Source organism: Pseudophryne corroboree, chromosome 6, assembly GCF_028390025.1.
Source record: "Pseudophryne corroboree isolate aPseCor3 chromosome 6, aPseCor3.hap2, whole genome shotgun sequence".
Classification (NCBI taxonomy): Eukaryota; Metazoa; Chordata; class Amphibia; order Anura; family Myobatrachidae; genus Pseudophryne; species Pseudophryne corroboree.
Window position 1 is genome coordinate 51,711,310 of NC_086449.1, and position 131,193 is coordinate 51,842,502.

General features: G+C 46.0%; 2 protein-coding genes across 4 annotated transcripts in view; one reads left to right on the forward strand and one right to left on the reverse strand.

Moving 5' to 3' along the window:
* Positions 1-16,961: 16,961 nt before the first annotated feature.
* LOC134936085 (zinc finger protein 84-like) lies at positions 16,962-69,938 on the reverse strand. 2 transcript variants are annotated; one of them, XM_063930996.1, is made up of 2 exons: positions 69,770-69,938; positions 16,962-19,704 (listed from the first exon to the last, which is right to left on the reverse strand). In XM_063930996.1, exon 2 carries the CDS (start codon positions 19,572-19,574, stop codon positions 18,288-18,290), a length of 1,287 nt encoding a protein of 428 aa, XP_063787066.1. In that variant the 5' UTR covers positions 19,575-19,704; positions 69,770-69,938; the 3' UTR covers positions 16,962-18,287. The 2 variants fall into 2 exon arrangements, with proteins under 2 accessions (XP_063787066.1, XP_063787067.1); XM_063930997.1 differs by having other exon boundaries at positions 69,721-69,938.
* Positions 69,939-129,459: 59,521 nt separating this feature from the next.
* Positions 129,460-131,193, forward strand: part of LOC134936087 (zinc finger protein 84-like) — a 42,043-nt gene continuing 40,309 nt past the window's right edge. For both annotated transcript variants that reach the window (XM_063930998.1, XM_063930999.1), the window contains exon 1: positions 129,460-129,645. The gene's annotated coding sequence lies outside the window, so the exon portion shown is untranslated. The remainder of the gene's footprint in view (positions 129,646-131,193) is intronic.

Here is a 131,193-nt window from a genome sequence, read left to right on the forward strand (position 1 = left end):
GCGGCAACTATTTGATCGCAGAAACCGCTTTTTATCAGAAATTACAATCCTTACTGCATAAGGGGCCTAATTCAGACCTGACTGCAAAATCAAAATCTCTCTCTAATGGGCAAAATCATAGTGCACTGCAGGTGGGGCAGATGTAACATGTGCAGAGAGAGTTAGATTAAGGTGGGGTGTGTTCAAATTGAAATCTTAATTGCAGTGTAAAAATAAATCAGCCAGTATTTACCCTGCACAGAAACAGTATAACCCACCCAAATCTAACTCTCTCTGCACATGTTACATCTCCCCCACCTGCAGTGCACATGGTTTTGCCCATTAGAGATAGATTTTGCTTTTGGATCAGGTCTGAATAAGGCCTTAGATCCCCACGTGTCACACAGACCATATATGGTGCCAAAACCTCCCTGAAATTTTTTTGTCGGATTCGGGTGTGTTTTGAATTTGGGTGTTTTTTTAACAAAAAACCCTCAAAAACAGCTTAAATCATAGAGTTTGGGGGTCATTTTGATCCCATAGTATTTTCTCTGACGTCCTAGTGGATGCTGGGGACTCCGTAAGGACCATGGGGAATAGCGGCTCCGCAGGAGACTGGGCACAAAAGTAAAGCTTTAGGACTACCTGGTGTGCAATGGCTCCTCCCCCTATGACCCTCCTCCAAGCCTCAGTTAGATTTTTGTGCCCGAACGAGAAGGGTGCACACTAGGTGGCTCTCCTGAGCTGCTTAGTGAAAAGTTTAGTTTTAGGTTTTTTATTTTCAGTGAGACCTGCTGGCAACAGGCTCACTGCATCGAGGGACTAAGGGGAGAAGAAGCGAACTCACCTGCGTGCAGAGTGGATTGGGCTTCTTAGGCTACTGGACACCATTAGCTCCAGATGGAGTCCGGTCCCAGAGCCGCGCCGCCGGCCCCCTTACAGAGCCAGAAACAAGAAGAGGTCCGGAAAATCGGCGGCAGAAGACATCCGGTCTTCACCAAGGTAGCGCACAGCACTGCAGCTGTGCGCCATTGCTCCTCAGCACACTTCACACTTCGGTCACTGAGGGTGCAGGACGCTAGGGGGGGGCGCCCTGAGCAGCAATAAAAACACTTGGCTGGCGAAAATACATCACATATAGCCCCCAGGGCTATATGGATGAATTTTAACCCCTGCCAGAATCCATAAAAAAGCAGGAGAAAAGTCTGCGAAAAAGGGGCGGAGCCTATCTCCTCAGCACACTGGCGCCATTTTCCCTCACAGCTCCGTTGGAGGGAAGCTCCCTGGCTCTCCCCTGCAGTCACTACACTACAGAAAGGGTTAAAAAAGAGAGGGGGGCACTAATTAGGCGCAGTATTAACAATACAGCAGCTATAAGGGGAAAAACACTTATATAAGGTTATCCCTGTATATATATAGCGCTCTGGTGTGTGCTGGCATACTCTCCCTCTGTCTCCCAAAAGGGCTAGTGGTGTCCTGTCCTCTATCAGAGCATTCCCTGTGTGTGTGCTGTGTGTCGGTACGTTTGTGTCGACATGTATGAGGAGGAAAATGATGAGGAGGCGGAGCAAATTGCCTGTAATAGGGATGTCACCCCCTAGGGGGTCGACACCTGAGTGGGTGAACTGTTGGAAGGAATTAACAGTGTCAGCTCTTTACAAAAGATAGTGGTTGACATGAGACAGCCGGCTACTCAGCTTGTGCCTGTCCAGACGTCTCATAGGCCGTCAGGGGCTCTAAAGCGCCCGTTACCTCAGATGGCAAATACAGACGCCGACACGGATACTGACTCCAGTGTCGACGGTGAAGAGACAAATGTGACTTCCAGTAGGGCCACATGTTACATGATTGAGGCAATGAAAAATGTTTTACACATTTCTGATAATACGAGTACCACCAAAAGGGGTATTATGTTCGGTGAGGAAAAACTACCTGTAGTTTTCCTGAATCTGAGAAATTAAATGAGGTGTGTGATGAAGCGTGGGTTTCCCCCGATAAAAACTGATAATTTCTAAAAAGTTATTGGCATTATATCCTTTCCCGCCAGAGGTTAGGGTGCGTTGGGAAACACCCCCTAGGGTGGATAAAGCGCTCACACGCTTGTGAAAACAAGGGCTCTACCCTCTCCTGAGATGGCCGCCCTTAAGGATCCTGCTGATAGAAAGCAGGAGGGTATCCTAAAATGTATTTACACACATACTGGTGTTATACTGCGACCAGCAATCGCCTCAGCCTGGATGTGCAGTGCTGGGTTGGCGTGGTCGGATTCCCTGACTGAGAATATTGATACCCTAGATAGGGACAGTATATTATTGCCTATAGAGCATTTAAAAGATGCATTTCTATATATGCGTGATGCACAGCGGAATATTTGCCAACTGGCATCAAGAGTAAGTGCGTTGTCCATTTCTGCCAGAAGAGGGTTATGGACACAACAGTGGTCAGGTGATGCGGATTCCAAACGGCATATGGAAGTATTGCCTTATAAAGGGGAGGAGTTATTTGGGGTCGGTCTTTCAGACCTGGTGGCCACGGCAACAGCTGGGAAATCCACGTTTTTACCCCAGGTCGCCTCTCAACATAAGAAGACGCCGTATTATCAGGCGCAGTCCTTTTGTTCCCATAAGGGCAAGCGGGCAAAAGGTTCCTCATTTCTGCCCCGTGACAGAAGGAGAGGAAAAAGGCTGCAGAAATCAGCCAGTTCCCAGGAACAGAAGCCCTCTCCGGCCTCTGCCAAGCCCTCAGCATGAAGCTGGGGCTTTACAAGCGGACTCAGGCACGGGGGGGCCCGTCTCAAGAATTTCAGCGCGCAGTGGGCTCACTTGCAAGTAGACCCCTGGATCCTTCAGGTGGTATCTCAGGGGTACAAATTGGAATTCGAGACGTCTCCCCCTCGCCGTTTGCTAAAGTCGGCTTTACCGACATCTCCCTCCGACAGGGAGGCAGTTTTGGAAGCCATTCACAAGCTGTATTCCCAGCAGGTAATAATCAAGGTACCCCTCCTGCAACAGGGAAAGGGGTATTATTCCACACTGTTGTGGTACCGAAGCCGGACGGCTCGGTGAGACCGATTTTAAATCTAAAATCTTTGAACACTTACATACAGAAGTTCAAATTCAAGATGGAGTCACTCAGAGCAGTGATTGCGAACCTGGAAGAAGGGGACTACATGGTGTCTCTGGACATCAAGGATGCTTACCTTCATGTCCCAATTTACCCTTCTCACCAAGGGTACCTCAGGTTTGTGGTACAGAACTGTCACTATCAGTTTCAGACGCTGCCGTTTGGATGGTCCACGGCACCCCGGGTCTTTACCAAGGTAATGGCCGAAATGATGATACTCCTTCGAAGGAAGGGAGTTTTAGTTATCCCTTACTTGGACGATCTCCTGATAAGGGTAAGATCCAGAGAACAGTTGGAGGTCGGTGTAGCACTATCTCAGGTAGTGTTGCGGCAGCACGGTTGGATTCTCAATATTCCAAAATCGCAGCTGGTTCCGACGACTCGTCTTCTGTTCCTAGGGATGATCCTGGACACAGTCCAGAAAAAGGTGTTTCTCCCGGAGGAGAAAGCCAGGGAGTTATCCGAGCTAGTCAGGAACCTCCTAAAACCGAGCCAAGTCTCAGTGTATCAATGCACAAGGGTTCTGGGAAAAATGGTGGCTTCCTACGTAGCAATCCCATTCGGCAGATTCCACGCAAGAACTTTCCAGTGGGACCTGCTGGACAAATGGTCCGGGTCGCATCTTCAGATGCATCAGCGGATAATCCTGTCACCAAGGACAAGGGTGTCCCTCCTGTGGTGGTTGCAGATTGCTCATCTTCTAGGAGGGCCGCAGATTTGGCATTCAGGACTTGGTCCTGGTGACCACGGATGCCAGCCTGCGAGGCTGGGGAGCAGTCACACAGGGAAGGAATTTCCAGGGCTTATGGTCAAGCCTGGAGACATCACTTCACATAAATATCCTGAAGCTAAGGGCCATTTACAATGCTCTAAGCTTAGCAAGACCTCTGCTTCAAGGTCAGCCGGTGTTGATCCAGTCGGACAACATCACGGCAGTCACCCACGTAAACAGGGTGGCACAAGAAGGAGGGCAATGACAGAAGCTGCAAGGATTCTTCGCTGGGCGGAAAATCATGTGATAGCACTGTCAGCAGTATTCATTCCGGGAGTGGACAACTGGGAAGCAGACTTCCTCAGCAGACACGACCTCCACCCGGGAGAGTGGGGACTTCACCCAAAAGTCTTCCACATGATTATAAACCGTTGGGAAAAACTCTACAGGTATTGCGCCAGGTCAAGGGACCCTCAGGCAATAGCTGTAGACGCTCTGGTAACACCGTGGGTGTACCAGTCAGTGTATGTGTTCCCTTCTCTGCCTCTCATACCCAAGGTACTGAGAATTATAAGATGGAGAGGAGTAAGCACTATATTCGTGGCTCCGGATTGGCCAAGAAGGACTTGGTAACCGGAACTTCAAGAGATGCTCACGGAGGATCCGTGGCCTCTACCTCTAAGAAGGGACCTGCTCCAGCAAGGACCTTGTCTGTTCCAAGACTTACCGCGGCTGCGTTTGACGGCATGGCGGTTGAACGCCGGATCCTGAAGGAAAAAGGCATTCCGGATGAAGTCATCCCTATCCTGATCAAAGCCAGGAAGGATGTAACCGCAAAACATTATCACCGCATTTGGCGAAAATATGTTGCGTGGTGCGAGGCCAGTAAGGCCCGACGGAGGAATTTCAACTGGGTCGATTCCTACATTTCCTGCAAACAGGAGTGTCTATGGGCCTGAAATTGGGGTCCATTAAGGTTCAAATTTCGGCCCTGTCAATTTTCTTCCAAAAAGAACTAGCTTCAGTCCCTGAAGTTCAGACGTTTGTAAAAGGGGTACTGTATATACTAGAGATGAGCGCCGGAAATTTTTCGGGTTTTGGGTTCGGTTCCGCGGCCGTGTTTTGGGTTCGACCGCGTTTTGGCAAAACCTCACCGAATTTTTTTTGTCGGATTCGGGAGTGTTTTGGATTCGGGTGTTTTTTTCCAAAAAACCTAAAAAACAGCTTAAATCATAGAATTTGGGGGTCATTTTGATCCCAAAGTATTATTAACCTCAAAAACCATCATTTCCACTAATTTTCAGTCTATTCTGAATACCTCACACCTCACAATATTATTTTTAGTCCTAAAATTTGCACCGAGGTCGCTGGATGACTAAGCTAAGCGACCCTAGTGGCCGACACAAACACCTGGCCCATCTAGGAGTGGCACTGCAGTGTCACGCAGGATGGCCCTTCCAAAAAACACTCCCCAAACAGCACATGACGCAAAGAAAAAAAGAGGCGCAATGAGGTAGCTGTGTGAGTAAGATAAGCGACCCTAGTGGCCGACACAAACACCGGGCCCATCTAGGAGTGGCACTGCAGTGTCACACAGGATGTCCCTTCCAAAAAACCCTCCCCAAACAGCACATGACGCAAAGAAAAAAAGAGGCGCAATGAGGTAGCTGTGTGAGTAAGATAAGCGACCCTAGTGGCCGACACAAACACCGGGCCCATCTAGGAGTGGCACTGCAGTGTCACGCAGGATGTCCCTTCCAAAAAACCCTCCCCAAACAGCACATGACGCAAAGAAAAAAAGAGGCGCAATGAGGTAGCTGTGTGAGTAAGATAAGCGACCCTAGTGGCCGACACAAACACCAGGCCCATCTAGGAGTGGCACTGCAGTGTCACGCAGGATGGCCCTTCCAAAAAACACTCCCCAAACAGTATAATATAGACTGGTTGATAATGAGATGTAGTATGTATAAAGAAGAAAGAAAAAAAAAACCACGGGTAGGTGGTATACAATTATGGATGGACTGCCGAGTGCCGACACAGAGGTAGCTACAGCCGTGGACTACCGTACTGTGTCTGCTGCTAATATAGACTGGATGATAATGAGATGTAGTATGTATAAAGAAGAAAGAAAAAAAAAACCACGGGTAGGTGGTATACAATTATGGATGGACTGCCGAGTGCCGACACAGAGGTAGCTACAGCCGTGGACTACCGTACTGTACTGTGTCTGCTGCTAATATAGACTGGATGATAATGAGATGTAGTATGTATAAAGAAGAAAGAAAAAAAAAACCACGGGTAGGTGGTATACAATTATGGATGGACTGCCGAGTGCCGACACAGAGGTAGCTACAGCCGTGGACTAACGTACTGTGTCTGCTGCTAATATAGACTGGTTGATAATGAGATGTAGTATGTATAAAGAAGAAAGAAAAAAAAAACGGGTAGGTGGTATACAATTATGGATGGACTGCCGAGTGCCGACACAGAGGTAGCTACAGCCGTGGACTACCGTACTGTGTCTGCTGCTAATATAGACTGGATGATAATGAGATGTAGTATGTATAAAGAAGAAAGAAAAAAAAACCACGGGTAGGTGGTGGTATATAATTATGGATGGACTGCCGAGTGCCGACACAGAGGTAGCTACAGCCGTGGACTACCGTACTGTGTCTGCTGCTAATATAGACTGGTTGATAATGAGATGTAGTATGTATAAAGAAGAAAGAAAAAAAAAACCACGGGTAGGTGGTATACAATTATGGACGGACTGCCGAGTGCCGACACAGAGGTAGCTACAGCCGTGGACTACCGTACTGTGTCTGCTGCTAATATAGACTGGTTGATAATGAGATGTAGTATGTATAAAGAAGAAAGAAAAAAAAACCACGGGTAGGTGGTATACAATTATGGACGGACTGCCGAGTGCCGACACAGAGGTAGCTACAGCCGTGGACTACCGTACTGTGTCTGCTGCTAATATAGACTGGATGATAATGAGATGTAGTATGTATAAAGAAGAAAGAAAAAAAAAAACACGGGTAGGTGGTATACAATTATGGATGGACTGCCGAGTGCCGACACAGAGGTAGCTACAGCCGTGGACTAACGTACTGTGTCTGCTGCTAATATAGACTGGATGATAATGAGATGTAGTATGTATAAAGAAGAAAGAAAAAAAAACACGGGTAGGTGGTATACAATTATGGATGGACTGCCGAGTGCCGACACAGAGGTAGCTACAGCCGTGGACTAACGTACTGTGTCTGCTGCTAATATAGACTGGATGATAATGAGATGTAGTATGTATAAAGAAGAAAGAAAAAAAAAACCACGGGTAGGTGGTATACAATTATGGATGGACTGCCGAGTGCTGACACAGAGGTAGCTACAGCCGTGGACTACCGTACTGTACTGTGTCTGCTGCTAATATAGACTGGATGATAATGAGATGTAGTATGTATAAAGAAGAAAGAAAAAAAAACCACGGGTAGGTGGTATACAATTATGGATGGACTGCCGAGTGCCGACACAGAGGTAGCTACAGCCGTGGACTACCGTACTGTACTGTGTCTGCTGCTAATATAGACTGGATGATAATGAGATGTAGTATGTATAAAGAAGAAAGAAAAAAAAAACCACGGGTAGGTGGTATACAATTATGGATGGACTGCCGAGTGCCGACACAGAGGTAGCTACAGCCGTGAACTACCGTACTGTGTCTGCTGCGACTGGATGATAAATAATGATATAAAAAATATATATATATCACTACTGCAGCCGGACAGGTATATATTATATAATGACGGACCTGCTGGACACTGTCTGTCAGCAGAATGAGTTTTTTATAGAATAAAAAAACACCACACAAGTCACACGACGAGTGTTTAACTTTTTCAGGCAGACAATCACAATATAGTATACTATACTGGTGGTCAGTGTGGTCAGGTCACTGGTCAGTCACACTGGCAGTGGCACTCTGGCAGCAAAAGTGTGCACTGTTTAATTTTAATATGTACTCCTGGCTCCTGCTATAACCTATAACAAACAAACTGCTCCCCAGTCTCCCCCACAATTAAGCTGTGTGAGCACAGTCAGATATTATACATAGATGATGCAGCACACTGGGCTGAGCACAGATATAGTATGTGACTGAGTCACTGTGTATCGTTTTTTTCAGGCAGAGAACGGATTATATTAAATAATAATAATAAAACTGCACTGGTGGTCACTGGTCAGTCACTAGTATAACTAAACTAACTACTATCAGCAAAATTCTGCACTCTCTGAGTACTCCTCCTAAGCTCCAGTAAATGAAGTGTCTCACTCTCACTCTCCTATCTATTTCTAAACGGAGAGGACGCCAGCCACGTCCTCTCCCTATCAATCTCAATGCACGTGTGAAAATGGCGGCGACGCGCAGCTCCTTATATAGAATCCGAGTCTCGCGATAGAATCCGAGCCTCGCGAGAATCCGACAGCGTGATGATGACGTTCGGGCGCGCTCGGGTTAACCGAGCAAGACGGGAAGATCCGAGTCGCTCGGACCCGTGTAAAAAAACATGAAGTTCGGGCGGGTTCGGATTCAGAGGAACCGAACCCGCTCATCTCTAGTATATACAGCCTCCTTTTGTGCCTCCAGTGGCACCTTGGGATCTCAATGTAGTTTTTGGGTTCCAAAAGTCACATTGGTTTGAACCACTTAAATCTGTGGAGTTAAAATATCTCACATGGAAAGTGGTCATGCTGTTGGCCCTGGCCTGGGCCAGGCGCGTGTCAGAATTGGCGGCTTTATCCTGTAAAAGCCCTTATCTGATTTTCCATTCGGACAGGGCGGAATTGAGGACTCGTCCTCAGTTTCTCCCTAAGGTGGTTTCAGCGTTTCACCTGAACCAACCTATTGTGGTGCCTGCGGCTACTAGGGACTTGGAGGACTCCAAGTTGCTAGACGTTGTCAGGGCCCTGAAAATATATGTTTCCAGGTCGGCTGGAGTCAGAAAATCTGACTCGCTGTTTATCCTGTATGCACCCAACAAGCTGGGTGCTCCTGCTTCTAAGCAGACTATTGCTCGTTGGATTTGTAGTACAATTCAGCTTGCACATTCTGTGGCAGGCCTGCCACAGCCAAAAATCTGTAAATGCCCACTCCACAAGGAAGGTGGGCTCATCTTGGGCGGCTGCCCGAGGGGTCTCGGCTTTACAACTTTGCAGAGCAGCTCTGTATACGTTTGTAAAATTCTACAAATTTGATACCCTGGCTGAGGAGGACCTGGAGTTCTCTCATTCGGTGATGCAGAGTCATCCGCACTCTCCCGCCCGTTTGGGAGCTTTGGTATAATCCCCATGGTCCTTACGGAGTCCCCAGCATCCACTAGGACGTCAGAGAAAATAAGAATTTACTTACCGATAATTATATTTCTCGTAGTCCGTAGTGGATGCTGGGCGCCCATCCCAAGTGCGGATTGTCTGCAATACTGGTACATAGTTATTGTTACCAAAAATCGGGTTATTGCTGTAGTGAGCCATCTTTTCTAGAGGCTCCTCTGTTATCATGCTGTTAACTGGGTTTAGATCACAAGTTATACGGTGTGATTGGTGTGGCTGGTATGAGTCTTACCTGGGATTCAAAATCCTTCCTTATTGTGTACACTCGTCCGGGCACAATATCCTAACTGAGGCTTGGAGGAGGGTCATAGGGGGAGGAGCCAGTGCACACCAGGTAGTCCTAAAGCTTTACTTTTGTGCCCAGTCTCCTGCGGAGCCGCTATTCCCCATGGTCCTTACGGAGTCCCCAGCATCCACTACGGACTACGAGAAATAGAATTATCGGTAAGTAAATTCTTATTATTAACCTCAATAACCATAATTTCCACTAACCTCACACTTAACAATATTATTTTTAGTCCTAAAATTTGCACCAAGGTCGCTGGATGGCTAAGCTAAACGACCCAAGTGGCCGACACAAACACCTGGCGCATCTAGGAGTGGCACTGCAGTGTCAGGCAGGATGGCACTTCAAAAACATTGTCCCCAAACAGCACATGATGCAAAGAAAAAAAGAGGAGCAACAAAGGTCGCTGTGTGACTAAGCTAAGCGACACAAGTGGCCGACACAAACACCTGGCCCATCTAGGAGTGGCACTGCAGAGTCAGGCAGGATGGCACTTCAAAAACATTGTCCCCAAACAGCACATGATGCAAAGAAAAAAAGAGGCGCACCAAGGTCGCTGTGTGACTAAGCTAAGCGACACAAGTGGCCGACAAAAACACCTGGCCCATCTAGGAGCGGCACTGCAGTGTCAGGCAGGATGGCCCTTCAAAAAAATTGTCCCCAAACAGCACATGATGCAAAGAAAAATGAAAGAAAAAAGAGGTGCAAGATGGAATTGTCCTTGGGCCCTCCCACCCACCCTTATGTTGTATAAACAGGACATGCACACTTTAACGAACCTATCATTTCAGCGACAGGGTCTGCCACACGACTGTGACTGAAATGACTGGTTGGTTTGGGCCCCCACCAAAAAAGAAGCAATCAATCTCTCCTTGCACAAACTGGCTCTACAGAGGCAAGATGTCCACCTCATCATCATCCTCCGATTCCTCACCCCTTTCACTGTGTACATCCCCCTCCTCACAGATTATTAATTAGTTCCCAATGGAATCTACCATCTCAGGTCCCTGTGTACTTTCTAGAGGCAATTGCTGGTGAATGTCTCCACGGAGGAATTGATTATAATTCATTTTGATGAACATCATCTTCTCCACATTTTCTGGAAGTAACCTCGTACGCCGATTGCTGACAAGGTGAGCGGATGCACTAAACACTCTTTCGGAGTACACACTGGAGGGGGGGCAACTTAGGTAAAATAGAGCCAGTTTCTGCAAGGGCCTCCAAATTGCCTCTTTTTCCTGCCAGTATACGTACGGACTGTCTGACGTGCCTACTTGGATGCGGTCACTCATATAATCCTCCACCATTCTTTCAATGGTGAGAGAATCATATGCAGTGACAGTAGACGACATGTCAGTAATCGTTGGCAGGTCCTTCAGTCCGGACCAGATGTCAGCACTCGCTCCAGACTGCCCTGCATCACTGCCAGCGGGTGGGCTTGGAATTCTTAGCCTTTTCCTCGCACCCCCAGCTGAGGGAGAATGTGAAGGAGGAGCTGTTGAAGGGTCACGTTCGGCTTGACTTGACAATTTTCTCACCAGCAGGTCTTTGAACCTCTGCAGACTTGTGTCTGCCGGAAAGAGAGATACAACGTAGGTTTTAAATCTAGGATCGAGCACGGTGGCCAAAATGTAGTGCTCTGATTTTAACAGATTGACCACCCGTGAATCCTGGTTAAGCAAATTAAGGGCTCCATCCACAAGTCCCACATGCCTAGCAGAATCGCTCTGTTTTAGCTCCTCCTTCAATCTCTCCAGCTTCTTCTGCAAAAGCCTGATGAGGGTAATGACCTGACTCAGGCTGGCAGTGTCTGAACTGACTTCACGTGTGGCAAGTTCAAAGGGTTGCACAACGTTGAAATCATTCTCCACTGCGCTTGAGTCAGGTGCATTCCCCCTCCTTTGCCTATATCGTGGGCAGATGTATAGGCTTGAATGGCCTTTTGCTGCTCCTCCATCCTCTGAAGCATATAGAGGGTTGAATTCCACCTCGTTACCACCTCTTGCTTCAGATTATGGCAGGGCAGGTTCAGGAGTGTTTGCTGGTGCTCCAGTCTTCGGCACGCGGTGGCTGAATGCCGAAAGTGGCCCGCAATTCTTCGGGCCACCGACAGCATCTCTTGCACGCCCCTGTCGTTTTTAAATAATTCTGCACCACCAAATTCAATGTATGTGCAAAACATGGGACGTGCTGGAATTTGCCCAGATGTAATGAACGCACAATATTGGTGGCGTTGTCACAAATCCCCAGGAGAGTCCAATTGGGGTAAGCCATTCTGCGATGATCTTCCTCAGTTTCCGTAAGAGGTTGTCCGCTGTGTGCCTCTTATGGAAAGCGGTGATACAAAGCGTAGCCTGCCTAGGAACGAGTTGGCATTTGCGAGATGCTGCTACCGGTGCCGCCGCTGCTGTTCTTGTTGCGGGAGGCAATACATCTACCCAGTGGGCTGTCACAGTCATATAGTCCTGAGTCTGCCCTGCTCCACTTGTCCACATGTCCGTAGTTAAGTGGACATTGGGTACAACTGTATTTTTAGGACACTGGTGACTCTTTTTCTGACGTCTGTGTACATTTTCGGTATCGCCTGCCTAGAGAAATGGAACCAAGATGGTATTTGGTACCGGGAACACAGTACCTCAGTCAAGTCTCTAGTTGCCTCTGAATTAACGGTGGATACCGGAACCACGTTTCTCACCACCCAGGCTGCCAAGGCCTGAGTTATCCGCTTTGCAGCAGGATGACTGCTGTGATATTTCATCTTCCTCGCAAAGGACTGTTGGACAGTCAATTGCTTACTGGAAGTAGCACAAGTGGTCTTCCGACTTCCCTCTGGGATGACGATCGACTCCCAGCAGCAACAACAGCAGTGCCAGCAGCAGTAGGCGTTACACTCAAGGATGCATTGGAGGAATCCCAGGCAAGAGAGGACTCGTCAGACTTGCCAGTGACATGGCCTGCAGGACTATTGGCTTTCGTGTGTAAGGTGGAAATTGACACTGAGGGAGTTGGTGGTGTGGTTTGCAGGAGCTTGGTTACAAGAGGTAGGGATTTAGTGGTCAGTGGACTGCTTCCGCTATCATCCAAAGTTTTTTGTCACTGACTTATGATGAATGCGCTGCAGGTGACGTATAAGGGAGGATGTTCCGAGGTGGTTAACGTCCTTACCCCTACTTATTACACCTTGACAAAGGCAACACACGGCTTGACACCTGTTGTCCACATTTGTGTTGAAATAATTCCACACCGAAGAGGTGATTTTTTTTGTATTTTGACCAGGCATGTCAACGGCCATATTCGTCCCACAGACAACTGGTGTCTCCCCGGGTGCCTGACTTAAACAAACAACCTCACCATCAGAATCCTCCTTGTCAATTTCCTCCCCAGGGCCAGCAACACCCATATCCTCATCCTGGTGTACTTCAACAGTGACCTCTTCAATTTGACTATCAGGAACTGGACTGCGGGTGCTCCTTCCAGCACTTGCAGGGGGCGTGAAAATGGTGGAAGGCGCATGCTCTTCCCGTCCAGTGTTGGGAAGGTCAGGCATCGCATCCGACACAATTGGACTCTCCTTGGGATTTGTGATTTAGAAGAACGCACAGTTCTTTGCTGTGCTTTTGCCAGCTTAAGTCTTTTCATTTTTCTAGCGAGAGGATGAGTGCTTCCATCCTCATGTGAATCTGAACCACTAGCCATGAACATAGGCCAGGGCCTCAGCCGTTCCTTGCCACTCCGTGTCGTAAATGGCATATCGGCAAGTTTACGCTTCTCATCAGACGCTTTCAATTTTGATTTTTGGGTCAATTTACTGAACTTTTGTTTTTTGGATTTTACATGCTCTCTACTATGACATTGGGCATCGGCCTTGGCAGACGACGTTGATGGCATTTCATCGTCTTGGCCATGACTAGTGGCAGCAGCTTCAGCACGAGGTGGAAGTGGATCTTGATCTTTCCCTATTTTAACCTCCACATTTTGTTCTCCATTTTTTAATGTGTGGAATTATAGGCCAGTATCAATAGCAATGGCCTACTACTATATATACTGCGCACAACTGAAATGCACCACAGGTATGGATGGATAGTATACTTGACAAATGACGACACAGAGGTAGGTAGAGCAGTGGCCTACTGTACCGTAATGCTATATATTATATACTGGTGGTCAGCAAACTGTGCAAAACTTAAATGCACCACAGGTATGGATGGATAGTATACTTGATGTCACAGAGGTAGGTACAGCAGTGGCCTACTGTACCGTAATGCTATATATTATATACTGGTGGTCAGAAAACTGTGCAAAACTTAAATGCACCACAGGTATGGATGGATATTATATTTGACGACACAGAGGTAGGTACAGCAGTGGCCTACTGTATCGTAATGCTATATATTATATACTGGTGGTCAGCAAACTGTGCAAAACTTAAATGCACCACAGGTATGGATGGATAGTATACTTGACGACACAGAGGCAGGTACAGCAGTGGCCTTCTGTACCGTACTCCTATATATTATATACTAGTGGTCAGCAAAATTATGCACTGTACTCCTACTATATACTACAATGCAGCACAGATATGGAGTGTTTTTCAGGCAGACAACGTATACTGGTGGTCACTGGTCAACAAAACTCTGCACTGTACTCCTCCTATATAATATACTGGTGGTCCCCAGTCCCCACAATAAAGCAGTGTGAGCACAGATATATGCAGCATACTGAGCACAGATATGGAGTGTTTTTCAGGCAGACAACGTATACTGGTGGTCACTGTTGTATGCTATGCCACTGTTGCAGTGCAAACACACAATTGATTTGCAATTAAGCTCACAGTGAGTATTCAATCGCAAGTGAATGACAGGAAGTGGCCGTTTCGTGGGAGGTCATGAAGAGTGGTGGCAAAAAAAACCCATCTCCAGCGTGTCAGTGAGCCTGAATTAAAAGATCTACAGTAATTAAACTGACAGTCAATAGGATAAGGTCAAAAGGTTAAAGGTAGACAGTATAAGTAGAGAAAGACCACCTTTCTGTCAAACTGACAGTTGCTCCACCCCTTTCTCCAGTGGCACTCCCCCTTTAATATTAAATGAGTGTTTGATGTCGCTTTTATATAAAATGTAATATAACATTTATAGAGTTCGATATTAAACTGTATTAAAAGATAATGGCTTTGAAAAAGAGTGTCACGTAACACCAGTTGCAGAATACGCAATAAAGCTGTATCACAAACCAGCTTGTGATGAAAAAATTCACCATTTGAAACTTCATGCATGGCACATAGTGTGATTTTTAAATAGTACCATATGTCATACATGGTACAGGTTTAAAAAGCATAATGACTAATGACCATGTCCATTTTCTTAGATGCACGGAAGCATCACACATGGCACTGATTTAAAAAGCATATTGATTTTAATGACCATGCATGATTAATGATGACAGCACAATTTCAAAATCCTTAGATCTACGGACTACCCATGACCGCACAATTTCAAAATCCTTAGATCTACGAACTACCATGCTTGTAACAAAAACATCTGGTTATTAATGTACACAACGTGTTAATCTCTGCAAAAGAACATTAGAACCACCTACAGGTCATTGTATTGACTCAAAATGACATCTTAATTTTAAACTATCGTGCTTTTAAATAAAAAGATATATATATATTAAACAGTATTAAAAGATAATGGCTTTTAAAAGAGTGTCACGTAACACCAGTCGCAGAATGTCACGCAACGCAGCGCGTCAAATCAAGCGGATGAAAGATGCATATTACACAGTGTTAAAACCAGGTAGTTTTAGCAGCATTGATAAATATTAGGGGTCGGTTAAAAATAAATTTAAAAGATCCGACGTAAGAAAGTGGTTACAAGAACAAGACGCATACACGTTGCACAAACCGGCAAGAAAAAACTATAAAAGGAACATGATTTGTGTATCGGGTATAAACCAACAGTGGCAATGCGATTTGGTTTCGCTGATAGATCTGTCAAAATACAACGATGGTGTTAAATACATATGAACAGTCATCGATATATTCAGTAAGAGGGTGTGGGCTGAAAGTCTGACCGCTAAGAGCGCCGCAACACTCGCTAATGCTTTTGAAAAAATATACCAGCAGGGTGCTGTATCGATGAAGCTACAAACCGATAATGGTAAAGAGTTTCTAAACAGAAACCTAAAAAAGTTGTTAGAAAAATACGGTATAAAGCATTTCACGACCAATAACGATGTGAAAGCGTCTGTTATAGAGCGCTTCAATAGGACTTTAAAGACACGCATGTGGCTCCATTTCACGGCAAAGAATACCTACAGATATATAGACGTTTTACAAGACTTCATACACAGCTATAATAACACATACCATAGAACGATTAAGTGCGCTCCAAACGATGTGAATGACTCAGTAACGCATTGAGTGTCTTCACAATGACCTACGGTGATTACTTTAGAAGTATGAAAGCCCCCGTTTAGGAATCGGTGACCACGTCCGTATTTCTAAATATAAGGACATATTTCAGAAAGGTTACGAACAGAGTTTTTCTGAGGAGATATTTGTTGTACATAGTGTGAACACTAAAGGGCTTAAGCCGCTTTATAAGTTGGCAGATCTGTACGGTGAAGTTATAACAGGTAGTTTTACCCCGAAGAGCTTCAAAGCATACCAAAAAACTATAACAGGGTTTACAAAGTGGAAAAGATTTTTAAAAATAAGACGGTCAGAGGCCGAAAATACGCATTAGTCAAGTGGCGCGGGTACCCCGCAAAATTTAACAGTTGGGTCGCGGCATCATTGATAAAAGACATATAAAGCTCATCACTTTCTAAACAAGACGAGCGATGGATGACAAGTCGTTCTACATAACCTTACCCAGCCTCGGCGGTTACTTTCCCGCAAAATAATATTTCTAACTATACGACAAAGTTGGCTAAACCGATGGCGAATGGGAAGTAGCACTTACTGAGATACAATATCCGCACACGTGGAATACATTGGATTTACAAGATTGTAGACTGCAATTATCATGGGATAGAACGGCGGAGTTTGTGCATTAAACCGGGTTTTTATGAAACAATCAAAGCGTTACTGAACGTAATCAACGCTGAAATTGTACAACTGAAACTGGACGTTGGATTAAGACTAACGTACGATCCGTTTGCACGCGTTGTAACATGCGACAGTAAGCTGTTGTACCTGTAGCGGGTATACTGTAGTTACTACACAGTTTTTTTGAAAGCCACAGATTGTCACTCCATTTGTGTGCTGGATATAAAGGGCAATAGAAATACAAGCAAAACAAGCCTGAATTTACATGTATTATTACTGCCCTTTATCATCCAGCGATCATAGACAGTGAGAATCAGTGGCTTTGAAAAACTGATACTTAGTAAATATAACTGTTGTCTGTTGAAAATCTCAAGCGACCAGGTTCTGGAATACAATGTGTTAAATATGGAGACTCTCACAGGACATATTAAAAAGGATAATCATTTATCAAAGTTACAATAATGAAAACATGCAAGTAACAAGTTCTAGTCAGTTACAATAATAACAAGAACAAATTAGAACACTCAGCTCTTATCCCAGATGTTATAAGATCTGTCCCAGATGATGGTCATCGATTAACTAGTTTAAATAATGTAGTTCAGTCATTCTCCAGGGTCCCGCCTAATAACTTTGTCGCAAGTTACAAGCTGGAGGGGGTTTGTAGAAGTCTACGTCCGCTTCAGCCAGACCTAGCTTCCATCAGAACTACTTGCTATGTGTAAGTCTCTAGGCTTTATAACCCTGCAAGGATACGCTAACATTGTCTTACCAGATATTACATTCAGGGTCTGTGACGCTGGGTGCAGTAGTCATTCAGGATAACATAATATATGTTAATCTAGACAACTGTACCCTTTCCCCTACTTATGTACACAATACCCCAAACATCTTACTAGACAGTTTCCATCTGAGATACTGATAACAGGAACATATATTTATTATAATCAGCCATCCTAAAAGCTGTATACACTTCCCACTCACTATGTCTTTCACACTATGTCAAACGAGAAAGAAAACTTGTAACTTAACGTGACACTAAATTTCTAACTGGTGCCTATATGTCTGCAAAGCACTAATCCTAATAAAATGTATGTACAGTATATAAAGCAATGAGGTCATACATATACAAAATGGAGTTAAACATGGACAAAATGGCATCTAAAAAGTGGTTAAAAATAACACCCCATACAATAACCCATACGGTGAAACAGAACAGCATACATTGTTCCTGTAGAAATACCCAGCACTCATAGCCCTGCTGGTCAGAGAAGGAATCCCAGTACTGAGAGGAGCTGCTGGAACTCTCTACTAGTCCCAGCACCTGCATGAGCAGAACAGCTGTATATTACAGAGCTCAGTAATGGCAGTCCCACGGTCATTGGCTATTGTTATACTGCAGCTCTAGTTTCTAACACAGAGACCTTCCCAAGGGGAAAAGTACCTCCAGGTCCACTTGTCTGACCTCTCCTGTCTTTATCAAGAGTCATTTATATAAAACACTTGTCACATTCAGAAAATAAATATTGGCTCCATTGAATTCATACAGTTGTGATAAGTTACATTACTTATGATACACAAGCTGCATTCAGGCCCTCAGAGTGACTCCGCATGTGATTACTGAGTGTTTTCTTTCTAGTAAAACACTTCCTACATTCAGAACATATAAATTATTTCTCTCCTGAGTGACTCCTCTGATGTATAACAAGATATGACTTGTGGGAAAAACATTTGCTGCACTCATAAAATATAAATTATTTCTCTCCTGTGTGACTCCTCTGATGTCTAATAAGAAATGACTTATGGGAAAAACACTTGCTACATTCAGAACATTTACATGGTTTCTCTCCTGTGTGAATCATCTGATGTATAACAAGATATGACTTCCTGGTAAAACATTTGCTGCATTCAGAACATATAATTGGGTTTTCTCCTGTGTGACTCCTCTGATGTACAACAAGCTCTGACTTCTGGGAAAAACACTTGCTGCATTCAGAACATTTAAATTGTTTCTCTCCTGTGTGAATCATCTGATGTATAACAAGATATGACTTCCTGGTAAAACATTTGCTGCATTCAGAACATATAATTGGGTTTTCTCCTGTGTGACTCCTCTGATGTACAACAAGCTCTGACTTCCGGGAAAAACACTTGCTGCATTCAGAACATTTAAATGGTTTCTCTCCTGTGTGACTCCTCTGATGTATAACAAGATATGACTTCCTGGTAAAACATTTGCTGCATTCAGAACATATAATTGGGTTTTCTCCTGTGTGACTCCTCTGATGTACAACAAGCTCTGACTTCTGGGAAAAACACTTGCTGCATTCAGAACATTTAAATGGTTTCTCTCCTGTGTGACTCCTCTGATGTACATCAAGCTCTGACTTCCGGGGAAAACACTTGCTGCATTCAGAACATGTAAATGGTTTCTCTCCTGTGTGACTCCTCTGATGTACAACAAGCTCTGACTTCTGGGAAAAACACTTGCTGCATTCAGAACATTCAAATGGTTTCTCTCCTGTGTGAACTCTCTGATGTGTAACAAGCACTGACTTCTGGGAAAAACACTTGCTACATTCAGAACATGTAAATGGTTTCTCTCCTGTGTGACGCCTCTGATGTATAACAAGCTCTGACTTCTGGGAAAACCACTTGCTACATTCAGAACATTCAAATGGTCTCTCTCCTGTGTGACTCCTCTGATGTCTGATAAGATGTGATTTACGTGTGAAGCTTCTGTCACACTCAGAGCACAGATGTGGTCTCTCTCCTGTGTGACGCCTCTGATGTATAACAAGCTCTGACTTCTGGGAAAAACACTTGCTGCATTCAGAACATTCAAATGGTTTCTCTCCTGTGTGAACTCTCTGATGTATAACAAGCTGTGACTTCATGGAAAAACACTTGCTGCATTCAGAACATGTAAATGGTTTCTCTCCTGTGTGAATCCTCTGATGTATGAGAAGATGTGATTTACATGTAAAGCTTCTGTCACACTCAGAGCACAGATGTGGTCTCTCTCCTGTGAGACTCATCATGTAAATTCAGAAGCTTAAGAAGAAATTATATCTTTAGTTGGCTAGATCAGGGAACAAGGAGCCTTTCCACGTCGTCTCTTTCCACAGCCTTGTCTTCTATTCATAGTGGGACTCCAGCTCCTTAAGTTACCTGTAAAAACAAAACAAAAAAAAAACATTTTTTTATTTAATAGCCTGAAGATGACCATTGTAATCAGTTGTAGTGTTATATTGTATAAGGAACATGATGCATCTTTATGATGCTGGGCTCCCATTTCCAGTCAGATGTGCAGTACAGAGACCCCTTTCCTCCTGCCAAATGTGTGCAGGGAAGACCAGCTCGCTGCCTTGCTAAGCAGTCTGATCAATATAGATTGCTAAGGGGTGTATCACATGCAGGAGATGAAATGGGCTCGCAGAACTAGAAGAACTGGAATGCTGAGAAGCCAGCAGGATAAGTTCCTGATTTAAATGAAACATAGAAACTAAGGGGGGAATTCAAAGTTGAACGTAGATGTGCTAAATTTAGCACTTGTACGATCATTTACTCTGACATGCGGGTGGATGCCCAGCACAGGGCAAGTCTGCCGTGATGTCAGGGTCAACCCACCCCGCACAGGTATAAAAGCATGGCACAGCGGCGATGCTTATGTACCTGACAAGTAGCTCCCTGCCAGCATAGCTCCTGTGCAGCGGCAGGGAGCTACCCACCGCGCTTTGGGTCGTAGCAGCTGCGTGTGACATCACGCAGCCACCATGGCCCGCCCCCCCAAATGGTCCGGACACGCCTCTGTTGTCCAGACCACACCCCACCAACTCAAGGAAAATAAGTGGTTTACAGAGTGCGCAACAAGATCCAGAAGTCAGCCCAGCAAAGATATAAAGAAGTTTCACCTACTGCAAAACATTTTCACAGTTCTAGGATATAATATTCTCCACTAAGGCGCCTTCCAAATGTAACAAGTCATATTACTAATGCTTGTTCTCTTCAATCTTATACTTGTATTTCACAACCTATAGACTGTGTGTTTGTGTTCACCATCAGGTAAAAATGTCAAATACCACACATGTAAAGAGAGAAAAAATAAGATTTTAAACCTACCGGTAAATCTCTTTCTCCTAGTCTGTAGAGGATGCTGGGGACTCCGTAAGGACCATGGGGATAGACTGGCTCCGCAGGAGACATGGGCACTTTAAGAAAGCACTTTAGGTATGGGTGTGCACTGGCTCCTCCCTCTATGCCCCTCCTCCAGACCTCAGTTAAAGAAACTGTGCCCAGACTTAACGGACAGTACGAGGAAAGGATTTTTGTTAATCTAAGGGCAAGATTCATACCAGCCCACACCATCCACACCGTATAACATGGAATATACTAACCAGTTAACAGCATGAACAAAACAGCATCAGCCAAAGACTGATCTTAACTGTAACATAACCCTTATGTAAGCAATAACTATATACAAGTCTTGCAGAAATATGTCTGCACTGGGACGGGCGCCCAGCATCCTCTATGGACTAGGAGAAAAAGATTTACTGGTAGGTTTAAAATCTTATTTTCTCTTACGTCCTAGAGGATGCTGGGGACTCCGTAAGGACCATGGGGATTACACCAAAGCTCCCAAATGGGCGGGAGAGTGCAGATGACTCTGCAGCACCGATTGAGCAAACAGGAGGTTCTCATCAGCCAGGGTATCAAACTTATTGAATTTTGCAAAGGTGTTTGAACCCGACCAAGTAGCAGCTCAGCACAGCTGTAGTGCCGAGACCCCTCGGGCAGCCGCCAAATAAGGGCCCACCTTCCTAGTGGAATGGGCCTTGACCGGTCTTGGTAACGGCAATCCAGCCGTAGAATGAGCCTGCTGAATCGTGTTACAGATCCAGCGAGCAATAGTCTGCTTTGAAGCAGCGCCAACCTTGTTGGCTGCACACAGGACAAACAGTGCTTCTGTTTTTCTGACTCTAGCAGTTCTGGCCACGTATATTTTCAAAGCCCTGACCACATCAAGGGACTCGGAATCCTCCAAGTTTCGCGTAGCCACAGGCACCACAATAGGTTGGTTCATATGAAAAGATGACACCACCTTAGGCAAAAATTGAGGACGGGTCCGCAATTCCGCTCTATCCATATGGACAACCAGATAGGGGCTTTTATGAGACAAAGCCGCCAATTCCAACACTCGCCTAGCCGAAGCCAAGGCTAACAACATGACCACCTTCCAAGTGAGAGATTTTAACTCCACCATTTCAAGTGGTTCAAACCAGTGCGACTTAAGAAAACTCAACACCACATTAAGGTCCCAAGGCGCCACCGGAGGTACAAAAAGGAGGCTGAATATGCAGCACTCCCTTCACAAAAGTCTGTACTTCTGGGAGAGAAGCTAATTATTTCTGAAAGAAAATGGATAAGGCCGAAATCTGAACCTTAATGGAGCCCAATTTTAGGCCCAAATTCACTCCAGTTTGTAGGAAGTGAAGGAAACGGCCCAGATGGAATTCTTCCGTAGGAGCATTCCTGGCCTCACACCAAAAAACATACTTTCGCCATATACGGTGATAATGTTTAGCTGTTACGTCCTTCCTAGCCTTTATCAGAGTAGGAATGACCTAATCCGGAATGCCCTTTTAAATTTAAAATGGGTCTGACCGAACCGTCCGGTTTCAGGACTACAAACAGGGTTGAGTAATAACCCCTCCCCTGTTGAAGTAGGGGAACCTTGACCACCACCTGTTGAAGATACAATTTGTGAATTGAATTTAACACTAACTCCCTTTCTGGGGGAGAAACCGGCTGGGCCGATTTGAAAAACCGGCGAGGAGGCACCTCTTCGAATTCCAGCTTGTAACCCTGGGAAACAATTTCTATTGCCCAGGGGTCCACTCGTGAGTTAATCCAGATATGGCTGAAAAGTCGAAGACGTGCCCCCACTGGGGTGGACTCCCGTAGTGGAGCCCCAGCATCATGCGGTGGATTTTGCAGAGGCCGGGGAGGACTTCTGCTCCTGGGAACTAGCTGTGTTGTGCAGCTTTTTTCCTCTGCCCTTACCTCTGGCAAGAAAGGACGCACCTCGTACTTTCTTGCTTTTCTGTGATCGAAAGGACTGCATTTGATAATGTGGCGCTTTCTTATGCTGTGAGGGAATATAAGGCAAAAAATTGGATTTACCAGCCGTAGCTGTGGAGGCCAGGTCCGAGAGACCTTCTCCAAACAATTCCTCACCTTTGTAAGGTAAGACCTCCATATGCCTTTTTGAGTCGGCATCGCCTGTCCATTGCCAGGTCCATAGGACTCGTCTAGCAGAAATCGACATAGCGTTGACTCTAGAACCCAGTAAAGCAATGTCTCTTTGAGCATCTCTCATATATAAGACAGCATCTTTATATGTCCTAGGGTCAATAAGATGGTATCCTTATCCAGGGTCTCAATCTCCGCTGATAAGGTATCTGTCCACGCTGCTACCGCACTACAAACCCAAGCCGACGCAATAGCCGGTCTGAGTAAAGTACCAGAATGTGTGTAAATGGACTTCAAAATAACTTCCTGCTTGCGATCAGCAGGATCCCTTAGGGTAGCCGTATCTTGGGATGGCAGCGCTACCTTTTTGGATAAGCGTGTCAACGCTTTGTCCACCCTAGTGGAGGATTCCCACCATATCCTGTCTTTTGCCGGGAAAGGATACGCCATAAGAATCCTTTTGGGAAGCTGCAGTTTTTTGTCTGGAGATTTCCACGCTTCTTCATACAACTCGTTCAGCTCATGAGAAGGGGGAAATGTTACCTCAGGTTTCTTTCCCTTATACATGTGTACCCTCGTGTCGGGGACAGGGGGTTCCTCTGTGATATGCAAAACATCTTTTATTGCAATAATCATATATCGAATACATTTAGCCAATTTTGGCTGTAACTTTACATCATCGTAGTCGACACTGGAGTCAGAATCCGTGTCGGTATCAGTGTCTATTATTTGGGATAGTGGACGCTTTTGAGACCACGAAGGTCCCTGCGATATAGGAACAGACGTGGGTTGACTCCCTGGCTGTTCCCTAGTTTCAGCTTTGTCTAATCTTTTGTGCAATAAATTTACATCTGCACTTAAAACATTCCCCACATATCCATTCAGTCAGGTGTCGGCGTTGCCGACGGAGACATCACATTAATTTGCTTCACCTCCTCACTAGGAGAGCCTTCTACCTCAGACATGTCGACACATGTGTACCGACACACCACACACTTAGGGAATCCTCTTATCTGAAGACAGTTCCCCCTTAAGGCCCTTTGGAGAGACAGAGAGAAAGAGAGTATACCAGCACACACCCAGTGCTAATGACCCAGGAAAAAACACAATGTTTACCCAGATAACGCTGTAATCTGTATATTGCGCCAATTATGTGCCTCCCCCCCTTTTTTAAAAACCTCTTTCACTGTGGATAAGCAGGGGAGAGTCCGGGGAGATTCCTCTCAGCGCTGTGCTGTGGAAAAAATGGCGCCAGTGAGTGCTGAGGAAGAAGCTCCGCCCCCTCGGCGGCGAGCTTCTGTCCCGCTCAAATATACTAAAAACCTGGCAGGGGCTCTTTATATATACAGTGCCCAGCTGTATATATATATATATATATATATATATATATATATATATATATATATATATATTTGCCAGAAAAGAGGTTTTATTGCTGCCCAGGGCGCCCCCCCTGTGCCCTGCACCCTTACAGTGACTGCCATGTGTGAGGTGTATGGGAGCAATTGCGCACAGCTTTACTGCTATGCGTTACCTCAGTGAAGATTATGAAGTCTTCTGCCGCCTCTGAAGTCTTCTTTTCCTCTCATACTCACCCGGCTTCTATCTTCCGGCTCTGCAAGGAGGACGGCAGCGCGGCTCTGGGACGGACGGCGAGGGTGAGACCTGCATACCGATCCCTCTGGAGCTAATGGTGTCCAGTAGCCTAAGAAGCAGAGCATTGAAACTTACAGAAGTAAGTCTGCTTCTCTCCCCTCAGTCCCTCGATGCAGGGAGTCTGTTGCCAGCAGGCTCCCAGAAAATAAAAAACCTAACAAATATACTTTCTGACAGTAAACTCAGGAGAGCTCCCTGTAATGCACCCAGTCTCCTCTGGGCCCAGTAGTAAACTGAGGTCTGGAGGAGGGGCATAGAGGGAGGAGCCAGTGCACACCCATACCTAAAGTTCTTTCTTAAAGTGCCCAGGTCTCCTGCGTAGACCGTCTATCCCCATGGTCCTTACGGTGTCCCCAGCATCCTCTAGGACGTAAGAGAAAAACACAATAGTGTAGAAATCCTTTTTATAGAATACCCAATATATTTAACACATCTCACTCACAAAGTTCCCAGAAATTTCAGGCATATCAAGGTATCTTTATGTTCAAGATTTCCTCAAATAGACTCCACAAGAAATCCAAAATGGACCCAGCTTTCTTTGTGCTTTCAACCTGTAGGATATGCGTCAGAGTTGCCTCCAATACACACACAGCAGAAAGAGAGACCGATCGTGCAATATTCCCTTATACAAATAGGTTTTTTATTTTTACATAAATGCACTCACATGGTAAAGTAGAATAAAAAGCATATCATATGTCTTTATCCTGCAATTCCCAAGAGGACACCACACTGGATTGCTGGGATGGTAGTTTACAGCAAGGTAAGTACGAGTCCCAGTTACCCACAGCTCACCCTTCCAGGCAGTGTACAAACGGTGTGCAGGAATCCATCAGGATACAGAGGACATGATCCCGCTTAAAGCGTCTCGAATTTAACCTTTTTCAAAAGCAGATAGTGCCCATGTAGCAATAGACCTCCCTTATATACCCCCACAATTCGTAAAAAACAAAGTCAGCTGTGGAACAGTTCGTTAGAACATTCAAACGCCGCTCTTCCATTATCGTCACTTCCGGTCACGTGGTCTGCGTCTTCACAGGAACCCCCATCAAGCTCTCACACACTGACCTTCCCGCTTGCGGCTCAAATGCGCTCCATATAGATAATCGTAACTTCCGGTCATGTGGGTCGCTATATCAATGAATTTCCACCAAGTCGCTGTGTGTTGTAATACTAATTTGCGGGTCAAGTGCGCTCCATATGGTCAGTCTCCATGACTTATATACATTTATCGACATTATATACATTAATACATGAATCTATCTATATCTATATCTATATATGTGCATCAATTCTCTATATTACAGGTTGAGTATCCCATATCTAAATATTCCGAAATACGGATTATTCCGAATTACGGAATTTTTTTCGTGAGAGTGAGATAGTGAAACCTTTGTGTTCTGAAGGTCAATGTCCACAAACTTTGTTCAATACACAAAGTTATTAAAAATATTGGCTAAAATGACCTTTAGGCTGTGTGTATAAGGTGTATTTGAAACATAAATGCATTCTGTGCTTAGACTTAGGTCCCATCACCATGATATCTCATTATGGGATGCAATTATTCCAAAATACGGAAAAATCCCATATCCAATATTCTTCCGGTCCCAAGCGTTTTGGATCAGGGATACTCAACCTGTATTTAGTTTGCATTGAGTGCTAATATGTGGTGGTAGACACGCCTGATAGGTGGTGCTAAACACGTCTTTCTAATCATGCACCCCCTAATAAAATGTCCTGCGCACGCCTATGAGTGCCGTATTCATATCTGATGATATAATAGGAACGTTGTTAATAATACGATTTTACTTACCGGTAAATCTATTTCTCGTAGTCCGTAGAGGATGCTGGGGACTCCGTAAGGACCATGGGGAATAGACGGGCTCCGCAGGAGATAAGGCACTTTAAGAAAGACTTTGGATTCTGGGTGTGCACTGGCTCCTCCCTCTATGCCCCTCCTCCAGACCTCAGTTAGGGAAACTGTGCCCAGAGGAGACGGACAATACGAGGAAAGGATTTTAGTTAATCCAAGGGCAAGATTCATACCAGCCACACCAATCATACCGTATAACCTATGATAAACTACCCAGTTAACAGCATGAACAACAACATAGTCTTGGTTCAAACCGATGAAACTATAACATAACCCTTATGTAAGTAATAACTATATACAAGTCTTGCAGAAGAAGTCCGCACTTGGGACGGGCGCCCAGCATCCTCTACGGACTACGAGAAATAGATTTACCGGTAAGTAAAATTATATTTTCTCTAACGTCCTAGAGGATGCTGGGGACTCCGTAAGGACCATGGGGATTATACCAAAGATCCCAAACGGGCGGGAGAGTGCGGATGACTCTGCAGCACCGATTGAGCAAACAGGAGATCCTCCTCAGCCAGGGTATCAAACTTATAGAACTTTGCAAAGGTATTTGACCCCGACCAAGTAGCAGTTCGGCATAGTTGTAGTGCCGAGACCCCTCGGGCAGCCGCCCAAGAAGAGCCCTCCTTACTAGTGGAATGGGCCTTAACCGATTTTGGTAACGGCAATCCAGCCGTAGAATGAGCCTGCTGAATCGTGTTACAGATACAGCGAGCAATAGTTTGCTTTGAAGCAGAGGCGCCAACCTTGTTGGCTGCATATAGGACAAACAGTGCTTCTGTTTTTCTGATCCTAGCCGTTCTGGCCACGTAAATTTTCAAAGCCCTGACCACATCAAGGGACTCGGAATCCTCCAAGTCACGTGTTCATATGAAAGGATGAGACCCCCTTAGGCAGGAATTGAGGACGGGTCCGCAATTCCGCTCTATCCATATGGAAAACCAGATAGGGGCTTTTTTGTGATAAAGCCGCCAATTCCGAAACTCGCCTAGCCGAAGCCAAGGCTAACAACATGACCACCTTCCAGGTGAGATATTTCCACTCCACTGTCTTAAGTGGTTCAACTTCAGGTAATGAGGCCAATTCTTTTTGAAAGAAAATGGATAAGGCCGAAATCTGAACTTTTAATGGAGCCTAATTTTAGGCCCAAATTCACTCCAGTTTATAGGAAGTGAAGAAAACGGCCTAGGTGGAATTCTTCCATAGGAGCATTCCTGGACTCACACCAAGAAACATATTTTTTCCATATTCGGTGATAATGTTTAGATGTCACGTCCTTCCTAGCCTTTTTTAGCGTAGGAATGACCTCATCCGGAATACCTTTTTCCGCTAGGATCCGGCGTTCAACCGCCATGCCATCAAACACAGCCGCGGTAAGTCTTGGAACAGACCGGGACCTTGTTGTAACAAGTCCTGCCTTTGAGGAAGAGACCACGGATCTTCTGTGAGCATTTCTTGCAGATCCGGATACCAGGTCTTTTGTGGCCAATCTGGAACAATAAGAATTGTTCTCACTCCTCATTTTCTTATTATCCTCAACACCTTGGGTATGAGAGGAAGAGGAGGAGGAGGAAACACATATACCGACTGGAACACCCACGGTGTCACTAGGGCGTCCACAGCTACCGCCTGAGGGTCTCTTGACCTGGCGCAATATCTTTGTAGCTTTTGTTGAGACGGGATGCCATCATGTCTATTTGGGGTAGCCCCCACCGACATGCAATCTGCGCAAAGACTTCCTGACGAAGTCCCCACTCTCCTGGATGCAGATCGTGTCTGCTGAGGAAGTCTGCTTCCCAGTTGTCCACTCCCAGAATGAAAACTGCTGACAGATCGCTTACATGATTCTCCACCCAGCAAAGAACTCTGGTGGCTTCCGCCAGTGCCACTCTGCTCCTTGTGCCACCTTGGCGGTTTACATGAGCTACTGCGGTGATGTTGTCTGGCTGGATCAGAACTGGTCGATTGCGAAGTAATATCTCCGCTTGATGTAGGGCGTTGTATATGGCCCTTAGTTCCAGGATGTTGATGTGAAGACAAGTCTCTTGACTTGACCAAAGTCCTTTGAAATTTCTTCCCTGTGTGTCCGCTCCCCAACCTCGGAGGCTCGCGTCCGTGGTCACCAGGATCTAGTCCTGACTGCCGAACCTGCAGCCCTCTAGAAGGTGAGCACTATTTAGCCATCACAGGATATATACTCTGGCCCTGGGGGACAGGGTGATCCGCTGATGCAATTGCAGATACGACCCGGACCATTTGTCCAATAGGTCCCATTGGAAGGCCCTTGCATGGAATCTGCCGTATGGAATGGCTTCGTATGTTGCCACCATCTTTCCCAGAACTTAAGTGCAATGATGTACTGACACTTGTTTTGGTTTCAACAAGTTCATGACTAAAGTCATGAGTTCCTGCGCTTTTTCCTTTGGAAGAAAAACCCTTTTCTGGTCTGTGTCCAGAATCATGCCCAAGAAGGGCAGACGAGTTGTAGGATTCAGCTGAGACTATGGAATATCGAGAATCCAGCGTTGTCGCTGTAACACATTCAGTGAAAGTGATACGCTGCTCAGCAACTTCACCCGTGATCTCGCTTTTATGAGGAGATCGTCCAAGTACGGGATAATTGTGACACCCTGCTAGCGCAGGAGCACCATCATTTCCGCCATTACCGTGGTGAAAATTCTTGGGGCCGTGGAAAGCCCAAACGGCAACGTCTGACATTGGTAATGACCATCCTGTACCGCCAATCTCAGGTACGCCTGATGAGGAGGATATATGGGGACATGCAGGTATGCATCCTTTATGTCCACAGATACCAAAAAATCTCCCCATTCTAGGCTAGCGATGACCTCCCTGAGTGATTCCATCTTGAACCGTTTTATGTAAAGTTTCAGGGATTTTAAATTTAAAATGGGTCTGACCGAACCGTCCGGTTTCGGAACCACAAACAGAGTTGAGTAGTACCCCTGCCCTCTTTGAAGCAGGGGAACCTCTACCACCACTTGTTGCATACACAATTTGTGAATCGCATGTAACACTATTTCCCTTTCCAGGGGTTGTTTCGGTAGGGCCAATTTGAAAAACCGGCGAGGAGGCACTTCTTCGAATTCCAGCTTGTAACCCTGGGAAACAATTTCTATTGCCCATGGATCCACCTGTAAGTGGACCCAGACGTGGCTGAACAGTCGAAGACGTGCGCCCACAGGAGCTGACTCCCTCAGGGGAGCCCCAGCGTCATGCGGTGGATTTAGCAGAGGCCGGGGAGGACTTCTGTTCCTGGGAACTAGCTGTGTTGTGCAGATTTTCCCCTCTGCCCTTACCTCTGGCAAGAAAGGACGATCCACGTGCTCTCTTGCTTTTATTGGAACGAAAGGACTGCATTCGATAATGAGGCACTTTCTTAGATTGTGAGGGAATATATGGCAAAAAATTTGATTTACATGCCGTAGCCGTGGAGACGAGATCCAAGAGGTCCTCTCCAAACAATTCCTCACCCTTGTAAGGCAACAATTTAGTGCCCCCCCTCTCTTTTTTACGCTTCTGTAGTGCAGGACTGCAGGGGAGAGCCAGGGAGCGATCCTTCCAGTGGAGCTGTGAGGGAAAATGGCGCCAGTGTGCTGAGGGAGATGGCTCCGCCCCTTTTTTGGCGGCCTTTGTCCCGCATTTTCTGTAATTCTGGCAGGGGTTAATTTACACCTATATAGCCTCGGGGACTATATATGGTGTATTTTTTGCCAGCCAAGGTGTTAATATTGCTGCTCATGGCGCCCTCCCCCCCCAGCGCCCTGCACCCATCAGTGACCGGAGTGTGAGGTGTGCATGAGGAGCAATGGCGCACAGCTGCAGTGCTGTGCGCTACCTTGTTGAAGACCGAAGTCTTCTGCCGCCTATTTTCTGGACCACCTTCTTGCTTCTGGCTCTGTAAGGGGGACGGCGGCGCGGCTCCGGGAACGGACGACGAGGTCGGGTCCTGTGTTCGATCCCTCTGGAGCTAATGGTGTCCAGTAGCCTAAGAAGCCCAAGCTACCACCACTTAGGTAGGTTCGCTTCTTCTCCCCTTAGTCCCTCGTTGCAGTGAGCCTGTTGCCAGCAGGTCTCACTGTAAAATAAAAAACCTAAACTATTACTTTCTTCTAGGAGCTCAGGAGAGCCCCTAGTGTGCATCCAGCTCAGCCGGGCACAAAAATCTAACTGAGGTCTGGTGGAGGGTCATAGGGGGAGGAGCCAGTGCACACCAGATAGACCTAAAGCTTCCTTTAGTTGTGCCCAGTCTCCTGCGGAGCAGTCTATTCCCCATGGTCCTTACAGAGTCCCCAGCATCCACTAGGACGTCAGAGAAATTATCTATGTGTTCTGAAGTATATTGGCGTGCACTGTAAACCAAGCAGTATGGCAACAGTAACAGTTTCAACACTAAAACATAACTGGATGTGAAAACACAACTTATTCCCTAGAACAGAGGTTCCCACACTGTGTGCCGTGGCTCCCTGGGGTGCCTCGGGACACTTGCAGGGGTGCCCTGGGTTGGTGGTCCAGGACCAATTCAAATTATTCATGGTCAATATAATAGGCAAAACCAGTGCTGGTGGCTGCCAGTCATAAAATATGTGGCCAAACAGAAGCAAATCTTTTCCCTCGCCACACAACTGACCTTAAGGATGACATATAAACGCGATCTACTTCATGTAATATTTCTTTCTAAATTTCTCAATAAGAAATTTTTGGCCTAGGGGTGCCGTGTAAAAAAATTCTGATATTCTAGGGCGCCGTGATTAAAATAAGAATTTACTTACCGATAATTCTATTTCTCGTAGTCCGTAGTGGATGCTGGGAACTCCGTAAGGACCATGGGGAATAGCGGCTCCGCAGGAGACTGGGCACATCTAAAGAAAGCTTTAGGACTACCTGGTGTGCACTGGCTCCTCCCCCTATGACCCTCCTCCAAGCCTCAGTTAGGATACTGTGCCCGGACGAGCGTACACAATAAGGAAGGATTTTGAATCCCGGGTAAGACTCATACCAGCCACACCAATCACACTGTACAACTTGTGATCTGAACCCAGTTAACAGCATGATAACAGAGGAGCCTCTAGAAAAGATGGCTCACTACAGCAATAACCAGAATTTTTTGGTAACAATAACTATGTACCAGTATTGCAGACAATCCGCACTTGGGATGGGCGCCCAGCATCCACTACGGACTACGAGAAATAGAGAAAATAAGAATTTACTTACCGATAATTCTGACGTCCTAGTGGATGCTGGGAACTCCGTAAGGACCATGGGGATTATACCAAAGCTCCCAAACGGGCGGGAGAGTGCGGATGACTCTGCAGCACCGAATGAGAGAACTCCAGGTCCTCCTCAGCCAGGGTATCGAATTTGTAAAATTTAACAAACGTGTTTGCCCCTGACCAAGTAGCTGCTCGGCAAAGTTGTAAAGCCGAGACCCCTCGAGCAGCCGCCCAAGATGAGCCCACTTTCCTTGTGGAATGGGTTTTTACAGATTTTGGCTGTGGCAGGCCTGCCACAGAATGTGCAAGCTGAATTGTACTACAAATCCAACGAGCAATAGTCTGCTTAGAAGCAGGAGCACCCAGCTTGTTGGGTGCATACAGGATAAACAGCGAGTCAGATTTTCTGACTCCAGCCGTCCTGGAAACACATATTTTCAGGGCCCTGACAACGTCTAGCAACTTGGAGTCCTCCAAGTCCCTAGTAGCCGCAGGCACCACAATAGGTTGGTTCAGGTGAAACGCTGAAACCACCTTAGGGAGAAACTGAGGACGAGTCCTCAATTCCGCCCTGTCCGAATGGAAAATCAGATAAGGGCTTTTACAGGATAAAGCCGCCAATTCTGACACACGCCTGGCTGAAGCCAGGGCTAACAGCATTGTCACTTTCCATGTGAGATATTTTAAGTCCACAGTGGTGAGTGGTTCAAACCAATGCGACTTTAGGAACCTCAAAACAACATTGAGACCCCAAGGTGCCACTGGAGGCACAAAAGGAGGCTGTATATGCAGTACCCCTTTGACAAATGTCTGAACTTCAGGCACTGAAGCCAGTTCTTTCTGGAAGAAGATCGACAGGGCCGAAATTTGAACCTTAATGGACCCTAATTTTAGGCCCATAGACAGTCCTGTTTGCAGGAAATGTAGGAAACGACCCAGTTGAAATTCCTCTGTAGGGGCCTTCTTGGCCTCACACCACGCAACATATTTCCGCCAAATGCGGTGATAATGTTTTGCGGTTACATCCTTCCTGGCTTTGATCAGGATAGGGATGACTTCATCTGGAATGCCTTTTTCCTTCAGGATCCGGCGTTCAACCGCCATGCCGTCAAACGCAGCCGCGGTAAGTCTTGGAACAGACAAGGTCCCTGCTGGAGCAGGTCCTTTCTTAGAGGTAGAGGCCACGGGTCCTCCGTGAGCATCTCTTTGAAGTTCCGGGTACCAAGTTCTTCTTGGCCAATCCGGAGCCACGAGTATAGTTCTTACTCCTCTCCTTCTTATGATTCTCAGTACTTTGGGTATGAGAGGCAGAGGAGGGAACACATACACCGACTGGTACACCCACGGTGTTACCAGAGCGTCCACCGCTATTGCCTGAGGGTCCCTTGACCTGGCGCAATATCTGTCTAGTTTTTTGTTGAGACGGGACGCCATCATGTCCACAATTGGTTTTTCCCAACGGTTTACAATCAGGTGGAAGACTTCTGGGTGAAGTCCCCACTCCCCCGAGTGGAGGTCGTGTCTGCTGAGGAAGTCTGCTTCCCAGTTGTCCACTCCCGGAATGAACACTGCTGACAGTGCTATCACATGATTTTCCGCCAAGCGAAGAATCCTTGCAGCTTCTGCCATTGCCCTCCTGCTTCTTGTGCCGCCCTGTCTGTTTACGTGGGCGACTGCCGTGATGTTGTCCGATTGGATCAATACCGGCTGACCCTGAAGCAGAGGCCTTGCTTGACTTAGGGCATTGTAAATGGCCCTTAGCTCCAGGATATTTATGTGAAGAGACGTTTCCATGCTTGACCACAAGCCCTGGAAATTTCTTCCCTGTGTGACTGCTCCCCCGCCTCTCAGGCTGGCATCCGTGGTCACCAGCATCCAGTCCTGAATGCCGAATCTGCGGCCCTCTAGAAGATGAGCACTCTGCAACCACCACAGGAGAGACACCCTTGTCCCTGGAGATAGGGTTATCCGCTGATGCATCTGAAGATGCGATCCGGACCATTTGTCCAGCAGATCCCACTGAAAAGTTCATGCATGGAATCTTCCGAATGGAATCGCTTCGTAAGAAGCCACCATTTTTCCCAGGATTCTCGTGCATTGATGCACTGACACTTGGCCTGGTTTTAGGAGGTTCCTGACTAGCTCGGATAACTCCCTGGCCTTCTCCTCCGGGAGAAATACCTTTTTCTGGACTGTGTCCAGAATCATCCCTAGGAACAGTAGACGTGTTGTTGGAATCAGCTGCGATTTTGGAATATTTAGAATCCACCCGTGCTGACGTAGCACTACTTGAGATAGTGCAACTCCGACCTCTAACTGTTCCCTGGACCTTGCCCTTATCAGGAGATCGTCCAAGTAAGGGATAATTAAGACGCCTTTTCTTCGAAGAAGAATCAACATTTTGGCCATTACCTTGGTAAAGACCCGGGGTGCCGTGGACAATCCAAACGGCAGCGTCTGAAACTGATAATGACAGTTTTGTACCACAAACCTGAGGTACCCTTGGTGAGAAGGGTAGATTGGGACATGGAGATAAGCATCTTTGATGTCCAGAGACACCATATAGTCCCTTTCTTCCAGGTTTGCTATCACTGCTCTGAGTGACTCCATCTTGAATTTGAACCTTTGTATGTAAGTGTTCAATGATTTCAGATTTAAAATCGGTCTCACCGAGCCGTCCGGCTTCGGTACCACAAATAGCGTGGAATAATACCCCTTTCCCTGTTGTAGGAGGGGTACCTTGATTATCACCTGCTGGGCATACAGCTTGTGAATAGCTTCCAATACCGCCTCCCTGTCGGAGGGAGACGTTGGTAGAGCAGACTTCAGGAACCGGCGAGGGGGAGACGTCTCGAATTCCCATTTGTACCCCTGTGATACTACCTGCAGTATCCAGGGATCCACCTGCGAGTGAGCCCACTGCGCTTTGAAATTTTTGAGACGGGCCCCCACCGTGCCTGATTCTGCTTGTAAAGCCCCAGCGTCATACTGAGGGCTTGGCAGAGGCGGGAGAGGGTTTCTGTTCCTGGGAACTGGCTGATTTCTGCAGCCTTTTTCCTCTCCCTCTGTTACGGGGCAGAAAAGGAACCTTTTGCCCTTTGTCCACGAAAAGACTGCGCCTGATAATACGGCGTCTTCTCATGTTGAGAGGCGACCTGGGGTACAAACGTGGATTCCCAGCTGTTGCCGTGGCCACCAGGTCTGAAAGACCGACCCCAACTAACTCCTCCCCTTAATAAGGCAATACTTCCAAATGCCATTTGGAATACGCATCACCTGACCACGGACGTGTCCATAACCCTCTACTGGTAGAAATGGACAACGCACTTAGACTTGATGCCAGTCGGCAAATATTCCGCTGTGCATCACGCATATATAGAAAATGCATCTTTTAAATGCTCTATCAATATTTTCAGTCAGGGAATCCGACCACGCCCACCCAGCACTGCACATCCAGGCTGAGGCTATTGCTGGTCGCTGTATAACACCAGTATGTGTGTAAATACATTTTAGGATACCCTCCTGCTTTCTATCAGCAGGATCCTTAAGGGCGGCCATCTCAGGAGAGGATAGAGCCCTTACAAGCGTGTGAGCGCTTTAGCCCCCCTAGGGGGTGTTTCCCAACGCACCCTAACCTCTGGCGGGAAAGGATATAATGCCAATAACATTTTAGAAATTATCAGTTGTTATCGGGGGAAAACCACGCATTCACACACCTCATTTAATTTCTCAGATTCAGGAAAACTACAGGTAGTTTTTCCTCACCGAACATAATACCCCTTTTTGGTGGTACTCGTATTATCAGAAATGTGTAAAACATTTTTCATTGCCTCAATCATGTAACGTGTGGCCCTACTGGAAGTCACATCTGTCTCTTCACCGTCGACACTGGAGTCCGTATCCGTGTCGGCGTCTATATCTGCCATCTGAGGTAACGCTTTAGAGCCCCTGACGGCCTATGAGACGTCTGGACAGGCACAAACTGAGTAGCCGGCTGTCTCATGTCAACCACTGTCTTTTATACAGAGACACTGTCACGTATTCCTTCCAACAGTTCATCCACTCATGTGTCGACCCCCTACAGGCAATCTGCTCCGTCTCCACATCATTTTTCTCCTCATACATGTCGACACAAACGTACCGACACACAGCACACACACAGGGAATGCTCTGATAGAGGACAGGACCCCACTAGCCCTTTGGGGAGACAGAGGGAGAGTTTGCCAGCACACACCAGAGCGCTATATATATATATACAGGGATAACCTTATATAAGTGTTTTTCCCCTTATAGCTGCTGTATTGTTAATACTGCGCTTAATTAGTGCCCCCTCTCTTTTTTAACCCTTTCTGTAGTGTAGTGACTGCAGGGGAGAGCCAGGGAGCTTCCCTCCAACGGAGCTGTGAGGGAAAAATGCGCTTGTGTGCTGAGGAGATAGGCTCCGCCCCCTTCACGGCGGCCTTTTCTCCCGCTTTTTTCAGTAAACTGGCAGGGGTTAAATGCATCCATATAGCCCAGGAGCTATATGTGATGCATTTATTTAGCCATATAAGGTTTTTTCAGTGTTTTATTGCGTCTCAGGGCGCTCCCCCCCAAGCGCCCTGCACCCTCAGTGACCGGAGTGTGAAGTGTGCTGAGAGCAATGGCGCACAGCTGCAGTGCTGTGCGCTACCTTATTTGAAGACAGGCGTCTTCTGCCGCCGCTTTTTCCGGACCTCTTCGCTCTTCTGGCTCTGTAAGGGGGCCGGCGGCGTGGCTCCGGGACCCATCCAGGCTGTACCTGTGATCGTCCCTCTGGAGCTAATGTCCAGTAGCCAAGAAGCCCAATCCACTCTGCACGCAGGTGAGTTCGCTTCTTCTCCCCTTAGTCCCTCGATGCGGTGAGCCTGTTGCCAGCAGGTCTCACTGAAAATAACAAACCTAAACTAAAACTTTCACTAAGAAGCTCAGGAGAGCCCCTAGTGTGCACCCTTCTCGTTCGGGCACAGAGATCTAACTGAGGCTTGGAGGAGGGTCATAGGGGGAGGAGCCAGTGCACACCAGGTAGTCCTAAAGCTTTCTTTAGATGTGCCCAGTCTCCTGCGGAACCGCTATTCCCCATGGTCCTTACGGAGTTCCCAGCATCCACTAGGACGTCAGAGAAAAAAAGTTTGGAAACCACTGCCCTAGAAGATAAACACACACACACACACACCTATCTGACCAGTATATGTTTCTGGGAGTGATAATAAGATGAACAACACACCTAAACTGATATGTACTGGATAAGGTGAATATGTTCAACATAAAGTGATAATTGGTTACCCTGTCTTCAAACTATCTATTACTACAGATATTTGAAGTCCTGGGAAAGACAATAAAATTAATATGTCTGAGATCGTTAGGACTTTAAGGGGCTCTCTCAGCGGATAAAATTATATCAGTGTGATTCATGAGATATAGATAACGAGTGATCATATATGACCATATAGGAACATTAATATACTCACTACATATGAGCAAATAGGACACACTTTATTTACTTTGATCTCTAAGATATATTTATAAGAAGTTAATCCAGTAACATCCAATGCGCAGAACATTTACTTTTAATCACGATTTCTTTTTTATTTACACTTATTCTATCTTCCTTTTAATATTCGCTGGTTTTATTATATATTGTAATAAAAGTTATATTTTATCTTATATCCATAACTGTGCACCACCATAGGGCAATCTTTTTCTCCTTTTTCTACTGTATATTTACATTGCCTGTGGTAGCACCCCCCAAAAAAATATTTATTGCTGAACATGATTGTTATTAGATATTAAAAACGGGGGTCACCCATGTGATATAGACACACCTGTGCGGCCAGTTTCCATATAGCGAGAAAGAGTAAAGGTGGGTACACACTAATAGATATATCTGCAGATCAATTGATATGCAGATATATCTATGGACGGATCGAGCAGTGTGTTCAACATACTCACTGCCCGATCCGTCAGGGACTGACGTCATGAACTGGGCGGGCGTGTACACACGCCCACCCAGTTCAGCTGTCAATCACCGCTGTCCGCCGCAGCATGTGTGCGGGCGGTCGGCCGACCGCCCCGTTCACACACAGCGTTGCGCCAATATATCGATAGATATATTGCCCGTCGGCTGTGCTGCACGGCGGACGCGATACGTCTGTGAACAACGGACTTCACAGACGTATCGGCCGTACACACTGCCCGACAGTCCCGCGATATATCGGCCAGTGTGTACGGGCCTTTAGCCTAAGCAAACAAGCCTCTGACAGGGGACTAGCTTGTAATAGGGGCAGGTTCTCTCATGTCTACTCCAGTGTCGAACGCAGGATTTTTCTTGGGGTTTGGGGTTCCATGTGATTACATATATACAGTACATCATGCATACACACACCTATATAGCATACAGACATACACACCTCCCACTCACCAAGCAGCAGAAGGATCAGCTGCAGTCAGGACAAGGCCCCATTCTATTAGGCTCCGTCCCCAAAAATGCCTTGATTCGCGGGTCTTCCTTGAAGCGGATAATGGGACCGCTGTGGCTATGCTAGCAGCTCTGAGTAGATGCCGGGACCTGGAGGATCTCGCACAGACTCCTCCAAACTGCAGGCTTCTGATAGGTGTGACACGACAAGCTATTCTGTAAGCATGGTGAGTGACATGCTGCTGGGGGCAGGGGTGTATGCAGCTTTAGGTCCCACAGTCCAACTACCGGCTCCCCGTTCAGGACCCGCCCCCATTCATTCCGAGTTCGCTCATGCGCAGTCCGTTTTCTGAGGGGGAGGGAAGGTTGCAATGGGAATCCGGGAGCTGCCATTCAATATGCGGGGCAGCGGGGGACTCGAGCAAAATACGGGAGGGTAGGCAAGTCTACTGTATATGTATAATGTGCAGTGTTATTATACAGCAGGGACTCTGTCCTAGGTTATACACAGGATACACTAGGGACAATATACCAATAACATCTCTCTCTATATATACTGTATATGTATAATGTGCAGTGTTATTATACAGCAGGGACTCTGTCCTAGGTTATATACATGATACACTAGGGACTATATACCATTAACATCTATCTCTATATATTCTGTATATGTATAATGTGCAGTGTTATTATACAGCAGGGACGCTGTCCTAGGTTATACACATGATACGCTAGGGACTATATACCAATAACATTTATCTCTATATATACTGTATATGTATAATGTGCAGTGTTATTATACAGCAGGGACGCTGTCCAAGGTTATACACATGATACACTAGGGACTATATACCAATAACATCTATCTCTATATACTGTATATGTATAATATGCAGTGTTATTATACAGCAGGGACTCTGTCCTAGGTTATACACATGATACGCTAGGGACTATATACCAATAACATCTATCTCTATATATACTGTATATGTGTAATGTGCAGTGTTATTATACAGCAGGGACGCTGTCCTAGGTTATACACATGATACGCTAGGGACTATATACCAATAACATCTATCTCTATATATACTGTATATGTATAATGTGCAGTGTTATTATACAGCAGGGATACTCTCCTAGGTTATACACATGATACACTAGGGACTATATACCAATAACATCTATCTCTATATATACTGTATATGTATAATGTGCAGTGTTATTATACAGCAGGGACTCTGCCCTAGGTTATACACATGATACACTAGGGACTATATACCAATAACATCTATCTCTATATATACTGTATATGTATAATGTGCAGTGTTATTATACAGCAGGGACTCTGCCCTAGGTTATACACATGATACACTAGGGACTATATACCAATAACATCTATCTCTATATATTGTATATGTATAATGTGCAGTGTTATTATACAGCAGGGACGCTGTCCTAGGTTATACACATGATACGCTAGGGATTATATACCAATAACATCTCTCTCTATATATACTGTATATGTATAATGTGCAGTGTTATTATACAGCAGGGACTCTGTCCTAGGTTATACACGATACACTAGGGACTATATACCAATAACATCTCTCTCTATATATACTGTATATGTATAATGTGCAGTGTTATTATACAGCAGGGACGCTGTCCTAGGTTATATACATGATACACTAGGGACTATATACCAATAACATCTATTTATATACTGTATATGTATAATGTGCAGTGTTATTATACAGAAGGGACTCTGTCCTAGGTTATACACATGATACACTAGGGACTATATACCAATAACATCTATCTATTTATACACTGTATATGTATAATGTGCAGTGTTATTATACAGCAGGGACGCTGTACTAGGTGATATACATGATACGCTGGGGACTACATACGAATAATATCTCTCTCTATATATACTGTATATGTATAATGTGCAGTGTTATTATACAGCAGGGACGCTGTCCTAGGTTATATACATGATACGCTGGGGACTGTATACCAATAACATTTATCTCTATATATACTGTATATGTATAATGTACAGTGTTATTATACAGCAGGGACACTGTCCTAGGTTATACACATGATACACTAGGGACTACATACCAATAACATCTATCTCTATATATACTGTATATGTATAATGTGCAGTGTTATTATACAGCAGGGACGCTGTACTAGGTTATATACATGATACGCTGGGGACTATATACCATTAACATCTATCTCTATATATACTGTATATGTATAATGTGCAGTGTTATTATACAGCAGGGACTCTGTCCTAGGTTATACACATGATACGCTGGGGACTATATACGAATAATATCTCTCTATATATATATACTGTATATGTATAATGTGCAGTGTTATTATACAGCAGGGACGCTGTCCTACGTTATACACATGATACACTAGGGACTATATACCAATAACATCTATCTCTATATATACTGTATATGTATAATGTGCAGTGTTATTATACAGCAGGGACTCTGTCCTAGGTTATACACATGATACGCTGGGGACTATATACCAATAACATCTATCTCTATATATACTGTATATGTATAATGTGCGGTGTTATTATACAGCAGGGACGCTGTCCTAGGTTATACACATGATACACTAGGGACTATATACCAATAACATATATCTCTATATATACTGTATATATAATGTGCAGTGTTATTATACAGCAGGGACTCTGTCCTAGGTTATACACATGATACACTAGGGACTATATACCAATAACATCTATCTCTATATATACTGTATATGTATAATGTGCAGTGTTATTATACAGCAGGGACTCTGTCCTAGGTTATATACATGATACGCTGGGGACTATATACGAATAATATCTCTCTCTATATATACTGTGTATGTATAATGTGCAGTGTTATTATACAGCAGGGACGCTGTCCTAGGTTATATACATGATACGCTAGGGACTATATACCAATAACATTTATCTCTATATACTGTATATGTATAATGTGCAGTGTTATTATACAGCAGGGACTCTGTCCTAGGTTATATACATGATACGCTGGGGACTATATACGAATAATATCTCTCTCTATATATACTGTATATATATAATGTGCAGTGTTATTATACAGCAGGGACGCTGTCCTAGGTTATATACATGATACACTAGGGACTATATACCAATAACATCTATTTATATACTGTATATGTATAATGTGCAGTGTTATTATACAGCAGGGACTCTGTCCTAGGTTATACACATGATACACTAGGGACTATATACCAATAACATCTATCTCTATATATACTGTATATGTATAATGTGCAGTGTTATTATACAGCAGTAACTCTGCCCTAGGTTATACACATGATACGCTGGGGACTGTATACCAATAACATCTATCTCTATATATACTGTATAGGTATAATGTGCAGTGTTATTATACAGCAGGGACTCTGTCCTAGGTTATACACATGATACGCTGGGGACTGTATACCAATAACATCTATCTCTATATATACTGTATATGTAAAATGTGCAGTGTTATTATACAGCAGGGACGCTGTCCTAGGTTATATACATGATACACTAGGGACTATATACCAATAACATCTATCTATTTATACACTGTATATGTATAATGTGCAGTGTTATTATACAGCAGGGACGCTGTACTAGGTGATATACATGATACGCTGGGGACTATATACCATTAACATCTATCTCTATATATACTGTATATGTATAATGTGCAGTGTTATTATACAGCAGGGACTCTGTCCTAGGTTATACACATGATACGCTGGGGACTATATACGAATAATATCTCTCTACAGTGATCGCGCTGAGCCCCACAAAAAGTGGGTCCCAGGGACCCCTCACTTTTAAAAATTGGGGTCCAACCGGTCCTTTTCTGGGTCCCATTGGGTTAAAGGTTCTTATTGATCTTAATCTTATTTGGACACCACAAAATAGAGTTGCAAGGGGGAAGGGGGGGGGGGGTGACAATGCTGCTGGGTTGTGTAGCATGCAGGACACCCTGCACCAGAGCTGTAACTAGACATTTTGGTGTCCTTTGGCAGAAAGTGAAATGCTGCCCCACCTCCATGACTACAGGCAGTGCGCGCCGCAAAAATTTAGGGGCGTGGCTTCATGGGGAAGGGGCGCGGCCACACAATAGTGCCAATTCACATTACGCCACACAGTAGTGCCGCTTATACACACTGCGCCAGTTAGAGCACGTTATACACATTGCTCCAGATAGAACACATCATACACAATGCGACAGGTAGAGCACATTACACCAGATAGAGCACGTTATACACATTGCTCCAGATAGAACACATCATACACAATGCGACAGGTAGAGCACATTACACACAGTGCGCCAGATAGAACACATCATACACAATGCGACAGGTAGAGCACGTTACACACAATGCGCCAGATAGAGCACGTTATACAGATTGCACCAGATAGAGCACATTATACACAATGCGCCAGATAGAGCACATTACACCAGATAGAGCACATTATACACAATGCGCCAGATAGAGCACATTACACCAGATAGAGCACATTATACACAATGCGCCAGATAGAGCACATTACACCAGATAGAGCACATTATACACAATGCGCCAGATAGAGCACATTACACCAGATAGAGCACGTTACACACAGTGCGCCAGATAGAGCATGTTATACAGATTGCACCAGATAGAGCACATTACACACAGTGCGCCAGATAGAGCACGTTACACACAATGCGCCAGATAGAGCACGTTACACACAGTGCGCCAGATAGAGCACGTTACACACAGTGCGCCAGATAGAGCACGTTACACACAGTGCGCCAGATAGAGCACGTTACACACAGTGCGCCAGATAGAGCATGTTATACAGATTGCACCAGATAGAGCACATTACACACAGTGCGCCAGATAGAGCACGTTACACACAGTGCGCCAGATAGAGCACGTTACACACAGTGCGCCAGATAGAGCACGTTATACAGATTGCACCAGATAGAGCACATTACACACAGTGCGCCAGATAGAGCACGTTACACACAGTGCGCCAGATAGAGCACGTTACACACAGTGCGCCAGGTAGAGCACGTTACACACAGTGCGCCAGATAGAGCACGTTACACACAGTGCGCCAGATAGAGCACGTTACACACAGTGCGCCAGGTAGAGCACGTTACACACAATGCACCATGTAGAGCATCACTTACACATTGCAGACACCACCTCAGACCCCCACTACTTGATGTGCAGGCTAGAGATGGTGTAATATGGCTAGGGAGAGAGAGAGAGGGGACAGGATACAAGCTGCTGTTGCTACTGGCTACTATTACATGTCTCCCTGCAGCTCAGCCTCTTGGGCTCCATGAGCTGAATGTTCAGAGCAGCCTCACCCCTGGCTTGTGTCTAGCCCTGTCCTATGCTGGGAGCTGGCTGCACACAGTAATACCTGTATGGACACTGCAGCCCTCCCCCACCACCTCCGAGCTCCGTTCCCAGCACAGCCTAATAAATCAAGCAGAGGGCGGCTGCCGCTGATCTCCATAAATCACGGGTGGTGAGGGAGTGTGTACAGCGAGAGCTTTGTGATGTATTACATGGAGAGGATCAAGGACGGACTTTGCTAGGGGATGCGAACACTAGCAGTGACGTGCGGTAGTGCACTGTAGCCGCCCTTTCCCTCCTTCACTGCCTGATCCTCCTGTGCGGTGTGCTCCTGGACATACTCCCCAACCCCATCCCCGCTGCTGCTGCGCTTACTGAAGCATGCAGGACATCAGAGGTGCGTGGCCCCCCTCCCCCATGTGATTCATGGCACTAGCTGCTGGGTTACTTATGAATACACAGACGGTCACAGTCACTCACTGTCACGGCCAGCCAGAGCGCCCGGGAAGCAGGGAAGAGTCAAATACACTTTTTCTAAAGGGGTGTGTCCCTGCTGGGGACGCGCTCCACTCAGATTGGCTAGAGGTGTAATGATTGATGTCTCCCTTGACCAAGAGGCTCCTTCTCCACATATTTAGTTCTCTCTGCAGCCGGACAAGGTAGAAATCAATCATTACACCTCCAGCCAATCCCAGTGGAGCGCGTCCCCGGGGACCCGCCCATTTAGAAAAAGTGAGTCCCTGGACCTTAATATCGGGTAAAATACGCGCTATGCCGCGTTTTTGCGATCACTGTCTCTATATATATATATATATATATATACTGTATATGTATAATGTGCAGTGTTATTATACAGCAGGGACGCTGTCCTAGGTTATACACATGATACACTAGGGACTATATACCAATAACATCTATCTCTATATATACTGTATATGTATAATGTGCAGTGTTATTATACAGCAGGGACTCTGTCCTAGGTTATACACATGATACGCTGGGGACTGTATACCAATAACATTTATCTCTATATATACTGTATATGTATAATGTACAGTGTTATTATACAGCAGGGACGCTGTACTAGGTTATATACATGATACGCTGGGGACTATATACTATTAACATCTATCTCTATATATACTGTATATGTATAATGTGCAGTGTTATTATACAGCAGGGACGCTGTCCTAGGTTATATACATGATACACTAGGGACTATATACCAATAACATCTATTTACATACTGTATATGTATAATGTGCAGTGTTATTATACAGCAGGGACTCTGTCCTAGGTTATACACATGATACGCTGGGGACTATATACGAATAATATCTCTCTATATATATATATACTGTATATGTATAATGTGCAGTGTTATTATACAGCAGGGACACTGTCCTAGGTTATACACATGATACACTAGGGACTACATACCAATAACATCTATCTCTATATATACTGTATATGTATAATGTGCAGTGTTATTATACAGCAGGGACGCTGTACTAGGTTATATACATGATACGCTGGGGACTATATACTATTAACATCTATCTCTATATATACTGTATATGTATAATGTGCAGTGTTATTATTAGAGATGAGCGGGTTCGGTTTCTCTGAATCCGAACCCGCCAGAACTTCATGTTTTTTTTCACGGGTCCGAGCGACTCGGATCTTCCCGCCTTGCTCGGTTAACCCGAGCGCGCCCGAACGTCATCATGACGCTGTCGGATTCTCGCGAGGCTCGGATTCTATCGCGAGACTCGGATTCTATATAAGGAGCCGCGCGTCGCCGCCATTTTCACACGTGCATTGAGATTGATAGGGAGAGGACGTGGCTGGCGTCCTCTCCGTTTAGAATTAGAATAGATTAGAGAGACACTTGATTTACTAATTTTGGGGAGCATTAGGAGTACTCAGTAGTGTACAGTGCAGAGTTTTGCTGATAGTGACCAGTGACCACCACTTTTATTTATAATCCGTTCTCTGCCTGAAAAAAGCGATACACAGCACACAGTGACTCAGTCACATACCATATCTGTGTGCACTGCTCAGGCTCAGGCCAGTGTGCTGCATCATCTATTATCTATATATAATATTATATATATCTGTCTGACTGCTCAGCTCACACAGCTTATAATTGTGGGGGAGACTGGGGAGCACTACTGCAGTGCCAGTTATAGGTTATAGCAGGAGCCAGGAGTACATAATATATTATATAGTGAGTGACCACCAGACACACAGTGCAGTTTATTTAATATATCCGTTCTCTGCCTGAAAAAAGCGATACACACAGTGACTCAGTCAGTCACATACCATATCTGTGTGCACTGCTCAGGCTCAGGCCAGTGTGCTGCATCATCTATATATATTATATATCTGTCTGACTGCTCAGCTCACACAGCTTATAATTGTGGGGGAGACTGGGGAGCACTACTGCAGTGCCAGTTATAGGTTATAGCAGGAGCCAGGAGTACATAATATTATATTAAAATTAAACAGTGCACACTTTTGCTGCAGGAGTGCCACTGCCAGTGTGACTAGTGACCAGTGACCTGACCACCAGTATATAATATTAGTAGTATACTATCTCTTTATCAACCAGTCTATATTAGCAGCAGACACAGTACAGTGCGGTAGTTCACGGCTGTGGCTACCTCTGTGTCGGCACTCGGCAGCCCGTCCATAATTGTATATACCAGTGACCTAACCGTGGTTTTTTTTTCTTTCTTTATACATACATACTAGTTACGAGTATACTATCTCTTTATCAACCAGTCTATATATTAGCAGCAGACACAGTACAGTGCGGTAGTTCACGGCTGTGGCTACCTCTGTGTCGGCACTCGGCAGCCCGTCCATAATTGTATATACCACCTAACCGTGGTTTTTTTTTTTCTTTCTTTATACATACATACTAGTTACGAGTATACTATCTCTTTATCAACCAGTCTATATATTAGCAGCAGACACAGTACAGTGCGGTAGTTCACGGCTGTGGCTACCTCTGTGTCGGCACTCGGCAGCCCGTCCATAATTGTATATACCACCTAACCGTGGTTTTTTTTTTCTTTCTTTATACATACATACTAGTTACGAGTATACTATCTCTTTATCAACCAGTCTATATATTAGCAGCAGACACAGTACAGTGCGGTAGTTCACGGCTGTGGCTACCTCTGTGTCGGCACTCGGCAGCCCGTCCATAATTGTATATACCACCTAACCGTGTTTTTTTTTTCTTTCTTTATACATACATACTAGTTACGAGTATACTATCTCTTTATCAACCAGTCTATATATTAGCAGCAGACACAGTACAGTGCGGTAGTTCACGGCTGTGGCTACCTCTGTGTCGGCACTCGGCAGCCCGTCCATAATTGTATATACCACCTAACCGTGGTTTTTTTTTTCTTTCTTTATACATACATACTAGTTACGAGTATACTATCTCTTTATCAACCAGTCTATATATTAGCAGCAGACACAGTACAGTGCGGTAGTTCACGGCTGTGGCTACCTCTGTGTCGGCACTCGGCAGCCCGTCCATGATTGTATATACCACCTAACCGTGGTTTTTTTTTCTTTCTTTATACATACATACTAGTTATGAGTATACTATCTCTTTATCAACCAGTCTATATATTAGCAGCAGACACAGTACAGTGCGGTAGTTCACGGCTGTGGCTACCTCTGTGTCGGCACTCGGCAGCCCGTCCATAATTGTATATACCACCTAACCGTGGTTTTTTTTTCTTTCTTTATACATACATACTAGTTACGAGTATACTATCTCTTTATCAACCAGTCTATATATTAGCAGCAGACACAGTACAGTGCGGTAGTTCACGGCTGTGGCTACCTCTGTGTCGGCACTCGGCAGCCCGTCCATGATTGTATATACCACCTAACCGTGGTTTTTTTTTCTTTCTTTATACATACATACTAGTTACGAGTATACTATCTCTTTATCAACCAGTCTATATATTAGCAGCAGACACAGTACAGTGCGGTAGTTCACGGCTGTGGCTACCTCTGTGTCGGCACTCGGCAGCCCGTCCATAATTGTATATACCACCTAACCGTGGTTTTTTTTTCTTTCTTTATACATACATACTAGTTACGAGTATACTATCTCTTTATCAACCAGTCTATATATTAGCAGCAGACAGTACAGTGCGGTAGTTCACGGCTGTGGCTACCTCTGTGTCGGCACTCGGCAGCCCGTCCATAATTGTATATACCACCTAACCGTGGTTTTTTTTTTCTTTCTTTATACATACATACATACTAGTTACGAGTATACTATCTCTTTATCAACCAGTCTATATATTAGCAGCAGACACAGTACAGTGCGGTAGTTCACGGCTGTGGCTACCTCTGTGTCGGCACTCGGCAGCCCGTCCATAATTGTATATACCACCTAACCGTGGTTTTTTTTTCTTTCTTTATACATACATACTAGTTACGAGTATACTATCTCTTTATCAACCAGTCTATATATTAGCAGCAGACACAGTACAGTGCGGTAGTTCACGGCTGTGGCTACCTCTGTGTCGGCACTCGGCAGCCCGTCCATAATTGTATATACCACCTAACCGTGGTTTTTTTTTCTTTCTTTATACATACATACTAGTTACGAGTATACTATCTCTTTATCAACCAGTCTATATATTAGCAGCAGACACAGTACAGTGCGGTAGTTCACGGCTGTGGCTACCTCTGTGTCGGCACTCGGCAGCCCGTCCATAATTGTATATACCACCTAACCGTGGTTTTTTTTTCTTTCTTTATACATACATACTAGTTACGAGTATACTATCTCTTTATCAACCAGTCTATATTAGCAGCAGACACAGTACAGTGCGGTAGTTCACGGCTGTGGCTACCTCTGTGTCGGCACTCGGCAGCCCGTCCATAATTGTATACTAGTATCCAATCCATCCATCTCCATTGTTTACCTGAGGTGCCTTTTAGTTGTGCCTATTAAAATATGGAGAACAAAAATGTTGAGGTTCCAAAATTAGGGAAAGATCAAGATCCACTTCCACCTCGTGCTGAAGCTGCTGCCACTAGTCATGGCCGAGACGATGAAATGCCAGCAACGTCGTCTGCCAAGGCCGATGCCCAATGGCATAGTACAGAGCATGTCAAAACCAAAACACCAAATATCAGTAAAAAAAGGACTCCAAAACCTAAAATAAAATTGTCGGAGGAGAAGCGTAAACTTGCCAATATGCCATTTACCACACGGAGTGGCAAGGAACGGCTGAGGCCCTGGCCTATGTTCATGGCTAGTGGTTCAGCTTCACATGAGGATGGAAGCACTCAGCCTCTCGCTAGAAAACTGAAAAGACTCAAGCTGGCAAAAGGCAAAGCACCGCAAAGAACTGTGCTTTCTTTGAAATCCCAAATCCACAAGGAGAGTCCAATTGTGTCGGTTGCGATGCCTGACCTTCCCAACACTGGACGTGAAGAGCATGCGCCTTCCACCATTTGCACGCCCCCTGCAAGTGCTGGAAGGAGCACCCGCAGTCCAGTTCCTGATAGTCAGATTGAAGATGTCAGTGTTGAAGTACACCAGGATGAGGAGGATATGGGTGTTGCTGGCGCTGGGGAGGAAATTGACCAAGAGGATTCTGATGGTGAGGTGGTTTGTTTAAGTCAGGCACCCGGGGAGACACCTGTTGTCCGTGGGAGGAATATTCCCGTTGACATGCCAGGTGAAAATACCAAAAAAAATCAGCTCTTCGGTGTGGAGGTATTTCACCAGAAATGCGGACAACAGGTGTCAAGCCGTGTGTTCCCTTTGTCAAGCTGTAATAAGTAGGGGTAAGGACGTTAACCACCTCGGAACATCCTCCCTTATACGTCACCTGCAGCGCATTCATAATAAGTCAGTGACAAGTTCAAAAACTTTGGGTGACAGCGGAAGCAGTCCACTGACCAGTAAATCCCTTCCTCTTGTAACCAAGCTCACGCAAACCACCCCACCAACTCCCTCAGTGTCAATTTCCTCCTTCCCCAGGAATGCCAATAGTCCTGCAGGCCATGTCACTGGCAATTCTGACGAGTCCTCTCCTGCCTGGGATTCCTCCGATGCATCCTTGCGTGTAACGCCTACTGCTGCTGGCGCTGCTGTTGTTGCCGCTGGGAGTCGATGGTCATCCCAGAGGGGAAGTCGTAAGCCCACTTGTACTACTTCCAGTAAGCAATTGACTGTTCAACAGTCCTTTGCGAGGAAGATGAAATATCACAGCAGTCATCCTACTGCAAAGCGGATAACTGAGGCCTTGGCATCCTGGGTGGTGAGAAACGTGGTTCCGGTATCCATCATTACTGCAGAGCCAACTAGAGACTTGTTGGAGGTACTGTGTCCCCGGTACCAAATACCATCTAGGTTCCATTTCTCTAGGCAGGCGATACCGAAAATGTACACAGACCTCAGAAAAAGAGTCACCAGTGTCCTAAAAAATGCAGCTGTACCCAATGTCCACTTAACCACGGACATGTGGACAAGTGGAGCAGGGCAGGGTCAGGACTATATGACTGTGACAGCCCACTGGGTAGATGTATGGACTCCCGCCGCAAGAACAGCAGCGGCGGCACCAGTAGCAGCATCTCGCAAACGCCAACTCTTTCCTAGGCAGGCTACGCTTTGTATCACCGCTTTCCAGAATACGCACACAGCTGAAAACCTCTTACGGCAACTGAGGAAGATCATCGCGGAATGGCTTACCCCAATTGGACTCTCCTGTGGATTTGTGGCATCGGACAACGCCAGCAATATTGTGTGTGCATTAAATCTGGGCCAATTCCAGCACGTCCCATGTTTTGCACATACCTTGAATTTGGTGGTGCAGAATTTTTTTAAAAACGACAGGGGCGTGCAAGAGATGCTGTCGGTGGCCAGAAGAATTGCGGGACACTTTCGGCGTACAGGCACCACGTACAGAAAACTGGAGCACCACCAAAAACTACTGAACCTGCCCTGCCATCATCTGAAGCAAGAAGTGGTAACGAGGTGGAATTCAACCCTCTATATGCTTCAGAGGTTGGAGGAGCAGCAAAAGGCCATTCAAGCCTATACAATTGAGCACGATATAGTAGGTGGAATGCACCTGTCTAAAGTGCAGTGGAGAATGATTTCAACGTTGTGCAAGGTTCTGATGCCCTTTGAACTTGCCACACGTGAAGTCAGTTCAGACACTGCCAGCCTGAGTCAGGTCATTCCCCTCATCAGGCTTTTGCAGAAGAAGCTGGAGGCATTGAAGGAGGAGTTAACACGGAGCGATTCCGCTAGGCATGTGGGACTTGTGGATGCAGCCCTTAATTCGCTTAACAAGGATTCACGGGTGGTCAATCTGTTGAAATCAGAGCACTACATTTTGGCCACCGTGCTCGATCCTAGATTTAAAGCCTACCTTGGATCTCTCTTTCCGGCAGACACAGGTCTGCTGGGGTTGAAAGACCTGCTGGTGACAAAATTGTCAAGTCAAGCGGAACGCGACCTGTCAACATCTCCTCCTTCACATTCTCCCGCAACTGGGGGTGCGAGGAAAAGGCTCAGAATTCCGAGCCCACCCGCTGGCGGTGATGCAGGGCAGTCTGGAGCGACTGCTGATGCTGACATCTGGTCCGGACTGAAGGACCTGACAACGATTACGGACATGTCGTCTACTGTCACTGCATATGATTCTCTCAACATTGATAGAATGGTGGAGGATTATATGAGTGACCGCATCCAAGTAGGCACGTCACACAGTCCGTACTTATACTGGCAGGAAAAAGAGGCAATTTGGAGGCCCTTGCACAAACTGGCTTTATTCTACCTAAATTGCCCTCCCACAAGTGTGTACTCCGAAAGAGTGTTTAGTGCCGCCGCTCACCTTGTCAGCAATCGGCGTACGAGGTTACATCCAGAAAATGTGGAGAAGATGATGTTCATTAAAATGAATTATAATCAATTCCTCCGCGGAGACATTGACCAGCAGCAATTGCCTCCACAAAGTACACAGGGAGCTGAGATGGTGGATTCCAGTGGGGACGAATTGATAATCTGCGAGGAGGGGGATGTACACGGTGATATATCGGAGGGTGAAGATGAGGTGGACATCTTGCCTCTGTAGAGCCAGTTTGTGCAAGGAGAGATTAATTGCTTCTTTTTTGGGGGGGGTCCAAACCAACCTGTCATATCAGTCACAGTCGTGTGGCAGACCCTGTCACTGAAATGATGGGTTGGTTAAAGTGTGCATGTCCTGTTTTGTTTATACAACATAAGGGTGGGTGGGAGGGCCCAAGGACAATTCCATCTTGCACCTCTTTTTTCTTTTCTTTTTCTTTGCGTCATGTGCTGTTTGGGGAGGGTTTTTTGGAAGGGACGTCCTGCGTGACACTGCAGTGCCACTCCTAGATGGGCCCGGTGTTTGTGTCGGCCACTAGGGTCGCTAATCTTACTCACACAGTCAGCTACCTCATTGCGCCTCTTTTTTTCTTTGCGTCATGTGCTGTTTGGGGAGGGTTTTTTGGAAGGGACATCCTGCGTGACACTGCAGTGCCACTCCTAGATGGGCCCGGTGTTTGTGTCGGCCACTAGGGTCGCTAATCTTACTCACACAGTCAGCTACCTCATTGCGCCTCTTTTTTTCTTTGCGTCATGTGCTGTTTGGGGAGGGTTTTTTGGAAAGGACATCCTGCGTGACACTGCAGTGCCACTCCTAGATGTGCCCGGTGTTTGTGTCGGCCACTAGGGTCGCTAATCTTACTCACACAGCTACCTCATTGCGCCTCTTTTTTTCTTTGCGTCATGTGCTGTTTGGGGAGGGTTTTTTGGAAGGGCCATCCTGCGTGACACTGCAGTGCCACTCCTAGATGGGCCCGGTGTTTGTGTCGGCCACTAGGGTCGCTAATCTTACTCACACAGCTACCTCATTGCGCCTCTTTTTTTCTTTGCGTCATGTGCTGTTTGGGGAGGGTTTTTTGGAAGGGACATCCTGCGTGACACTGCAGTGCCACTCCTAGATGGGCCCGGTGTTTGTGTCGGCCACTAGGGTCGCTAATCTTACTCACACAGTCAGCTACCTCATTGCGCCTCTTTTTTTCTTTGCGTCATGTGCTGTTTGGGGAGGGTTTTTTGGAAAGGACATCCTGCGTGACACTGCAGTGCCACTCCTAGATGTGCCCGGTGTTTGTGTCGGCCACTAGGGTCGCTAATCTTACTCACACAGCTACCTCATTGCGCCTCTTTTTTTCTTTGCGTCATGTGCTGTTTGGGGAGGGTTTTTTGGAAGGGCCATCCTGCGTGACACTGCAGTGCCACTCCTAGATGGGCCCGGTGTTTGTGTCGGCCACTAGGGTCGCTAATCTTACTCACACAGCTACCTCATTGCGCCTCTTTTTTTCTTTGCGTCATGTGCTGTTTGGGGAGGGTTTTTTGGAAGGGACATCCTGCGTGACACTGCAGTGCCACTCCTAGATGGGCCCGGTGTTTGTGTCGGCCACTAGGGTCGCTAATCTTACTCACACAGTCAGCTACCTCATTGCGCCTCTTTTTTTCTTTGCGTCATGTGCTGTTTGGGGAGGGTTTTTTGGAAGGGCCATCCTGCGTGACAGTGCAGTGCCACTCCTAGATGGGCCCGGTGTTTGTGTCGGCCACTAGGGTCGCTAATCTTACTCACACAGCTACCTCATTGCGCCTCTTTTTTTCTTTGCGTCATGTGCTGTTTGGGGAGGGTTTTTTGGAAGGGCCATCCTGCGTGACACTGCAGTGCCACTCCTAGATGGGCCCGGTGTTTGTGTCGGCCACTAGGGTCGCTAATCTTACTCACACAGCTACCTCATTGCGCCTCTTTTTTTCTTTGCGTCATGTGCTGTTTGGGGAGGGTTTTTTGGAAGGGACATCCTGCGTGACACTGCAGTGCCACTCCTAGATGGGCCCGGTGTTTGTGTCGGCCACTAGGGTCGCTTATCTTACTCACACAGCGACCTCGGTGCAAATTTTAGGACTAAAAATAATATTGTGAGGTGTGAGGTATTCAGAATAGACTGAAAATGAGTGTAAATTATGGTTTTTGAGGTTAATAATACTTTGGGATCAAAATGACCCCCAAATTCTATGATTTAAGCTGTTTTTTAGTGTTTTTGGAAAAAAACACCCGAATCCAAAACACACCCGAATCCGACAAAAAAAATTCGGTGAGGTTTTGCCAAAACGCGTTCGAACCCAAAACACGGCCGCGGAACCGAACCCAAAACCAAAACACAAAACCCGAAAAATTTCAGGCGCTCATCTCTAGTTATTATACAGCAGGGACGCTGTCCTAGGTTATATACATGATACACTAGGGACTATATACCAATAACATCTATTTACATACTGTATATGTATAATGTGCAGTGTTATTATACAGCAGGGACTCTGTCCTAGGTTATACACATGATACGCTGGGGACTATATACGAATAATATCTCTCTATATATATACTGTATATGTATAATGTGCAGTGTTATTATACAGCAGGGACGCTGTCCTAGGTTATACACATGATACACTAGGGACTATATACCAATAACATCTATCTCTATATATACTGTATATGTATAATGTGCAGTGTTATTATACAGCAGGGACTCTGTCCTAGGTTATATACATGATACACTAGGGACTACATACCAATAACATCTATCTCTATATATACTGTATATGTATAATGTGCAGTGTTATTATACAGCAGGGACTCTGTCCTAGGTTATACACATGATACGCTGGGGACTATATACCAATAACATCTATCTCTATATATACTGTATATGTATAATGTGCGGTGTTATTATACAGCAGGGACGCTGTCCTAGGTTATACACATGATACGCTGGGGACTGTATACCAATAACATCTATCTCTATATATACTGTATAGGTATAATGTGCAGTGTTATTATACAGCAGGGACTCTGTCCTAGGTTATATACATGATACACTAGGGACTATATACCAATAACATCTATCTCTATATATACTGTATATGTATAATGTGCAGTGTTATTATACAGCAGGGACGCTGTCCTAGGTTATATACATGATACACTAGGGACTATATACCAATAACATCTATTTACATACTGTATATGTATAATGTGTAGTGTTATTATACACTGTCCTAGGTTATATACATGATACGCTGGGGACTATATACGAATAATATCTCTCTCTATATATACTGTATATGTATAATGTGCAGTGTTATTATACAGCAGGGACGCTGTCCTAGGTTATATACATGATACGCTAGGGACTATATACCAATAACATCTATCTCTATATATACTGTATATGTATAATGTGCAGTGTTATTATACAGCAGGGACTCTGTCCTAGGTTATATACACGATACGCTGGGGACTATATACGAATAATATCTCTCTCTATATATACTGTATATGTATAATGTGCAGTGTTATTATACAGCAGGAACTCTGCCCTAGGTTATACACATGATACACTAGGGACTATATACCAATAACCTCTATCTCTATATATACTGTATATGTATAATGTGCAGTGTTATTATACAGCAGGGATACTGTCCTAGGTTATACACATGATACGCTGGGGACTATATACCAATAACATCTATCTCTATATATACTGTATAGGTATAATGTGCAGTGTTATTATACAGCAGGGACTCTGTCCTAGGTTATACACATGATATGCTAGGGACTATATACCAATAACATCTATCTCTATATATACTGTATATGTATAATGTGCAGTGTTATTATACAGCAGGGACTCTGTCCTAGGTTATACACATGATACACTAGGGACTATATACCAATAACATCTCTCTCTATATATACTGTATATGTATAATGTGCAGTGTTATTAAAACAGGCCTGCTCTCACGGAAATGTGTAGCGCTGTGCTACCCGTGCACTGGGTTAGTAAGGGCGGCGGAAGTCATCTGGCGGCAGCGGCGGGTCTCTAGCGGCGCGGAGGGTCCCTGGTGGGTCGGGCGATGGCGGCACACCTGTTGAAATACACTGCACTAGGGACTATATTATTATTATCCTTTATTTATATGGCGCCACAAGGGTTCCGCAGCGCCCAATTACAGAGTACAAATGCACATTAAAAAAAAAAAAAACATAGGAAAACAGTGACTTACAGTTGAAGACAATATAGGACAAGTACAGGGCAACTAAGCATAACTACACCAGTAAACATAGAGATAAGTTCCAGGTGGCCAAAAAACTGTGGGATCTGGGCAGTTGAGGATTATTAAAGTAAGAAAAGGGTAAGCACGTGAGGGAAGAGGGCCCTGCTCGTGAGAGCTTACATTCTAAGGGGAGGGGTAGACAGACAGGGATGACACAGATGGGGTACATAGAGAGCGTGGAACAGAGGGTTAGGATGAGATTTGGCTGGGTTTGGTAAAGAAATGGGTCTTGAGAGCCCGTTTGAAGTTTTGTAGAGAGGTGGAGAGTCTGAGGGGGAGAGGTAAAGAATTCCAGAGAAAGGGAGCAGCAGGTGAAAAATCTTGGAGATAGGAGTGGGAGGAAGTAATCAGAAGACAGGAGAGTCAGCGTGCATTAGCAGAGTGAAGAGGACGGGTAGGAGAGTAAAGGGAGATAAGGTCAGAGATGTAGATGGGAGAGGAGTGGGTGAGAGCTTTGAAAGTGAGTGGGAGAAGTTTGAATTGGATTCTGAAAGGGAAGGGAAGCCAGTGGAGGGCCTGTAGGAGAGGGGAGGTAGACGTAGTGCGTTTGGTGAGGAAGATGAGCCGGGCAGCAGCATTGAGGATAGATTGGAGTGGAGAGAGGTAATTGTCAGGGAGGCCAGTTAAGAGGAGATTACAGTAGTCCAGTCTGGAAATAATCAGTGAGTGAATAATGATCTTAGTGGCATCCTGGGTGAGAAAAGGTCTGATTCTAGAAATGTTTTTGAGATGAAAATGACAGGTTTGTGAGAGGTGCTGAATGTGTGGTTTGAAGGAGAGGGAGGAGTCAAGGATTACGCCAAGACAGCGTACTTGGGGGCTAGGGGAGATAGTCGTGCCATCAATGGATAATGAGATTGTGGGAGGTGAGGCTGTGCGGGAGGGTGGGAAGATAATCAGTTCAGTCTTAGACATGTTGAGTTTAAGAAAGCGCATGGACATCCAGGAAGAGATAGCAGAAAGACAGTTGGAGATACAAGTGAAGAGAGCCGTGGAGAGATCAGGGGAGGAGAGGTAGATTTGAGTGTCATCAGCATAGAGGTGGTATTGGAAGTTAAAAGAACTAATGAGTTCACCTAAAGAGGACGTATAGAGAGAGAAAAGGAGAGGACCAAGAACAGAGCCTTGGGGGACACCAACAGTTAGTGGAAGTGGGGGGGAGGTAGCATCATGAGAGGAGACAGAGAAGGAACGATCAGAGAGGTAGGAGGACAGCCAGGAGAGGGCAGTATCACGCAGACCAAGAGAGTGAAGGATTTGCAGAAGGAGAGGGTGGTCCACAGTGTCAAAAGCAGCAGAGAGGTCAAGAAGAATAAGCAGAGAGTAGTGGCCCTTAGATTTAGCTGCATGGAGGTCATTGCAGACTTTCGTGAGGGCAGTTTCAGTGGAGTGGAGAGAACGGAAACCAGACTGGAATTGGTCAAGCAGTGAGTGAGAGGAAAGAAAGGCTGTGAGGCGATTATATACAATATGCTCAAGAAGTTTGGAGGCAAAGGGGAGGAGAGAGATAGGTCGATAGTTGGAGAGAGTGTTAGGATCAAGGGTAGGTTTTTTAAGAATAGGGGAGACAAGAGCATGCTTGAAGGCAGAGGGGACAGTGCCTGATGAAAGGGAGAGATTGAGAAGGTGGGCAAGATGGGAACAGGCAGAAGGGGAGAGGTAGCAAAGGAGGTGGGAGGGGATAGGGTCGAGCGGGGAGGTTGTGGGGGGGGGGGGGGGCGGATGAGGGCCATGACTTCCTCGCCAGACACATGGGAGAAAGATGTCAGAGTTGGTAAGAGGGAAGGGGAGGGGTGGCAAGGGATGGGTGGTGGCTGGTTGCTGGTCTGGTGGGAAGTGATATCCTGACATATGGAGTCAATCTTGGATGTGAAATAAGTGGCAAAGTCAAGAGCAGACAATGAGGAAGGGAGAGGAGGTGGTGGTGGGCAGAGGAGGGAGTTAACAGTGGTAAAGAGGCGCCGGGGGTTGGAAGACTATGTAGAAATGAGGATTTTGAAGTATGATTATTTAGCAAGGGAAAGGGCAGTACTGAAGGATGAGAGCATGAATTTGAAATGGAGGAAGTCTGCTTTAGAGTGTGATTTCCTCCACTGTCGCTCGGCAGTACGTGAGCATTTTTGTAGGTATCTGGTGCATTTGGTGTGCCAGGGTTGAGGAATTGATCTGCGAGGGTGAATAGTGGTTGGCGGAGCAACAGAGTCAAGGGCAGAAGTAAGAGATGCATTGTATATGGAAGTGGCTTGTGTTAGGGTCTCCTGCCCTGTGCTGCCACGTCGTCATGGCAACCGGGAGACAAGTGCTAGCGGAGTAACCTGAGCGCAGCTGATACTCCGGTTCGGGTCTTTTGCTGTGCAGTGGTTACAGGCTCTGTGCACGGCAGGGGATCCGGTGCTGGTTTTTGTGCTCACAGTCTGCGAGGTCTGAGTGGGGCGTGGACAGCACCTGCTATATAAGGCCTCTTCTCAGGTTAAGCAGATGCTGCTGAATCTTTGTTGGTTAGTCAGTTCCTGAAAGTTAGCCAGTACTGTGTAGCTTTGTATTTGTTGTTGCTTACTGCAAATAGGCCTGGGGATTTGGTACTACACTTTGCCAATCCAGACCTAGCAGTAAGACTGGAGTCAGTCGTTTAACTTGCTGGGGTTCTTTTGCTACTCTGTGAACTTAGCAAGTTTGTGGCTGTATTCTCAGACTTAACTGCATAAATCCTGTCTCACTGTGCAAGGTGTTCAGGTGTCAGTTTAGTGGCAGTAAGCTGAACCTGTGCACTGCAAGTGAGGATTAGGATTGTGGAGACTCTTCTTGTGTCTATCATTCCATCTCTGACCAAGGAGTTTACTGCCACACCCGTTGGTAACCCTTTAGGATTTTGCTGTTGCCCTTAGCAACAGCATTTTGGGTTCTCTACGTATTAAAACACAACATCTTGCTTTTTCCATCTGAGCATTACTAATACTAGGGAGACACCCAGTTTCTTAGCCTCTGGGCTTCTCTGTTCACTTTGTGTTTATTTTGTTACCCTATCACCTTCTGTGTACGTAATGTCATATTCCCTAGTCTGTCTGTGAGTTCATTTGTTTTGCATCCCTATCCGTTCAGACACCAGTACATTCCTGCAGGCACTGGTGTGCATAACAGTTCAAACACCAGTACATTCCTGCAGGCACTGGTGTGCATAACATATTCAGCAGCCTAATACTCCTGTTGAAATTTTACGATAATATGGAGCATACCCCTCAAAATACGTTGCAACAGGTGGTCGATCAGGTGCAGGTCCTGACTCGACAATTTAATGATTTGTCCATTAAAATGCACACCTCCCAGGCCGCTGGCGGAGCTCCCGCAGCAGCACCTTCAGGGGTTAAGGAGCCGAAAGTAAATCTCCCGGATCGTTTTTCTGGAGATCGCTCGCAGTTCTTTTGTTTCAAGGAGAGCTGCAAGCTATACTTCCGGCTTAGGCCTCAGTCTTCTGGGTCGGAGATTCAGCGGGTGGGCATAGTGATTTCCTTGCTACAAGGAGACCCACAGGTCTGGGCATATGGGTTGCAGCCTGACTGTCCGTCGCTTAAAAGTGTTGATGCTTTTTTTACGGCACTGGGCATGTTGTATGATGACCCTGACAAGACGGCCTCAGCCGAGGCTCAGATTTCGATCCTTAAGCAAGGGCGAAGGCCAGTTGAGGTTTACTGTACGGAGTTTCGGAGGTTGGCCCATGATACCCAGTGGAATGACCCAGCCCTGAGACACCAGTACCGAAGAGGTCTTTCTAACCAGATAAAAGACCAACTGGTACAATATCCCTTGCCTGATAGCTTGGATCAGCTCATGCAGTTATCCATCCGGGTGGATAGACGGCTGAGAGAGCGTAGGCTTGAAAGGGAGACCAAGGTTTCCTTCTTTCCCAAGGGAACCTCAGACTCTGAGGAATTTTCCGAGGAGCCTATGCAGATTGGGGCTACCCGCCTCTCCTCGCGTGAGAAGACGCGGAGGAGACAGCAGGGGTTGCGTTTGTACTGTGGGAATAAAGGTCATGTGGTAGTATCATGCCCAGAAAAGCCAGAAAACTTCAGGGCCTGAGGGTGATGGGAAATATCCTGTCAGGCCAGAAGTCAGAATTTCCCAAGAAGACTTTTATCATTCCGGTGACCTTGAAGATCCTCGGTCAAACTGTCAAGACTGAGGCCTTTGTGGACAGTGGGGCCGACGGGGTTTTTATGGACCGCCAATTCGCCCTGAAACACTCTGTTCCCTTAGTACCCTTGGCATCGGAAATTGAGATTTGTGGGTTAAACGGGGAACCATTATCCCAAGGTAAAATTACCTCTTGCACTAGCCAGATTTCTTTGTTTATTGGAGCCACACACTCTGAAAAATTGTCCTTTTATGTGACTGTCTGTACTTTTGCCCCATTGGTGTTGGGGTTACCCTGGTTAAGGGCCCACAATCCTCAATTTGACTGGGTCTCTGGGGAGATTCTTAGTTGGGGTACTGATTGTTTCAGGAGTTGCTTGAGCCTTCCAGTCAGGCTCTCGCAGCTAAGTTTGCCAGGATTGCCAGGGTGTTATGCAGATTTTGCATACGCGTTCTCCAAAAAAGTTGCAGAGGTACTACCTCCCCATCGCCCCTATGACTGTGCCATTGATTTGTTGCCAAATGCTAAGCTTCCCAAGAGCAGGTTGTACTCCCTGTCACGTCCTGAGACTCAGGCTATGGCAGAGTACATTCAGGAGAACTTGGCTAAGGGATTTATCAGACCTTCACAGTCTCCAGTTGGGTCGGGGTTCTTCTTCGTGGGTAAAAAGGACGGTTCGTTGCGACCCTGCATCGACTTCAGGGAATTGAACTGTATCACGATTAAAAACTCATACCCACTGCCTCTCATTTCGGTCTTGTTTGACCAGCTTCGTACTGCCACCATTTTTTCTAAGATTGACCTACGTGGTGCATACAATCTAATCCGAATAAGAGAGGGGGATGAATGGAAGACTGCCTTTAATACCCACTCAGGGCATTATGAATATTTGGTGATGCCTTTTGGGCTCTGTAATGCCCCGGCAGTCTTCCAGGATTTCATGAATTATGTAATCAGGGAATATTTGGATAGATTCTTAGTTGTATACTTAGATGACATCCTAATCTTCTCCCATTCCCTGGAGGAACATCGGAAGCATGTATGCTTAGTCCTCCAGAAACTCAGAGACCACCGGCTTGGGGCGAAGCTGGAGAAGTGCGAATTTGAAGTTCAGCAAATCGCATTTCTAGGATATATTATCTCCCCAGAAGGTTTCCAAATGGAGGGTTCCAAGGTACAGGCAGTCCTGGATTGGGTGCAGCCCACTAGTTTGAAGGCGCTTCAGCGTTTCCTGGGCTTTGCAAATTTTTATAGACGATTTATCGCTGGATTTTCGTCTATAGTGGCGCCCTTGGTGGCACTCACTAAGAAAGGGGCGGATGTTGCTCACTGGTCTTGTGAGGCTAAAGCGGCTTTTGCCCGTCTCAAAAGGGCATTTGTATCGGCCAAGGTGCTGCGACACCCAGATCCAGAGCGTCCTTTTGTGGTGGAGGTGGATGCCTCTGAGATGGGTATTGGGGCAGTGCTCTCTCAGATGGGAGTGTCTGATAATCGCCTTCATCCCTGTGCTTACTTTTCCCGTAAATTTTCGCCTGCCGAGATGAATTATGACGTGGGTAACCGGGAATTGTTGGCTATTAAGGATGCACTCGAGGAGTGGAGACACTGGCTTGAGGGGGCTAAGTTTGTGGTCTCAATTCTCACCGACCATAAGAATCTGGCATATTTAGAGTCAGCGAAGCGTCTCAATGCCAGGCAGGCACGATGGGCTTTGTTTTTTGCTCGCTTTAATTTTTTGATAACATATCGCCCTGGGTCAAAAAACATCAAGGCTGATGCGCTCTCGCTGAGTTTTGCTCCAATCCAGGAGACCACCGAGGAGCCGTTGCCCATTGTGTCCCCATCATGTATTAAAGTGGGCATTACCCAGGACCTCTTATCATTGGTCCTTAGAGCACAGGAATAGGCTCCTCCAGACCTTCCGGTAGGTCTTTTGTTTGTGCCTCCTAGGTGTTCCTGGAGTGTTCCAGCGAGTGTTCCTGGAATTCCATGGCAAGAAGTCGGCAGGTCACCCGGGTATTGCCAGAACTCGGGAGTTGCTATCTAGGGCGTTGTGGTGGCCCTCGGTGGCTAAGGATGTGGATCAGTGGGTTCGGGCATGTGACATCTGTGCCCAAAATAAGACTCCTAGAGGGGTTCCTGTTGGCCCATTACATCCACTCTCTATCCCATCTAAGCCATGGACCCACATTTCAATGGATTTTGTGGTGGACTTACCCAAATCCTCGGGGATGACAGCCATCTGGGTTGTCGTTGACAGGTTTTCAAAGATGGCGCACTTCGTTCCACTGGTTGGGCTGCCACTTGATGTGGTCTCTGACCGCGGATCCCAGTTTGTGGCCAAATTCTGGAGGGCATTTTGTTCCGATCTCCAGATTTCTGTCAGCTTGTCGTCAGGCTACCATCCGCAGTCTAATGGGCAGACTGAAAGGGTGAACCAGTCCTTGGAGCAGTTCCTCAGGTGTTATGTCTCCAAGTGTCAGACTGACTGGGTTGCTCATCTGTCCATGGCGGAGTTTGCCTATAACAACGCGGCTCACTCTGCTACAGGGATCTCTCCCTTCCTTTGTGTGTATGGGCATCATCCTAAGGCCAATTCTTTTGACCCCCTGGACTCCACGCCTGGTGGTTCCTCTGTGGTTTCGGTCCTTAGAGGTATTTGGAGGAAAGTGAAGAAAGCCCTTGTGTCTGTGTCATTAGTGACCAAAAGGGTTTTTGATAAGCGGAAAAGACCCTGCAGCTTCAAATTAGGAGACTTCGTCTGGTTGTCTACCAAGAATTTGAAGTTGAGACAGCCATCTCATAAGTTAGGCCCCCGGTTCATCGGCCCTTATAAGATCACCAGGGTTATCAATCCGGTGGCATTTCAGTTAGATCTGCCCCGTTCTTTGGGTATCAATAAAACATTTCATTGTTCCCTTTTAAAACGGGCGATTAGTAATCCTTCTTCCAGTGGAAGACCTTCCCCTCTTCTGATACGTGGCCAGAGGGAGTTTGTTGTTGAAAGGATTCTTGACTCCAAGATGGTTCGGGGTCAGCTGTCATTTTTGGTGCACTGGAAGGGGTATGGCCCGGAGGAGCGGTCGTGGGTGCGCAGTTGTGATCTTCATGCCCCCAGACTGATACGCTCTTTCTTCTCGCAGTTCCCCGATAAACCCGGTGGTAGGGGTTCTTTGACCCCTCGTCAGAGGGGGGGTACTGTTAGGGTCTCCTGCCCTGTGCTGCCACGTCGTCATGGCAACCGGGAGACAAGTGCTAGCGGAGTAACCTGAGCGCAGCTGATACTCCGGTTCGGGTCTTTTGCTGTGCAGTGGTTACAGGCTCTGTGCACGGCAGGGGATCCGGTGCTGGTTTTTGTGCTCACAGTCTGTGAGGTCTGAGTGGGGCGTGGACAGCACCTGCTATATAAGGCCTCTTCTCAGGTTAAGCAGATGCTGCTGAATCTTTGTTGGTTAGTCAGTTCCTGAAAGTTAGCCAGTACTGTGTAGCTTTGTATTTGTTGTTGCTTACTGCAAATAGGCCTGGGGATTTGGTACTACACTCTGCCATTCCAGACCTAGCAGTAAGACTGGAGTCAGTCGTTTAACTTGCTGGGGTTCTTTTGCTACTCTGTGAACTTAGCAAGTTTGCGGCTGTATTCTCAGACTTAACTGCATAAATCCTGTCTCACTGTGCAAGGTGTTCAGGTGTCAGTTTAGTGGCAGTAAACTGAACCTGTGCACTGCAAGTGAGGATTAGGATTGTGGAGACTCTCCTTGTGTTTATCATTCCATCTCTGACCAAGGAGTTTACTGCCACACCCGTTGGTAACCCTTTAGGATTTTGCTGTTGCCCTTAGCAACAGCATTTTGGGTTCTCTACGTATTAAAACACAACATCTTGCTTTTTCCATCTGAGCATTACTAATACTGGGGAGACACCCAGTTTCTTAGCCTCTGGGCTTCTCTGTTCACTTTGTGTTTATTTTGTTACCCTATCACCTTCTGTGTACGTAATGTCATATTCCCTAGTCTGTCTGTGAGTTCATTTGTTTTGCATCCCTATCCGTTCAGACACCAGTACATTCCTGCAGGCACTGGTGTGCATAACAGTTCAAGCACAAGTACATTCCTGCAGGCACTGGTGTGCATAACAGCTTGTTCAGGGCATGTGAGAGAGAGAAGAGAGTCAAACAGGGAGGATAGGAATGAGGTGTCAATAGCCTCAATGTTACGCTTCGTGATGGTAGCCTTAGGAGGGAGAGATGGAGAAGCAGAGATAGATAAGTTGAAAGAGAGCAAGTGGTGGTCAGAGAGGGGAAAAGGGGAATAGGAGAATTCAGAAATATCACAGCGGTGAGTGAAAACCAGATCCAGTGAGCTCCCGTTCACATGGGAGGGTGAGGTGGTCCACTGGGAGAGACCAAGTGAAGAGGAGAGGTTAAGGAGTTTAGAGGCAGGTGATTTTGTGGGGTTATCGATAGGGATGTTGAAATCACCTAGAATAATGGAGGGAATGTCAGAAGAGAGGAAGTGAGGTAGCCAGGAAGCAAAGTTGTCGAGGAATTTGGAGGAAATGCCAGGTGGACGGTAAATTACAGCAACTCGAAGATTAGTAGGTTGGTAGAGGCGTATTGCATGGACCTCAAATGTAGAGAATGTAAGAGAAGGTTCTGGAGGTATAAGTTGGTATGTGTAGCTTGAGGGTAAAAGGATCCCAACACCACCCCCATGGCGACCCCCGGGTCGGGGTGTGTGTGAGAATGTGAGGCCCCCAGCAGAGAGAGCAGCAAGAGAAGTGGTATCATGAGGAGTAATCCAGGTTTCTGTAATGGCCAGGAGGTGCAGGGAGTTGGAAATGAAAAGGTCACGAGTGGGGGTCGTTTGTTGCAAATAGATCTGGCATTCCAGAGTGCACAAGATAGGGGGTATGAGTTTGTGGGAGAGATGTGAATGAGATTATCAGGATTGCTGTAGCGTTGAGGTAGGAGTAATTTGGAAGGAGAGGATAAAGAGGGTGTGATGATGGTGCTGGGGCCTTGGCTAGGAAGGGAGACTCCCTGCGTGAGACAGGGAGGGAGTGCAGTTTGATACTGGTGGAGGAGAGGTGAGGAGACAGGCAGAGGAGGGAGAGAGCAGGGTTGAGTGGTGGGGTATAATGGTGTGAAGGGGCAGAAGTGAATTGCAATAGGGAAACAGAAGAGGGGTAGGGAGGAAGACAGAGGAGAGGAGAGAGGATGAGATGTAGGAGACTGGGAGAGAGGGATAGAGGTGGTAACAGGGACAGAATAAAGGATTAGAAGGACAATGAGTAATGGGGGTGGCTGTATGAGAGAGCAGTGAGGTTTGCAGAATGAAATATGATTTGCAAGTATTTAAAATGATGTTAATATCTACAGATTACCAGTAAATCAAATATTTGTTGATGTTAGTTGGAAAATTACACAGTGTTGGCAAACCACAAGTCAGTGTTACTTCATCAAATATGCTTCTCAATAAAACATTTGTTTTCCAGGTATTTGCAGGGTCAGAGTAAAAGTTGTATTGCAGTTTTTTTTGCAGAAAGTGAATGTATAGTTTCCGGGTAAGTGAGGTTTGGAGAATAATAGGTGTGTACATACATTTGTAGCTGCAGTCCAAGTTTTGGTGGATTGTGATGATGTATTTGATTTTGTTTGGAGTTTCCATGCAGTTTCCGTCCAGTTAAAGTCCAGTATAAGTCCCAGACGAATCCCTTAGAAATTTTCTCCCTTGGATATATCTTTCACCACACAATGATTCAGCTACGCTAATTCAGTTAAACTACACACTAATATAAAGCCCAAACATGTGTATGTAAGCACATTGATTGATTGGACCCTCCCCTACCCCATCACCCATTTGGAGCAATAAATCTTAAACAAATAAATGATGTGTAGGGATGAAACCATTACACATTCCCCAAATAACTACAAATAAAACTTGAATAAATCTGCTAATATTTAATACACTAGACATACCTATGGCTAGGCATTCATGATATTCCTATATGATAATTAGCAGACTCAGTACAGCTTGCTGGACTATATACCAATAACATCTCTCTCTATATATACTGTATATGTATAATGTGCAGTGTTATTATACAGCAGGGACTCTGTCCTAGGTTATATACATGATACGCTAGGGACTATATACCAATAACATCTATCTCTATATACAGTATACTGTATATGTATAATGTGCAGTGTTATTATACAGCAGGGACTCTGTCCTAGGTTATATACATGATACACTGGGGACTATATACCAATAACATCTATCTCTATATATACTGTATATGTATAATGTGCAGTGTTATTATACAGCAGGGACTCTGTCCTAGGTTATACACATGATACACTAGGGACTATATACCAATAACATCTATCTCTATATACAGTATACTGTATATGTATAATGTGCAGTGTTATTATACAGCAGGGACTCTGTCCTAGGTTATATACATGATACACTAGGGACTATATACCAATAACATCTATCTCTATATATACTGTATATGTATAATGTGCAGTGTTATTATACAGCAGGGACACTACCCTAGGTTATACACATGGGGGTAATTCCAGGATGATCACACGAGGAAATTTTTTAGCAGTTGTGCAAAACCATGTGCACTGCAGGGGGGGCAGATATAACATTTGCAGAGAGAGTTAGATTTGGGTGGGTTATTTTGTTTATGTGCAGGGTAAATACTGGCTGCTTTATTTTTACACTGCAATTTAGATTTCAGTTTGAATACACCGCACCCAAATCTAACTCTCTCTGCACATGTTATATCTGCCTCCCCTGCAGTGCACATGGTTTTGCCCAACTGCTAACAAATTTGTTGCTACAATCATCTCAGAATTAGGCCCTATATACCGATAACATCTATCTCTATATATACTGTATATGTATAATGTGCAGTCTTATTATACAGCAGAGACTCTGTCCTATATTATACACATGATGCACTAGGGACTATATACCAATAACATCTATCTCTATATATACTGTATATGTATAATGTGCAGTGTTATTGTACAGCAGGGATACTGCCCTAGGTTATACACATGATGCACATGGGACTATATACCAATAACATCTATCTCTATATATACACTGTATATGTATAATGTGCAGTGTTATTATACAGCAGGGACTCTGTCCTAGGTTATACACATGATACGCTAGGGTCTATATACCAATAACATCTATCTCTATATATACTGTATATGTATAATGTGCCGTGTTATTATACAGCAGGGACTCTGCCCTAGGTTATACACATGATACACTAGGGACTATATAACAATAACATCTATCTATTTATATACTGTATATGTATAATGTGCAGTGTTATTATACAGCAGGGACGCTGTCCTAGGTTATACACATGATACACTAGGGACTATACCAATAACATCTATCTCTATATATTCTGTATATGTATAATGTGCAGTGTTATTATACAGCAGGGTTACTGTCCTAGGTTATACACATGATCTACTAGGGACTATATACCAATAACACCTATCGCTATATATACTGTATATGTATAATGTGCAGTGTTATTAATACAGCAGGGACTCTGCCCTAGGTTATACACATGATACACTAGGGACTATATACCAATAACATCTATCTCTATATATACTGTGTATATATATATATATATATATATATATATATATAATGTGCAGTGTTATTATACAGCAGGGTTACTGTCCTAGGTTATATACATGATACACTAGGGACTATATACCAATAACATCTCTCTCTATATATACTGTATATGTATAATGTGCAGTGTTATTATACAGCAGGGACTCTGTCCTAGGTTATACACATGATACACTAGGGACTATATACCAATAACATCTAACTATATATATACTGTATATGTATAATGTGCAGTGTTATTATACAGCAGGGACACTGTCCTAGGTTATACACATGATACACTAGGGACTATATACCAATAACATCTATCTCTATATATACTGTATATGTATAATGTGCAGTGTTATTATACAGCAGGGACGCTGTCCTAGGTTATACACATGATACACTAGGGAATATATACCAATAACATCTCTCTCTATATATACTCTATATGTATAATGTGCAGTGTTATTATACAGCAGGGACTCTGTCCTAGGTTATACACATGATACACTAGGGAATATATACCAATAACATCTATCTCTATATATACTGTATATGTATAATGTGCAGTATTATACAGAAGGGACTCTGTCCTAGGTTATACACATGATACACTAGGGACTATATACCAATAACATCTATCTCTATATATACTCTATATGTATAATGTGCAGTGTTATTATACAGCAGGGACACTGTCCTAGGTTATACACGATACACTGGGGGCTATATACCAATAACATCTATCTCTATATATACTGTATATGTATAATGTGCAGTGTTATTATACAGCAGGGATACTGTCCTAGGTTATACACATGATAGGATACAGATATAGCTTTCTCTCCCTATATACACCTATACTACAGATGTAGCCACGCTCATCTATACCGTGATGCATTCACACATGAGCACGCATTGCTGCATAGTGTGACCGCGTCGCTGTGATACTGATTGCAGCGGGTGTTAGCTCCATAGGGTAACATGGCGTGTGCATGCGTACGCAGTGGGCACACTTGTCACCACATCGCTGCCGCGATACACAACGATGATCATGGCTACATCTGTATATATAATATACACAATATATATGCCAGTATATGATGCTACCTATATAAATATAATGAGCGCTGTGTATTACACCGCAGGGTCATCCCCATCCCCCATCCGCCGCTCGCCCACCTTCCATCCAAGGACCTTATTCAATAAGGATTGCAAAATTATCAAATCACAATTCGGCTTATTATGGATCGGCTGCGCATGAGCAGTGTTTGCATTGTGCACGTGCGAGTAATGGGATGCGGTCAAGATGCCGCCGGTCGGAATCCCGGCGGTCGAAATACCGACGCCGCAATCCCGACCGCCGCAATCCCGACATATTCTCCCTCCGTGGGAGTCCACGACACCCACAGAGGGAGAATATAATAGTGTGCCGAGCGTAGCGAGGCACCGTGCCCGCAGCGTGGCGAGCACGGGATTGTGTGGTCAGGATTCCGGCGTCGGTATTTCGACCGACGGGATACCGACCGGCGGGATTTAGTACTGATCCCCGAGTAATAATAGCGACAGAAAATGCGTACACATCGTGATCACATGCAGACGCTGTTTGACTGACAGGAGCCGGCGTTTCTGGGTGGAAACCTGCCATTTTCTGTGTGTGTGTGAGAAAACGCAGGCATGCCCAGGCGTTTTTAAGGAGGGCCTCTGACATCAGCGATGACCACTTCCAGCCTCTTGTGTCACAAAAATTGTAGCCGACCTTACCTGGCGCAGATAGGAAAAATCTTCCATGTTCCGGTAATTGCGCATGGTTCTGCGATCAGCTGCATATTGCGATGCATTCACAGTTTCTGCAATGGGCGTTATTTCTGAATTTCTGGGCGGCAACTATTTGATCGCAGAAACTGCTTTATATCAGAAATAGAAATCCTTACTGCATAAGGGGCTTAATTCAGACCTGATTGCAACAGCAAAATATTTCTGTAATGGGCAAAATCATCTGCAGTGCAGGTGGGGCAGATGAAACATGTGCAGAGAGAGTTAGATTTGGGTGGGGTGTGTTCAAACTGAAATCTAAATTCCAGTGTAAAAATAAAGCAGCCAGTATTTACCCTGCACAGAAACAGTATAACCCATCCAAATCTAACTCTCTCTGCACATGTTACATCTGCCCCACCTGCAGTGCACATGGTTTTGCCCATTAGAGAGAGATTTTGCTTTTGCGATCAGGTCTGAATTAGGGCCTAGGTCCCAAGTGTGGGGAGCTGGTCACACATACCATATATGGTGCCCGCAGACGTCTCTCATACACCAGGAACATCGCTCACCTCACTGCCGGTCACCGTCACCTCCTCTCCCGCCTCCTACACTGAAATGTGTTGTGTCCAATGTTGCCAACTCTAAAATAAAAAACAAGCAGCTGATGAGTGAAAAACAAGCCCAGCACCAGAGTCCTCACTCCTGCTCCTCTCTCCACACACACAGGAAGCTTCTCCTCCCCCCTCCTTCCCCTAATCCATGTCCTCCACTCTGAGCTCACACAGAGCCTCTCTCTCACTTCCTGATTGCATTAACTCCTTCAGCTCCTGAAGTGGTGACAGCCCCATAGTAAAGCAGGATAATGCAAGGGTGTGGATCATAGGATCCACAGTGTCTAGGTCGACAATGTTTGGGTCAACCACTATAGGTCGATAGTCACTGGTCGACAGTGTAACCCTCCCTTATAAGGTTACTAATTCTAATAATGTGCCTCCACCCAAGCTATTGCTCTAACAGGCTGCCTGACTTCTACCTGTACTTTGTATGTGGGTTTTGTTATATATACATATATGTACATATAAATATATATATAAATATATATATATATATATATATATATATATATATATATAAATCATATATTACCCATATACCCGTTCTTCTTTCCAGCTCTTCTAATTAACCTCCAGCAACAACAGTTGGTATTATATTTGTAATATTATTTGACACACCTTATTCATATACTAATACACAATACACAATACAAAATTTGGTGATAACCGCGCTGAATAAGTGACCCGGGTACTCTGAAAAAACCTGAGTTGCGCAAGTTGTGGCCCATAAAGATGATAAACAACAATGTTCTGTTATATTCCAAATATATGAGAGTGTGAAAGTTCCTTTACTGAGTCTGAGGCCACTTTAGAAATTCCTGCTTAGATGTGTAACTGTAATTCTTTATCCTGGTTACCAGTGTAGCCCAAAATAAATGACATTTCTCTGTTCTGAATGTAAAGTTACATTACTCTGTATCCAGTAAGCTGAATGTAGAGAACTGATCTATGTCATGAAGTATAAAGACCCAGTATATCTCATCCGCTGGCTTAGTACAAAGAACTCTAGATCTCATAACATCCAGATGGGTAACGTGACAGTTTTTCTTCATACAGACTCATTTCTGTCTTGATTATTTTCTACATTAAATTAAAGCATCAGTGTCTCTTTCTCTCTGAACAGATCTACTTGCAGTCTCTGAATAGCTTGTGTAGCTAGTGATTTATACTCTAATATTCTTAGTCTTATCCGACTGCATAGACAATTTCATCTCCCTTGTGTACATATACTAGTGATGAGCGCCGGAAATTTTTCGGGTTTTGGTTTTGGGTTCGGTTCCGCGGCCGTGTTTTGGGTTCGAACGCGTTTTGGCAAAACCTCACCAAAATTTTTTTGTCGGATTCGGGTGTGTTTTGGATTCGGGTGTTTTTTTCAAAAAACCCTCAAAAACAGCTTAAATCATAGGATTTGGGGGTCATTTTGATCCCAAAGTATTATTAACCTCAATAACCATAATTTCCACTCATTTTCAGTCTATTCTGAACACCTCACACCTCACAATATTATTTTTAGTCCTAAAATTTGCACCGAGGTCGCTGGATGGCTAAGCTAAGCGACCCAAGTGGCCGACACAAACACCTGGCCCATCTAGGAGTGGCACTGCAGTGTCACGCAGGCTGGCCCTTCAAAAAACGACTCCCCAAACAGCACATGACGCAAAGAAAAAAAGAGGCGCAATGAGGTAGCTGTGTGAGTAAGCTAAGCGACCCTAGTGGCCGACACAAACACCTGGCCCATCTGGGAGTGGCACTGCAGTGTCACGCAGGATGGCCCTTCAAAAAACTACTCCCCAAACAGCACATGACACAAAGAAAAAAAGAGGCGCAATGAGGTAGCTGTGTGACTAAGATATGCGACCCAAGTGGCCGACACAAACACCTGGCCCATCTAGGTGTGGCACTGCAGTGTCACGCAGGCTGGCCCTTCAAAAAACTACTCCCCAAACAGCACATGACGCAAAGAAAAAAAAGAGGCGCAATGAGGTAGCTGTGTGACTAAGATAAGCGACCCAAGTGGCCGACACAAACACCTGGCCCATCTAGGAGTGGCACTGCAGTGTCACGCAGGCTGGCCCTTCAAAAAACTACTCCCCAAACAGCACATGACGCAAAGAAAAAAAGAGGCGCAATGAGGTAGATGTGTGACTAAGATAAGCGACCCAAGTGGCCGACACAAACACCTGGCCCATCTAGGAGTGGCACTGCAGTGTCACGCAGGCTGGCCCTTCAAAAAACGACTCCCCAAACAGCACATGACGCAAAGAAAAAAAGAGGCGCAATGAGGTAGCTGTGTGACTAAGATAAGCGACCCAAGTGGCCGACACAAACACCTGGCCCATCTAGGAGTGGCACTGCAGTGTCACGCAGGCTGGCACTTCAAAACACTACTCCCCAAACAGCACATGACGCAAAGAAAAAAAGAGGCGCAATGAGGTAGCTGTGTGAGTAAGCTAAGCGACCTTGGTGGCCGACACAAACACCTGGCCCATCTAGGAGTGGCACTGCAGTGTCACGCAGGCTGGCCCTTCAAAAAACTACTCCCCAAACAGCACATGACGCAAAGAAGAAAAAAAAGAGGCGCAATGAGGTAGCTGTGTGAGTAAGCTAAGCGACCCTAGTGGCCGACACAAACACCTGGCCCATCTAGGAGTGGCACTGCAGTGTCACGCAGGATGGCCCTTCAAAAAACTACTCTCCAAACAGCACATGATGCAAAGAAAAATTAAAGAAAAAAGAGGTGCAAGATGGAATTGTCCTTGGGCCCTCCCACCCACCCATATGTTGTATAAACAGGACATGCACACTTTAACCAACCCATCATTTCAGTGACAGGGTCTGCCACACGACTGTGACTGAAATGACGGGTTGGTTTGGACCCCCACCAAAAAAGAAGCAATTAATCTCTCCTTGCACAAACTGGCTCTACAGAGGCAAGATGTCCACCTCATCATCAATCTCCGATATATCACCGTGTACATCCCCCTCCTCACAGAATTCGTCCCCACTGGAATCCACCATCTCAGCTCCCTGTGTACTTTGTGGAGGCAATTGCTGCTGGTCAATGTCTCCACGGAGGATTGATTATAATTAATTTTAATGAACATCATCTTCTCCACATTTTCTGGATGTAACCTCGTACGCCGATTGCTGACAAGGTGAGCGGCGGCGCTAAACACTCTTTCGGAGTACACACTTGTGGGAGGGCAACTTAGGTAGAATAAAGCCAGTTTGTGCAAGGGCCTCCAAATTGCCTCTTTTTCCTGCCAGTATAAGTACGGACTGTCTGACGTGCCTACTTGGATGCGGTCACTCATATAATCCTCCACCATTCTTTCAATGGGGAGAGAATCATATGCAGTGACAGTAGACGACATGTCCGTAATCGTTGTCAGGTCCTTCAGTCCGGACCAGATGTCAGCATCAGCAGTCGCTCCAGACTGCCCTGCATCACCGCCAGCGGGTGGGCTCGGAATTCTGAGCCTTTTCCTCGCACCCCCAGTTGCGGGAGAATGTGAAGGAGGAGATGTTGACAGGTCGCGTTCCGCTTGACTTGACAATTTTCTCACCAGCAGTTCTTTGAACCCCAGCAGACTTGTGTCTGCTGGAAAGAGAGATCCAAGGTAGGTTTTAAATCTAGGATCGAGCACGGTGGCCAAAATGTAGTGCTCTGATTTCAACAGATTGACCACCCGTGAATCCTTGTTAAGCGAATTAAGGGCTCCATCCACAAGTCCCACATGCCTAGCGGAATCGCTCCGTCTTAGCTCCTCCTTCAATGTCTCCAGCTTCTTCTGCAAAAGCCTGATGAGGGGAATGACCTGACTCAGGCTGGCAGTGTCTGAACTGACTTCACGTGTGGCAAGTTCAAAGGGCAGCAGAACCTTGCACAACGTTGAAATCATTCTCCACTGCGCTTGAGACAGGTGCATTCCACCTCCTATATCGTGCTCAATTGTATAGGCTTGAATGGCCTTTTGCTGCTCCTCCAACCTCTGAAGCATATAGAGGGTTGAATTCCACCTCGTTACCACTTCTTGCTTCAGATGATGGCAGGGCAGGTTCAGGCGTTTTTGGTGGTGCTCCAGTCTTCTGTACGTGGTGCCTGTACGCCGAAAGTGTCCCGCAATTCTTCTGGCCACCGACAGCATCTCTTGCACGCCCCTGTCGTTTTTTAAATAATTCTGCACCACCAAATTCAAGGTATGTGCAAAACATGGGACGTCCTGGAATTTGCCCAGATTTAATGCACACACAATATTGCTGGCATTGTCCGATGCCACAAATCCACAGGAGAGTCCAATTGGGGTAAGCCATTCCGCGATGATCTTCCTCAGTTGCCGTAAGAGGTTTTCAGCTGTGTGCGTATTCTGGAAAGCGGTGATACAAAGCGTAGCCTGCCTAGGAAAGAGTTGGCGTTTGCGAGATGCTGCTACTGGTGCCGCCGCTGCTGTTCTTGCGGCGGGAGTCCATACATCTACCCAGTGGGCTGTCACAGTCATATAGTCCTGAGCCTGCCCTGCTCCACTTGTCCACATGTCCGTGGTTAAGTGGACATTGGGTACAACTGCATTTTTTAGGACACTGGTGAGTCTTTTTCTGTGTTATGATTCCAGTACTCCTGACTGGAGGAGATCTTGTGACAATGACCAGAGTACTGGAAGGGAATGCTGGTTCCGGGAGCAGGAAAGCCTAGTTGCCCCTGGCGCCCTAACTCTATTGTCTCACCCGTGCTATCGGAAATCCCTTGCGAGACTATGGTTTCTTGAGCCCCTGGCAGCCACGTTTGAAAGGCGGATTATGTCTGCCCAACTCCGGTGCCCCTCGGTCTTAGTGAGAGACAAAGGAAAATCTGAGGCAGGATGATGACAAGAGGACCTCTGACTAACAACAGGCCAAGGGCAACAAGCTAACTAACAAAATTTAAAGTATGTGCGGAAAAATCGCCAGTGAAAAGGACAACCAAAATCCACTTGTCCAATACTCCTACCCGGCACCGCCGGATACCAGAGTGGATCTGTGGAAGCGGAATCCTCCGCAGAATGCTCCGAAACACAAATAATAAATAATAAATAATAAAGCGGCCAAGCCGCTACACACGGCAACGCCGTGACTCACGAACACCACTGGATGTTTAATACGGTGATCAGTCAGGACTCCAGGAACAAGATGATGACTTCCAACTGCAGGACAACTGAGGACTGGAACGACCGGATACAGCAAGACTGGAAACACTCTCAGCAAACAGAGACAGCATGCAGGAAGCTATTACTGGCGTCTGTGTGAGGCACTGAAAGAGCATATAAACTGGAGCCCTCCAATCAGCTGCTGACAGGGCTGATTGCATAAATGCCGTGCAGCTGCCTTGCTGCACGGCCAGGAAACAGGTGCAATACTAATTTAAATGGACCCAGCAACGGGGAACGCGGCCGCCAGTGGCGTCCCTGTTGCTAGGGTCCGTGCGGCTCAGTGCGCCCGGCGTCTAGCGTTGCCAGGGAGCCGGCGGCTGTACGCGTACGGCGTCCCTGGTTGCTAGGCGCCGGGCCGCACCGACGATCGGACCCCGGCGCCTAACATTCTGAGGTCTGTGTACATTTTCGGTATCGCCTGCCTAGAGAAATGGAACCTAGATGGTATTTGGTACCGGGGACACAGTACCTCCAACAAGTCTCTAGTTGGCTCTGCAGTAATGATGGATACCGGAACCACGTTTCTCACCGCCCAGGATGCCAAGGCCTCAGTTATCCGCTTTGCAGCAGGATGACTGCAGTGATATTTCATCTTCCTCGCAAAGGACTGTTAGACAGTCAATTACTTGGTGGAAGTAGTAAAAGTGGTCTTACGGCTTCCCCTCTGGGATGACCATCGACTCCCAGCAGCAACAACAGCAGCGCCAGAAGCAGTGGGCGTTACACGCAAGGATGCATCGGAGGAATCCCAGGCAGGAGAGGACTCGTCAGAATTGCCAGTGACATGGCCTGCAGGACTATTGGCATTCCTGGGGAAGGAGGAAATTGACACTGAGGGAGTTGGTGGGGTGGTTTGCGTGAGCTTGGTTACAAGAGGAAGGGATTTACTGGTCAGTGGACTGCTTCCGCTGTCGCCCAAAGTTTTTGAACTTGTCACTGACTTATGATGAATGCGCTGCAGGTGACGTATAAGGGAGGATGTTCCGAGGTGGTTAACGTCCTTACCCCTACTTATTACAGCTTGACAAAGGCAACACACGGCTTGACAAATGTTGTCCGCATTTCTGTTGAAGTACTTCCACACCGAAGAGCTGATTTTTTTGGTATTTTCACCAGGCATGTCAATGGCCATATTCCTCCCACAGACAACAGGTGTCTCCCCGGGTGCCTGACTTAAACAAACCACCTCACCATCAGAATCCTCCTTGTCAATTTCCTCCCCAGCGCCAGCAACACCCATATCCTCCTCATCCTGGTGTACTTCAACACAGACATCTTCAATCTGACTATCAGGAACTGGACTGCGGGTGCTCCTTCCAGCACTTGCAGGGGGCGTGCAAATGGCGGAGGCGCATGCTCTTCACGTCCAGTGTTGAGAAGGTCAGGCATCGCAACCGACACAATTGGACTCTCCTTGTGGATTTGGGATTTCGAAGAACGCACAGTTCTTTGCTGTGCTTTTGCCAGCTTGAGTCTTTTCATTTTTCTAGCGAGAGGCTGAGTGCTTCCATCCTCATGTGAAGCTGAACCACTAGCCATGAACATAGGCCAGGGCCTCAGCCGTTCCTTGCCACTCCGTGTGGTAAATGGCATATTGGCAAGTTTACGCTTCTCCTCCGACAATTTTATTTTAGATTTTTGAGTCCTTTTTTTACTGATATTTGGTGTTTTGGATTTTACATGCTCTGTACTATGACATTGGGCATCGGCCTTGGCAGACGACGTTGATGGCATTTCATTGTCTCGGCCATGACTAGTGGCAGCAGCTTCAGCACGAGGTGGAAGTGGATCTTGATCTTTCCCTATTTTTGGAACCTCAACATTTTTGTTCTCCATATTTTAATAGGCACAACTAAAAGGCACCTCAGGTAAACAATGGAGATGGATGGATACTAGTATACTTATGGATGACGAGCGACTGCCGACACAGAGGTAGCTACAGCTGTGGACTACCGTACTGCATCTGCTGCTAATATAGACTGGATGATAATGAGATATAAAATATATATATATCACTACTGCAGCCGGACAGGTATATATTATATAATGACGGACCTGCTGGACACTGTCAGCTCAGCACTGCAGACTCCTAAAGTAAGCTACTAGTATCAAGAAGATAGAAAAAAAAAACACGGGTAGGTGGTATACAATTATGGATGGACGAGCGACTGCCGACACAGAGGTAGCTACAGCCGTGGACTACCGTACTGCGTCTGCTGCTAATATAGACTGGATGATAATGAGATAAAAATTAAAATGTATATATATCACTACTGCAGCCGGACAGGTATATATTATATAATGACGGACCTGCTGGACACTGTCAGCTCAGCAGTGCAGACTCCTAAAGTAAGCTACTAGTATCAAGAAGATAGAAAAAAAAAACACGGGTAGGTGGTATACAATTATGGATGGACGAGCGACTGCCGACACAGAGGTAGCTACAGCCGTGGACTACCGTACTGCATCTGCTGCTAATATAGACTGGATGATGATGAGATATAAAATTAAAATATATATATATCACTACTGCAGCCGGACAGGTATATATTATATAATGACGGACCTGCTGGACACTGTCAGCTCAACACTGCAGACTCCTAAAGTAAGCTACTAGTATCAAGAAGATAGAAAAAAAAAACACGGGTAGGTGGTATACAATTATGGATGGACGAGCGACTGCCGACACAGAGGTAGCTACAGCCGTGGACTACCGTACTGCGTCTGCTGCTAATATAGACTGGATGATAATGAGATATAAAATATATATATATCACTACTGCAGCCGGACAGGTATATATTATATAATGACGTACCTGCTGGACACTGTGTATCGTTTTTTTTCAGGCAGAGAACGGATTAATTAAACTGGTGGTCACTGGTCACACTATCAGCAAGTAGTACTCCTCCTAATAATATGCTCCCCAAAATTAGTAAATCAAATGTCTCTCTCTAGTACTCTAGTCTAAACGGAGAGGACGCCACCCACGTCCTCTCCCTATCAATCTCAATGCACGTGTGAAAATGGCAGCGACGCGCGGCTCCTTATATAGAATCCGAGTCTCACGATAGAATCCGAGCCTCGCGAGAATCCGACAGCGCGATGATGACGTTCGGGCGCGCTCGGGTTAACCGAGCAAGGCGGGAGGATCCGAGCCTGCTCGGCCCCGTGTAAAAAAAGCTGAAGTTCGGGGGGGGTTCGGTTTCCGAGAAACCGAACCCGCTCATCACTAACATATACGTATACATTTATAATCTCCATTTCTGTGACAAACCATCTAACAAAATGATATACAAGTCCTTCCGTTTCTCTATTAGATGCGTATGCAAGGACAGCCAATGGAATATAGTGTGATGTCACAGAATGCTGTCTTAGTTATGACCATTTCACACTTTCCCACAAAGTATCTGGATATCGTATTACACAGTCACTAACTTTCCCCTTTACTGGATAGAGTCTCTGCAAAAATTGCAAAATTTGCAAAAATTGTTCAATGCTCTTTTCATTTTTCCTGGACCCCTAAAGGAAGCAATTGTCAGACCGCTTCTTAAAAAACCTAATTTAGATCCCGACTGCATGACCAACTGTTAGGATCTCCTGCTCTGTGCTGCCACGTCGCCATGGCAACCGGGAGGCAAGTGTTAGCGAAGTAACCTGAGCGCAGCTTATACTCCGGTCCGGGTTTTTACTGTGCAGTGGTTACAGGCTCTGTGCACGGCAGGGAATCCGGCGCTGGTTTTGTGCTCACAGTCTGTGAGGTCTGAGTGGGGCGTGGACAGCACCTGCTATATAAACCATCCTCTCAGGCTAGGCAAATGCTGCTGAATCTTTGTTGGTTAGTCAGTTCCAGATAGTTAGCTAGTACTGTGTGACTTTGTATTTACTTGTTGCTTACTGCAAATAGGCCTTGGGATTCGGTGCTTCATTCTGCCAATCCGGACCTAGCAGTAAGACTGGAGTCAGTTGTTTAACCTGCTGGGGTTCTTTTGCTATTCTGTGAACCCAGCAGGTTTGCGGCTGTACTCTCAGACCTGCTTGCTTAATGCTCCCTCACTGTGCAGGGCGTCCAGGTGTCAGTTTAGTGGCAGTAAGCTGAACCTGTGCCCTGCAAGTGGGGGTTAGGATTGTGGATACTCTCCTTGTGTCTATATTTCTATCTCTGACCAAGGAGTTTATTTCCACACCCGTTGGTAACCCTTTAGGGTTCTTTCTGTTACTCATAGCAACATCATTTTGGGTGCTCCACATGTTACATCACTACATCTCGCCTCATTGTCCGCTCTATTCCATCTGAGCATTCCTGACACTAGGGAGACACCCAATTCCTGAGCCTTTGGGCTTTCTTCGTTCACTTTGTTATGATATACTCCCAAGTCTGTCTGTGAGTTCGTTTGCTTTGCATCCCTCTCTGTTCATACACCGGTATACTCCTGTCAGCACTGGTGTGCGTAACATATTCAGCAGCCATACTCCTGTTGAAATTTTGTGGGAATATGGAGCATACCCCTCAAAATACTTTGCAACAGGTGGTCGATCAGGTGCAGGTCCTGACTCGACAATTTAATGAGATGTCCATTAAAATGAACACCCCGCAGGCCGCTAGCAGAGCTCCCGCAGCAGCAGCGGCAAGTTCAGGGGTTAAGGAGCCGAAAGTAAATCTCCCGGATCGTTTTCTGGAGATCGCTCACAGTTCTTTTGTTTCAAGGAGAGCTGTAAGCTATATTTCAGGCTTAAGCCCCAGTCTTCTGGGTCGGAGATTCAGCGGGTGGGCATAGTGATTTCCTTGCTACAAGGAGACCCACAGGTCTGGGCATATGGGTTGCAGCCTGACTGTCCATTGCTTAAAAGTGTTGATGCTTTTTTTACGGCACTTGGCATTTTGTATGATGACCCTGACAAGATGGCTTCAGCCGAGGCTCAGATTACGGTCCTTAAGCAAGGGCAACGGCCAGCTGAGGTTTATAGTACGGAGTTTCGGAGGTTGGCTCATGATACCCAGTGGAATGACCCAGCCCTGAGAAACCAGTACCGAAGGGGCCTTTCTGACCAGATAAAGGACCAACTCGCCTGATAGCTTAGATCAGCTCATGCAGTTATCCATCTGGGTGGATAGACGGCTGAGAGAGCGTAGGCTTGAAAGGGAGACCGCAGTTTCCTTTTTTCCTAAGGGAACCTCAGACTCTGAGGAATATTCCGAGGAGCCTATGCAGATTGGGGCTACCCGCCTCTCCTCGCGTGAGAAGACGCGGAGGAGACAGCAGGGTTTGTGTTTGTACTGTGGGACTAAAGGTCATGTTGTAGTATCATGCCCAGAAAAGCCGGAAAACTTCAGGGCCTGAGGGTGATGGGAAAAATCCTGTCAGGCCAGAATTTCCTCAAAAGACTTTTCTCATTCCGGTGACTTTGGAGATCCTCGGCCAAACTGTCAAGACTGAGGCCTTTGTTGACAGTGGGGCCGATGGGGTTTTCATGGACCGTCAATTCGCCCTGGAACACTCTGTTCCCTCAGTACCTTTGGCATCAGAGATTGAGATCTGTGGGTTAAACGGGGAACCATTGTCCCAGGGTAAAATTACCTCCTGCACCAGCCAAATTCCGTTGTTTATTGGAGCCACACACTCTGAAAAATTGTCTTTCTATGTGACTGTCTGTTCTTTTGCCCCATTGGTTTTGGGGGTACCCTGGTTAAGGGCCCATAACCCTCAATTTGACTGGGTCTCTGGGGAGATTCTTAGTTGGGGTAGTGATTGTTTCAGGAGTTGCTTGAGCCTTCCAGTCAGGCTCTCACAGCTAAGTTTGCCAGGATTGCCAGGATTTTATGCAGATTTTGCGGATGTGTTCTCCAAAAAAGTTGCGGAGGTACTACCTCCCCATCGCCCCTATGACTGTGCCATTGATTTGTTGCCGGATGCTAAGCTTCCCAAGAGCAGGTTGTACTACCTGACACGTCCTGAGACTCAGGCTATGGCAGAGTACATTCAGGAGAACTTGGCTAAGGAATTTATCAGACCCTCACAGTCCCCAGTTGGGTCGGGGTTCTTCTTCGTGGGTAAAAAGGACGGTTCGTTGCGACCCTGCATCGACTTCAGGGAATTGAACCGTATCACGATTAAAAACTCGTACCCACTGCCTCTCATTTCGGTTTTGTTTGACCAGCTTCGTACTGCCACCATTTTTTCTAAGATTGACCTACGCGGTGCATACAATCTAATCCGAATAAGAGAGGGGGATGAATGGAAGACTGCCTTTAATACCCACTCAGGGCATTATGAATATTTGGTGATGCCTTTTGGGCTCTCTAATGCCCCGGCAGTCTTCCAGGAATTCATGAACAATGTGCTCAGGGAATATTTGGATAGATTCTTAGATGTTTATCTAGATGACATCCTAATCTTCTCCCATTCCCTGGAGGAACATCGGAAGCATGTACGCTTAGTCCTCCAGAAACTCAGAGACCACCAGCTTGGGGCGAAGCTGGAGAAGTGCGAATTTGAAGTCCAGCAAATCGCATTTCTAGGGTATATTATCTCCTCAGAAGGTTTCCAAATGGAGGGTTCTAAGGTACAGGCAGTCCTGGATTGGGTGCAGCCCACTAGTTTGAAGGCGCTTCAGCGTTTCCTGGGCTTTGCAAATTTTTATAGACGATTTATCGCTGGATTTTCGTCTATAGTGGCGCCCTTGGTGGCACTCACTAAGAAAGGGGCGGATGTTGCTCACTGGTCTTGTGAGGCTAAAGCGGCTTTTGCCCGTCTCAAAAGGGCATTTGTTTCGGCCAAGGTGCTGCGACACCCAGATCCAGAGCGTCCTTTTGTGGTGGAGGTGGATGCCTCTGAGATGGGTATAGGGGCAGTGCTTTCTCAGATGGGAGTGTCTGATAATCGCCTTCATCCCTGTGCTTACTTTTCCCGTAAATTTTCGCCTGCCGAGATGAATTATGACGTGGGTAACCGGGAATTGTTGGCTATTAAGGATGCACTCGAGGAGTGGAGACACTGGCTTGAGGGGGCTAAGTTTGTGGTCTCAATTCTCACTGACCATAAGAATCTGGCATATTTAGAGTCAGCGAAGCGTCTCAATGCCAGGCAGGCACGATGGGCTTTGTTTTTTGCTTGCTTTAATTTTTTGATAACATATCGCCCTGGGTCAAAAAACATCAAGGCTGATGCGCTCTCGCTGAGTTTTGCTCCAGTCCAAGAGACCACCGAGGAGCCATTGCCCATTGTGTCCCCATCATGTATTAAAGTGGGCATTACCCAGGACCTCTTGTCATTAGTCCTTAGAGCACAGGAGCAGGCTCCTCCAGACCTTCCGGTTGGTCTCTTGTTTGTGCCTCCTAGGTTAAGACAGCGAGTGTTCCTGGAATTCCATGCCAAGAGGTCGGCAGGGCATTCAGGTATTGCCAGAACTCGGGAGTTGCTGTCTAGGGCGGTGTGGTGGCCCTCGGTGGCTAGGGATGTGGATCAGTGGGTTCGGGCATGTGACGTTTGTGCCCGAAATAAAACTCCTAGAGGGGTTTCTGTCAGCCCATTACATCCACTCTCTATTCCATATAAACCATGGACCCACATTTCCATGGATTTTGTGGTGGACTTGCCCAAATCCTCGGGGATGACAGCCATTTGGGTTGTCGTTGACAGGTTTTCGAAGATGGCGCATTTCGTTCCACTGGTTGGGTTGCCATCGGCCAGATGCCTGTCTGAGTTATTTATGCAGCATGTTGTGCGCCTCCACGGGTTGCCACTTGATGTGGTCTCTGACCGTGGATCCCAGTTTGTGGCCAAATTCTGGAGGGCATTTTGTTCCGATCTCCAGATTTCTGTGAGCTTGTCATCAGGCTACCATCCACAGTCTAATGGGCTAACTGAGAGGGTGAACCAGTCCTTGGAGCAGTTCCTCAGGTGTTATGTCTCCAAGTGTCATACTGACTGGGTTGCTCAGCTATCCATGGCGGAGTTTGCCTATAACAACGTGGCTCACTCTTCTACAGGGATCTCTCCCTTCCTTTGTGTGTATGGGCATCATCCTAAGGCTAATTCTTTTGACCCCCTGGATTCCACGCCTGGTGGTTCCTCTGTGGTTTCGGCCATTAGGGGTATTTGGAGGAAAGTGAAGAAAGCCCTTGTGTCTGTATCATTAGTGACCGAAAGGGTTTTTGATAAGCGGAGAAGGCCCTGCAGCTTCAAATTAGGAGACTTCGTCTGGTTGTCCACCAAGAATTTGAAGTTGAGACAGCCATCTCATAAGTTAGGCCCCCGGTTCATTGGCCCTTATAAGATCACCAGGGTTATCAATCCGGTGGCATTTCAGTTAGATCTGCCCCGTTCATTGGGTATCAATAAAACATTTCATTGTTCCCTTTTAAAACTGGCGATTAGTAATCCTTCCAGTAGAAGACCTTCTCCTCTTCTGATACGGAGTCAGAGGGAGTTTGTTGTTGAAAGGGTTCTTGACTCCAAGATGGTTCGGGGTCGGCTGTCATTTTTGGTGCACTGGAAGGGGTATGGCCCGGAGGAACGGTCGTGGGTGCGCAGTTGTGATCTTCATGCCCCCAGACTGATACGCTCTTTCTTCTCGCAGTTCCCCGATAAACCCGGTGGTAGGGGTTCTTTGACCCCTCGTGAGAGGGGGGGTACTGTTAGGATCTCCTGCTCTGTGCTGCCACGTCGCCATGGCAACCGGGAGGCAAGTGTTAGTGAAGTAACCTGAGCGCAGCTTATACTCCGGTCCGGGTTTTTACTGTGCAGTGGTTACAGGCTCTGTGCACGGCAGGGAATCCGGCGCTGGTTTGTGCTCACAGTCTGTGAGGTCTGAGTGGGGCGTGGACAGCACCTGCTATATAAACCATCCTCTCAGGCTAGGCAAATGCTGCTGAAGCTTTGTTGGTTAGTCAGTTCCAGAGAGTTAGCTAGTACTGTGTGACTTTGTATTTACTTGTTGCTTACTGCAAATAGGCCTTGGGATTCGGTACTTCATTCTGCCAATCCGGACCTAGCAGTAAGACTGGAGTCAGTTGTTTAACCTGCTGGGGTTCTTTTGCTATTCTGTGAACCCAGCAGGTTTGCGGCTGTACTCTCAGACCTGCCTGCTTAATCCTCTCTCACTGTGCAGGGCGTCCAGGTGTCAGTTTAGTGACAGTAAGCTGAACCTGTGCCCTGCAAGTGGGGGTTAGGATTGTGGATACTCTCCTTGTGTCTATATTTCTATCTCTGACCAAGGAGTTTATTTCCACACCCGTTGGTAACCCTTTAGGGTTCTTTCTGTTGCTCTTAGCAACATCATTTCGGGTGCTCCACATGTTAAATCACTACATCTCGCCTCATTGTCCACTCTATTCCATCTGAGCATTCCTGACTCTAGGGAGACACCCAATTCCTGAGCCTTTGGGCTTCTTCGTTCACTTTGTTATGTTATACTCCCATGTCTGTCTGTGAGTTCGTTTGCTTTGCATCCCTCTCTGTTCATACACCGGTATACTCCTGTCAGCACTGGTGTGCGTAACACCAACTACAGACCGGTATCAAACCTTCCTTTCCTAGGAAAGGTTATTGAGAAAGTGGTTGCAAATCTACTGGAAACCCGCCGGACAACCCATGATATTTATGATCCATTTCAATCAGGATTCAGGAGAAGACATAGCACTGAAACAGCCCTGGTGTGTGTGTTAAATGATCTTCTGATGGTAAGAGACAGAGGTGACTGTTCAATATTAATCCTTCTGGATCTCCCGGCAGCATTTGATACCATGGACCATGGGCTTCTGATTGAGTGACTGATACATTTCTGTGGTCTGGGTGGCACAGTCCTAAGCTGGTTCAAATCATTTCTCACAGGCAGGTCACAGAGAGTATCGTTTGGGTTATACTCATCACCACCAGTGCCATTGCCATGTGGTGTCCCACAAGGTTCTATACTATCCCCCATGCTTTTTGCAGTATACATGCTCCCATTGGGCGAAATAATCAGGCGCCATGGTCTGGTCTACCACTGCTATGCAGATGATACACAACTGTACTTGTCCTTTGCTCCGGGCACAGATAACCCAATAGCAACCCTAAATGGCTGTCTAGCTGAGCTACAGGAGTGGATGAGCGCCAGTTGGCTGCGACTGAACCCAGATAAAACAGAGGTCCTTATGATACGACCGCAACATCAAAGGACAAGACTGCAGCATAGCCAACCAACTGGAATTACACTTGGGGATTCAGAATTACAGACCACTGATCGGGTGCGGAATCTTGGCGTTGTCCTGGATGGTTGCTTGACACTTAAACATCAGATATCAGCCACAATCAAATCCTAAGGAACAAGTCAAGTGTCAGGAATCGACTTACCAGGCTGACATCCGTCCGCCGCTGCGGACTCCGTCCTGGCTCCCTGCGGTCACCTGTCACCTATGCCCCTGCCATGGGACATCATCAAGGGCCTGGGAACACTCCTGAGACAGCGGGCATGTAGCGCGCCGCGTCCCTGCTAGGCCGCAGCGTGGGCGCCGCCATGACAGTCTGTAAACAGAAAAAAAAAAAAAAAAAAACTGTGTTCCCTAATGCACACCGAGTGAATAATATTACTATATAATAATAGTCAGATAATACGGAGATCTTAGTTGCGTATATCTGCAGATATAGGGTTAAGCCCCCAGGCCGATCGACAAGGCTTCTCCGTCACTGGGGGTCCCTAATACTAGGCATGGGCCCGGGGTGCAGGACCCCACAATGTCGGCACAGGTCGGCCACCCCAGGTCAGCACACAGGTGAAAATTAATAGGGGTTAATAAGAAGCACAGAAGTGCTATGTAAGTGGTGTGATTAAAAAATATATACAAAGTAATAGGAAAAATAATAAGTGTTAATAAAGTGTTAGGGTGTGCCGACCTGCAACAGCCCACCCATACCGACACAGGGGCCACTGCACCCCACACCCTGTGTCGGTATGGGTGGGCTGTTGCAGGTCGGCACACCCTAACACTTTATTAACACTTATTATTTTTCCTATTACTTTGTATATATTTTTTAATCACACCACTTACATAGCACTTCTGTGCTTCTTATTAACCCCTATTAATTTTCACCTGTGTGCTGACCTGGGGTGGCCGACCTGTGCCGACATTGTGGGGTCCTGCACCCCGGGCCCATGCCTAGTATTAGGGACCCCCAGTGACGGAGAAGCCTTGTCGATCGGCCTGGGGGCTTAACCCTATATCTGCAGATATACGCAACTAAGATCTCCGTATTATCTGACTATTATTATATAGTAATATTATTCACTCGGTGTGCATTAGGGAACACAGTTTTTTTTTCCTACACAGAATTACCCCTCCCCTTTTAGCACCTGAGTGACATTACAATCTGATTGAGCAGCTTCCCACCTTGTGTATTGTATATAGAGAGGCACAAATGGGTTAGCATTAGGAGGGATTGCTGACTCTAGTAGTGCCATAGGGGAAGTCAGGGGTATCCCCAGGTAAGCTGGCTCTCAGATGCTGTAGGTGCCATTACCATGTGGCCTTACACTGGGAATTTAACCCAGATATATATATGTAATTATTTATGGGGTGGGTGTGGGGTGCAGTGGCCCCTGTGTCGGTATGGGTGGGCTGTTGCAGGTCGGCACACCCTAACACTTTATTAACACTTATTATTTTTCCTATTACTTTGTATATATTTTTTAATCACACCACTTACATAGCACTTCTGTGCTTCTTATTAACCCCTATTAATTTTCACCTGTGTGCTGACCTGGGGTGGCCGACCTGTGCCGACATTGTGGGGTCCTGCACCCCGGGCCCATGCCTAGTATTAGGGACCCCCAGTGACGGAGAAGCCTTGTCGATCGGCCTGGGGGCTTAACCCTATATCTGCAGATATACGCAACTAAGATCTCCGTATTATCTGACTATTATTATATAGTAATATTATTCACTCGGTGTGCATTAGGGAACACAGTTTTTTTTTTCCTACACAGAATTACCCCTCCCCTTTTAGCACCTGAGTGACATTACAATCTGATTGAGCAGCTTCCCACCTTGTGTATTGTATATAGAGAGGCACAAATGGGTTAGCATTAGGAGGGATTGCTGACTCTAGTAGTGCCATAGGGGAAGTCAGGGGTATCCCCAGGTAAGCTGGCTCTCAGATGCTGTAGGTGCCATTACCATGTGGCCTTACACTGGGAATTTAACCCAGATATATATATGTAATTATTTATGGGGTGGGTGTGGGGTGCAGTGGCCCCTGTGTCGGTATGGGTGGGCTGTTGCAGGTCGGCACACCCTAACACTTTATTAACACTTATTATTTTTCCTATTACTTTGTATATATTTTTTAATCACACCACTTACATAGCACTTCTGTGCTTCTTATTAACCCCTATTAATTTTCACCTGTGTGCTGACCTGGGGTGGCCGACCTGTGCCGACATTGTGGGGTCCTGCACCCCGGGCCCATGCCTAGTATTAGGGACCCCCAGTGACGGAGAAGCCTTGTCGATCGGCCTGGGGGCTTAACCCTATATCTGCAGATATACGCAACTAAGATCTCCGTATTATCTGACTATTATTATATAGTAATATTATTCACTCGGTGTGCATTAGGGAACACAGTTTTTTTTTTCCTACACAGAATTACCCCTCCCCTTTTAGCACCTGAGTGACATTACAATCTGATTGAGCAGCTTCCCACCTTGTGTATTGTATATAGAGAGGCACAAATGGGTTAGCATTAGGAGGGATTGCTGACTCTAGTAGTGCCATAGGGGAAGTCAGGGGTATCCCCAGGTAAGCTGGCTCTCAGATGCTGTAGGTGCCATTACCATGTGGCCTTACACTGGGAATTTAACCCAGATATATATATGTAATTATTTATGGGGTGGGTGTGGGGTGCAGTGGCCCCTGTGTCGGTATGGGTGGGCTGTTGCAGGTCGGCACACCCTAACACTTTATTAACACTTATTATTTTTCCTATTACTTTGTATATATTTTTTAATCACACCACTTACATAGCACTTCTGTGCTTCTTATTAACCCCTATTAATTTTCACCTGTGTGCTGACCTGGGGTGGCCGACCTGTGCCGACATTGTGGGGTCCTGCACCCCGGGCCCATGCCTAGTATTAGGGACCCCCAGTGACGGAGAAGCCTTGTCGATCGGCCTGGGGGCTTAACCCTATATCTGCAGATATACGCAACTAAGATCTCCGTATTATCTGACTATTATTATATAGTAATATTATTCACTCGGTGTGCATTAGGGAACACAGTTTTTTTTTCCTACACAGAATTACCCCTCCCCTTTTAGCACCTGAGTGACATTACAATCTGATTGAGCAGCTTCCCACCTTGTGTATTGTATATAGAGAGGCACAAATGGGTTAGCATTAGGAGGGATTGCTGACTCTAGTAGTGCCATAGGGGAAGTCAGGGGTATCCCCAGGTAAGCTGGCTCTCAGATGCTGTAGGTGCCATTACCATGTGGCCTTACACTGGGAATTTAACCCAGATATATATATGTAATTATTTATGGGGTGGGTGTGGGGTGCAGTGGCCCCTGTGTCGGTATGGGTGGGCTGTTGCAGGTCGGCACACCCTAACACTTTATTAACACTTATTATTTTTCCTATTACTTTGTATATATTTTTTAATCACACCACTTACATAGCACTTCTGTGCTTCTTATTAACCCCTATTAATTTTCACCTGTGTGCTGACCTGGGGTGGCCGACCTGTGCCGACATTGTGGGGTCCTGCACCCCGGGCCCATGCCTAGTATTAGGGACCCCCAGTGACGGAGAAGCCTTGTCGATCGGCCTGGGGGCTTAACCCTATATCTGCAGATATACGCAACTAAGATCTCCGTATTATCTGACTATTATTATATAGTAATATTATTCACTCGGTGTGCATTAGGGAACACAGTTTTTTTTTTCCTACACAGAATTACCCCTCCCCTTTTAGCACCTGAGTGACATTACAATCTGATTGAGCAGCTTCCCACCTTGTGTATTGTATATAGAGAGGCACAAATGGGTTAGCATTAGGAGGGATTGCTGACTCTAGTAGTGCCATAGGGGAAGTCAGGGGTATCCCCAGGTAAGCTGGCTCTCAGATGCTGTAGGTGCCATTACCATGTGGCCTTACACTGGGAATTTAACCCAGATATATATATGTAATTATTTATGGGGTGGGTGTGGGGTGCAGTGGCCCCTGTGTCGGTATGGGTGGGCTGTTGCAGGTCGGCACACCCTAACACTTTATTAACACTTATTATTTTTCCTATTACTTTGTATATATTTTTTAATCACACCACTTACATAGCACTTCTGTGCTTCTTATTAACCCCTATTAATTTTCACCTGTGTGCTGACCTGGGGTGGCCGACCTGTGCCGACATTGTGGGGTCCTGCACCCCGGGCCCATGCCTAGTATTAGGGACCCCCAGTGACGGAGAAGCCTTGTCGATCGGCCTGGGGGCTTAACCCTATATCTGCAGATATACGCAACTAAGATCTCCGTATTATCTGACTATTATGATATAGTAATATTATTCACTCGGTGTGCATTAGGGAACACAGTTTTTTTTTTCCTACACAGAATTACCCCTCCCCTTTTAGCACCTGAGTGACATTACAATCTGATTGAGCAGCTTCCCACCTTGTGTATTGTATATAGAGAGGCACAAATGGGTTAGCATTAGGAGGGATTGCTGACTCTAGTAGTGCCATAGGGGAAGTCAGGGGTATCCCCAGGTAAGCTGGCTCTCAGATGCTGTAGGTGCCATTACCATGTGGCCTTACACTGGGAATTTAACCCAGATATATATATGTAATTATTTATGGGGTGGGTGTGGGGTGCAGTGGCCCCTGTGTCGGTATGGGTGGGCTGTTGCAGGTCGGCACACCCTAACACTTTATTAACACTTATTATTTTTCCTATTACTTTGTATATATTTTTTAATCACACCACTTACATAGCACTTCTGTGCTTCTTATTAACCCCTATTAATTTTCACCTGTGTGCTGACCTGGGGTGGCCGACCTGTGCCGACATTGTGGGGTCCTGCACCCCGGGCCCATGCCTAGTATTAGGGACCCCCAGTGACGGAGAAGCCTTGTCGATCGGCCTGGGGGCTTAACCCTATATCTGCAGATATACGCAACTAAGATCTCCGTATTATCTGACTATTATTATATAGTAATATTATTCACTCGGTGTGCATTAGGGAACACAGTTTTTTTTTCCTACACAGAATTACCCCTCCCCTTTTAGCACCTGAGTGACATTACAATCTGATTGAGCAGCTTCCCACCTTGTGTATTGTATATAGAGAGGCACAAATGGGTTAGCATTAGGAGGGATTGCTGACTCTAGTAGTGCCATAGGGGAAGTCAGGGGTATCCCCAGGTAAGCTGGCTCTCAGATGCTGTAGGTGCCATTACCATGTGGCCTTACACTGGGAATTTAACCCAGATATATATATGTAATTATTTATGGGGTGGGTGTGGGGTGCAGTGGCCCCTGTGTCGGTATGGGTGGGCTGTTGCAGGTCGGCACACCCTAACACTTTATTAACACTTATTATTTTTCCTATTACTTTGTATATATTTTTTAATCACACCACTTACATAGCACTTCTGTGCTTCTTATTAACCCCTATTAATTTTCACCTGTGTGCTGACCTGGGGTGGCCGACCTGTGCCGACATTGTGGGGTCCTGCACCCCGGGCCCATGCCTAGTATTAGGGACCCCCAGTGACGGAGAAGCCTTGTCGATCGGCCTGGGGGCTTAACCCTATATCTGCTGATATACGCAACTAAGATCTCCGTATTATCTGACTATTATTATATAGTAATATTATTCACTCGGTGTGCATTAGGGAACACAGTTTTTTTTTCCTACACAGAATTACCCCTCCCCTTTTAGCACCTGAGTGACATTACAATCTGATTGAGCAGCTTCCCACCTTGTGTATTGTATATAGAGAGGCACAAATGGGTTAGCATTAGGAGGGATTGCTGACTCTAGTAGTGCCATAGGGGAAGTCAGGGGTATCCCCAGGTAAGCTGGCTCTCAGATGCTGTAGGTGCCATTACCATGTGGCCTTACACTGGGAATTTAACCCAGATATATATATGTAATTATTTATGGGGTGGGTGTGGGGTGCAGTGGCCCCTGTGTCGGTATGGGTGGGCTGTTGCAGGTCGGCACACCCTAACACTTTATTAACACTTATTATTTTTCCTATTACTTTGTATATATTTTTTAATCACACCACTTACATAGCACTTCTGTGCTTCTTATTAACCCCTATTAATTTTCACCTGTGTGCTGACCTGGGGTGGCCGACCTGTGCCGACATTGTGGGGTCCTGCACCCCGGGCCCATGCCTAGTATTAGGGACCCCCAGTGACGGAGAAGCCTTGTCGATCGGCCTGGGGGCTTAACCCTATATCTGCAGATATACGCAACTAAGATCTCCGTATTATCTGACTATTATTATATAGTAATATTATTCACTCGGTGTGCATTAGGGAACACAGTTTTTTTTTTTCCTACACAGAATTACCCCTCCCCTTTTAGCACCTGAGTGACATTACAATCTGATTGAGCAGCTTCCCACCTTGTGTATTGTATATAGAGAGGCACAAATGGGTTAGCATTAGGAGGGATTGCTGACTCTAGTAGTGCCATAGGGGAAGTCAGGGGTATCCCCAGGTAAGCTGGCTCTCAGATGCTGTAGGTGCCATTACCATGTGGCCTTACACTGGGAATTTAACCCAGATATATATATGTAATTATTTATGGGGTGGGTGTGGGGTGCAGTGGCCCCTGTGTCGGTATGGGTGGGCTGTTGCAGGTCGGCACACCCTAACACTTTATTAACACTTATTATTTTTCCTATTACTTTGTATATATTTTTTAATCACACCACTTACATAGCACTTCTGTGCTTCTTATTAACCCCTATTAATTTTCACCTGTGTGCTGACCTGGGGTGGCCGACCTGTGCCGACATTGTGGGGTCCTGCACCCCGGGCCCATGCCTAGTATTAGGGACCCCCAGTGACGGAGAAGCCTTGTCGATCGGCCTGGGGGCTTAACCCTATATCTGCAGATATACGCAACTAAGATCTCCGTATTATCTGACTATTATTATATAGTAATATTATTCACTCGGTGTGCATTAGGGAACACAGTTTTTTTTTCCTACACAGAATTACCCCTCCCCTTTTAGCACCTGAGTGACATTACAATCTGATTGAGCAGCTTCCCACCTTGTGTATTGTATATAGAGAGGCACAAATGGGTTAGCATTAGGAGGGATTGCTGACTCTAGTAGTGCCATAGGGGAAGTCAGGGGTATCCCCAGGTAAGCTGGCTCTCAGATGCTGTAGGTGCCATTACCATGTGGCCTTACACTGGGAATTTAACCCAGATATATATATGTAATTATTTATGGGGTGGGTGTGGGGTGCAGTGGCCCCTGTGTCGGTATGGGTGGGCTGTTGCAGGTCGGCACACCCTAACACTTTATTAACACTTATTATTTTTCCTATTACTTTGTATATATTTTTTAATCACACCACTTACATAGCACTTCTGTGCTTCTTATTAACCCCTATTAATTTTCACCTGTGTGCTGACCTGGGGTGGCCGACCTGTGCCGACATTGTGGGGTCCTGCACCCCGGGCCCATGCCTAGTATTAGGGACCCCCAGTGACGGAGAAGCCTTGTCGATCGGCCTGGGGGCTTAACCCTATATCTGCAGATATACGCAACTAAGATCTCCGTATTATCTGACTATTATTATATAGTAATATTATTCACTCGGTGTGCATTAGGGAACACAGTTTTTTTTTTTTTTTTTCCTACACAGAATTACCCCTCCCCTTTTAGCACCTGAGTGACATTACAATCTGATTGAGCAGCTTCCCACCTTGTGTATTGTATATAGAGAGGCACAAATGGGTTAGCATTAGGAGGGATTGCTGACTCTAGTAGTGCCATAGGGGAAGTCAGGGGTATCCCCAGGTAAGCTGGCTCTCAGATGCTGTAGGTGCCATTACCATGTGGCCTTACACTGGGAATTTAACCCAGATATATATATGTAATTATTTATGGGGTGGGTGTGGGGTGCAGTGGCCCCTGTGTCGGTATGGGTGGGCTGTTGCAGGTCGGCACACCCTAACACTTTATTAACACTTATTATTTTTCCTATTACTTTGTATATATTTTTTAATCACACCACTTACATAGCACTTCTGTGCTTCTTATTAACCCCTATTAATTTTCACCTGTGTGCTGACCTGGGGTGGCCGACCTGTGCCGACATTGTGGGGTCCTGCACCCCGGGCCCATGCCTAGTATTAGGGACCCCCAGTGACGGAGAAGCCTTGTCGATCGGCCTGGGGGCTTAACCCTATATCTGCAGATATACGCAACTAAGATCTCCGTATTATCTGACTATTATTATATAGTAATATTATTCACTCGGTGTGCATTAGGGAACACAGTTTTTTTTTTTCCTACACAGAATTACCCCTCCCCTTTTAGCACCTGAGTGACATTACAATCTGATTGAGCAGCTTCCCACCTTGTGTATTGTATATAGAGAGGCACAAATGGGTTAGCATTAGGAGGGATTGCTGACTCTAGTAGTGCCATAGGGGAAGTCAGGGGTATCCCCAGGTAAGCTGGCTCTCAGATGCTGTAGGTGCCATTACCATGTGGCCTTACACTGGGAATTTAACCCAGATATATATATGTAATTATTTATGGGGTGGGTGTGGGGTGCAGTGGCCCCTGTGTCGGTATGGGTGGGCTGTTGCAGGTCGGCACACCCTAACACTTTATTAACACTTATTATTTTTCCTATTACTTTGTATATATTTTTTAATCACACCACTTACATAGCACTTCTGTGCTTCTTATTAACCCCTATTAATTTTCACCTGTGTGCTGACCTGGGGTGGCCGACCTGTGCCGACATTGTGGGGTCCTGCACCCCGGGCCCATGCCTAGTATTAGGGACCCCCAGTGACGGAGAAGCCTTGTCGATCGGCCTGGGGGCTTAACCCTATATCTGCAGATATACGCAACTAAGATCTCCGTATTATCTGACTATTATTATATAGTAATATTATTCACTCGGTGTGCATTAGGGAACACAGTTTTTTTTTCCTACACAGAATTACCCCTCCCCTTTTAGCACCTGAGTGACATTACAATCTGATTGAGCAGCTTCCCACCTTGTGTATTGTATATAGAGAGGCACAAATGGGTTAGCATTAGGAGGGATTGCTGACTCTAGTAGTGCCATAGGGGAAGTCAGGGGTATCCCCAGGTAAGCTGGCTCTCAGATGCTGTAGGTGCCATTACCATGTGGCCTTACACTGGGAATTTAACCCAGATATATATATGTAATTATTTATGGGGTGGGTGTGGGGTGCAGTGGCCCCTGTGTCGGTATGGGTGGGCTGTTGCAGGTCGGCACACCCTAACACTTTATTAACACTTATTATTTTTCCTATTACTTTGTATATATTTTTTAATCACACCACTTACATAGCACTTCTGTGCTTCTTATTAACCCCTATTAATTTTCACCTGTGTGCTGACCTGGGGTGGCCGACCTGTGCCGACATTGTGGGGTCCTGCACCCCGGGCCCATGCCTAGTATTAGGGACCCCCAGTGACGGAGAAGCCTTGTCGATCGGCCTGGGGGCTTAACCCTATATCTGCAGATATACGCAACTAAGATCTCCGTATTATCTGACTATTATTATATAGTAATATTATTCACTCGGTGTGCATTAGGGAACACAGTTTTTTTTTTTTTTTTTCCTACACAGAATTACCCCTCCCCTTTTAGCACCTGAGTGACATTACAATCTGATTGAGCAGCTTCCCACCTTGTGTATTGTATATAGAGAGGCACAAATGGGTTAGCATTAGGAGGGATTGCTGACTCTAGTAGTGCCATAGGGGAAGTCAGGGGTATCCCCAGGTAAGCTGGCTCTCAGATGCTGTAGGTGCCATTACCATGTGGCCTTACACTGGGAATTTAACCCAGATATATATATGTAATTATTTATGGGGTGGGTGTGGGGTGCAGTGGCCCCTGTGTCGGTATGGGTGGGCTGTTGCAGGTCGGCACACCCTAACACTTTATTAACACTTATTATTTTTCCTATTACTTTGTATATATTTTTTAATCACACCACTTACATAGCACTTCTGTGCTTCTTATTAACCCCTATTAATTTTCACCTGTGTGCTGACCTGGGGTGGCCGACCTGTGCCGACATTGTGGGGTCCTGCACCCCGGGCCCATGCCTAGTATTAGGGACCCCCAGTGACGGAGAAGCCTTGTCGATCGGCCTGGGGGCTTAACCCTATATCTGCAGATATACGCAACTAAGATCTCCGTATTATCTGACTATTATTATATAGTAATATTATTCACTCGGTGTGCATTAGGGAACACAGTTTTTTTTTTCCTACACAGAATTACCCCTCCCCTTTTAGCACCTGAGTGACATTACAATCTGATTGAGCAGCTTCCCACCTTGTGTACAGTCTGTAAACAGCCAGTATACTGCGGCCAATCCGGTGCTTGGCCGCACCCACTTTCCTTCACTCATCCAATCCCTGTGCACCATGGGGTACATAAGAGACTGCAGGATCAGTCTGCAGGCATCCTGGACTTTGTGTCTCTCCAGCGACCCATGTGAAAGGATCTGTTCCTGTTCCTCCTGTGTTCCTGGTTCTCTGCTTAAGAACTTGTACTCCTGGTTACTCTGCACAGCTCCGTGGAACTTCAAGGCCCAGCAATACCTGCAACCTGCAAATAAGGCTTCACACTCATCACCACCTTGTGTGCTTCAGCCTGCAGTTGAAGACTGACTCCAGGTGTGTTTCATTCCTCCACCTGTGATACAGCTTGCTGCTGCCAGTGCCTCATCACCTGCACTGTGAAGTCAGACTCCTGCCTCTGCTCAGGTTTGCCATTCTACACCTTGCTGCCTAAGTTTCCTGTTTTAAAACCTGCACTGGTTTCCAAACCAGAACCATTTCACAAACACTTGTTCTTCTGTTTATATATTACCGGATATTATTTTCTCAAGTCATCTGTCATCCATTGCCATAGACTTTCAGTTATCATACTGAGTGATTGACTTTATTCATCTGTTATTATTGTTTCTGCTACCATTCTGTATTATATCATCTGCCAAATAAAATACCATTGCGCTCATGCGCAGGAACGTTATCCAGCCTCCTCGTTTTCTCCCATCTACCTCCACTGACCCACTAGCGCCCCCTCCGGGGACACAGCCCAAACACAATCTGACAGTAAGTCCAGGATCGATGGACTCGGATGGTGGACGGAGTGTGGGGTCAGAGGCCTTGCAAAATCTGGTCTCCCGTCTGGATGGTCAAGAGGTTGCGCAGCAGCAGATGCTTCAATTCCTGCAAGGGATGTCCTCCCGATTAGATACACTACAGCAATCTCTGCCTAGTGTACTCTCTCCTACTGTTCCTGTTACTCCAGCACCTGCCAGTGCTGTGAGTTCTTCTATGCCGGCTGCATCAGCTCCAGTGTCACGTCTGCATCTGCCCGTGCCGAGCAAGTATGAAGGCAGTCCTAAGTTATGTCGCGGGTTTCTCAATCAATGTGAAATACAGTTTGAGTTATTGCCACATAATTTCCCCACGCCAAGATCCAAGGTTGCCTACATCATCTCCTTACTCTCTGGATCTGCTCTGAGTTGGGTGTCTCCTCTGTGGGAACGTGCTGACCCTCTGATTAACAACTACACAGACTTCGTGTCAACCTTCAGACGGATCTTTGACGAGCCTGGTCGTGCGACATCAGCTTCGGCAGACCTGATCCAACTTCGTCAAGGTACCCGAAGCATGGGACAATATGTCATCCAGTTCCAGACGTTGGCTGCAGAGGTTCAGTGGAACAACCAAGCTCTGGTAGCAGCTTTCTGGCACGGACTCTCGGATCGGATCAAGGATGAACTGGCGACCCGTGACATTCCTGTTCAACTGTCTGATTTGATCTCCCTGTGCATTAAGTTGGACTCTCGCATCCGCGAACGCAATAATGAACGCGCTCGGAGTGAGCCACACAGATCAAGGTTCATACCTTCTGTACAGTTCCAGTCTCCCTCTTCTGACGAGCCTATGCAGATAAATAGGTCCCGCCTAACTCCTGAAGAGCGGGCAAGAAGAATACGTGAGAGACTCTGCCTATACTGTGCTGCTGCGGGCCATCAGATTAACTCCTGCACGGTGCGTTCGGGAAACGCCAGATCCTGACTTGTAAGGGAGGAGTCAAGTTAGGATCTTTCAGTCAAGCTCCTTCTCAACAAGACCTCATCCTTCCAGTGATGCTAGAGACTCCAGTTGGGCTCCAGTCTGCGTCAGCATTAGTGGACTGCGGTGCTGCAGGAAACTTTATCACCCAAGCTGCGGTAAATAAATTTTGCCTATCTACCTGTGAACTTTCTTGTCCAGTTTACATTACTGCTGTGGATGGTAGTCGAATCTCCAAGGGGAACATTTCTCATCAAACTGTTCCAGTGGTTCTGGGAGTTGGATTTCTCCATTCTGAACTGATCAAGTTCCTGGTCATCCCTCAAGCCACCCAGGAGATTGTCTTGGGCATGCCCTGGCTCCAGCTACATAATCCACAGTTTGACTGGTCAACGTTGCAGCTTACCTCATGGGGTTCACATTGTCATCAATCCTGCTTAGCCCAAGTGTGTCCCATTAAGTCTACCGAAGTAAAGACACAGTCAAGTCTCCCAGCAGCTTATCAAGACTTCTCAGACGTCTTCTGTGAAAAGGCTGCTGATATCCTGCCGCCCCATAGGGAATGGGATTGTCCCATCGATCTCCTTCCTGGCAAGAAGCCACCTAGGGGGCGCACCTACCCGTTGTCTGTTCCTGAAACTGAGGCGATGAGTAATTACATCAGAGAGAATCTTCAGAAGGGATTCATCCGTCCGTCATCATCTCCCGCTGGTGCAGGTTTCTTCTTTGTTAAAAAGAAGGATGGAGGACTGCGTCCATGCATTGACTATCGGGGTCTCAATGACATTACTATCAAGAATAGTTATCCATTACCACTCATTACCGAATTATTTGACAGAGTTAAAGGAGCCCGCATCTTCACCAAGTTAGATCTCCGCGGTGCCTATAATCTCATCAGAATCCGGAGTGGTGACGAGTGGAAGACAGCTTTCAACACTCGAGATGGCCATTATGAATACCTGGTAATGCCATTTGGGTTGAGTAATGCTCCAGCAGTGTTCCAACACTTTGTGAACGAAATCTTTCGTGATGTCCTGTATAAGTACCTCGTTGTTTACTTAGATGATATCCTTATCTTCTCCCAAGACCTTCCATCTCATCGTCTACAAGTTTGTGAAGTTCTCCGACGTCTTCGTGAGAACCGGCTCTACGGGAAACTATCTAAATGCACCTTTGAAGTTCCCTCTATACCCTTCCTGGGTTATATAATTTCCGGATCGGATCTTCAGATGGACCCGACAAAATTGGAAGCTATTGCCAATTGGTCCATTCCAAACTCTCTCAAGTCTATCCAGCGATTCCTGGGTTTCGCTAACTACTATAGAAAATTTATTCGAGGATTCTCCACTCTCATCGCTCCTATTACCAACCTGACTCGGAAAGGGGCAGACCATTCCAACTGGTCAGAAGAAGCCTTGGCAGCCTTCCAGAAGATCAAGCTAGCCTTTATGTCTGCTCCAGTGCTGTCTCAGCCAGATGTCAACAGACCATTCGAGTTGGAGGTAGATGCCTCTACAGTTGGGGTTGGAGCTGTTCTCTCTCAGAAGGGATCCGATGGGAAAGTCCACCCTTGTGGATTTTATTCTCGAAAGTTTCTTCCTGCAGAAGCTAACTACTCCGTGGGAGATCAAGAACTACTGGCGATCAAGCTGGCTCTCGAGGAATGGAGATATCTCCTAGAAGGGGCCAAACATCCGTTTAGTATCTACACGGATCATAAAAACCTGCTATATTTAAAGGCAGCTCAGTGCCTTAACCCTCGCCAGTCCAGGTGGGCTATGTTTTTCTCACGTTTTAATTTCAAGCTTCATTTCCGCCCAGGTTCGCAGAATGTGAAAGCCGACGCGTTATCCCGATCCATGGAATCTGAAGAAGGAACATCTGACTCAGTGCCACATTCCATCCTGAGTCCCGTGGTTTTCGCTGCATCTCAAGTCTCCCCAGCTCCTCCTCCTGGTAAGACTTTTGTTTCCCCAGATCTCCGTCCCAAGTTGCTATCTTGGGCCCATCAATCCAAGTTCACTGGTCATCCTGGGGTCCTGAAGACCTTCAAGTTCCTTTCTGCTACATATTGGTGGCCAAAGATGAAAATGGACATCCAGGATTTCGTGGCATCCTGTCCTAAATGTGTGCAGCACAAGACTCCTCGTCAGTCTCCAGCAGGTCAGTTACAACCACTGTCTATCCCTAGTCGTCCCTGGTCACACCTGTCCATGGATTTTATCACCGACCTTCCTCCTTCTCAAGGACATAATACCATTTGGGTTGTAGTGGACAGATTCACCAAGATGGCTCATTTTGTTCCTCTCCAGGGTCTCCCTTCTGCCCCAAAACTTGCCCAAATCTTCCTACGGGAGATTTTCCGCTTACATGGTTTACCCTCTGAAATAATATCTGACCGGGGGGTACAGTTTGTAGCGAGGTTTTGGAGGGCCCTCTGTTCTGCCATGCAGGTCAAACTGAAGTTTTCATCTTCATACCATCCTCAGACGAATGGGCAGACAGAGAGGGTCAATCAAGAACTTGAGACTTTTTTAAGATTATATGTTTCATCTTCCCAGGATGACTGGTTCGATCTGCTCCCATGGGCCGAGTTTGCCCACAACTTTCGATACCATACTGCCACTGAAACGACACCATTCTTTGCAGTATATGGGCAACATCCCCGTGTACCTGATTTCCAAGAACTCCCTCATATGGATGTTCCTGCTGCCACTACTGCTCTGACTCAGTTTTCATCTATTTGGAGAAAAATTCACGTTTCCCTCAAAAAGGCCTCCAGTCGGTACAAGGTCTTTGCCGACCGCAAGAGACGTGCGGTTCCCCATTTGAAACCTGGGGACAAGGTTTGGCTATCAACCCGTAACCTCCGTCTCAGGGTCCCATCCATGAAGTTTGCACCACGCTTCATTGGTCCTTACCCTGTCGAAAGAGTCATCAACCCAGTGGCCTATAAATTAAAGTTACCATCTTCCCTTCGTATACCTAACGCTTTTCATATTTCTCTCCTCAGACCTCTAGTCCTAAACCGCTTTCAGAATACTCTTCCAGTAGGTCCCAAGGTTCGAACTCAGCGGGGCGTGGAATTCGAGATCAACAAAATTCTGGACTCCCGTTGTCGGTATGGACGTCTCCAGTACCTGGTCGATTGGTCCGGTTATGGCCCAGAGGAGAGAAGTTGGGTGAATTCGTCCGATGTCCATGCTCCTAGGTTGGTCCGTGTCTTCCACAGCACTCATCCCTCCAAACCACGTGGGTGTTCGGTGTCCACCCCTAAAGGAGGGGGTACTGTCAGGAATCGACTTACCAGGCTGACATCCGTCCGCCGCTGCGGACTCCGTCCTGGCTCCCTGCGGTCACCTGTCACCTATGCCCCTGCCATGGGACATCATCAAGGGCCTGGGAACACTCCTGAGACAGCGGGCATGTAGCGCGCCGCGTCCCTGCTAGGCCGCAGCGTGGGCGCCGCCATGACAGTCTGTAAACAGCCAGTATACTGCGGCCAATCCGGTGCTTGGCCGCACCCACTTTCCTTCACTCATCCAATCCCTGTGCACCATGGGGTACATAAGAGACTGCAGGATCAGTCTGCAGGCATCCTGGACTTTGTGTCTCTCCAGCGACCCATGTGAAAGGATCTGTTCCTGTTCCTCCTGTGTTCCTGGTTCTCTGCTTAAGAACTTGTACTCCTGGTTACTCTGCACAGCTCCGTGGAACTTCAAGGCCCAGCAATACCTGCAACCTGCAAATAAGGCTTCACACTCATCACCACCTTGTGTGCTTCAGCCTGCAGTTGAAGACTGACTCCAGGTGTGTTTCATTCCTCCACCTGTGATACAGCTTGCTGCTGCCAGTGCCTCATCACCTGCACTGTGAAGTCAGACTCCTGCCTCTGCTCAGGTTTGCCATTCTACACCTTGCTGCCTAAGTTTCCTGTTTTAAAACCTGCACTGGTTTCCAAACCAGAACCATTTCACAAACACTTGTTCTTCTGTTTATATATTACCGGATATTATTTTCTCAAGTCATCTGTCATCCATTGCCATAGACTTTCAGTTATCATACTGAGTGATTGACTTTATTCATCTGTTATTATTGTTTCTGCTACCATTCTGTATTATATCATCTGCCAAATAAAATACCATTGCGCTCATGCGCAGGAACGTTATCCAGCCTCCTCGTTTTCTCCCATCTACCTCCACTGACCCACTAGCGCCCCCTCCGGGGACACAGCCCAAACACAATCTGACATCAAGCCTACAATGCATGTGGTACCTTATTTTTATATTCCTGCCGGAGCGTGGATGGGGTAAAGTAGAGCCAGTGAGTAGGGATCTACATGTCGTACACTTCCCGCATGAAAAACAACCAGGTTTACTACTCATAATCTGGAGAAAATTAAGTTTAGTTTCTGGTACCATTGTAGGCCTCATCAGCATTTGTCTAAGATTGGATCCCCGTTTATAAGCCATCATTGGAGGATCCATATGTGTAAAGGGTAACCCTTGATCAGATTTTAGAATCGGCCAATGTTTGCGCAATGTTTTGCGCGTAAATTATCGAACTTCGTGGTAAAGACCATACGGTTATCATTAGCTGCAACCCTTGATGAGGTACCGCTAAATATATTCCTAGCTTTAAGGAGACTGTTATTGATCACTTTAGTTGAATACCCTCTTTCACTAAACCGTTGCTTCATTTCTTCCAACTGTTTCTCCCTAATTATTCCATCATTGTTGATATGCATTACCCGCAAAAACTGCGAGATGGGTAAATTATCCTTTAGCGAAGGGGGATGGAAGCTGCTGGTCAATAAAGTAGTGTTTCTATCAGTGGGCTTTCTGTATACAGATGTAACAAATACTCCATCTACAATGGATACCTGAACATCTAGAAAGTGAACCGAATGGTGGGAGCTTTCACAAGTGAATTTAACAGGGCTATTAAGCATGTTAATATTGTTGACCATCTCTACAAAAGATTCCTGCGAGTCCTCCCAGATTAGGAAGACATTGTCAATGAATCGTTTGTAGAAAGGAATTTTGGAACCATATATGGGTAAGATATGTGTCTCCTCAAACTTGGACATACACAGATGTGCGGACACGGGCGCCAAGTTAGAACCCGTGGCTGTACCCGATAACTGAAGAAAGTACGAATCCTTATACTTGAAATGGTTATGACTCAACACGAGATTGGTCAGTTCCAAAACAAATTCAGTAGGTACATTACCCTCTGGATTTCTAGTAAGTACCTCCTTGATTGCTTCCAATCCATCACTGTGTGGTATAATCATGTACAGTGATTGTACATCCATAGTGGCTAAACGACACTTGCCCCTGGGGACCCCATTTAGTCCAAGTTGATTAAGAAAATCACTTGTGTCGCGTATATAACTGCGACATTTACTCACATATGGCTGAAATATAGAATCAACCCACCTAGCGATAGGTTGTAACAGTGAGCCCTCGGCTGCAATTATATGTCGCCCGGGTGGTTTGGTCGTTGTTTTGTGTATTTTTGGAAGAGTATAGATGATAGGACATTTAGGCTCATCTATACTTAAGAATTCAAAAAGGTCCTGTTCAATCGAATTACTCTCCAATCCCCTCTTAAAACTCAGATCAATGGTCTTTTTTATCACAGGTATAGGGTTAGTCATGACCCTACGGTATACATTAGTGTCGGCCAATTGGCGACATATTTCGAAATCGTAATCTGTCCAGTCCTGGACTACCACGGCTCCACCCTTGTCAGCGGGTCTTATTACAATAGAGGTAACATCTCTCAAATTTTTGAGCGCCTTTCTTTCACCAGGAGTAAGATTATCGAAGAGGCGTGTTGGCTTAAAATGCTGCACATCATTATGGACCAGTCTGAGGAATGTCTTCATGCTGGGGCTGTGAGATAGTTTACACACATATATAGTAGGGATGTGCACCTGAAATTTTTCGGGTTTTGTGTTTTGGTTTTGGGTTTGGTTCCGTGGCCGTGTTTTGGGTTCGAACGCGTTTTGGCAAAACCTCACCGATTTTTTTTTTTGTCTGATTCGGGTGTGTTTTGGATTTGGGTGTTTTTTTCAAAAAACCCTAAAAAACAGCTTAAATCATAGAATTTGGGGGTCATTTTGATCCCATAGTATTATTAACCTTAATAACCATAATTTCCACTCATTTTCAGTCTATTCTGAACACCTCACACCTCACAATATTATTTTTAGTCCTAAAATTTGCACCGAGGTCGCTGGATGGCTAAGCTAAGCGACCCTAGTGGCCGACACAAACACCTGGCCCATCCAGGAGTGGCACTGCAGTGTCAGGCAGGATGGCCCTTCCAAAAACTACTCCCCAAACAGCACATGACGCAAAGAAGAAAAAAAAGAGGCGCAATGAGGTAGCTGTGTGAGTAAGCTAAGCGACCCTAGTGGCCGACACAAACACCTGGCCCATCTAGGAGTGGCACTGCAGTGTCACGCAGGATGGCCCTTCCAAAAACTACTCCCCAAACAGCACATGACGCAAAGAAGAAAAAAAAGAGGCGCAATGAGGTAGCTGTGTGAGTAAGCTAAGCGACCCTAGTGGCCGACACAAACACCTGGCCCATCTAGGAGTGGCACTGCAGTGTCACGCAGGATGGCCCTTCCAAAAACTACTCCCCAAACAGCACATGACGCAAAGAAGAAAAAAAAGAGGCGCAATGAGGTAGCTGTGTGAGTAAGCTAAGCGACCGTAGTGGCCGACACAAACACCTGGCCCATCTAGGAGTGGCACTGCAGTGTCACGCAGGATGGCCCTTCCAAAAACTACTCCCCAAACAGCACATGACGCAAAGAAGAAAAAAAAGAGGCGCCATTAGGTAGCTGTGTGAGTAAGCTAAGCGACCCTAGAGGCCGACACAAACACCTGGCCCCTCTAGGAGTTTGCACTGCAGTGTCACGCAGGATGGCCCTTCCAAAAACTACTCCCCAAACAGCACATGACGCAAAGAAGAAAAAAAAGAGGCGCAATGAGGTAGCTGTGTGAGTAAGCTAAGCGACCCTAGTGGCCGACACAAACACCTGGCCCATCTAGGAGTGGCACTGCAGTGTCAGGCAGGATAGCCCTTCCAAAAAATACTCCCCAAACAGCACATGACGCAAAGAAGAAAAAAAGAAAAAGAGGTGCAAGATGGAATTGTCCTTGGGCCCTCCCACCCACCCTTATGTTGTATAAACAGGACATGCACACTTTAACCAACCCATCATTTCAGCGACAGGGTCTGCCACACGACTGTGACTGAAATGACTGGTTGGTTTGGGCCCCCACCAAAAAAGAAGCAATCAATCTCTCCTTGCACAAACTGGCTCTACAGAGGCAAGATGTCCACCTCATCATCATCGTCCGATTCATCACCCCTTTCACTGTGTACATCCCCCTCCTCACAGATTATTAATTCGTCCCCACTGGAATCCACCATCTCAGATCCCCGTGTACTTTCTGGAGGCAATTGCTGCTGGTGAATGTCTCCAAGGAGTAATTGATTATAATTTATTTTAATGAACATCATCTTCTCCACATTTTCTGGAAGTAGCCTCGTACGCCGATTGCTGACAAGGTGAACGGCGGCACTAAACACTCTTTCGGAGTACACACTGGAGGGAGGGCAACTTAGGTAGAATAAAGCCAGTTTGTGCAAGGGCCTCCAAATTGCCTCTTTTCCCTGCCAGTATACGTACGGACTGTCTGACGTGCCTACTTGGATGCGGTCACTCATATAATCCTCCACCATTCTTTCAATCGTGACAAAATCATATGCAGTGACAGTAGACGACATGTCAGTAATCGTTGTCAGGTCCTTCAGTCCGGACCAGATGTCAGCATCAGCAGTCGCTCCAGACTGCCCTGCATCACCGCCAGCGGGTGGGCTCGGAATTCTGAGCCTTTTCCTCGCACCCCCAGTTGCGGGAGAATGTGAAGGAGGAGATGTTGACAGGTCGCGTTCCGCTTGACTTGACAATTTTCTCACCAGCAGTTCTTTGAACCCCTGCAGACTTGTGTCTGCCGGAAAGAGAGATCCAACTTAGGTTTTAAATCTAGGATCGAGCACGGTGGCCAAAATGTAGTGCTCTGATTTCAACAGATTGACCACACGTGAATCCTGGTTAAGCGAATGAAGGGCTCCATCCACAAGTCCCACATGCCTAGTAGAATCGCTCTGTTTTAGCTCCTCCTTCAATGCCTCCAGCTTCTTCTGCAAAAGCCTGATGAGGGGAATGACCTGACTCAGGCTGGCAGTGTCTGAACTGACTTCACGTGTGGCAAGTTCAAAGGGCAGCAGAATCTTGCACAACGTTGAAGTTATTCTCCACTGCGCTTGAGATAGGTGCATTCCACCTCCTTTGCCTATATCGTGGGCAGATGTATAGGCTTGAATGGCCTTTTGCTGCTCCTCCATCCTCTGAAGCATATAGAGGGTTTAATTCCACCTCGTTACCACCTCTTGCTTCAGATGATGGCAGGGCAGGTTCAGTTTTTTTTTTGTGGTGCTCCAGTCTTCTGTACATGGTGCCTGCACGCCGAAAGTGGCCCGCAATTCTTCTGGCCACCGACAGCATCTCTTGCACGCCCCTGTCGTTTTTTAAATAATTCTGCACCACCAAATTCAAGGTATGTGCAAAACATGGGACGTGCTGGAATTTGCCCAGATGTAATGTGCGCACAATATTGCTGGAGTTGTCCGATGTCACAAATCCCCAGGAGAGTCCAATTGGGGTAAGCCATTCTGCGATGATCTTCCTCAGTTGCCGTAAGAGGTTTTCAGCTGTGTGCGTATTCTGGAAAGCGGTGATACAAAGCGTAGCCTGCCTAGGAACGAGTTGGCGTTTGCGAGATCCTGCTACTGGTGCTGCCGCTGCTGTTCTTGCAGCGGGAGGCAATACATCTACCCAGTGGGCTGTCACAGTCATGTAGTCCTGAGTCTGCCCTGCTCCACTTGTCCACATGTCCGTGGTTAAGTGGACATTGGGTACAACTGCATTTTTTAGGACACTGGTGAGTCTTTTTCTGACGTCCGTGTACATTCTCGGTATCGCCTGCCTAGAGAAGTGGAACCTAGATGGTATTTGGTAACGGGGGCACACTGCCTCAATAAATTGTCTAGTTCCCTGTGAACTAACGGCGGATACCGGACGCACGTCTAACACCAACATAGTTGTCAAGGCCTCAGTTATCCGCTTTGCAGCAGGATGACTGCTGTGATATTTCATCTTCCTCGCAAAGGACTGTTGGACAGTTAATTGCTTACTGGAAGTAGTACAAGTCGTCTTACGACTTCCCCTCTGGGATGACGATCGACTCCCAGCAGCAACAACAGCAGCGCCAGCAGCAGTAGGCATTACACGCAAGGATGCATCGGAGGAATCCCAGGTAGGAGAGGACTCGTCAGACTTGCCAGTGACAGTGACATGGCCTGCAGGACTATTGGCTTTCCTGGGTAAGGAGGAAATTGACACTGAGGGAGTTGGTGGTGTGGTTTGCGCGAGCTTGGTTACAAGAGGAAGGGATTTACTGGTCAGTGGACTTGTCACTGACTTATTATGAATGCGCTGCAGGTGACGTATAAGGGAGGATGTTCCGAGGTGGTTAACACAGTTTGACAAAGGCAACACACGGCTTGACACCTGTTGTCCGCATTTCTGTTGAAATACTTCCACACTGAAGAGCTGATTTTTTTGGTATTTTCACCAGGCATGTCAATGGCCATATTCCTCCCACGGACAACAGGTGTCTCCCCGGGTGCCTGACTTAAACAAACCACCTCACCATCAGAATCCTCCTTTTCAATTTCCTCCCCAGCCCAAGCAACACCCATATCCTCATCCTGGTGTACTTCAACACTGACATCTTCAATTTGACTATCAGGAACTGGACTGCGGGTGCTCCTTTCAACACTTGCAGGGGGCGTGCAAATGGTGGAAGGCGCAAGCTCTTCCCGTCCAGTGTTGGGAAGGTCAGGCATCGCAACCGACACAATTGGACTCTCCTTTGGGATTTGGTATTTCGAGGAACGCACAGTTCTTTGCTGTGCTTTTGCCGCAAGTCGTTTCTTTTTTCTAGCGAGAGGATGAGTGCTTCCATCCTCATGTGAATCTGAACCACTAGCCATGAACATAGGCCAGGGCCTCAGCCGTTCCTTGCCACTCCGTGTCGTAAATGGCATATTGGCAAGTTTACGCTTCTCCTCAGACGCTTTTAATTTGGATTTTTGGGTCATTTTTTTACTGATCTTTTGTGTTTTGGATTTTACATGCTCTGTTCTATGACATTGGGCATCGGCCTTGGCAGACGACGTTAATGGCATTTCATCGTCTCTGCCATGACTAGTGGCAGCAGCTTCAGCACGAGGCGGAAGTGGATCTTGATCTTTCCCTATTTTTTTAACCTCCACATTTTTGTTCTCCATATTTTGCGCACAAGTAAAAGCCACCACAGGTATACAATGTAGATGGATGGATAGTATTACTTATACTTATGGACGACGAGTGACGAGTCGACACAGAGGTAGGTACAGCCGTGGCCTACCGTACTGCTGCTTAGTGCTTATATATAAATATAATATACTGTATATAACGGACCTGGTGAACAGTCTCAGCAGACTGCTAAACTAGTATGAAGAATGAAAAAAAAAACACCACAGGTATAATGTAGATGGATGGATAGTATTACTTATACTTATGGACGACGAGTGACGAGTCGACACAGAGGTAGGTACAGCCGTGGCCTACCGTACTGCTGCTTAGTGCTTATATATAAATATAATATACTGTATATAACGGATCTGGTGGACAGTGTCAGCAGACTGCTAAACTAGTATGAAGAAAGAAAAAAAAACACCACAGGTATAATGTAGATGGATGGATAGTATTACTTATACTTATGGACGACGAATGACGAGTCGACACAGAGGTAGGTACAGCCGTGGCCTACCGTACTGCTGCTTAGTGCTTATATATAAATATAATATACTGTATATAACGGACCTGGTAGACAGTGTCAGCAGACTGCTAAACTAGTATGAAGAAAGAAAAAAAAACACCACAGGAATAATGTAGATGGATGGATAGTATTACTTATACTTATGGACGACGAGTGACGAGTCGACACAGAGGTAGGTACAGCCGTGGCCTACCGTACTGCTGCTTAGTGCTTATATATAAATATAATATACTGTATATAACGGACCTGGTGGACAGTGTCAGCAGACTGCTAAACTAGTATGAAGAAAGAAAAAAAAACACCACAGGTATAATGTAGATGGATGGATAGTATTACTTATACTTATGGACGACGAGTGACGAGTCGACACAGAGGTAGGTACAGCTGTGGCCTACCGTACTGCTGCTTAGTGCTTATATATAAATATAATATACTGTATATAATGGACCTGGTGGACAGTGTCAGCAGACTGCTAAACTAGTATGAAGAATGAATAAAAAACACCACAGGTATAATGTAGATGGATGGATAGTATTACTTATACTTATGGACGATGAGTGACGAGTCGACACAGAGGTAGGTACAGCCGTGGCCTACCGTACTGCTGCTTAGTGCTTATATATAAATATAATATACTGTATAACGGACCTGGTGGACAGTGTCAGCAGACTGCTAAACTAGTATGAAGAAAGAAAAAAAAACACCACAGGTATAATGTAGATGGATGTAGATGGATGTAGTATTACTTATACTTATGGACGACGAGTGACGAGTGACGAGTCGACACAGAGGTAGGTACAGCCGTGGCCTACCATACTGCTGCTTAGTGCTTATATATAAATGTAATATTCCTTATCACGGACCTGGTGGACAGTGTCAGCAGACTGCTAAACTAGTATGAAGAAAGAAAAAAAAACACCACAGGTATAATGTAGATGGATGGATAGTATTACTTATACTTATGGACGATGAGTGACGAGTCGACACAGAGGTAGGTACAGCCGTGGCCTACCGTACTGCTGCTTAGTGCTTAATTATATATAAATATAATATACTGTATAAAGGACCTGGTGGACACTGTCAGCAGACTGCTAAACAAACAAGCATGAAGAAAGATAGAAAAAAACACCACAGTGTTTTGCAGCAGACAAACGTATACTGGACTGGTGGTCACTGTCAGCAAAACTGTGCACTGTACTCCTGCTATAACTGCTCCCCAGTCCCCACAATTAGGCAGTGTGAGCAGTGCACTCAGCACAGATATATCATGCAGCAGTGCAGCACACTGAGTGAGCACAGATATGGTGGAGCGTTTTTTTTCAGGCAGGGAAACAAGTAACAACGGATTAATTAAACTCAAAACCCTGCACTGTACTCCCTAACAGCTGCTCCCCGTCCCCAATCCTCCCCACAATTTATAACTAACTAAGTTCTTCTACTATAGTATAGTTCTACTATAACGGAGAGGATGCCAGCCACGTCCTCTCCCTATCAATCTCAATGCACGTGTGAAAATGGCGGCGACGCGCGGCTCCTTATATAGAATCCGAGTCTCGCGAGAATCCGACAGCGGGATGATGACGTTCGGGCGCGCTCGGGTTAACCGAGCAAGGCGGGAGGATCCGATTCTGCTCTGACCCGTGCAAAAAAGGGTGAAGTTCGGGCGAGTTCGGATTCCAAGGAACCGAACCCGCTCATCACTAATATATAGATAGTTTTTTATGGGATCAGAAAATACACAAATAAGTTATTTCTTCAGTTTACTCACCACATTTTGCTGGAACAATCAGCTACACAAAGTTACAAAGTGTTTTTTTTGTAGGAACAGATGTTGTGGCATTTGTATGGTAAACAGATGCACAATCCAAACATACAAAAACAAAAGAAAAAAGGCTGCTGTTATTGTTGTTTAATAACACAATTACACAAAAAAATAAACATAAAATAAGAATGGAACAGTAATACCATTGTATAAAACATTATTACACAATAAACATGATAAGGAGAACATTAAAGATAAATTGTGTACTCAGACACTATAAATACTCACAAAACGCTAGCAACACACTCAGAACTTTACCAAGCCAGCTAAATGCCATCAGTCCAAAAAATAAAACACGTACAGACAGATTGGGGGAAAAAACAACAACATAACATAAACATCCCTGAAATAATCCCGCACAATTTGAGCCCTTGCGGCATGACCCCGCTAGTTAGCACTCCCCCACGGAAGGCCCGTCTAACCCTTGGCTCCTCATCTGGCAATTCCTCCGTGTGGGGAAGCTCTACGCGACTCCTTACAGTGATGTTATGGAGAATAGCGCACAGGACCACAATTTTACTCACCATCTCCGGCGAATACATGAGGTCACCACCAGTGCGATGGAGCACATGAAAACGCCCTTTAAGAACCCCAATTGTGCTCTCCACCAGCTGTCTAGTGGCAGTAAGCACGGAGTTAAATGCCGACTGTGGTCCTGGCCTGGGATTGCTGTAAGGAGTCATGAGCCAGGGGTGCAAGGATAGCCACGATCTCCTGTTTTTGAATATGAGAAGAGAAAAAGAAGATAAGCACAATAAAAACCGAAAAAAAAATGCATGATCAAAAACACCTACAACAACACTCACCCAATAGCCCCATGTCTTGGCCTTCCATCGTTCTTAATCTTTGCCATATCCCTGATTGTCGAATGAGATGTGCATCATGGGAGTTCCCGGGGAACTTAGCATTCAGGGACAGGATCTGGAGGGATGGGCCACAAACAACCATCACATTCAGAGAGTGGAACAGTTTCCTGTTCCTATAGATTTCTTCATTATGTCTTGGTGCAACTATGGCAACATGTGTCCCATCCACAACCCCAATAACATGTGGGAAGCAACTACCCCCTTCCTGAAATTGTTGCTTCACCACAGCCAGGGCACCAGCATCCAAAGGCATTGATATAAATTACTTTACTCGTCTGATAAATGCTTGGCTGACACGCCGCAGGACCTTACTGAATTGGCCCTGCGACATGCCAACCAGGTCACCAACTACATGCTAGTATGATCCTGTGGCCAAAAAATATAACACAGCAAGGAATTGTGTCAATGCTGGTATTGCTGTAGGATACCTAATGGATCGTTCTAGATCACTCTCTATTATGGAGAGAGTGTCTAGGATTAGATGAGGTGGCAGCCTGTATCTGCGCAATACTACATCATCAGGCATCCCAAAAAGGGTGACACAGGTTCTGAAAATTGGTGGCATTGCACGCCTCCGTTGCCTTGAAGGATGAGGAGCCGGTTGGGGTGGAAGTGCTTCCACCTGTTGGGGTGGGATTGCTTCCGCACCAACATATACGGACATCACCAACTTCAAATGAAGGTAGGAAACATTAAAACACACCATCCATTAACAACACACATTGGTAAATAAACAATTATGTGTATGGCAGGTCAAACACTTACTGCAGGAGCGTACTCAATATCTTCATGATGAAAATCTGGAACAAACAAACAAACAAAAACATTAAACCACATTTACCTACGTACCTACAACATTGCTTTCCATCAATCCCCAAAAAATTAAAGAAAGACAACCAACAAACCCAGAATATTTATAAAAAAAAAAAAAACAATGGAAACGACATGTAACTTACAAACAAAACCAAAATTCCCGCAAAGGAATAACACAACAAACTGCATACTTTGGCACACCAACTTTTGACATTAAGAAAACAAAGAAAAAACAACGCTAATAGGAGCAAACACACTGTCACCCCTAGAACACCATCCCACCCACGGACAAACCACTTACCTGCTCTGTAAAGGGAAAAAAAACTTCAAGAAAGGAAATAACAATGGCTTCTTTGCCTCAGAAATCCAAAATAAAAAACAAAAACAAAAATTTGCAACCTACAAGAGAGAGGAGAGGACACTGGCCCTCATTCCGAGTTGATCGCTCGCAAGGCGAATTTAGCAGAGTTGCACACGCTAAGCCGCCGCCTACTGGGAGTGAATCTTAGCATCTTAAAATTGCGAACGATGTATTCGCAATATTGCGATCACAAACTACTTAGCAGTTTTAGAGTAGCTCCACACTTACTCTGCCTGTGCGATCAGTTCAGTGCTTGTCGTTCCTGGTTTGACGTCATAAACACACCCAGCGTTCGCTCAGACACTCCCCCGTTTCTCCGGCCACTCCTGCGTTTTTTCCGGAAACGGTAGCGTTTTCAACCACACGCCCATAAAACGCCGTGTTTCCGCCCAGTAACACCCATTTCCTGTCAATCACACTACGATCGCCGGAGCGAAGAAAAAGCCGTGAGTAAAAATCCTTTCTTTATAGCAATGTTACTTGGCGCAGTCGCAGTGCGAATGTTGCGCATGCGCATTAAGCGAAATTTCACTGCGATGCGATGAAAAATAACGAGCGATCAACTCGGAATGAGGGCCACTGAGAATAGCAGCAAACACACTGTCACCCCTGGAACGGTAACACTGCAAATGACATGTTACACAACTATTAGATACTACATGTATACACAGAGAATAATGTAAAAAAAAAAAAAAAACAGTACCACCTCCTAGATACCCTTTGCTGCTATATACTAACTTACAAAAATTCTTAAAGTTGCTTATAACACGCCGTCCGCAAAGCAACAAATTAAAATTTGCAAGCCAGAAAACGCACATTAGTATGCAATATATTACTGTTAAATAACTTACTCGTAAATATTCTTCCCAACACATCCACCTTGTCTGTATTGTCTCATATCATACACCCGCGCACACAGGCTGCATGCAAGGCCTTTAAATAGCCTGTACTGCAATTACTGGAAAAATTTGCATGATTGGCGCACCTGTGCAAATTACCGCACTGGAAAACACCCGCAGCTATAAATCGCCAGACAGCTGTGCCAACACACATGCCTCCAGCAACATGGCTACACCTGAGCAGATAGTTGCAGAGTTGGAGATGGTGCAGCAGCAGATGACAGCATTGACATCTCGCAGAATAGCACTACGGAGTCAGATGCTACAAGCTGCCAGTGGTGATGTTGAAAGAGCAGGACCCAGTACTGGGACAACCCCATCTTCTGACACACGGGGGTATGCTGTGAGTCCCCTGCCAGACACAGATACTGGGGAAACTGAGGTAGATTCTGGAGTACTATCACAAACCCAAACGACACAACCAGCAAGTGAAGAGGAAGATGATGAGGAGGTACAGGACGATACCTCACAGGCTACAGACAAAAAACGAAAAAGACAGCCCGCATTTTCTAAGAGGGAGCTGCGAGTTCTGGTCACACAAGCCATGGACAAAATACATAGAGGCAGCAAAAACATGGGTGCTGCAACCAAAGATCGCATCTGGAGGGACATTACAGATTCTGTAAATGAAGTCGGCTCAATTGTCCGCACCCCACAGGAAGTTAGAAGACGGTAAGTGTATATTGGCACACAATTTCATGCCCAATTTCTTATAAAAAACTTACCTATATGTGATGTTGCCTATAGCAAACAAATACATAACGTGTACAAGCAAACAAAACAGGTATTCATAACTTTTATTTCCCTAACCCCTAATTCTAATCACATATGCAGTTGGGCCGACTTCAAGTCCCGCCTGAAGGGCAAGAGGTCTGCGGAGTGGAATGCCTCGAGGGCAACAGGCAGAGCCGGTGTTAGGGTCTCCTGCCCTGTGCTGCCACGTCGTCATGGCAACCGGGAGACAAGTGCTAGCGGAGTAACCTGAGCGCAGCTGATACTCCGGTTCGGGTCTTTTGCTGTGCAGTGGTTATAGGCTCTGTGCATGGCAGGGGATCCGGTGCTGGTTTTTGTGCTCACAGTCTGTGAGGTCTGAGTGGGGCGGCGGACAGCACCTGCTTTATAAGGCCTCTTCTCTGGGTAAGCAGATGCTGCTGAATCTTTGTTGGTTAGTCAGTTTCTGAAAGTTAGCCAGTACTGTGTAGCTTTGAATTTGTTTGTTGCTTACTGCAAATAGGCCTGGGGATTTGGTATTACACTCTGCCAATCCAGACCTAGCAGTAAGACTGGAGTCAGTCGTTTAGCTTGCTGGGGTTCTGTTACTACTCTGTGAACTTAGCAAGTTTGCGGCTGTATTCTAAGACTTGCCTGTCTAATCCTGTCTCACTGTGCTAGGTGTCAGGGGTCAGTTTAGTGGCAGTAAGATGAACCTGTGCACTGCAAGTGAGAATTAGGATTGTGGAGACTCTCCTTGTGTCTATCATTCCATCTCTGACCAAGGAGTTTACTGCCACACCCGTTGTTAACCCTTTAGGGTTTTGCTGTTGCCCTTAGCAACAGCATTTCGGGTTCTCTACGTATTAAAACACAACATCTTGCTTTTCCCATCTGAGCAGTTCTAATACAAGGGAGATACCCAGTTCCTTAGCCTCTGGGCTTCTCTGTTCACTTTGTGTGTATTTTGTTACCCTATCACCTTCTGTGTACGTTATGTCATTTTCCCCAGTCTGTCTGTGAGTCCATTTGTTTTGCATAACAGTTCAAACACCAGTACATTCCTGCAGGCACTGGAGTGCATAACAGTCCTGACACCAGTACTTTCCTGCAGGCACTGGTGTGCATAACATATTCAGCAGCCAAATACTCCTGTTGAAATTTTGTGGGAATATGGAGCATACCCCTCAAAATACGTTGCAACAGGTGGTTGATCAGGTGCAGGTCCTGACTCGACAATTTAATGATTTGTCCATTAAAATGCACACCTCCCAGGCTGCTGGCGGAGCTCCCGCAGCAGCAGCACCTGCAGGGGTTAAGGAGCCGAAAGTAAATCTCCCGGATCATTTTTCTGGAGATCGCTCGCAGTTCTTTTGTTTCAAGGAGAGCTGCAAGCTATACTTCCGGCTTAGGCCTCAGTCTTCTGGGTCGGAGATTCAGCGGGTGGGCATAGTGATTTCCTTGCTACAAGGAGACCCACAGGTCTGGGCATATGGGTTGCAGCCTGACTGTCCGTCGCTTAAAAGTGTTGATGCTTTTTTTACGGCACTGGGCATGTTGTATGATGACCCTGACAAGACGGCCTCAGCCGAGGCTCAGATTTCGATCCTTAAGCAAGGGCGAAGGCCAGTTGAGGTTTACTGTACGGCGTTTCGGAGGTTGGCCCATGATACCCAGTGGAATGACCCAGCCCTGAGACACCAGTACCGAAGAGGTCTTTCTAACCAGATAAAGGACCAACTGGTACAATATCCCTTGCCTGATAGCTTGGATCAGCTCATGCAGTTATCCATCCGGGTGGATAGACGACTGAGAGAGCGTAGGCTTGAAAGGGAGACTGAGATTTCCTTCCTTCCCAAGGGAACCTCAGATTCTGAGGAATTTTCCGAGGAGCCTATGCAGATTGGGGCTACCCGCCTCTCCTCGCGTGAGAAGACGCGGAGGAGACAGCAGGGGTTGTGTTTGTACTGTGGGAATAAAGGTCATGTGGTAGTATCATGCCCAGAAAAGCCGGAAAACTTCAGGGCCTGAGGGTGATGGGAAATATCCTGTCAGGCCAGAAGTCAGAATTTCCCAAGAAGACTTTTATCATTCCGGTGACCTTGAAGATCCTCGGTCAAACTGTCAAGACTGAGGCCTTTGTGGACAGTGGGGCCGACGGGGTTTTTATGGACCGCCAATTCGCCCTGAAACACTCTGTTCCCTTAGTACCCTTGGCATCGGAAATTGAGATTTGTGGGTTAAACGGGGAACCATTATCCCAAGGTAAAATTACCTCTTGCACTAGCCAGATTTCTTTGTTTATTGGAGCCACACACTCTGAAAAATTGTCCTTTTATGTGACTGTCTGTACTTTTGCCCCATTGGTGTTGGGGTTACCCTGGTTAAGGGCCCACAATCCTCAATTTGACTGGGTCTCTGGGGAGATTCTTAGTTGGGGTACTGATTGTTTCAGGAGTTGCTTGAGCCTTCCAGTCAGGCTCTCGCAGCTAAGTTTGCCAGGATTGCCAGGGTGTTATGCAGATTTTGCAGACGTGTTCTCCAAAAAAGTTGCAGAGGTACTACCTCCCCATCACCCCTATGACTGTGCCATTGATTTGTTGCCAAATGCTAAGCTTCCCAAGAGCAGGTTGTACTCCCTGTCACGTCCTGAGACTCAGGCTATGGCAGAGTACATTCAGGAGAACTTGGCTAAGGGATTTATCAGACCTTCACAGTCTCCAGTTGGGTCGGGGTTCTTCTTCGTGGGTAAAAAGGACGGTTCGTTGCGACCCTGCATCGACTTCAGGGAATTGAACCGTATCACGATTAAAAACTCATACCCACTGCCTCTCATTTCGGTCTTGTTTGACCAACGTTTTACTGCCACCATTTTTTCTAAGATTGACCTACTCGGTGCGTACAATCTAATCCGAATAAGAGAGGGGGATGAATGGAAGACTGCCTTTAATACCCACTCAGGGCATTATGAATATTTGGTGATGCCTTTTGGGCTCTGTAATGCCCCGGCAGTCTTCCAGGATTTCATGAATGATGTGCTCAGGGAATATTTGGATAGATTCTTAGTTGTATACTTAGATGACATCCTAATCTTCTCCCATTCCCTGGAGGAACATCGGAAGCATGTACGCTTAGTCCTCCAGAAACTCAGAGACCACCGGCTTGGGGCGAAGCTGGAGAAGTGCGAATTTGAAGTTTTACAAATCGCATTTCTAGGATATATTATCTCCCCAGAAGGTTTCCAAATGGAGGGTTCCAAGGAACAGGCAGTCCTGGATTGGGTGCAGCCCACTAGTTTGAAGGCGCTTCAGCGTTTCCTGGGCTTTGCAAATTTTTATAGACGATTTATCGCTGGATTTTCGTCTATAGTGGCGCCCTTGGTGGCACTCACTAAGAAAGGGGCGGATGTTGCTCACTGGTCTTGTGAGGCTAAAGCGGCTTTTGCCCGTCTCAAAAGGGCATTTGTTTCGGCCAAGGTGCTGCGACACCCAGATCCAGAGCGTCCTTTTGTGGTGGAGGTGGATGCCTCTGAGATGGGTATTGGGGCAGTGCTTTCTCAGATGGGAGTGTCTGATAATCGCCTTCATCCCTGTGCTTACTTTTCCCGTAAATTTTCGCCTGCCGAGATGAATTATGACGTGGGTAACCGGGAATTGTTGGCTATTAAGGATGCACTCGTGGAGTGGAGACACTGGCTTGAGGGGGCTAAGTTTGTGGTCTCAATTCTCACTGACCATAAGAATCTGGCATATTTAGAGTCAGCGAAGCGTCTCAATGCCAGGCAGGCACGATGGGCTTTGTTTTTTGCTCGCTTTAATTTTTTGATAACATATCGCCCTGGGTCAAAAAACATCAAGGCTGATGCGCTCTCGCAGAGTTTTGCTCCAATCCAGGAGACCACCGAGGAGCCGTTGCCCATTGTTTCCCCATCATGTATTAAAGTGGGCATTACCCGGGACCTCTTATCATTAGTCCTTAGAGAACAGGAGCAGGCTCCTCCAGACCTTCCGGTAGGTCTTTTGTTTGTGCCTCCAAGGTTAAGACAGCGAGTGTTCCTGGAATTCCATGCCAAGAAGTCTGCAGGTCATCCGGGTATTGCCAGAACTCGGGAGTTGCTATCTAGGGCGGTGTGGTGGCCCTCGGTGGCTAAGGATGTGGATCAGTGGGTTCGGGCATGTGACATCTGTGCCCGAAATAAGACTCCTAGAGGGGTTCCTGTTGGCCCATTACATCCACTCTCTATCCCATCTAAGCCATGGACCCACATTTCAATGGATTTTGTGGTGGACTTGCCCAAATCCTCGGGGATGACAGCCATCTGGGTTGTCGTTGACAGGTTTTCGAAGATGGCGCACTTCGTTCCACTGGTTGGGCTGCCATCGGCCAGACGCCTGTCTGAATTATTTATGCTGCATGTTGTGCGTCTCCACGGGTTGCCACTTGATGTGGTCTCTGACCGCGGATCCCAGTTTGTGGCCAAATTCTGGAGGGCATTTTGTTCCGATCTCCAGATTTCTGTCAGCTTGTCGTCGGGCTACCATCCGCAGTCTAATGGGCAGACTGAAAGGGTGAACCAGTCCTTGGAGCAGTTCCTCAGGTGTTATGTCTCCAAGTGTCAGACTGACTGGGTTGCTCATCTGTCCATGGCGGAGTTTGCCTATAACAACGCGGCTCACTCTGCTACAGGGATCTCTCCCTTCCTTTGTGTGTATGGGCATCATCCTAAGGCCAATTCTTTTGACCCCCTGGACTCCACGCCTGGTGGTTCCTCTGTGGTTTCGGTCCTTAGAGGTATTTGGTGGAAAGTGAAGAAAGCCCTTGTGTCTGTGTCATTAGTGACCAAAAGGATTTTTGATAAGCGGAAAAGACCCTGCAGCTTCAAATTAGGAGACTTCGTCTGGTTGTCTACCAAGAATTTGAAGTTGAGACAGCCATCTCATAAGTTAGGCCCCCGGTTCATCGGCCCTTATAAGATCACCAGGGTTATCAATCCGGTGGCATTTCAGTTAGATCTGCCCCGTTCTTTGGGTATCAATAAAACATTTCATTGTTCCCTTTTAAAACGGGCGATTAGTAATCCTTCTTCCAGTGGAAGACCTTCCCCTCTTCTGATACGTGGCCAGAGGGAGTTTGTTGTTGAAAGGATTCTTGACTCCAAGGTGGTTCGGGGTCGGCTGTCATTTTTGGTGCACTGGAAGGGGTATGGCCTGGAGGAGCGGTCGTGGGTGCGCAGTTGTGATCTTCATGCCCCCAGACTGATACACTCTTTCTTCTCGCAGTTCCCCGATTAACCCGGTGGTAGGGGTTCTTTGACCCCTCGTCAGAGGGGGGGTACTGTTAGGGTCTCCTGCCCTGTGCTGCCACGTCGTCATGGCAACCAGGAGACAAGTGCTAGCGGAGTAACCTGAGCGCAGCTGATACTCCGGTTCGGGTCTTTTGCTGTGCAGTGGTTATAGGCTCTGTGCATGGCAGGGGATCCGGTGCTGGTTTTTGTGCTCACAGTCTGTGAGGTCTGAGTGGGGCGTGGACAGCACCTGCTTTATAAGACCTCTTCTCAGGGTAAGCAGATGCTGCTGAATCTTTGTTGGTTAGTCAGTTTCTGAAAGTTAGCCAGTACTGTGTAGCTTTGAATTTGTTTGTTGCTTACTGCAAATAGGCCTGGGGATTTGGTATTACACTCTGCCAATCCAGACCTAGCAGTAAGACTGGAGTCAGTCGTTTAGCTTGCTGGGGTTCTGTTACTACTCTGTGAACTTAGCAAGTTTGCGGCTGTATTCTAAGACTTGCCTGTCTAATCCTGTCTCACTGTGCTAGGTGTCAGGGGTCAGTTTAGTGGCAGTAAGCTGAACCTGTGCACTGCAAGTGAGAATTAGGATTGTGGAGACTCTCCTTGTGTCTATCATTCCATCTCTGACCAAGGAGTTTACTGCCACACCCGTTGTTAACCCTTTAGGGTTTTGCTGTTGCCCTTAGCAACAGCATTTCGGGTTCTCTACGTATTAAAACACAACATCTTGCTTTTCCCATCTGAGCAGTTCTAATACAAGGGAGATACCCAGTTCCTTAGCCTCTGGGCTTCTCTGTTCACTTTGTGTGTATTTTGTTACCCTATCACCTTCTGTGTACGTTATGTCATTTTCCCCAGTCTGTCTGTGAGTCCATTTGTTTTGCATAACAGTTCAAACACCAGTACATTCCTGCAGGCACTGGAGTGCATAACAGTCCTGACACCAGTACTTTCCTGCAGGCACTGGTGTGCATAACAGCCGGCCATAGGCATAGGCAAACTAGGCAATTGCCTAGGGCATTTGATATTCTTAAGGGCATCAGCAGCTTCTGCTGATTAAAATGATATGCGGCATGCCTATATTCTGTGTGTAGCATTTCATATGCAGATACAGCCACAGTCTCACACAGTATATAGGCATGCTGCATATCATTTTAATCAGCAGAAGCTGCTTGTGAATCCTAGCCACATAGCAATGCAAATTCGATGCATTTTCATAAAAAAAATGTGCCCGACTTTAGCACTGAGGCAAGATTTATGAGGACACATCTGTATCCAAGCAGAGGCAGAGGTCACAGTGTTAGTGGCAGTGTGAGTGCTGTGTGCATGTGAGTAGGTTGGTTGTGCAGTAGTGTTCGGAATATGTGTAATCAGCATTATGTGTGTCATGTAAAAATGCATTAATAATGTGCAGCATATGTGTAAGGGTCACTATGTGTGCCATTATGTGTATAAGGGCATTAATAATGAGCGGCATATGTGTAACAGCATAACAGGGTACTACTGTATGTGTGTCATTATGTGTATAGGGGCACTAATAAAGTGCAGCAAATGTGTAGGGGGCACTATGTGTGTTATTATGTGTATAAGGGCATTAATAATATGCGGCATATGTGTAAGGGACATTACGTGTAAAAGGGCATTGATAAAGGTTGTCATAATGTGTAAGGCAAATTATGTTTATAAGGACATTAATAATGTGTCTCATATGTGTAAGGGACATTACTGTGTGGCATTATGTGTATAAGGTGCTCTACTATGTGGCGTTGCATATAGAAAGGGCACTACTGTGTCGTCTAATGTGAATAAAGAGCAATAGGGTGTGGTGTAATGTGAATAAGGAGCAATTCAGTGTGATGTAATGTGAATAAGGGGCTCTCCTGTGAGGAGTAACGTCTATAAGGTAAAGTGGTACTACTGTGGGATGTAATATGAATTATGGACACTATCGCATGATCAAATGTGAATAAAGTTGCAGTACTGGGTAGCATAATTGGAACTGGGGTTACTATTGTGTGGCCATGCCCCTTACCAGCAAAAACACACCGCTATTTGGGCTGAGCGCCAAATGTGCGAACTGTTCCTATTTAAAACATAGGAGGTACAAACCCCAAAATAAGGACTGCTATGGATGAGGGGTGATGGTGCTGGGAAAGAGGTGCAAGGTCAGAGGCAGAACCAGCGGTGGTGCTAGGGGGCACCAGTCAAAATCTTGCCTAGGGCATAATATTGGCTAGGGCCGGCTCTGGCAACATGGGGAGGTCCCGCTGATCTTGAGGAGCTGGCGATGGACTGCGTGAGCTAAGAGGAGGCGGGTGGGGTGTCTCTTATGGACACGGACCTGCCTGAAATTGTTAATCGACATGATTTGCCAGGTAAGTTAACACACTTTTTTTTATATAAAAAAAAATTACTGTTTTTCAAGTTCTGACTTCTTCATGTTATTTGTGTCCTTTTTTCTCTCATTTTTCTATTTGCTTTTAACATAACACAGCACAGGAAGGTGAGCAGGTAGAGTCAGAGGAGGGTTATCTGGCTGAGGCTGAGGTGGGGGGACCTAGTGAGTCTGCCAGTGTGGGTCACCAGATTCCACCGGTCCAGATTCCAACTGGCCTATGCCCCCCTACCCCCCCCCCCCCCCCCCCCCGACAACCACCACCACCACCCGACACTCTGCTATCCCAGCCATTCTGTCTGAAATTGCCAGTTATGGTGAGAAACTGACACAATTTAAGGACAGGATGATCCGGGAGGTAAGCCAGATACCTGTCCGGCTCACTGAACACACAACCGGTGTTGGTCAAGGTGTAGCTCAACTCTGCAAAGGTCTGGCAGAGATCAGGCAGGGACAAGCCGAACTCGCCTCCTCGATCCAACAACTCGCCAGCTCTGTTGTGCAAGAGCTCCAGGCAGGGCCGATGCTAGGGTCTTCGGCGCCCCCCTGCAAACTATAAATTTGCGCCCTCCCATATTCCTTTGGCGCGCGGCGGGAAAAGGGGTGTGGTCTCACAAGTAAGGGGCATGGCCACACAGTAGTACCCCCATTTAAAATTACAACACAATGTAGCACAATCTTATTTCTCTAACGTCCTAGTGGATGCTGGGGACTCCGTAAGGACCATGGGGAATAGACGGGCTCCGCAGGAGACTGGGCACTCTAAAAGAAAGATTAGGTACTATCTGGTGTGCACTGGCTCCTCCCTCTATGCCCCTCCTCCAGACCTCAGTTAGAATCTGTGCCCGGGGACGGATGATCGAGGACAGGCGCCTGTGTTCGAACCCTCTGGAGCTAATGGTGTCCAGTAGCCTAAGAAGCGCAACCTAGCTGTGAACAGGTATGTTTGCTTCTCTCCCCTCAGTCCCTCGTAGCAGTGAGTCTGTTGCCAGCAGAAGCTCACTGAAAATAAAAAACCTAATAAATACTTTCTTTAACTAGTAAGCTCAGGTGAGCCCACTAGGAGCACCCAGCTCTGGCCGGGCACAGATTCTAACTGAGGTCTGGAGGAGGGGCATAGAGGGAGGAGCCAGTGCACACCAGATAGTACCTAATCTTTCTTTTAGAGTGCCCAGTCTCCTGAGGAGCCTGTCTATTCCCCATGGTCCTTACGAAGTCCCCAGCATCCACTACGGACTACGAGGAATAGAATTACCGGTGAGTAAATTCTTATTTAATCTTATACGTAATGCCCCACCCGTAGTAGTAGCATCCTTATACATAATGCCCCCCCAGTAGTAGTAGTGTCCTTATACATAATGCCCCCCCCAGTAGAAGTAGTGTCCTTATACATAATGCCCCCCCAGTAGTAGTAGCATCCTTATACCTAATGCCCCCCACAGTAGTAGTAGTGTCCTTATACGTAAAGCCCCCCGTAGTAGTAGTGTCCTTATACATAATGCCCCCCTGTAGTAGTAGTGTCCTTATACATAATTCCCCCCTGTAGTAGTAGTGTCCTTATACATAATGCCCCCCCGTAGTAGTAGTGTCCTTATACATAATGCCCCCCTGTAGTAGTAGTGTCCTTATACATAATTCCCCCCACAGTAGTAGTAGCATCCTTATACATAATGCCCCCCCAGTAGTAGTAGTGTCCTTATACATAATGCCCCCCCCGTAGTAGTAGTGTCCTTATACATAATGCCCCCCTGTAGTAGTAGTGTCCTTATACATAATTCCCCCCACAGTAGTAGTAGTGTCCTTATACATAATGCCCCCCTGTAGTAGTAGTGTCCTTATACATAATGCCCCCCCAGTAGTAGTAGCATCCTTATACATAATGCACCCACAGTAGTAGTAGCGTCCTTTTAAGTAATAGCCCCCAGAAGTAGTAGTGTATTTATACGTAGTGCACCCCCAGTAGTATTAGCGTCCTTATACGTAGTGTACACCCAGTAGTAGTAGCGTCCTTATACGTAATGCCATCCCAGTAGTAGTATCGTCCTAATACATAGTGCACCCCCAGTAGTAGTATCGTCCTTATACGTAATGCCCCCCCCAGTAGTAGTAGCAGCGTCCTTATACGTAGTGCACACCCAGTAGTAGTATCGTCCTTATACATAGTGCACCCCCAGTAGTATTAGCGTTCTTATACGTAATGCCACCAAGTAGTAGTATCGTCCTTATACGTAATGCCCCCAGCCCCAGTAGTAGTAGCGTCCTTACACGTAATGGCCCCTCTAATAGTAGCGTTGTTACACGTAATGCCCCCCTGTAGTATTAGCGTCCTTATACGTAATGCCCCCCCAATAGTAGCGATGTTACATGTAATGCCCCCCTGTAGTATTAGCATCCTTATACGAAATGCCCCCCCAATAGTAGCGTTGTTACATGTAATGCCCCCCTGTAGTATTAGCGTCCTTATACGTAATGCCCCCCAATAGTAGCGTTTTTACACATAATGCCCCCCTGTAGTAATAGCGTCCTTATACGTAATGCCCCCCCAGTAGTATTAGCGTTCTTATACGTAGTGCACCCCAGTAGTAGTATCGTCCTTATACGTAATGCCCCCAGCCCCAGTAGTAGTAGCGTCCTTACACGTAATGGCCCCCCTAATAGTAGCGTTGTTACACATAATGCCCCCCTGTAGTATTAGTGTCCTTATACGTACTGCCCCCCCAATAGTATCGTTGTTACATGTAATGCCCCCCTGTAGTATTAGCGTCCTTATACGTACTGCCCCCCCAATAGTATCGTTGTTACATGTAATGCCCCCCTGTAGTATTAGCGTCCTTATACGTAATGCCCCCCCAATAGTAGCGTTGTTACATGTAATGCCCCCCTGTAGTATTAGCGTCCTTATACGTAATGCTCCCCCAATAGTAGCGTTTTTACACGTAATGCCCCCCTGTAGTAATAGCGTTCTTATACGTAATGCCCCCCCAGTAGTATTAGCGTTCTTATACGTAGTGCACCCCAGTAGTAGTATCGTCCTTATACGTAATGCCCCCAGCCCCAGTAGTAGTAGCGTCCTTACACGTAATGGCCCCCCTTATAGTAGCGTTGTTACACATAATGCCCCCCTGTAGTATTAGCGTTCTTATACGTACTGCCCCCCCAATAGTATCGTTGTTACATGTAATGCCCCCCTGTAGTATTAGCGTCCTTATACGTAATGCCCCCCCAATAGTAGCGTTGTTACATGTAATGCCCCCCTGTAGTATTAGCGTCCTTATACGTAATGCTCCCCCAATAGTAGCGTTTTTACACGTAATGCCCCCCTGTAGTAATAGCGTTCTTATACGTAATGCCCCCCCAGTAGTATTAGCGTTCTTATACGTAGTGCACCCCAGTAGTAGTATCGTCCTTATACGTAATGCCCCCAGCCCCAGTAGTAGTAGCGTCCTTACACGTAATGGCCCCCCTAATAGTAGCGTTGTTACATGTAATGCCCCCCTGTAGTATTAGCGTCCTTATACGTATTGCCCCCCCAATAGTAGCGTTGTTATATGTAATGCCCCCCTGTAGTATTAGCGTCCTTATACGTAATGCCCCCCCAATAGTAGCGGTTTTACACGTAATGCCCCCCTGTAGTAATAGCATCCTTATACGTAATGCCCCCCCAGTAGTGGCGTCCATAGAGCGTGCGCACAGACATACCTCACACACACAATTCACACATATACACACACATACACACCCACCATACACACACATACACTTCTCTCTCACCCTCCACTTACCTAATCCAGTCTCCCTCTGTACAGCAGCCAGGTCAGTGTAGCTCCGCCCCCTTATGACCCATTTAACCACGCCCCTTCCCTCACATGTAGCTCCGCCCCCTTCTGTCCCGTACTCGGCGCTTTCACACAGATGAGATGAGGTGAGGGGAGGGAGGAGGCGTTTCATGCTGCAGGTACCCGCTGCCAGTGCCTGTCATACAGTGACAGACACAGCAGTGGCAGCAGCAGGGGGGTCAGGACGGTGCAGCAGGGAAGGGATGCAGAGCAGGGGGGGGCGCCTATCCGTCCCAGCGCCTCCCTGCACTGCATCCCTTTGATGAGCGGGTAGCGCCTGGCCTGACTCCAGGACATCGCTGGCCGTCTTGCCCACAGTGGCAGGGAGCCAGCCACATCTGCTCCCTCCCCTCTCCCTGCCCAGGAAGAAGATCCCACTGGGCATGGCCCTCGAAGGTCACTTCGCAGACCGAGCCGTGACCAACAACATCAGGCGTGGTAAAAGAAGAGAAAGTAATGTCTCTCCAGATGCCCAGCACCCATGTTTGACATGCTGCCTTTATGTATTTTGTTTTTGGCTTGTGTGGCCAGAATGGACAACTCCCTCATGATGAAAGGGGGTTGTTGTATTGTTTTTTGTTTTGTAGCCTGTGAGTTATTTTCCTGTACACTTGATCCATCTTCCTCGTCCTAGCGTGCTGTGTATGTTTGGGTTTGTGTATTGTGGCCAGAATCTACCTCAGTTTTCAAAAAAGTATCCTCTGGCTGGGGGTTCACAACATATTTTTTTATTATGATTAAAAATTGCATTTTGCCAGTAGATGGGGCAACACAGTACTGGGTTCTGTTATGTAAAAATCACCACTGGCAGCTGTTTGTTGCTATGACCAATTTTATTTTCATGCTAATTTCTAGCCATGTTGGCTTTTTGAATTGCTATAATTTCTTAAGTAAAGCAAAAATTTTCAAAAAAATGCTTGTGTGTTTTTTTTAAGGTTATGCACTATTGAAAAATGTGAACAGTAAATTGCATATTGACATTTGTGGTACAAGGGAACAATCATAGAATATTCTTAAAAACATTGTAAACTCTAATTTAGTAAATGTATGCCTTTCACAACACTTAACTGTGCCAAGAAATAAAAACAACATTTTAAATCAACTTGGGGTAACATGCCATAGTATTACAAAGGGTCACATGTTCCAAGAATAAAATAAGTGTGTTATTAAGTAACATTAAGTGTAGGCTGCATTATGTGGCTCATGTTGTTTGGTATGTACAAAGGAAGATGGCAATGCAGAAAACATGGCATGTTGCCATTTAGCTGATGTAGTTTATACATCTTGATGAAGGGTACAACTTTATAAAACATGCTGTTAACATCAAAGTATTTTCAACAACAATAAAAAAAAGTACATTATTTGTGAGTGTGTCAGATTTAGACATGGTAAATGATAAATTGTTATGTGTGAAAACAGTTGCTGATAACAGTCATTTGTAACTGCAGTGTTTGGCAAGTAATTGCTCAACAGGTGACTTATACCTCTTTCACACTGCACCTATAACCCGGTAAATTGCCGTTTTTTAAGCCTTCAAAAGCGGTTCTAGATGCGGTGTGAAAGTGCCACTTTGAATTTACTGGTTACAGATTACTGGTATTTTAAAACGGTTAAAAAGCAGGGTGCTACACGGTTCAGAGCCGTTTCATTGTGCAATGTGAAAGGCTCAGAAACGGTATTTCCAAGCCACAGAAGGCGATAGGCTGTCTCCATGCGTGATGTCACCAGGCAGAAGCAGGAAATAACTGGAGGAAACACATGAGAGTGAAGAAGCATTTTATTATACAGAATACAGTTTAAAATGGCAAATTGGAGTGATGAGGAGGTTAGGGAGCTGCTTAGGATCAGAGGGGATGAAGAAATATGTAGACAAATCACTGGGACAGTGAAGTAATCTACATAAACATGGTAAAGATGCTTGAAGCTGCTGGGTTCCATCATACGACTTGCCAAATTATTAATAATGAATTAATTAATAATTATTAATAATGTGTGGGCCAGAAAAGTCCATTTAAAATGACAGCCACTGTTTTTTATGGGTGAAACGGGTTCAGTGTGAAAGGTACCAAAACGGTAATGAAATGGTAATATACCGGTTACAACATGCGATGTGAAGGGTGTTTAACTGCTCAGACCCGTTTTAAGAACCGTTTAAAGAACCGTTATAAAAGCAGGGTTTGCAATGTGAAAGCAGCATTAATTTGCAAATTAATTGCTAAATAGGGGCGGGCAGACACACTTGTAGCAGTAGTTCACAAGGGCTGAGTAGCTGCAGACTTACTCCTCGGCTGCGTTCAGCTGGCGAACATTTTTGTGTTACGCATTTTTGCACAAAACACGCCTACTGCCGTTTGCATACTCCCGCACTAGCCACCTACTTTCATGCCCATATCGTTAGATTACGAAGCCAAGCCTCCGCACCACCTCCGTCACACCCTCTTTTCGGTAGAGTAATACATACTGAAAGTCAGTTAGTATTTTTGCACAAATGTCGTTACGCTGCCTTTTGCGCACGCGCAATGCGGAACTCGCGCATGGGCAGTTTGCAAATTTCCGCCGATTGCGATGTGATGCGATGAACTGCTGCAAAGAACTCGGAATGAGGGCCTATATTCCATTGGCTGTCCTTACATACGCATCTAATAGAGAAACGGAAGGACTTGTATATCATTTTATTAGATGGTTTGTCACAGAAATGGAGATTATAATTGTATACGTATATATACACAAGGGAGATGAAATTGTCTATGCAGTCGAATAAGACTAAGAATGTTAGAGTATAAATTACTAGCTACACAAGCTATTCAGAGACTGCAAGTAGATCTGTTCAGAGAGAAAGAGACACTGATGCTATCATTTAATGTAGAAAATAATCAAGACAGAAATGAGTCTGTATGAAGAAAAACTGTCACGTTACCCATCTGGATGTTATGAGATCTAGAGTTCTTTGTACTAAGCCAGCGGAGGAGATATACTGTGTCTTTATACTTCATGACATAGGGGGTAATTCCAAGTTGATCGCAGCAGGACATTTTTTAGCAGTTGGGCAAAACCATGTGCACTGCAGGGGAGGCAGATATATAACATGTGCAGAGAGAGTTAAATTTGGGTGCGGTGAGTTCAATCTGCATTCTAAATTGCAGTGTAAAAATAAAGCAGCCAGTATTTACCCTGCACAGAAACAAAATAACCCACCCAAATCTAACTCTCTCTGCAAATGTTATATCTGCCCCCCCCCCCCCCCCCCTCTTCCCCCCTGCAGTGCACATGGTTTTGCCCAAATGCTAAAAAATGTCCTGCTGGGATCAACTTGGAATTACCCCCATAGATCAGTTCTCTACATTCAGCTTACTGGATACAGAGTAATGTAACTTTACATTCAGAACAGAGAAATGTCATTTATTTTGGGCTACACTGGTAACCAGGATAAAGAATGACATAGTTACACATCTAAGCAGGAATTTCTAAAGTGTCCTCAGACTCAGTAAAGGAACTTTCACACTCTCATATATTTGGAATATAACAGAACATTGTTGTTTATCATCTTTATGGGCCACAACTTGCGCAACTCAGGTTTTTTCAGAGTCCCCGGATCACTTATTCAGCGAGGTTATCACCAAATATTGTATTGTGTATTGCATGCAATTGTTTTGTATAGGAGAGTGGGGTAGCTAGGACATGGGTGTATGCATAAACCTAGTTATTACTTATTAGTGTATGAATAAGGTGTGTAATATAATATTACAAATATAATACTTTCTGACTGTTGTTGCTGGAGGTTGATTGGAAGAGCTGGAAAGAAGAACGGGTATATGGGTTATATATATATATACATATATATATATATATATATATAAAACAAAACCCACATACAAAGTACAGATAGAAGTCAGGCATCCCAGGCAGCCTGTTATTAGAGCAATAGCTTGGGTGGAGGCACATTATTAGAATTAGTAACATTGTCAGACATGTGGGAGGGTTACACTGTCGACCTAGTGACTGCCGACATATAGTGGTCGACCAAACATTGTCAATCTAGACACTGTCGATCCTATGATCCACACCCTTGCATTGTCCTGCTTTACTATGGGGCTGTCACCACTTCAGGAGCTGAAGGAGTTAATACAATCAGGGAGTGAGAGAGAGGCTCTGTGTGAGCTCAGAGTGGAGAACATGGATTAGGGGAAGGAGGGGGGAGGAGAAGTTTCCTGTGTGTGTGGAGAGAGGAGCAGGGGTGAGGACGCTGGTGCTGGGCTTGTTTTTCACTCATCAGCTGCTTGTTTTTATTTTAGAGTTAGCAACATTGGACACAACACATTTCAGTGGAGGCGGCGGGAGAGGAGGTGACGGTGACCGGCAGTGAGGTGAGCGATGTGCCTGGTGTATGAGAGACATCAGTGGGTACCATATATGGTATGTGTGACCAGCTCCCCACACTTGGGACCTAGGCCCTAATTCAGACCTGATCGCAAAAACAAAATCTATCTCTAACGGGCAAAACCATGTGCACTGTAGGTGGGGCAGATGTAACATGTGCAGAGAGAGTTAGATTTGGATGGGTTATACTGTTTCTGTGCAGGGTAAATACTGGCTACTTTATTTTTACACTGCAATTTAGATTTCAGTTTGAACACACCCCACCCAAATCTAACTCTCTCTGCACATGTTACATCTGCCCCACCTGCACTGCAGATGATTTTGCCCATTACATAAATATTGTGCTGTTGCAATCAGGTCTGAATTAGGCCCCTTATGCAGTAAGGATTGCTATTTCTGATAAAAAGCAGTTTCTGCGATCAAATAGTTGCCGCCCAGCAATTGAGAAATAACGCCCATTGCAGAAACTGTGAATGCATCGCAATATGCAGCTGATCGCAGAACCATGCGCAATTACCGGAACATGGAATATTTTTCCTATCTGCGCCAGGTAAGGTCTGCTACAATTCTTGTGACACAAGAGGCTGGAAGTGGTCATCGCTGAATTCAGGTGCCCTCCTTAAAAACACCTGGGCATGCCACGAGGCTGAAGTTAGCTTCTTATTCGGGCAGCTTCTTATTCACTTCTTATTCAAGCTCAAGCTTCTTATTCACTTCTTATTCGAACTCCAGCTTCTTATTCAGATCATTCAGTTTTGCAAGGGTTAATGAGTCTTCTGTCACAAATTTGACACCTGAACTCCACAGAGGGTGGTCACTTACATATGACCCACTTGTATTTTGCTTGGCCCAACACTGTTTTGGGCATGAAATACACTGGCAAAGTGGGCACAAACACCATATTTTGCCATTTTGAATAAGTAGCTGTAGTTTTGCAAGGGTTCTTGGGACACAAATTTGACCCCGGAAATCAACAGAGTGTGGTCACTTGCATGTGACCCACTTGTATTTTGCTTGGCCAAACGCTGTTTTGGGCATGAAATACACTGCAAAAGTGGGCACACACACACCATATTTTGTTATTTTGAATAAGTAGCTGTAGTTTTGCAAGGGTTAACTAGTCTTGGTCCACAAATTTGACCCCTGAAATCAAGAGGATGGTCACTTACATATGACCCACTTGTATTTTGCTTGGCCCAACCACCATATTATAATTTACTATTTTGAATATGTAGCTGTAGTTTTGCAAGGGTTAACTAGTCTTGGGCTACCTATTTGATACCAGAAATCAAGGGTTATATTAGCTCCTTATCGCACAGGGGAGTCATAGAGAGCCTATGTTGAGTTAAAGTTGTCTGAAGTCAGCTCTTATCTTTGCTTGAAGGAAGCTATACTCAGCAGGATTGGGGTGACTGGTCCCAGCAAAGCCCAAGAATATTATGAGTTGAAGCTGAACCCATCTGAGCCTCCAGTTGTCAAACTGGCATGATTGGCCAAACTGAGTAAAACCTGGTTACAGATAAAAAAAAATCTTC

Excerpts from the sequence above, each read along its gene's own strand:
- LOC134936085 (XM_063930996.1), bottom strand. The coding sequence starts at position 19,574 with ATGATGAGTCTCACAGGAGAGAGACCACATCTGTGCTCTGAGTGTGAC.